The sequence below is a fragment of the Drosophila rhopaloa genome, unplaced genomic scaffold (genome assembly GCF_018152115.1).
Source record: "Drosophila rhopaloa isolate 14029-0021.01 unplaced genomic scaffold, ASM1815211v1 contig_150, whole genome shotgun sequence".
Classification (NCBI taxonomy): domain Eukaryota; kingdom Metazoa; phylum Arthropoda; class Insecta; order Diptera; family Drosophilidae; genus Drosophila; species Drosophila rhopaloa.
This window is the reverse complement of record NW_025335029.1, coordinates 2,703,701-2,845,307: the sequence shown is the minus strand read 5'-3', so window position 1 is coordinate 2,845,307 and position 141,607 is coordinate 2,703,701. Positions and strand designations below refer to the sequence as shown.

At 41.0% G+C, this 141,607-nt stretch overlaps 14 protein-coding genes and 1 non-coding gene across 18 annotated transcripts; 4 read left to right on the top strand and 11 right to left on the bottom strand.

The window, feature by feature from the left end:
• The first annotated feature begins 5,409 nt into the window (after positions 1–5,409).
• On the top strand, positions 5,410–6,004 carry LOC108052088. Its single transcript, XM_017134414.1, has one exon. The coding sequence runs from the start codon at positions 5,485–5,487 to the stop codon at positions 5,815–5,817; it is 333 nt and encodes a 110-aa protein (XP_016989903.1). The 5' UTR covers positions 5,410–5,484; the 3' UTR covers positions 5,818–6,004.
• Positions 6,005–67,861: 61,857 nt separating this feature from the next.
• Positions 67,862–68,674, bottom strand: LOC108047795 (probable NADH dehydrogenase [ubiquinone] flavoprotein 2, mitochondrial). The gene has a single exon (XM_017128152.2). The coding sequence runs from the start codon at positions 68,601–68,603 to the stop codon at positions 67,887–67,889; it is 717 nt and encodes a 238-aa protein (XP_016983641.2). The 5' UTR covers positions 68,604–68,674; the 3' UTR covers positions 67,862–67,886.
• Positions 68,675–70,860: 2,186 nt separating this feature from the next.
• On the top strand, positions 70,861–72,522 carry LOC108047794. The gene has a single exon (XM_017128151.1). It carries the CDS (start codon positions 70,861–70,863, stop codon positions 72,520–72,522), a length of 1,662 nt encoding a protein of 553 aa, XP_016983640.1.
• A 363-nt stretch (positions 72,523–72,885) lies between these two features.
• Positions 72,886–73,861, bottom strand: LOC108047798. Its single transcript, XM_017128154.1, has one exon. The coding sequence runs from the start codon at positions 73,765–73,767 to the stop codon at positions 73,150–73,152; it is 618 nt and encodes a 205-aa protein (XP_016983643.1). The 5' UTR covers positions 73,768–73,861; the 3' UTR covers positions 72,886–73,149.
• Positions 73,862–73,900: 39 nt separating this feature from the next.
• On the bottom strand, positions 73,901–76,065 carry LOC108047799. The gene is made up of 4 exons (XM_017128155.1): positions 75,748–76,065; positions 74,739–74,981; positions 74,488–74,687; positions 73,901–74,285 (listed from the first exon to the last, which is right to left on the bottom strand). The coding sequence occupies exons 1-4, from the start codon at positions 75,997–75,999 to the stop codon at positions 73,997–73,999; spliced, it is 984 nt and encodes a 327-aa protein (XP_016983644.1). The 5' UTR covers positions 76,000–76,065; the 3' UTR covers positions 73,901–73,996.
• Positions 76,066–78,591: 2,526 nt separating this feature from the next.
• Positions 78,592–80,490, bottom strand: LOC108047801 (odorant receptor 74a). The gene is made up of 4 exons (XM_017128157.1): positions 79,606–80,490; positions 78,998–79,093; positions 78,752–78,934; positions 78,592–78,695 (listed from the first exon to the last, which is right to left on the bottom strand). Exons 1-4 carry the CDS (start codon positions 80,488–80,490, stop codon positions 78,645–78,647), a joined length of 1,215 nt encoding a protein of 404 aa, XP_016983646.1. The 3' UTR covers positions 78,592–78,644.
• Positions 80,491–89,465: 8,975 nt separating this feature from the next.
• LOC108047802 (transmembrane protein 209) lies at positions 89,466–91,591 on the bottom strand. Its single transcript, XM_017128158.2, has 5 exons — positions 91,466–91,591; positions 91,105–91,409; positions 90,436–91,043; positions 90,050–90,379; positions 89,466–89,992 (listed from the first exon to the last, which is right to left on the bottom strand). Exons 1-5 carry the CDS (start codon positions 91,486–91,488, stop codon positions 89,630–89,632), a joined length of 1,629 nt encoding a protein of 542 aa, XP_016983647.2. The 5' UTR covers positions 91,489–91,591; the 3' UTR covers positions 89,466–89,629.
• Positions 91,592–91,993: 402 nt separating this feature from the next.
• Trnap-cgg lies at positions 91,994–92,065 on the bottom strand. Its single transcript has one exon. It is a non-coding gene; the product is annotated as a tRNA-Pro (tRNA).
• A 1,919-nt stretch (positions 92,066–93,984) lies between these two features.
• Positions 93,985–96,717, bottom strand: LOC123037165 (accessory gland protein Acp29AB-like). Its single transcript, XM_044456779.1, has 3 exons — positions 96,361–96,717; positions 96,093–96,278; positions 93,985–94,122 (listed from the first exon to the last, which is right to left on the bottom strand). Exons 1-3 carry the CDS (start codon positions 96,715–96,717, stop codon positions 93,985–93,987), a joined length of 681 nt encoding a protein of 226 aa, XP_044312714.1.
• Positions 96,718–97,103: 386 nt separating this feature from the next.
• On the bottom strand, positions 97,104–98,035 carry LOC108047793. Its single transcript, XM_017128150.2, has 2 exons — positions 97,654–98,035; positions 97,104–97,594 (listed from the first exon to the last, which is right to left on the bottom strand). The coding sequence occupies exons 1-2, from the start codon at positions 98,033–98,035 to the stop codon at positions 97,104–97,106; spliced, it is 873 nt and encodes a 290-aa protein (XP_016983639.2).
• A 1,088-nt stretch (positions 98,036–99,123) lies between these two features.
• Positions 99,124–102,860, bottom strand: LOC108047797 (polycystic kidney disease 2-like 2 protein). Its single transcript, XM_017128153.2, has 4 exons — positions 102,302–102,860; positions 101,206–101,577; positions 100,424–101,142; positions 99,124–99,901 (listed from the first exon to the last, which is right to left on the bottom strand). Exons 1-4 carry the CDS (start codon positions 102,839–102,841, stop codon positions 99,322–99,324), a joined length of 2,211 nt encoding a protein of 736 aa, XP_016983642.1. The 5' UTR covers positions 102,842–102,860; the 3' UTR covers positions 99,124–99,321.
• Positions 102,861–103,138: 278 nt separating this feature from the next.
• Positions 103,139–109,340, bottom strand: LOC108047792 (allatostatins MIP). Its single transcript, XM_044456707.1, has 2 exons — positions 109,075–109,340; positions 103,139–104,263 (listed from the first exon to the last, which is right to left on the bottom strand). The coding sequence occupies exon 2, from the start codon at positions 104,259–104,261 to the stop codon at positions 103,614–103,616; it is 648 nt and encodes a 215-aa protein (XP_044312642.1). The 5' UTR covers positions 104,262–104,263; positions 109,075–109,340; the 3' UTR covers positions 103,139–103,613.
• A 2,652-nt stretch (positions 109,341–111,992) lies between these two features.
• LOC108049408 lies at positions 111,993–117,351 on the top strand. 3 transcript variants are annotated; one of them, XM_017130587.2, is made up of 7 exons: positions 111,993–112,176; positions 112,240–112,666; positions 112,724–112,974; positions 113,034–113,627; positions 113,682–114,498; positions 114,617–115,224; positions 115,286–115,475. In XM_017130587.2, exons 1-7 carry the CDS (start codon positions 112,090–112,092, stop codon positions 115,349–115,351), a joined length of 2,850 nt encoding a protein of 949 aa, XP_016986076.2. In that variant the 5' UTR covers positions 111,993–112,089; the 3' UTR covers positions 115,352–115,475. The 3 variants fall into 3 exon arrangements, with proteins under 3 accessions (XP_016986076.2, XP_016986073.2, XP_016986074.2); XM_017130584.2 differs by having other exon boundaries at positions 114,617–117,351; XM_017130585.2 differs by having other exon boundaries at positions 112,148–112,176; positions 112,269–112,666; positions 114,617–117,351.
• Positions 117,352–119,476: 2,125 nt separating this feature from the next.
• On the top strand, positions 119,477–121,606 carry LOC108049392 (basic helix-loop-helix neural transcription factor TAP). The gene has a single exon (XM_017130548.2). The coding sequence runs from the start codon at positions 119,576–119,578 to the stop codon at positions 120,809–120,811; it is 1,236 nt and encodes a 411-aa protein (XP_016986037.2). The 5' UTR covers positions 119,477–119,575; the 3' UTR covers positions 120,812–121,606.
• Positions 121,607–128,596: 6,990 nt separating this feature from the next.
• On the bottom strand, positions 128,597–141,272 carry LOC108049413 (cadherin-23). 2 transcript variants are annotated; one of them, XM_017130591.2, is made up of 9 exons: positions 141,062–141,272; positions 140,086–140,409; positions 134,800–135,164; positions 133,218–134,715; positions 132,897–133,158; positions 131,225–132,839; positions 130,864–131,166; positions 129,655–130,796; positions 128,597–129,589 (listed from the first exon to the last, which is right to left on the bottom strand). In XM_017130591.2, exons 2-9 carry the CDS (start codon positions 140,246–140,248, stop codon positions 129,463–129,465), a joined length of 5,475 nt encoding a protein of 1,824 aa, XP_016986080.2. In that variant the 5' UTR covers positions 140,249–140,409; positions 141,062–141,272; the 3' UTR covers positions 128,597–129,462. The 2 variants fall into 2 exon arrangements, with proteins under 2 accessions (XP_016986080.2, XP_016986081.2); XM_017130592.2 differs by having other exon boundaries at positions 141,095–141,272.
• Positions 141,273–141,607: the final 335 nt, after the last annotated feature.

The following is a 141,607-nucleotide window of genomic DNA, read 5'->3' as shown; positions in this document are numbered from 1 at the left end:
GACTTTTATTTTTAATAGGCTACTGGAACTTTGTACTCTTTTAAAATTTCGAATTTGGCTTATTTTAATACGCTCTGTAGATACAAAAGTTTATTTTTGTGAGTCTTAAAAACTACAATCCCAGTAGACTTATAAAATTACAAGTCCCTAAAAAGAATTTTCAGTTCCTGATATAATAGAAAGTATAAAAATCTGTTGGTTATTTTTCTATATCCTTTTTGTATTGGCCTTAGCAATTTCAAAAGCGATAATAGAAATCCATTGTGCTGTGTGTCTTGTGGGGTATTAAAAAAATATTTGTGGAGAGACTACAACTATCAATTTTGGACTGCAAAAGTGGTGTATTAAATTTAGAGCATTTCGACCGCAAATCACAACGTTAATGTGGCATATGCATCGATTATTCCGATATGCCTATCCTCGGCAGACCAATCATCCTTATGGCAACCGAAGGAGCAGCAACCACAACAAGGAGAAAATGGCTGGCAGAGCAATTGAAGCGTTTTTAATTGATTTCTTCTCTCAAGTTTCGCCACACTCGCATTTATTATCAGCCTTCCGTTTGCGGCTTGTCTTGCGTAACTGATCAGAATTGATGCCACTGATTTATATAATCATGCCCAACTAATCTCATCCAGTAGTTGCCATGAGTTAGACCCGGCTCGCAATTAACACGACTCAACGCGCATACACAAAATGCCGAAATGCCGAAATGCCGAAATGGTGAATGGTAAATGCTAAATGCTAAACGGCAAATGGCAATCCCAATCCCAATCCTTTCGGGTCTGAAATATTGGCCTAGCGATTTGACATATTGCCAACAAAGGAACTCATTATCTGTACATTAAAATGGGACACGACCCGCTTTGGTTGTTTGCCTTTTCAGTTCGCTCCGTGTTACCCACTCCACGGCGTGTGTGTCACGCTTATAAAACACATTTATCATAACTAATCCTTTGGGTTTTGGCTGCCATGCCTCCGGATCCGGATGCGGATGCGGATCCGCCCCCACCGCCACCACTGCTCTGTCACCGATAACACTTTGAATAATAAATAAATACAAACAGCGACATTTTGGCAAAGGCAAACTGCCAGACGGCCAGACAACGCCGGCCGATTTTTAATGCAAACGATTATCATGTAAGGCAATATAAAAATAAATTGCAGCCCGCCAACAAAAAAGAAAGAAAAAATCAAGACCAGCAGCAGGACATGGGAAATGGAAGGGATGCTGGCCTCATTGGTTCCCTTCGAGTATACACAGAACAAAATAATATATATAATCTCTACTTGAATCTATAGGGTGCTTGTTTTGGATACACCAACGAAAGTAAATGATATGTTAACAAGAAACACACATACATACAATTTATGTTAATAATAATAATAATTTTACACTAAAATTTAAAAAAAGAACATAAGACTTAGGATTTGGATCTTTACTATTTAATCGATTCTTTATTATCGAATATTTATGATCTTTTCGCAAAGTAAAAATTGTAATTTAAAACTGTTCTTTTAGAAATTTTGTTTACCATAATTAAGATATTATTTAATAAGATTAGTTTGTTCCAAATCTATTAATTTTATGTAATTAATATTTAATCATCACACAAAAAATATAGAATTAAGTACGGGGTCAGTAATCAATAATTTAAGGTAAAAAGGATCTCGTCTATCATGTCTATAATTCTTTAATTCAAATATAAAATTATAATCTTATTATTTTGTTTTCATTACAAAACTTCATTTTACTAGGTTTTTACTAGGCCTAGCCCGCCTATAAATTATACTAGGTTTTTACTAGGCTTATCCTGTCTATAAATGTTAAATATAAATAAAGGAAAAATTACTTTATTAAGCAACTTTTATTATTTTATTTCATTTATTTAAAAACATAACTTTCCTGTGTTCAAATTTTAAATATAAGGAATTCAACTTAAATAAAGAATCTTAATTATACTATTATTTCATTCATTAACATAGTTTTACGAGGCCTCAGCCGGAAGTCATGTGCCAAGGAAGGACCCTGCAAATTTATGACTCCGCCTGGTGATATTTTCTCTCCGTATAGCTCCTGCTGCTGATAGGCATCGGAGTCTAGGCCCACTTGCTGGCAAGGACCCAGCTCGCCGCTAATAACAAACAGGCAGGGCGACACTTTAGTCCCGAAACGGAGGACAATCGAGTATCTCCTTCGAGTCCAACTCCGGCCTCATCGGTTCCAGTTCTCGGTCTCAGTCTCAGAATCAGAATCAGAATCAGCTCCTGCTGTTGCTGTTGCCTCTTGGCAGCATTTAAATAAATTTCACACGTACATATAGAGCAGCGGTTAGTGTTTGGGGATAAAGCGGGAATGGATGGCCGGAGTGCACAGAGGGGACGAAGCTTTCCGTTGCTGTTGGCGACAGCGTTTGGCTTGGACTGCCCTGGTAGCCATTAAAGCCAATTGCCCACAAAATCATGCCCGATATCATAATTGCTCTTCGTGGTTTCAACACCCTGTAATCCCTCAGCAGAAAGTCGGGCATGAATGTTTTCTGATGCCGTGTGGATTATGCAATTTATAGGGTATTTTTAAGAAGGCAGTTAGAGGATTCTTTTAATAAACAAATAACAAGAGTAAGATGCTACAGTCAAAGCCCATCATTTGTAATATAATCCCCTGACACTCCATTGTTTCAATTTTAAATGATGATATAACATAAAGAGGATTAACGTTAAAAAGACTGAATAAAATAAAATAAAATAAATTAAAAATCATGCCCACCTTTAAAATAATGTTAGTAAGTCTCAGAAATATATGCAACATCGAAATATTATTTAAAATCCATTTTAAAAGTGCCCATTAAAAAACAGAAACATTTTAAAAGGAAACAGTTGCCAATAAATATGTATTAATCAGAACACTTAAATATTGAAGAGCTTAAACAAATGACTCTGAAAATAATGAATAACATTTTTTTTCTCCAGAGCCTTTAGGGTATTTCCAATTCGTCAGTCGCCAAATCGCAAAAATCGATGTTCAGCATCGTTTAGTTAGCGCCAACGGGCAGTGCAATGGTTAAACGAGTTGGACGAGTGGACCCCGAGCTCGTGGCTCATATAAAATATTGTTTATTCAGTTCGAGGGAAACTGGCAGTGAAAGGGTGGATGGGGGTAATGCGGGGGGTAAATCGCAGTTGCGATAAATTTAAACACTTGTTGTAGTTGCCGTTGCACAATTTATTAGAAACACTTTGTGGTTCTGTTGGTTTTTTGCATGCGTAGCCGATGGTCCTATTAAAACGTCTCATGGCCAGTTGCAGTTTTATTGAATTTGCGACACTGAGCCATCTATTTCAGCATAAGAAAACAAATACAAATAAACGTTTTGTATCGACCGCTTCATGTTGCCAAAGGAAGTTCAAAGTGTAAGCGGGATACCCATTTCGTTTGTTTTGGCCACTTGAATTCGGGCCAAGTTAATTAACACTAACGGCTCGTTCTAAAGGAGCAGCCAAACTAAACAAGGATTGCTGCTCCGCGAGGAGTCCTCGAATGCTAATGAAACGTTCGCTGCATAAATTTAATTGTTTATCTGCCGTCTGAGCTGGCTGAAGGCCAGGACCCGCCAAATGCCTTTTGGCCAGCAGCATCATGTGGGGAAAAAGCCCGACTAAGAGCCGGAGAAAGGCGGAGAAAGCCGGAAACTGGATTTTGGAGTGGCAGTAGAAATGGAAGTATTTGTGGATGTGGAAGTGGAACTTTACGCAAGCATATGGCGCACGGGTGTTTGGCAAGTCATTGGCAATGCCGATGCCACGATGATGACTTTTAAACTTTCTATTAAACTATAACAGCGATGATAGATGAATAATAAAAGCACCAAATACATAATAAAAAAGTTTAGCGTCATTGGCGACAGGCGGTTTGGCTTTTCCTGCCATTTCGAGGCCCATCAGCGAGCTGCTTTCGCTTCGAATCAGCCAGCCATATTTGTTCATGGAATTACACTGAGCTAAATCGGTTTCTTGGCATTTCAAAATTGTTGCAATGGTCCATAACAAAATGAAATTGCAACATTTACATTTTTTCAATCCAAAATGAGGCCCAGTGATATATGGAATTGGTAAATTTTGTAATTTTTCGACATTTATAAGTGTGTGTTATTTTTTGGATGTATTGTCTTAAAATAATCAAGCTACATATGCTCACAATCTGGTAACAACACTTTAAGAGTATTAAATAAATCTTTTAAAAACGTATACTTTTATATCTGTTGAACCCTTGATTAAAAGAGATTTTATACTAAATTTGGTTTTCAGAAAAATTGAAAAAATTAAAATAATAAATTGAAACTGCTATTATTTTATTCCAGTGCAGGATGGAAAATCGGTATATGGGTTCGTGCTGCAGACGAAGACGGATGCTGCTGCATTTGCGGTGAGAGTGCGTGCCTCGCATAAGTTAGAACCGTTAACTGGCAGCAGGACGAAGGACGAAGGACGAACTGGCAGGGAAGAGCAGGAACTTGGCCTGGCAGGCAAACTATGGCAGCATAGCAGATCGAACAGATTGATGAGTTGTTGAAAAATGGCAAACTTAAACAACAATTCCGTGCCGCAGAATGGGGAGCACGGGAATGACTAACGATGAGCAGAGAGTGCGGCCTTTGTGCGTAATTTCGCATTTGGTTTGGTTTGCACATCAAGCTCGGGAAAAGGAGAAACAAAAGGAATGCACATAATATCCAGTTTACAAATAAATAATAATAGCAATTCCCTTACTAAGCTATTTTTATTTTTACAGTTGGTTGAATTTAATTAAATTTCAAGTTGGGAAAAATAAAACATCCTAGATAAAAATAATAGTTTTCATCAATACAAATTATAAATAACCAATTTATTTTCTGGATCTGTAGGCTATAAGAATGTTTTGTTTAAGGACAGGGGTAATTTAATAATAAAATACATATTATGATTACGTTTTAATTTTTCATATAAATAAGGGTACTAAGATCAATTAATAAGTTTTTATGGCAATTTAAAAGGGCTCACTTTAAAATTTTATGAACAAAATAAATATTGGATTATTATTTGGTAAAAAAGAGATAGAACTATTTATTTTTCATTGGAGTTTTATGAATCAAAAAAATGTAATTTGGTTCAGATACTTAAACAGTTTATGTGGACTTCTCTTTAAAAAAGTCATAAAAACAAGTCTGGAGAAAATTAGATTTTTGGTTAATATACAGGTTTCAAAACAGAGCTTTCAACTAATTAAAAAAAAATTTTTTTTTGGAATAACAAAGTTTTAATAGATTTTGAATAAATGTTTGTGAATAATATTATAAGGAGATTTTACATTTGTTCGCCTTATTAGATGATCTTAACCTTTTTAGACCCAGTTGACCTTGCGTTTGACTTTCAGATTTTTGGGTGAAAGAAAGTTTTGTCTAAAAAAAGTTACATTTCCTAGTTTGAGTTGCCGCATCCGAGATTATGAGCCTGGACTACAAACACTGGCTGCTGCAAAGAGTGGCGGCCTTCTATCACTCGATCTACTTCTACGTGTCGCTCTTCTCGCTGGGATACTGCCTTCTATTGTACCAGGCGCGGGATCGGATCTACCAGATGGAGTTGTCCTGGGCCAGGATATCGCTGGTCTACAGCTGTGCCGGGATCCTGGCCCTGATGCTGACCCTGGTGGCTTACTACACCTGGGTGGCCGTAAGACTGGTTTGGCGGCAATATTGCACTCATAGCCGCGCCACTCAACGCACTCGATTCCTGTTCGACTTGTACAGAAAACAGCAGGTGGGGGCTTTGAAGTAGATGCGGATGGTTCTGGCATTATGATCTGATTAATCCTCGAATTGCTTTCAATAAATTAATCAGTTTTGGCATCAAATGGGCGCTGGTGGCACGGCAATATGCAAATCGTTTAATCAAAATGTAAATGCAAATGCGAAAAATTAAAATGTTCTCTCGTCAGAAGTCGCGCAAACAGACATTTTGTAAATATTATTATTACGTCCTCGTTTTTTTTTGTCTCCTTTGCGTTTTGCGTGTGTGTCCATTTATTTATATTTTGTGGGGGGTCGTTTATGATTTTTTTGGCTCCCTTTTTACTGCTGCATGGCGATAAATTTGCATTTAAATCACCGCCACCCCCGCCAATTGGTTGTGTGAGCTGTCCTGGTTTTTCGGGGTTTGTTCCACGGCTAGACAATGGTACCTTGTGTGTATATATATGTTATAGGTATATGCATAGCCGGGCGTTATTAACCACAAAGTGTCACATGATTTTATTTCGTTTCGCTCCGTGCATTTCACCTGCAGCTTGCTTTTTGTGCCCATTATTTTTGGGCTGACTTCTGTCCGATGTTAAATGCTGATAAGCTCCAAAGGACATTTTGCAACATAAAATAGCCGTAAGTAGCACTTGTCTAGCGAGTCAGTAGTCGGCAGGCAGGACTCCTTAGACTCCAGGACTTCAGGACTTCAGGACATCGGGACTGCACTGCAGTGCAGTTAGGCGAGTGCAGCTGGGATTGCAATCGCCATAAAGTGCGCCGTCGGTCGTCGTCGAGGGCAAAATTGAAGTGCAAATAAAACGCCGAGCAGTTTGGCTCCTTTTTTTTGGCATTTCGGGACATGGCGAGGATACTCCGCGTTTCGTCGCATATTTCAACAAATTTTTTACTGCACTTTGTAGTTTGTGTTTATTTTTTTTTCGACCAGTTTCCCCTTTTTGTGTCGCTTAAATGTCAGTGAAACAAGCCAGCGGAAATGGTCGGAAAGTATTTGGTTTGTTATGCTAAAATTTAAGGGCTCAGGAAGTCGTATTAAAGAGCAGAAAGCCAAGACAACAAAAATAAATAAATATTACGAAAAAAAAACAAGAAAGAAATAAAGAAGCCATGACAAACGATTCGTTGTTCGATTTGTTCGGAGTATTTTCATTTATTTCACGTTTGATTGATTATTGCTAGACATCCGACCGACCAATGCAAACGAGTTTTTGTTATTTTAATTTTTTGCATTTATTTTATCTCCCATTTTTCTGGCCTAGCCTTTTGTTGGTACTATTTTAGATTGCATAAATATTGCGTGATTTCTCGTAAATTCCAATGTTTATTTTATGCAAATTTCTTAAATTAAATCGAATGTGAAAAACACCTTTCGAGTGTATAAATGTGCAAATTATTGGTGGAACTTTAATTAGCTGCCGTTTATTATGATATTCAGCTTCATAATGAGTTCTGATTTACGCCTCTCCAGCGATAATCTTCAGCTATAAAAACCCTCGCAACCGTTCATTTGCATGACTGTCAATTTGTGTGTGAGGCTTTATGATTTCAGGGTAAAAAACAACTAATAACACAAAGAAATGTTTCGGTTGGGATACTCCGTTTAATTAAATTAAGTTCAGTACTTTAAAGTTTAATACAAGCATACACTAGTAAATGCCATATATTTATCCGGTGAGTAAAATTTAAAAAAAATTCTGATAAATATAAGAAAAAATTTAAATATTTAAAATGTATATTTAATTTTATTATTTAATGTATTGCTAATACAAGAAAAAAATATATATATATTTCTTTATAAAAGTTATTTAATTAAGAGATTTATTAAAAATCTTAATATTTTCAAGAGACCTCGCTAACGTATAACCATTATTACAATTGCAGTATTAAAAGTGGATATTCAATTCAAGCAATATAAAATGCGGCAAATGGAAAACCAATCTCTGCCCATAACCTATTTGACTTCCATCGAGGAGATTCCCCTTTTTCAAGTCTTCCTGTTGCCATGGCCATTGCCATGTGGCAGTGATGTTTATCAATATATCAGAATAAATAAGCCATTTTCGATTCGCTGGCATATGCACTTGTCACCCATCTGCATCGCAGCCTGCCAGCGTCTTGGCTTTGGCAAGTCCAATCTAATGCTGCACGATTTGACACATTGAAAAGTCAGCAGAAAGCCTACCAGGATAACCCGCCAGCCAGGATAAGCCGACTGTGAGTGTGTGTGTGTGTGTGCGAAATTGAGTTGAAAGAACCAGGAAGAGGAAAAGGGAGCACATAGAGCCGAATATATAGAATGGAATGGCTGGGAACCCAACTCACCAGCCCCAAACTATGCGCATCATTTTATTTGGGCACGTGCTGCTCGTCATTTAAGAGTTTTGTCTGCACTTTCGTTGCTGGAATTTTAAAATATTTTCCGTGCCAAATGCCTGCGTGGCTTTTACTTTTCGCCCTTTTGTCCCAGAGTCCGTTCAGGCACCCTTAACCCTCTAAAGCCCTCCTCCAACGAGCAGGCTGTGTGTGGCCACAATATGACTGTTGCTGCATACATATATATACACATATATATGTATGCATGTATATATGTAGTATACAAAGTCCCTAACAAAGTGCCCAAGTGGAATGCAACATTGTTGCTCCACAGCATTCAGATGCGGCGGCATTTTCTATTTCCATTTTTGTTTTGGCATTTTTTAGTTGCCTTCATTTCTCTCTCGCGCCGAGCGCCGTCATTTCCACTGACTGCGTTTCATTTGCCTTTTGCAAGGACTCGGCTCGGCCTCTTCCCGGGCACAGGATACCAGGATATACCCGACCGAGACAGACGCTTCACCAGTAATTTGGTATGCCTTTTGTTGCCTGCCACCGATCCTGTCCCCAGTCTCCACACTCGCAGGAAAAATCAGCCAGAAGGCTGAGAATCGACCCAAAGCGAGAAATAATTTATATTTATAAAACACATTGTTGAGTTTAGGAAAAAAAATTTCACAGCTGAAATAATGTACCCACAATTACCTACAGAGTACACTTTAGTAAAGATTTTTTCAACCAATATATCTAGTTTAATGATAAAACTAATTGTATTTTAATTTAAAATTGTTATTTCATTGATTTATACAGAGTTTTTATACAGAGTTTTATTTACAGAGAGAATTAAAAAAAAAACGTTTGCAAATATTTTTGACAGAAATTATTTATTTATTTAATTTTATTTATTTAATTATTTAATTATTATGCAAATAATAAAAGCATAAAAAGTAAATAATTTTTTTTTATTACATAATCAATTTTTTTGTTTAAGTTTTTGCTTAAATTATCCTTAAAAAAGATTTTGCTAGTCAAATTATATCTGTTAACATTTTATTGAAGTAGTTTATTTGTTGTTAAATTCAAGCATGTTTTTAGATAAGTATAAAATAAATAATTCAATTTAAAAACTAGATAAATAAAAGTGGGGCATTTTTTTGAAGTGCTGTCTCTTTTTTTATAAACCTCCCACTTTCCTCCACTGATTGCAGAAAAAACTATTTGCACTTTTAATTTGAATTACAAATTTTGTTCGGCTGGAAAAAAAAGGGGAAAAATATAATCAAATTGGCGGGCATATGTAGACGTGTTTATCCGTCTGGTTTAAGGACTGAGCCAACTGGCTTGGGCCGTCCTGCGTTTCAGCGCTTAAACACTCGCGAGTTCGAATTTAATTGACTGTTGGCCATATTTACATAGCCCGACTGTCTGGCCGGTTGCCGTTAATTGTCCCGCTGGCACATTATGGCCACTATGGCCACTGGATACCCGCAAACACACTCAAAAACATGGGCTATGCATGGGCTATGACATCATTGTTGATGCTGCAATTACCAAATCACTAAGCCCCACACACCCAATACACACACTCTGTGTTCGCACACCATTGTAAATACGTCCGCGGAATTCGCAAATACTCCCATTGTTTATGTTCACGTTCGCCCAAAATCGTTTAGATTGCTAAATAATAGTGACAGACCTTTTCCAATCACAAGCAGATATTGTCAATTGTTTGAAAGTGCTTGCGCCGGGGGCTGTTAAAAAATCAAGGGATATTTCAGTTGGAATCGACTACACTCACTACACCCCACTATAGTTATTTGGTATTTGAGCCAATAATGAAATAAAAAAGTTTGCAAAATCTTTAATTTTGCTTGGTATTAAAGTAATTATTTTACGATTAGTTAAACAAATAACAATTAGTCAATTGTATTTTTAATGTTTTGTAATTATCCATACAAATTATGTACATTGCTAAAGTGGCGAAATAGTTAATTAGATAGTTAATTAAACTTTTTTATTGAAATAATCATATTATACCTAAGTATGCATTAAATAGTTTCTCAAGCAAGGGAATCTCTTCTATGTATAACATGATTTTAATAACATATACGTTTATCAAAAGTTATTTTAAATTATCATTATATAATTGTTTTCATTTAAGACAGAGAGCTAATAATATTATACATACGTCAAATTTAATGTATAAAATAATAATAAAACAAAATTGATATTAAGAAACTTAATGCAAAAAAATGCGTATACTAAAGTTGTAAGCTTTACTTATTATGTTTTCTTTACCCCACAACACAATTTAAAGATTATAAAATATTTGACAAATTGCTTTTAAATTTTAAATGGCTGCTAGGAAACATCACATCAAACAACTGCAACTAATAAATTTACCAATTCAAAACAGTACCAAATTGCTTAAATAAGCTACAACGAACTGTTTATGACATTCATAAACATTAACAATTATAATGTATGTATAATTCTAACATTAAACTGTGAATATAAGAATCTCTTCTATCGAAACCACTTATTCCAAGTGAGACAGGTTAAAATGTATTGCAATAATCTAGTTAGCTTTTGCCTAACAACCAACAGTAAACTAGACTCGCTCAAATCCTAATACATGAGTATCGATAAAGGATAAATTTGAAGTGGTCGCTTGTCTGGTTTCGAACAAGGCCTGTTTACCACCCATCCATATGTATGTGGGTACCTTATTTTTCCATTTCCCTTCTTTTTTTTTTGGGGGGAGCTGGGGGCACCCGGAATAAACAGTTAAAAATGCCGCAAAAGTGCGCATACGACACGTTGTACGAGAGGCGCTGTCGTAGCTGCGAGCAAACAAGCCCGAACACTTCGGCCAGGACATCCTCGTCCCCATTCCAATGCCCACCCACATCCTCATCCACCCTCGCAAAACCGTAACAAGTGTCGCGGCAAACAAGGATACCAGGATGGCGAGTGGACTTGTGGGTGGGTGTTTATTCGGGCTTCGATGTGGGAGAGTCCTTGTCTGCAAGCGAACCGAACAGGTTCGAGTTCGAGCTGGCCGACAGGACGATTCAGGGCGCTTCGTCCTGGCAACGGAACTCGGGCTCAGCGCACAGTTGGCTGTCGTCCTGCGGCAGCGGTGGTTGTGTGCGCTCGTCCCTTGGATTCACCCACCAGGATTCACACACTCAGCTCCTGTGACTTGAAAAGTGTTTAGTGTGCAAATAAAATAAACCAGAAAACCAACCAAAAAAAAAACTAAGGGAACAAAAACCCATCTCAGATGTGGTTAAAGTGACAAAAACTGAAATTGTTCAGGACATTATTGTGCGAGTGAGATAAGGACCTGCCGAGACATTGGCCCGAAGACTGCGACAATGGCTACGCCCAAGGCCTAGGCAAGTTGAACGCCCACACAAACACACACAGGACGAACAGGACGAACAGGGCGAACAGGGCGAGCAGGACTCGCAGCCTGGCAAATGACTTGTTTTCGGTTCTTAAATTGTTTTATTTTTCCCAGCCATTTTCCTTTATTGTTTATCGCGTTTGTCCTGTGCAAAGTGTGGACATTATGTGGCCAGGCCCCAGCCTTCCATATGTTTACTCTGTGTCTGTGTGGGTGTTACAACCAGGGTCCTCTTTAAAATAAAATACAATAAACCACAGCCAGCGACATCTCTTTAATCGAATGGAGGGCCCGATCACTGGATGATGATGGTGAGTATCCTTTGAATGGCTTAAGCCGCCCGTCATTCGCCACTCATTGCTAATTGATATGTGTAATTAAAGCGACTGTCAGGGCATTTACCGCTCCGGCTGTCAGCTGCAGCGTAATTATAATAAATCAACTCGATCGCTATCCACTCCATGCAAATGCACTCGCCCGATGATAAATAGTTGCGAACCCAAACACCTGACACTCTTTGCAAACATTGCCATGGCGCGGCGAGCCTTTAAATTAATTATGTCCCACGCAGAACGGCTCTCGACCGATTTCCCGAGCTACGAGGCGTATGCGTGTTCAGGCCGCCATTTCCGCCGCTTCTCGCCTCAACTTTGGCCAAGTGTCGCTGCTAAGGCCAAGGGATTCCCGATTTCCCATTCCTGATTCCCGACCCTCGATTCTTGCCCCCGCCCAAATGCAATCAACTGAAAAGTTATGCGCGGATTTCTAGCCAAGGGTTGCAAAAGGGTATATCCGGTCTGAGAAATGGACAGGAGTTTCCCCAAAGCCCCTTTAAGTGATATCACTGGACTTGATAGGGCTAGTAAATTGCATTCTTGGCATTTCCTGTCTTGCAATCAACTTAGAGTTACTCGGGTTATATACTTTTAATAGAGAAAAGAAAATAGTATAAACGTTTTTACATGCTTGAAGTAAAAGAACAATATTTTTTTTGTATATTATTTAAAAAACTCACAACTCATTCACGACCTACATTTGAAAAAAAAGCTATTTGCGAAAGCAAAAGACTAAGTACTTTCAATAGCACTGGAATTACGAAAAATGGCAGACATCAAACATATTACATTGTAATGAGTACTTCAAAAAACAAGGCTTTCCATATTACGCGTTTTAGTATGTATTCTTTAAAATTAGCAAGATCCGATCAGAATACCTTTACTGATCTAAAAGACTAAAAAAATCTCACCATCATTTGATATTTCAAAAATCCTTTCAACTGGTTTCCATTATAAAGGTACACATATATAATTTTAAAGAATGAAGTTACACTTTGCAGTGATTGCAATTCAGTAAAATCAACTTACAACTATTATTGCCTAACAACTGTCCAATTTTCACCAAAAACAGGAGGTCAACGAACCCTCAAACTTGCCTTTCAGCCCCCTAATTTTCAGTTAAAGGCGTTCTAAAATCCAGTTAGCTCCGCTGCAATGTGCAGGCCTCCCTTTTGCTTGTCACAGTCGGCGGCTGATAGCATTAATTACAGCCCAGCTGGTACGAGAATCGTTGCTTTGGCCACTCACTTGGGCCTGCCATTAGCATTCGCAATGGGTTTTCGTACGCCAATGGCCGTGTGCACTTAGAACCGGGCTTTTCGCCTTGCGAAAGTAGGCTGTCAGTTGGCCAAGACAAATGGCCAGAGCTTTGGTAAGACGATGATGAAGAGGAGGAGCCGTTAACACATGCTCAGACGCGATGACTGACACAGATGCTCCTGCTTCTGCTCCCTGTCCTCAACTTGCTCATCCTGGTGATCCTGAAGCTGGGAATAAGTTGAAACTGCAGATTGAATTACGTGCAGAGGCTGGAGTCAACGTTTACCAATTTGAGAGCTGTGTGGTGGTTGGCGGCTGGGAGACCTTTCAAAGTTGATTCCAAAGGTGTGCCGCTGTCTGTCAGCATGTCAGTAGCTGGTACACACCCACAGCGCCTCCTAAGCCACCCTCTGAACCACCCACTGCACCACTCATTGCACCACCCAGTGCACCACCCAGTGCTTCACCCACATCACCACTGCGGAGGCCCCGACGAACGTCACCTGACATTGTTTGCTCTGCGGATTTGCATTGTGGTTAGTTGGCGGTGCAGTTTGTTGGCTTGGCTTGGCTCGCCCAGCTTTTCCTTGCCTTTCCCTGCTTTTCCTGGCCATCTTGTGCTGGTACACAGGGATAAAATATAAAATAAATTTTCCATCCGTTTCAGACTTTATCACAAAAAAACAAATATTTTTTAAAGATTTTTTGGTATATATTCATAAGCATTTACCAACATATTATATTTTGCAAGGGATATAAATAAACAATGTCGTAAAAAAATTGTAAACTAAACCCCTTTAAAAAATCAATGTGTATTATATACATATATATATTACTATATTAAAATTGATCTAATCTTAATGATTATATGACCAAATATTTTATTAATTCACTTTGTTTCGGTATTCTTATTATTTTAAATCAGCTGATTTTAACCAAGATTTTTTCAATACTCAAAAAACTATAAGCAAACATCAAGAAAACCTTAGGTACCTATCATTGCCTTACTTTTCGCTCAGTGTTCTTGTGGGCTACATAATGGTATAGTTGCCTTTCCCCGGGCAACTTAAATAAATGTTTTCTATAATCAAATGGTAATGCAGTCGGGGCCAAGCATCCCAGCATCCCAACAGCCTGTGCACACTGCCCGAAAACCTAGCCAAGCGTTCAAGGCAGATTTCCAGTCGGTTCATCCTAAACTCAACTCAAGGCTTTGGAAATCCAAAACCCTAAACCCAAGAACTGAAGAACCTAGGAACCAAGGGAGGTCAGCATCGTCTTGTTTTGAAGTAATTACATTGTTCGCTGGCATCGTAAACTGAAGTGAGAGGCGTTAAAGTGTTAAGTTGCTTGTTAATTTTTTCCCTGCCATCCTTGGGATTCTGGTGGCTCCTGGTTCCCTGAATCCCGGAGCAGTAGGTAGCCTGATGCTTGCTTTTGTTGTGGCTTATAGTCGCGTCTGATTAATGAACCGTGGCTATATAGCCGGATTAAGCTCGCCACTGATGTTGCTGCTGTTGCTGGTGTTGCTGCTGTAGATGCTGCTGCTGTTGGTGTTGCTGCCGTAGATGTTGCTGTCAGAGGAGTGATGCCTCCTGCGGCTGCTGTTGCTTGTAATTAAGTTGAGTGTAGTATAAATAACTGTATTTGCACAGCCAGGGTCTGGAAATGTTTCATTAATTCTGTTATTTAGCTAAGTATGTCCAAGTTTGCCGAAATGCTCTTTGGGGTTAGCAGCAAGAGCCTTTTAAATAGCAATCAGATTAAATTTTAGTTTATCGTGAAGCAAAAACTAAACACAGGAAGAAATTTAGTATTCAATATTAATCTGATTTGAAATAAACGGGTGGATTTGGTAAGACACAAAAAACATATTTAATAGCTAAATGAAATGTTTCTTAAAATTTAGTATCCATCAACAAATATAGATTATGAAAAATATATGATATAATATTATCTAGTCATATAATAATGTATAATCTTTCTTTTTAAATAAGTTATCAAACAGCAAAAACCAATGGCCATTTTCTATCTACCATCTTGGTTTTTTTTTTGTATCAAATCAAATGCACAAAAATTTCAAGATTTAATTTAAATTATTCTGTGGAAAAATATTTTCTTTACCAACCACTCTTATATCGTTAGCCAATTGACAGCCGTTAGAACACAAAAAACCATCTCGACAATGTGCAGCATACTTATGAGGGTATATAAAAAAAAGGTGGCAAAAATAACCACGCCTTTCTGCACACGTGATTTGCATTATTTGCATGTAATTTAATAAAGTTTTTGAATTTTTGCACCGGAGTCACGCACTCTGCCACATTGAAATGCAATTAAAAAAGCGCGAGACGCGCTGCAAAAATAATTTATTGAATACAATAAACAATGTGTTGCCATAGTTCGATGGCAATCTTTTTTTTGTGTGCCCTGTTTTGTTTTGTTAATTATATTGTAGCTCCGATGTGCATAATTCCGGCGAGTGTGTTGCCATGTTAACATACTCACACTAGAGCCCGAATAAATTATGGCTAGCGATTTGTGTTTATTTGCAAACAAGCGTTGACATCGGTGCACCCGCGTCGAGCATTATCGTTGCATAAATTTATGGCACATTATATGTTTTTTGCCTTAATGGCTACAAATTGCATAATTGCAATTAGATTTGTGAGCCTGCTTAACGCTCATGTGGTTCGCAAATGCAATTAAGTAACATAGTTCGGTGCTATCCCAAATCCCATCCAGATCTATGGCGGTGTAGAATGCATAACCGGAATTTTCCGCCAGACCAGAAACAAAGGAAAATAGAAGCCGAAAAGAAAAGCGAAAAATGCTCAAAGACCTACACGCTAAAAACGCTATAAACAGATAAGACTCGTGGCCAAAAGGCGCGACTGGCGGTGGCAGAAAGTTGGCAAGTGGAAAGTCAAGTTGGGCTCACGCTATTTATAGGCAACGCAAGCTTTTGTTTTCGATGGCCTTTTCATTTGCAGTCGGCACTGCACAAACACACAAACTACAAAGAAAAATAGCAGAAAACAAAAAAAAAAAGAACAAGTTTGGCTAAAAAAAAATATGAACAAACTGAACGTCAGTTAACTTTGGGCCAGGCACAGCGGCGAATGACAATGGAGTCCTCGACTCTGTATTGTTCGCAGGACTTTCCCTATACATGCCCCTCGTTTTAGCTCCCCTCCCATGCCCCAAATCCCCTGTGAATCTGGCCATAAGGCCGAGTGTGTAGCCACTAACTGCCTATGGCTCTGAAGCGCTCAACTACTCTGAAGTTGCCGCTTAAAGTTGTCAAATCCGCTGCACAATTTAAACGCTCAATATACAGGTAGCCCAAAAAAGAGCAAACAGAGCAATGGAAAAAAGACGACATTGTTGCTTGCCTGCAAATATTTTCGTAATTATTTTTGCATGCAAAGTGAGGATTTTTCCAATTTTCACTTATCAAAGCGCACGTGGCCAATATGCAAAAATGCGGAGGCAAAAAACGAAACTGCGAGGCAAAATATTCCTTTTTCCCGGCAACGAAACTAGAATACACTTTTTATTTTGTATTCAGTGAATGCGATAATCGAAATAAATAGTTCCTTTATTCTGGTAAATCGAATTTGGTAAATTAAAGAGCACCTAGTGTTTCATTTATAAGACTTACATATTATAGGACATCATATTGAAAATGATGTATTCCCCAATTTATTAGCGAAATTCCATTTACAGCTTCATTACCATTATTTCTAGAAATAAACGCCAATTTTAGCTGGTTTATTGAGGGGTAGTCTACGGAAAGTGGCTAATAAATTCGCGGATGCCCTGAAGAAGCGTATGGGAAATGGCAAAATGGCAATGCAAGTGCTTAAACTGCTGTATGCCTTTTGGCCGGCATAACGTTTTTACGTCCTATCCATTTCATTTCGCACAACTGTTAATCCTGGCTATCCCATAGACAGCTGGGGATTGCGATTGGCCATCCGTTTTGGTCTCGTTGGCTTCGAAACGAAACGAATCGGTTTGGTTGGATTTTAACCTGGTTTTGGCCATCAACGGTGAAAACTTTTGTTTGAATTTACATTGGCGCACACCTCCTGCACGTAGGTGGGTGATTCCAGTTTGCCTTTCATATGTGTGGCACTGATACCATGTATTTTTGTCTGACTCTCATTCTGATTCTGATTTCGATGATTGCAAGTTCTGATGACAACGTTTCGTTTTGCATATTTTTGCATTTGCCCGATGCTGTCTCAATGACTTCCAATTTCGATGGCAGTGACTTCTGTTGGCCGCTGGCTGCGGATGTGGGTCCTTAAATGTGGTCCACACACACACACGACATGCCGTCGCGCAATCACACAGCTCATAAAAGTCGCCTGCCTCCGACTGGGTCTTTAAGGGTCATTAAATTTTAAGCACATGCGAGAGTCCTGCTGCATAAAAGCGAGCCACGATTTACGGCCCGATAAACGTTCGCCATTTCCATCAGCTGCTGCTTCTGCTGTTGCTGCTCCTGCTCCTTGCCCTCGACTTTCCACATCTCGGATAAGTTTTCCTGTTCATTATTTGAGTTTGCCGCATGGCATAAATACTTATAAGTTATGTGAAAGCTGAGCAAATATGCAACCAGTTCGAGTGGCAATCTGGGATTGCTCTTTCAGCAGGACACAGTGGCTACTGACAGTTTTGGGACCAATGGTAAAGAAAGTTTCAACAATAGGTTGTTTCTTAACACAATAAATTTCTTTTTAAGTGTAAGTAATTTAATATTAAAAGACCTGATCACAATTTGATCGTTAAAATATTATAATTTAATATTAAAAGACCTGATAACAATATGATCGTTAAAATATTATATATATCAACAAACTTAATTTTAAATAATGAATGTTAGAAATGTTTTGAGTTAGGAAGAAATCGTTGAAATTATATATTCAATAGCAAACTAATTTTTAGTTTAGGTCGAACATAAAATAAAGATAAAACATTTATATTTTAAAATAGCTTTCCGTAACTTTTTGGTAAATTAAAAATAACTAATGGTAAAATAGTTTTGTAATGTTTTTTAAGAATTTAGAAACATCTTCTGAGTTTAAGGTAAATAACTTGATATGGGCGGCTCTATATAACATGTCCTCACTGTACCTTAGCACAATACGATGCAAGCGATCTAACATATATAGCCAGCCAAGTGCCTCCTTACCGTAGTAAAATTGAATTTATAGTTTATTTATGCAGCTACTAAGAAATTAAAGACATTGCTGCCAGCGTAGAAATTAGATGAGGGGAGGGGAGGGGGGATAAAGGCCCAGACACATGACATGTTCATGGCTAACACCCACCCACTCGAAATATCCCGAAGTGTATAACTCTGGGCCATAAAAGCAGCGCGTGGTTTATTGATTTCAAAGGCAGTCAGTCCTTATAGACTTCAGTGCTGTTACGCACATGAGGCGCTGGCAAATTGATTTCAGTTCGGGCTGGGCTTTAAGCTCAAGAGCCCAGGATCCAGGATCCAGGACCACCATAAATCTGTCAACTAAGCCTGGCGCTAATCAAGTGAAAGTTAAAATCGCATGATTTAATGCCAGCCATCGACTTTCAGGCACATGCAACATTTACATAATAATAATGAATAGATGGTGTATGGTAGTGGGTTTCCCTGCATAATTCAATTAATTTATGCGGTTGGTCAATGTTTAGTTTTTTCGCTGTGCGGTTTTCGCTTTTGCCTTTTCGCTTATAAATCATTTTGCATAATTTATGCGTGAACCAAGAGCCACACCAAATGCAAGCTAATCCGGTACGCCAGACATCCAAACCCCCCTCCCGCCCCCACCCACCTGATTTTTGTAAAATCCATTGGAGCGTAAAAAACCAACGCACAATTGCTAGTGCAGGAGTCATATATGACTAGCCTATAGCTCTTAATATTTAATGCACACAATTAGCTGAAGTCCGTTGGGCCAATATTGCTCATACGCCGCATGTGCCGACGGGCCGCATAAATCCCACAATGGTGGCGCATAAGCAACTTTATTACAAATTTATAAGCGCACTTCAGCCCAACAACAATGCAGTGAAATGGGCACATAACTTGCTCAGCCCGTCAAGAAGTTGGCCATAAAAAGTGAGCAGAGCGAAAGGCTTGAAACAAAAAGACGGCTTTGGCTATGGCTATGGCTATGCTGTGCCTTTTGTGCTCCGACACGACTGTCAACAGCCATTAAATGCTCGAAGCTGGGCTCATAACCCAGTTATATGGACGTGGAGTGGAGTGGAGTGTAGTGGAGTGGAGCAACCTATGCCATGGCACAGATATCTTGATATACGCCACAGGGCGTATACGTTATGTTGGCTCCCCGGCAGCTGCGACTCAGTTCAACTCAACTCAACTCAGTTAGAAAACGGCAAGAAAAAAGAGCTGAAATAAAAACAGGCTAGAGAGTTTGCGATTGTAGCTAGCAACTTCTGACAGCGCAATTTAAAACGGGCATGTGTGTGTGTGCGGGGGAGGGGGGGGGGAGGAAGGGTGTATTGCCTATATAAAACAACAACAGCCTACAAAGTTGAGGTCGTAAATCAAAACTTAAATTTAACACATGCAGCGGCAAATGGCTGACACTGCCAAACGGATGTAGAGTCCTGTTAATCCTGCCCTCACTTCGAGTTCCATAAACTAAGGCAGCAACTTTGTCACTAGATGTGTGTTAGGGAAGTTTTAAGGGTATCACTTATTTTATTCTTTATTCTTGCCATTTAGTAATGTGGTTCCTAGGTTTTAACAGTTGATACTTGAAAAGAATCATTAAAAAATGTTAATATTATGCCTTATTTGGAAAATCGGTTTTTAAAATTTCTTTTCGCTGAATAAAATACTTTAATTATAAGCTTATTTCATTTTATTAGGTAAAAGTTAAATGTTATTAAACACCTACCTATACAAAAAAAATTAAATGAATAAAATCTTATAACCCTATCTATTTCAAGATGTATGTGCTAATAATATACATAAATATATATATTGTTATTATTTGGTCCACTCGCTTAGTTTCAATATTCTTAAATATGGGATCTTAAATTAAAAACTCCATTATATTATGTTTTAGTATTTGAAGAGCATGCAATATTCGAGGTTTTTCTGTTGCTTTTCATCTTTACTGCTGTTTGTATTTTACTGTTTGCATTTGTATTTTTATGCGCGATTTCTCTGGCTCAGCCTCCGGTCCAGAAACTGAATCTGGTTCTGGATCTGAATCTGGCATGGACTCCGTTTCGGAGTCCTCTGATCCTTCTCCGCTCCTCTCCTCACCCACATATCTGTGGAAGCCTAGAGTTCTGGTCTGCCAGTGTCCAGTTTTTTGCCTGCTTGTTTGTCAAAGCTGCCGGCCCATCAACAATTGACAGATGAGAGTTGGGTGAATGGGCGTAGGAGTATAGGCGAAAATGAAGGGGAGGGGGGATGGAGCATGTTGCCGCACGCGTGAGTTAATCTGTCAAAATAGCTCAACGGCAGACAGAATTCGGAAGGGGGCAGAAGAGGCCGGGCCACTTCACATGTTATCCGCCCTGATTGGTGGCCCAAACTCTCTGGCAGTGACTTGCGTGAGTGCAGAGATATCAAGCCGAAAGCCGCACATCCCCTGGATGCCCATATTCACATCCACATCCTCATCTCCATCCCCGTTTCCATCTCCATATCCATAGCCATCTCCATCTTCATCGTCACCGTCATCGCAACGTTTCGTTTTAATTTGGCCTCGGCTGCCTTTTAAGTTGATTCCCCAGAACGAAATGCCATCAAGTGCCTCCGCTTGCCACTTCGTTTAGTCATTTGGCTGAGCCATTTTATGTTTGCTCTTGTAATTTGGCCTGATATGGTGATTTCGACTTCATATCCGCTGCCAGCAGGAAAGCAGGAAGAAATCGTCTACATCCGCCACGAATCCCCATCCAGAGCATCCACACCCACAACCACCCACTTCCTTTGTTGTCGTTTGGTTGTCATGTGCGAGATTTGCGTGTGTTACGACGATTAATTTAAATCATTGATGATGCCCCATGATGCTCCTCCACCTCGATGCAGGAATGTCTACGGATTTCGTTTTACTTTTTATATGCCCCGTGTGAGTGGCAGGCTCCGCCTCCTTCACCCCACCCCCCAGCACCCCTCACCGCCCCAGGAAACCACCCAATTTCATCTAGCCCGCTCGTTAATCATTGTTTTCGACATTTGCCTGCTCGTCAATTGCTTTTATTGTCATGGTGATGGATCTGGGGCTGAACTGTCCGGGGTTGGGATGCTCTTTCTGGCCTGGCTTGTTTTAATGCGGCACTTAAGCCTGCAAATATGTATATCGAAAACGATTCCTGGCCCAGACTTGGCCAATTGTTATTCAAAAACCATTAGCCATAAAATGCAGCACCAGGCAATAGCAAATTAGCCCAGGGGCCCAGAGAGTACGAGCCTAATTTATGGGAATGCAGCAGCCATTTCTCGGACAGGCCATGGGCATAATTAGTTTTCGAACTTTAAAGTTATGAGTAGAGTGCGCTATCTTTATGGCCAGGCTCGTTCCTGTCCTCCACCTCCTCCTCCCCCTCCATCGATTGTCCGCCTGTCTGGCGCGGAATGGTGGAAAAGTGGGGGAGGAGGAGAGGGGCATGTGGCTATCCGCATATAAAGACATTTTTCTGCTGACCGTGTAGGTGCAGGGAATTGGAAAACCCGACTGCAGCGGCAGCGACAACCTGACGCCACGGAAAAAATTCTGCAGACGCGGACAAAAGTTGGCCAAGTTGCGGCATTTGGCGACACAGCGGCGCCTATTTTCCTGCTCCCACCCCAGCGCCATTGTGCCTTCCCATAACTCTTAATAATCTTATGAGGCATTACCTTACCTCGCTCTTAATAGAGCCATTTCCATTTTAGGTCCCAGCCCTTAGACAACTTTGTTTTTAGTAAAGTTTTCGGCTAGGCAGCCAAAAGTTCGCTCGCATCCACATCAAATTTTCATTCGCATTGTAAACATTTTCTAATTGAGTTGAAAAATACATAACGCTCCACCAAATTGTTATTGTTTGTGCGAAAATAATGAGGGGGTTGCTGGCTGCGCATGTTTGCCTTAGCCATTAAGGACTTGAGATGTTCCCAGAAAAGCTGAGCAAACAAGCACCAAATTGAGGACGGGCTGGAAAAACACTCGCAAGCCAAGACACACAAATTAATTTTAGCTGGGAAACAATTTAAAGTCTTTCAGCTGACTGGATAACTGAGTGTCTGGCTGGCAGACTGACTGACTGACTGACTAGCTGACTGCATCAACAATAAGTGCGGAAATTGCAGCAGACGATGCCACTCGACACTAGCCTTAGTGCTCAGTACTCGGCTTTTAGTCCTTAGTTGTGAGTCCTCGTTGTGCAATTAGGTGAAAGGCGGCGGGCAGGAGGCTTATGGCCTGCCGAAACAGAAGCGGAAGTTCCCGGGCACAGGAAGTGCAGCAGAGGCGATGAAGGACCTTTCTGTCGCCTCCTGTTCGGCTGCTTGCTAAGCAAAATCAATACATAAAGCATGCGCCACGTTGTCCCCGTTGAAAGCAGCCCCAACATGTGTCGAACGTGTCCTTATCTGCCACTCTCTCGCCTTTGCCATTTGCCGTTTGCCACCTTAATTGGCTGTGGCCAGGCAAACGCAGCCGAGGAAAGAAAAGCCCAACAAAAATAATGAATGTCAACAAATTGTGACAAGAAATCAAAATTTCTGAAGACTATGCCAAGTGACAGCAATGTGAGCATCGTCAAAGCCAAAAAATAAAGTAACAGGACGGCAAAAGTTAAAGCTACGATTGCAGAATACCCAGCAAAGAATGACATTATTATTTTTTGCAGTCCAAATGAAACATGCTTTGAATGTTTTTAATCAACTGTGAAGAGTACACACTATAAAACTTAAACAATATTTTTAATAAGTATTAAGTTGAAGCTTTGAAAAGTTATTAACGTTTAAATCACTTTCATTTTGGACCTAATATATTCTCATCTTATCCTATTTAATTCTGTGTGAAGAATTTATTTTTTTTTGAGTCTGTTTGTACATTTATGAATACTTAACAAATTAGTAGCCAAATAAAATGCCATATTTTGCAGATTAAATCAATTGCAAATTTATTTGTATTTTCGTCTTGTAAACACCAACCTCCCGGTCCGATATACTTTATGTCCCACTCACAATGGGCTGTGAAAATTCAGCTCATCTCGTACCACGTCTCGTTATAGTAACGAGCTGTGCCAAATTTATGAAGATATTTGATTTGAATTTTAAACAGCGGCTTTCCCCGGCCAAAAGAGCTTAACAATGACAAGCTGGCAACAGGGCGACGGCAAACTCCGTCGGCAGGAATGGCAAATGAGGCTGAATGTGTCAGTGTTTGGTGGGGCATAAATTACGCAAATAAATAGAAACAAAAAAGAAATGGCCTGGGGGCGTGGCTGTGCCCCTGCTTGTGGTGGTCGAAAGGTAACGAGATTATCTGTGTCAAGACAATTATTTCCGCCGCATCAGCAGCGTGGCTCTGTTTGGCCAGCAATCGTGCGTGCCGGCAGTGGAATGCCAAATGCTAATGGGACGAGCTGGTGCCGGAGAGCCCCTAAAGCTGATGATGCCCCCTAATGCGGCGCGGCGCAGTGGTGCCCCGATATAGCTGCCGCATTTACATGATTGCCGCATTGCGTTTCCGGCCGCCTATCTCCGCAATTGTCATGCAGGCCGCTCGACTTAAGTAATTCGCAATTGAGTGACACAAATGCCTCTTGAGCACACAGTTCCAGGATTTGGGCACTGCCTAAATTAATTAATTCGGTGGCGTACATTTTAAGGATTCGTTTGCAAAAGAAGACTGGCTGCTCTTATCCCAACTTAAAGCAAACATTCCGTTAATAAAATATATAAACAATTATTTAATTTTCGGCAATTTGGTGATGCGATTTATATATTTCGTAGGGTCGGAAATGCCTCACTTGATCAAAACCCAAGGAAATATTGGTCAAATGTTGGAATGTCATAATGTGTTTAATTCGTAATTATTCGTAATTCCAATGGAACTCACAGCTTAAAAGAATTAAATTTTTGTCAAGTTAAAAAATTAATCAAATTAATTTTTGTCCCTTTTCAAATATGGAAAAATAAATAAAAAAAATAAAATTTTCCAAATCAACCTGGACAGTATTTTATGTGTGTGTCCTATTTTAGAACACGCCTAAGATTATACATGTTGCAATTATAGATTATATTACAAAAATGACAAATTCTGGGAAACTACTATATTTTAACTTTTCTAAGCTATGTTAAACTTCCAAAAAAAGTACATTCTTTCAAAATTGTTTTTATATAAACTGTAAAATTAAATGAAATATATTATTGGTATAAGAAATCATTATAAAATCATGTCAGCTAGTCACTCACGAAGTTTGCCAAGTTTATTGAAAAGTCGTAAATGTTATCTTTTGAAGGATTACGCCTCCATTCTTTGTACTGTCGAGGGGTTAAGCCTTCCAATGCAGCTACTTATCATTCCATCCATCGCTCATCTATGTATATTCGCTATTTCCTATCTCCCCCAGACCTCTGCGCACCGCCCCCACACACATTATCATTCACAACTCATCCGATTGTCATTGTCTATGTCTTCCTGACATCAGTGGAGCAAGAGTGGAAGGAGCAGGACCAGAGGAGAAGGACCAAAAGTGCTACATGCCCATCCCCTCGTCATCACCATCTCATCCTGGCTTACGATTTTGCACTTGCATTCGTTTTTAAAGGACGAAGGCCCCCAGGGCATGCTTATGCAGGTATGCAGGATACACGGTTACAGACTGATACACTCCATTGTCTGCAGGACAGCGGCAACATCCTCAAAATCAGAGCCATCTCCATCTTCATCTCGTCATGCGCTAATGGCACAAGGTGAGTTCCCAGTTACCACCCCCTCCCCCCTCTGTTTTCTACGACGTTGGGCGCTAAAAGTGTTAAAAAAGTGACTTTTAATGGGTTTAAATCAAGTAAAAGTTGTTGAAACTTGACTTGATTTGAGCGATTCCCCCGTCGGAACGGAATCCGTAGCATCTACGGTTGGTCGCCTGCCATTTTATGATGCCCCTCTGCTGATGCTCTCGATGCGACCGTAAAAAGTTTAAGCTGCCCGAGATCAGCTCAAGTAGCTTACTGCCACTCGGCTTCGTCTTCCTTCCTTAGAAGTTCAGCTTGGAGGTGGATGCCACTTCCGCTTGATGGCGCTACTCGTTAGGTAATTTGGCTTTGATTGGGGTTTTGGGTGCATTTCGTGCTGCATTTGTTTCAATGACAAACATCCAGCGACATCAACGCTGTTCAGGCAACAAAGTTCCTTGGCTGATTTAGTGGCTTTGACTCAGAAGTTAATGGAGATAATATCGGCAGAATGGAAAAATTTTGATGGATTTTCATAATTTAATATATTTACTTTTGAGACAATTTTAATTTAATACGATTTTAGTTAACTGGCGTATAGTTTATTAAAGGTGTGTACAGATAAGAAGTCCAACATTATATTTAAAGTTTATCACAAAGTCTTTTTTATCGAAAATAAATTCACAATAAAGTACTTTCTATAAAATACAGAAAGGTTTATTAAATTAAGGCTAAATTCAATGATAACAATACTAAATTCAAATAAAAGATATGCAAGCTTGGTCTTAGATTAAAATAAAAACTTGTTGAACTAACTAAATTTAAGGAATTGCAAATTAAAACGAGGAAACTCAATTACACAGCAGTAAAATAAATTACGTTTGATATATGATGCTTTCAAACAGCATAAACTAAAGAATAAGTTTAATAAATCCCTTCTTTCTCTAAAATTACCACACTTTCAGCTAGGATCCTAGCAGATAACTATTTTTCAAATGGTCACTTAAAAGGACAATTATAGTTTGACAGCGGCCAAGGCGACAAATGCCATTTCCACTCGCATTTTATGATTCGATTTGGGTCTTAGACATTTCTTATCCCCTTTAAATGTCACGTAGTGCGCCCCATACACGCATCCAGCATATAAATATAATATATACATGTCTGCATCTTATAGATATCAAGCCAAGCCAAAACCGACCAGCTCCCACGCAACTTCCAGTTAAGATTTTTATTACTTTATTTTATGCTCGTTCTGCTGCGGTTTTGGTGGCTCAAAGTTCGTAGAGTCCTGTGTTTTTGGGTGGCAATTTGAGGGTGTGAGTGTGGGGAAGCCTAAGCCAGGCAATGAGACTCTAATGCGCGTAAAACTAATACAAATGCGTTTCTTATCCAGCCACCACCCACTACCCACCGCCCCCCTTTTGGCCAGGCCAAATTGCTTGTACTTTGCCACAAGTGACGGCTTATGCGGCAATATACATAAGTAATATTGCCCCCGTCCTCTTTTCCGGGCCATGGGCGTTATCTGGCCTTGGGGTGGGAAAAGGGGCGTTAGATCTATGCGAAAGTGGGCGGGGTGGGTGCCTGGGGAGCTTAACTAAATAACCATTTGATGCGATTGCAAACGTTTTATATTCTCATCGCATTAAGGCGAACACTTTCAGTCAAATGACCATAAAGTGAAAACAAAAAAATCAGTCTGATCCTTAATTTAGATACTCAAAAAGGATAGAAATGCGTACAATTTTTTTTCTTTTTTATAGAAAACTTAAAAAAAGGACAAACTAAAAACATTGCTTTTCTTTTGTTTCTCAATTATACTGAATACAGACTAGATTTTGTTCGGAATTATTTCTTTTCACAGTGTTGATCAATTTAGTTCTATATATTTCAACATTAATTAATTATTTAATATGTTTATAAAAAACAAAACCAATACATTTTTACCAAAAAGCCACAACAAAAAGAATCTAATAATTGAAAAGTCACTCTAAATTAAATGACATATTTAATAGTAGAAATAAATATTTTAATTTTTCCTTTGTCAATAATTCAATTATAAAATATATTAAATCAAGATAATTCCAATTTATTTAATCGACATTAAAAATGTAAGGCTAAACACATCAAAGATGCCTTCGATTTTTATATTTTCTAAAAGAAACCACGTCAAAGACCAATTGGTAATTCATTTCATGTGAAGCAAATGATGATTAATTTGAAATTATGTTAGGCAGTTTTATCGGAAATATGCTATCATACAAAAATGTAAATCGACTTTTTATTCCCCTTTGAATCTGGCAGCTTAAACAATTTTGGTCGCATAATTGAATTAAATGCAAACGAATCGGACGACGTAGAATTTTATAATTTACTTCGAACAAAATCCAATTTGTGTCGGCATAATTTACTTAAAATATTTCCATTTTGTTTTGTAATCGTTTGGTAAGCGTTTTTGTCCTTCTACTTTTTATTATATATTTATGCACATATGTATACTTTATGAAAATGTCATGAACTCAAATTAGTTTCATAAACTCTGTGGCGATCATAAACCGATGTCAGCTGCAGACACTGTTTTATTTAAATTTATTTTCGCAGAGCGTTTTTTTTCGATTGCAGGCTACATAATTGCCCGAGCATTACCAGAGAGTGCAATTCAATTAAAATTCCTGATAAAAAAATGTGGAAACATCGAACGTTCAATGGCACTCAGCTTGCAAAACATATATATTTTTATTACCTCTCCATATTTTCGGTGTCGTTTCTTTTTTTTTATGCAGGATGGACAATTTCAACTTTTGACTGCAATGTCGTATGAAATTTTGTGTGAAAAATGAGTAAAACTGTCCGCTCAAAGGGCAAATAAACTACACAGTTTGATATATGACCGTTCCGTGTCATGGCCATGAAATGTGTATTACAGTGGGCCGTGGGCCATGACCATCCAATTAAATCAACGCCCTGATTGCAAAATGAATGACTTGTAAAATTGTCCCCGCCCCTTTGGCAAGTTAATATCAAATTGCGAGCGTTTCCCTCATCGTCCTGCCCTTTCTTTTCCTTCAACTGAAACTGCAGTTATAGTAAATGGTCTATTGATTGATGGCCCTCACACACACACATACACACACACATCCTTGGATGTCCTGGAAAGTACTGGGAGGATGTCCTCAAGTTTGGCTGCAAAAGTTAGTTGAGCCTTCGGGAGGCGAATCAATAAGAAGGCAGCACACAAATGGCAACAGATTAGATGGAATTCTTTGTGTGTTCGGGGGTAGTTAAATTAATTCCATGCAAAACTTCTCCTTTGTACATTATGGTCGCTTTGACGTTGTGTGGCGAATTATTGGGGCATTACTGGGAATTGTTGAGTCGCCCAAAAATGTTGTCAATTAATTGTCATTGTTGCGTGCCTTGTGATTTGACAAAATCTCTAACAAATTAATGCAAATCATATAGGAGAGTTTGGGCTTTAGATTCGGGAGCTTATACATTAAGTCCCGAAACAAATCATTAAGCATGGATGGGAAATCAAAAAGTAAGCAAGCTATCCAGAAAATCCTCAGTTACCGGACATAAAAACTTGCCACTTGAAAAAACTTTACTGCCAATCCGTGTAAGTTATTCCGATTGTGTGTGAGTGCTGTTGGGATTTATTAAAAAAATGGGATTCATTTTCGGGTTGGTGTTAAAATCACAAGATACCCTGGAATATGGAAATTGTATTCCAATAATCCAAAGCTCAATAATATATGTCTTTACATAAAAAAATGATCAAAGTGTATAGTAATTCTTCAATGGCTGTTTTCAGTTATTCATATTGCCAGAAGAAAATTTGTATGAAGAAAAAGTTTGAAAAAGCATTATTTTAAGCTAAATGAGTATACATATCTACAAATTGGAGGTAATACAATTAAATCTAACAATTTAATATATTCTTTTTAAATGTAAATAGATTAGCTGAAAATATATAATGTTAACTGGCAAAACAATTAAATAGATTATTATAATGCAGTAACGAGATATATAAATAGATAAAGTATTTGGCTAGAAATTTCTGTAATATTTCTCCTTGAGCCCATCTATTTTCTGATATTTGTTTAAGCCTATCTGAGTGCCACATTACCCATTGTGCAAGGGGTAGCGAGTGAATGAAAAACCAAAATGACTTCAAACGCTTTTCAAACAGCTTAACATGCCGTTGTCACACACGCTAGGACGAGCCAAAGCCGAAAACAAAATCCTCTCCAGCTGTCGGGGGTCCTTCCAATGCCCAAGCCCATCTCCCTCCCCTCCCCTCCTTAAAACCCCCTCACTCACCCCTTCAGCATCCGCACTTCGTGGGTTGTCCTTCGCATAAAGCGCTTACCCTGTGTGGCAGATTGATTTGTGGTCGAGTTCATGCCAAATTTAACTTTAATAGTTTTTACTGGATTTACTTTTAATTAATTTTGCGGGACCCGTTCTCTGGCCACGTCCACGTTGTCCTCCTTTTGCCCATTCGCCCGTTTGCCCATTTCCCCGATCCGGGTTTCAGTTACCAGCCAGTTCATTTGTAACGGGCCGAGTTCGGGTTCTGGCTGGAAAACTCCTTGCTGCAGCGTTTATCGTGCCCGCGTAAAGCGCAATTAATTTCGTGTCTGTTTTGAGCAGCAGTGCCACGCCCCCCGAGCCCCGTTGCGCCTCCTTTGGCAAGCACAGTCGCCGCCATTAATTATGAGATAAAACACTAAAATGTATCAAGTTGTTGCCCCGTTTATTGTTGTTGTTGCTGTTGTTTTGCCTCTGTGCAAGTGACAAAGTTGCCGCCACAAATTTACGTCTGGCAATTTAATTTTCACCCCCGCCAGCCGACTTGTTTTTCAGTTATCAGTTTCCATTTTTAGTGTTTTGCCAATGCAGAAAGTTCGGCCAAAGTTCTAACCAAGAATTATTCTTGTCTTTCTAGATCCAAAAAAGATGAAAGCATATGTGGCTTTATGAAGTGGTAAGTATTTAATTGATGCGGAAAAGTTATAGAAGTGAAGGAGCCTACTTCACAAGTGATTAGATATTTAAAGCGATTTCTGCAAAAAGTATTACGCGATTTTTTAAGGGGCCTAATGCATTTAAACGCGACTTTTTATTTTATAGGGGATTTCTTCTTAAAGTATTTCTTTTTAAAGAGATTTGTAATCATTTGTAAAGGGCTTATATTTCAAGTTTACAAATCGTATTATTTGAAAATTAAGTAAAATGTTAAATAACACAATATTTGTTAGGTATACAATATTTAGTTAAGCCGCAAAACTTTCTAGTCTCTTGAGAAGTTGTATACGAAAAGCACAAAACACACATACACTCAGTGATATTAAGTCCCAAGTTTCTTGAAAATATGTTTATCTGCTAAAATCACCATTTAATTTTGAGCACAATGCACACACTTAAAACGAAATAAGAACTAAGAAATTATACAAGATGTTAGCCTGCACATTGTTTGCAATTTGTGGCATAAAATTTTCCAGGATTTCTCTCTCACATTGCAAATCCTCGTTAAGGGCAATTTCACAATACCTGTGCAGATTAGTTCAAAACAATGAAGACTAGTGAACAATTAACTTTTAAGGAGTCATTAATTAAACCAAAGGCTTACAACAATGCCAGTTGCATCAGAGCAATCGCTTACCATCGCATTCAATTTGATTTCTATATATGCCATCTTCAATTTGGGGAACACATGTCGCCGGCATTTGCAAATCAAATCCCCTGGGCATACAATCAAATCAGCTCTGATGATGATGATGATGATGATGATGAGGGCCACAAAGACGACGAGGACAACTTCCACTTCCGTCTTTCGAGGCGCTTTAAGTTGCTTAAAAGGAATCTTATGCCGGAGGATTTCGGTGGTTTTCGCATGCATTGAATTGCAGATTCTCGGGACTGTTTTAAATGCAGCCCACGCAAACAGAATCCTTTGGGGTAAAAAAATAAAAAAAAAAAAGGGAGGCCGATAAGATGGGGCGGCAGCTCAAAAGTCGGTGGCAAAAGTATTCAGAAAGAAGTGCAGCTGCAAAAAAGTTTACATTTCCAGATGCCATTTTACTTTACTTTGCTGTTCGGCTTACATGACCGTGCGAAATGTACCTTCCCTCGGAGGTTTTTTTTTGTGGGTGGTGGGTGTTGATGGTGTTGGTGGTGCTCTATGGGCCGTGTCCTTGTATATTTTTGTGACTTTTGGCGCCGCCTGCAAAGACAACATCGTCGGAGAGTTAAGCAACTTACTTAAGCGGGGGAAAAGCCAAGGAAAACGGGGTGTGGGAAAGCCGCTTTCAGGAAATTGTTGCATTTCGGTTTTGTATGTTGCCGCTGCCATTGCCGTTGCCATTGCCTCAGCCGAATATACTTGACTTGACTTTTGCCCGCACCGCAAGCAACAGAAAAGGGGGAAAAACAGGAAAAACAAAGCAAAGTTGGTGGCAAAAAATTGAGGCCAAAATGTAACGAGACACAAGAACCGCCCACTCGTTCTGTATATATTTATATATATATACACAAGTATGTGTGTGGGAGTTGCGGCTGTGGCACGTATTTGTTTTAATAAAAGTTTTGCAGCAAAACTTAATGAAATGTTGGCAGGCCTCAGCCACAGCCACAGTCTCAGCTCGCAATTTCCACCCATTTCGGGCCTAGCTTGTTTCGCAGACAGGCCCAAGACATGAACATGTTCCTCCGACTGTGTCTGCATGCAAAGTTATGGCTGGGAAAATGGGGAAAACTGGGGAACAGGACCTCAAAGGAAGTTGTTGATATTTACGCTCGAGGAATTCCGAAGAATGCCTTTCAATTAAAACAAGTGTGCAATAATTTAAATGTGTGCCTTGCGGTTAAAGAGAGCCGAAAGAGTTGCAAATTACACGATCCATCCCCGATAATTGACTGTTCCCACATCTTAATGTCTAATTGCCACTTTTCCAGCTTTGACAGTTTTTGTGGCTTGCATCCACAGCCCGGAAAAAAAACCAAATAATATATATACAAAAAACGCATTACACAAACATGGCCAAAACCAAAGACAGCTTGTTAATTGGAAAGTTTTATGCAATTATAAAACTTTTTTCATTATTCCCTGGCATTTTTTCCCTGTGTCCCGTTCTGTTGATATTTTGTCGCTTTGAGCATACAATTCGGTCCAAGTTGCAAATGGAAGTGAAAACGAAAAGCAAGGTGTCCGAAACGAACGATCCGGTGGAAACTGTAACCGAGACGTACCCAACTCATGTGTGACCAAAGTTAAAATGGAAATGCACAGGGGCAGGAGGGGCAAGGAATGGCGGGGAAACAAAAGGAAAAGTAAAGGATGGATGCTGGCGAGTTGGAAAAACGGCAAAATGTCACAGCCAGCAGGGCAGCGTGGCCAACATGTCGCATGAGTGTTTTGTGCTAACTGCAAACGCAAAATTAATTTCATTTTGCAAAGTCCGCCCTCGCCCCCAAAGTGACAATTGCATGAGTTGGCAAAGTGTTTAGCATGAATTTCATTAAAGGCCAGCGGCCAACAATTTAAGCGACTTTAAGGGGGAGGGGGGATGGGGGCAGCCAAAGAAGAAGAGGCCGGCCCAAATGAATATGTAAGCGGTCCCATTTGGCCATTTACGTGTACAATTGATGTGGTTTGATTTCGTTAGGGGCATTGCCAGCTCCATAAACACAACGACAATAACAATAACAAGCATCGGCAGGAGGAGCCTGGGACCATTCAAGTTGACATCGCCGTCTAAAAGCAGTCCCAAATGGCCTCCGGCGGAGTTCTGCAGGCCAACTATCCAGTCAGCCAAATGAAACGAATGAAACGAATGAATAAATGAGGCCAGAGGCCCAGGACAGTTCGATTGCGATTGCGATTCCTATTCCTACGTCGCTGACAGTCAATTCAACGGAGTGGAGCATGTGCACATAATAGCTGCTAAGCAACTGCACTCGACTATACAAGTATATTTCTGTCTGTCACTGGATGGCTGTGTATCTTTGTATCTGTATCTTTGTATCCGTATCCCTGAGTTCTACGGCGCTGGCATGTCCCAGTTGGCATGTCAGCCACTCATTGGGCCGCGTTCTTCATTTAAATGGTATTGAAATTGATTTCATTTGATCGCAAATTATAATATTTTATTTTACTCTGTATCCTCGACAAGAGCGACGTTCTACATATAAGCACTGAACAAAAATATTGCAACAGTTCTTGGAAACTAAAATACATAAAAAACGAAACGTTTATAATCGATTTAATAATAACTTCAATATTAGTAGAGAATCAAATTTTAAAATGTTATGGTTTAAAATGGATAGCTCATTTTGTGATCCCCTCTTCTAAATTTTATGTTATTAATAATATTCACATTAGTAGAGAATAATATTTTGATAACTAATGTTGTTATGAGGATTCATTTATTTTTGTTTGAGCATTGTTGTTTTGATTTATTTAAAACAAAAGTATATTCTCATGAACATACCTAATATAATAGGTATACTTAAACATTTATTTTATTTATGCATTTACCTTATACAATTTTTGAAACTCCAGAAAATCGGTCGAGCCTTTCAACTTTTTTCTTTATGTAAAACCAATCAAGCATACAAGTATCTCAAGTACAATTGATGCTTATTAGCCTCGACTTGGCTTAAAGTCGAACCCAAAACTTGAGGGAATGGCTCGGTCGTGATTGTTGTTTGCATGTTTTGCTGGCCAGGCTGGAAGCTCGGCCGGAAGTCTCAAATCGAACACAAAATGCCGGCCAATCGGGAGCAATAACTGCGACCCATTAGTGCGTAACGGAAGTGCCCCGCCTCAAGGATGGAAAAAGGAGGAGGATACTGCCCTTTGTGTTTGCACTCGGGCAAATATAATAAATAACTTTTTGCTACTTTTCGTATTTGGACAATGCTCGACATGGGTCCTGTTTCTGCGCTTTAAACTTTGTCTCTCTAATGGCATTTCGATTGCCTCTCGGCTACTTTGCTGCAGTCAGCCAACTGCGAACTGAAAATCAATACACTACACACAAGTCTAAAGTATTGTGGGTGGACCGCAAACGGCAATCAGTGGAACAGCCACCATTTGTCATGTCACAGTCGCAGCCTAATTTATCAATAATTATACGTTATAAACATTGAATGCGGCCATTGTGCGAAATCAATCCGGATGTGGTCGAACGCACACACTTCGTAATCTATTAATAGATAATCTTTTTTTGCCCGAACGCTTTCTGGAATGTCATTAATTACGCGCCGATCCACCTTTCCATCGGATAAAATAATAAAATCCCCTCGGGTCCAGTCCGGGTACATATCTTATCAGGGCAAACTTTTCCTTCATTTTTTTGTGGCCGTATTTTCATTAAATGGATTTCAATTATGTTCAGCACACAGCCAAAGTGGGGAGACATGAAAGGGGAGGCCTTGTGATGGGTGGGCAACTTATTGCATAAAAATTTACAAAAGCAGTTAACGTACAGCGAAAAGGGAGCAGAAGAAACGAACAATTTTTAAAATGAATTCATTAAGAGTAAAAATCAGCAATGGACGGAGAAGAGAAATCACAGCGCAAACAAGACAGGACTGGACCCCGGATTCCTTTGATATTAAATGCCGTGCCGCGTCCTGCTTAACCCATAACCCTTAACCCTTTGTTGCCGCGCTTCGTCGCGCTAGCTGCACTTTATTTGGCAACTTAATCGCCCAACAGGCCGCAATTTAACAGGAATTTTCCTGCCCCTTCTCAGGATGAATTGTCGTCTTTTATTAAATTTCATCGCATTAAGGCATAGCAGATGTTTCTCTTCCTGTTTTGAAGAATTTTTTTGTTGCCCAAGGGTGATAATAATAATGCCAGCGAGGCCTCAAAAATTAAGCTGCCTTTATTTTGGCACTTAGCACGATTTTCCTTTTTCATAATTGGGATAAAAGAAAGTTGTATGAATAAGGAAAGTGCGATTATTAATATTTGTTGTGTCTCAAAAACTATTTGTTAAAATAACTTAAGACAAATATTAATTGTAACCAATGTAATTTTTTAATTACAAAAATTATTTAAAACTTGTTCAATTTTTAATTTTAAAACAGACGAATTTATATTCAATCTGTTGATTATTAAATTAAAGTTATTGTTTTATTTGTTCTGAAGTTTTAGTGTAAAGGTAACTAATAATGGAATTACCAAGAAATGTTAATGTTAGCTTTTAAATAATTTAAAAAAGCATTGCTGGTGTTTGAAATGTAAATTAAATTCTTCTTACCTTTTCCTTCTCTTTTAGTTTTATTGGCCATTTCGCCTCAATTAGTTTATATGCAATTAAGATATTTCTGCCATTAACTCTTTTCAGTTCAAACTTTATATTTTAAATACAATAAACCTAGCTTAAAACATTTGGTGAGACATTATTGTGGGTGCCAGCCAGAATGGATTTTGAGCATTTTTAAGTGTTTTGCAGCCGTAAAATGTTTATTTAGCATTTAAAAAAGTATTTGCTGCGGGGCACGTTTATGGGACGTTAAAAAAGGGCATCTGCGGCCTTGTCAGCGCTTTGGCCCATGAGCCGCAGGAGCAAACAGACAAACAAAGTGGCTGAAATTTATTTAAAAACCCATTTAACAGGCTGTCCCAGTGGGAGGCAGTCGTGGCGTCGTCGAGGCCCTAAGCCCACATCAAACACAGTCACGAAATTTGGACTGGGGAGGGGGGATTGTGGAAGGGGGACCGGAGGGGGCGGGATGACGGGGGGTACTGTCGCCAGGGGCGCCACATCAAATGGTCAATTAAATTTCTGGGCATTTCATCAATGTCGTCATTGTCAGAATTTCTGGGAAACGCATTTTTTATTTATACGTACAATTTATTATATTGTTGCGGAATCGTTGTTGCTTATTACGGTACGCGGGTATATGGGGATTATTTAAGCACTAATGACCTCGATGTATTTTAAGTAGAATTCAAGTTAATAACTGGGTCGTAGGGAAATTGTTAAATTATTCCACATCAATATTTACAGAGTTAATAACCAAGGGCGCTTTTTAAAATCTTAATGATTCTCAATAAATTTTATATTTTCCTGAGTGGGACTTGATCAGTTTGATTCTACGAAAATATTTACATTTTCAAAGAGCTTAAAAGTTGGTAAATATAGACTTTTATAATTCCCGAAGATGAAGTTATAATTTTTGTGAATTGAAAAACAATTATTTTTAGAACATTAATTGCTTGAAAGATATGCTAATATAACTTAGTTTTTTCCTATTATTATTGATATAATTTTGTTTACTATTACTGATTATTAGTAAGATGGTCTGAACGGTATAAACATAATTTTTAAGAAGACTGAACTATTTATATTTTTTCCTATATAATGACATGACCATTAAAAGAGTTATTATTCTGCCCTCAGTTCCCATTAGCCCCCCTATTATATCGAAATACCAAAGCAATACTGATCTAGATTATTTGACATTATTGGCATTTAATGACAGCTTCCTCTTTTCCACATTAAAACAATTGAAAACCTAATGCTAATGGAGCCAACGTCATTAGGGGTGTGGTCGTTTGGTTTCTATTTGGGGTGCAGCCCCTCGTGAAAACAATTTTCCCGTCAAAATTGCAAATGCCCTGCGAATCCCTTTGCGAAATTATTTTAATTTTTCACGCAACCGAGAAGCGGAAATTCCAATTAAAACGCATCAGCGCATTGAGATACTCCGCATTCGACATCTGCATCCGCATCCGTGTCCGCATCCGCACTCGTATCCGCATCCGCATCCGAAAGAGAAACAGAATCAGAGTCAGGATCCGAATCCGAATCCGAATCCATAGCCAAACAAGGATGACGTTGAGCAGTTTTTTCTGACTGATTTTCCATTTATTTGCGTAAATTAAAATAAAAAAGGACGCAATCGTAACACACACGCAGAATGCAGGACTCGCGGGGCTCCAAAATAAATAAACTGAGATAAAGTGAGGCGAAAGCGAAACGAAAATAATAATGTGCATATGTAAATAACAGCGGCGAAGCCAACAACAAGGATGTCAACGTAATTGGACACGCGCGCAGGGAAAAGGCGGAGAATGGGTAAAAATTGCGAGGTGGTTTTGGGGAAAATGTCGCTGATTGCTGTCCCGTCCATCAGGGCGTGTGTTTACTGTAAATAGACAGAGTGCCGGAACAGGACACGGCTCTTACGGACTGAAATGACATCACAATTTCTTATTATGCAACTGTCATATGTGTTTAATTTGTGCCGCCCAAATGAATTTCCGATTTTGCTGATTTCAATTAAATTGAATTTCAATTAAATTTTCGCCCCTACATAACGTCCTTGTATTTATCAGCAGGAATATCCATATCTGCGTAGGTATCTTCCGACAGGCATTGTCCTTTTGCCAGTGTTGGCGTTAAGCAATAAACAACATTTCGTTGGCTTTGGCATTTAAAATGTTATGCGCAATTAGGAGTGCAAGATGAATGTGTTGAATGGCTGCTGCCAGAGTAATTACAAACTCCGCACACGTGACGCACCACGCATAATGAAAATCCAAATGAAATGGCAATCTGCAAGCTGCAAAACAAGCGAAATTATTTTGCTGATTTACCAAAGAAAAACATAATTGAATTACGGAAAGAGCGCACGGACATGGTTATGAACACGGACACGTATCCGGACAAGGACTACGGGTCGGCTACGTAACTTCCACCTCGGTGTGAGTGGCCGTGTTTGTGTGCACTCAAACAATGCGCATTAAATTGCCAATTATTTGCTGTTGCTCCCTGATCGCATTTATACGTTTTTATTGATCCACTTTGAATGGTGCAAACTCGAATGCACATCTCCCCCTGCCAACTCACAATCCCAAGGAATACCATTCCCCTCTGCAATCCAAATTAGAGTGGCCAGGATAATTGGCAGATGCGATTAAGAATGATTTGATTATACATGCAAAACAAAGCAGAACGGGAGGATGATGAATAGGCAGAATGCTGAAAAATCAAATACAAGTATATGGTTAACGACTTAAGATTATTTTATGGAAGGAATAGATAACGATTGTAATTAATATCCATTCAAATCGTATATGCAAATATAATCAATGGCTTAATTTATGCTTTACCCAACTGAATGGAATAAAGATGAAATTAGAAGGTTGAAAAGAACCTTACTGAAAATATATCGAATTTAATTTTTGAAAACTTTTTTCTTCCTGTTTTTATTTATTATTTATCAAAAAAATCATATAACTTCACTACTCTTCTCATTTAATTAATGTACAATTAAGTGGAAAAAGCAGATGCATTTCTTTAAATCAGTTTTTAATAAACAGATCCCTTTCAGTAATCAAAACTGACTTTTACATTTAGTAATGGCCCTGCAAGTTTATTATAATTTAACTTGCTTAAATTCGCTTTAAGGAAACAGATTGCATAATAATTTATTAGAAATGTTTATTTATTTACAAGACAGACCATCGATTTATGTATATAATTTATTTTACAACAGCCAGCGGCGGCCAAAAATATCGACAGTATTATTTGCCTGCCTAGACAAGTTTTTAATCAGTTTGTGATTTGTGGATGGGAAAAAACTAATCTTCGATGCTCCAAAATAAAAGCCATAAATTTAAGCGCAAAAAAAGCAAAAGAAAAGGGAAAATGGCCGCAGGTCTGGAATGAAAAATGGCACCAGCACCCCGATCCCCGAATTTTCCAGCCTCCCATCCCGCTGCCTAACTTGAGCGATGGCCGGCGGACATGATTTGGATTTGGATTCGGATTCGGATTCATATACAAACAACAGGAAATGGGGAAACGCAGGCAGTGCCAACTAAAAGTGGCCGGAAAAGCGGATTGGTGGGCATGGTGGCCAGGTGGTTTTCCCACTGATTCGATTCATTTTTGTAATTGTTTTGCCCGGAAAATGCGGGTGGGACAACAGTTGAATTGTTTGCCAGGGCAAACTGCAATCAAAAATGGGAATAGAAAAAATAGAAAATTTAATGTTTGTTTGCGTTTCAATTTTATGTTGGTTTGTCTGACGCAAGGCAGTTGTATTGCGGTTGTGCTTGTCACACGTGTTTGGCATTGATTTAAGCGATTATTTTATTTGATTTCTAATTAAAAATCATAACAGCAACGGCTGTATAGAACGTTTTTTTATGTGCATTTTGTATTGTTGAACTGGCACTTGCTTTTAATTAAATGCAAATAACAAATAGCACAGTGTGTTGGCATAAATTATGCCAAAAAGGTACAACCGGACATGGCGGGTGTGTGAGTGTGTGTGGCAGAGTTGGCCATTATTTATGAGTGCAATCATTCACATGATATTCTGCGGTTTCCCCTGCATTTATCACACAACAAACTTTTATAACACTTGCTTAACAATGGGTGTAGCGATATGATTAATGATTTCCGCTTTTAAAGGAAAGCTTGCAGATGTATGCATATATATCCACACATATTATGATATCACGAAAGGTAAAACTCTCATAAATTTACTTTAATTTGCCACTTGAGCTGCAGTTTTCCTAATCAAGAGTTGGCCTATTGATGTCATTCCACCTCAACTGGCATCAAAGTGTAATTAAATTTTGGCTTCGTCTAGTCACACCAATCCAATCTGTATGAAAATCAGTTGCTTTAATTAAATTTCGATAACTGAGCAGTTTGCACATGGCACAAAATTCGATTTAAGGCCACGCGAAATGCCCCCAAAATGGCAGAATACGGGTTAAGAGTGGAGGGGAAGAGGGGCAAGGGGAACAGGCATAAACAGAAAACTCATTAAAATCATAAAATGCATTTATGACAGCCTTGTTTGCACTGCGGGGCAATAAAGAGGTGGCTGAGGCGTTGCTGAAAAGTGTCAAAATCAAAACCAAGGCGCCAGCCGTTCGTTGTGTGTGTTTGCGCATGTGAGTGTGTATCCTGGCTGCATCCTGCTGCTGCTCGTGCTCCTGGTCCTCATCCTTTTGCCACTGCTACTGCTGCCGTTGTCACACAATTATGCGTACAACAGTCCCGGGCACTGTTGTTGTAATTATGTTGCTGGCTGTAAAACAAACTGCCAACGTCGACGAACAAGAGCCTCCAAGAAGACGAAGGAGAGCCTGCCGTCGCGGCAGGACAAAGACAACGGAGCTGCCAGGCAGGACACAAACACATGCACCGAAAGAAATTTCTGAGGACTTTATATTATCTATTCCGTTTTTTTTTTGAAGATATATTATTTTTTTTTGGATCAGACAAACCTATAATAAGTTAAAATATAATGCAATTGAACACAGATATAAAACGACGGTAAGGCCATCATTACTCAAAATAAGATATCGTGTGGAGATAAAATTAACCCATTTTTAATAAATAAATGTCATTCAAGTTTTAGAACCAGTCAAATCTAAAATAATCAATGACTTGACATTATGTTGCTATTTAGCGAAGAACTAAATGAATTTAAAAGTAATAATTGTATCAAATAAATATTATTTAAATAAGTTCTTGACTGAATTTGTTTTATTTAATATTATTTTATTTAGGTTTTCAAATAGTATTCAAATAGTGCTTTATGTTCATTCAACATTTTTCATTTATGAATTTTTTATACGAGATGGGAATCCAAAATTCAAATTCAATATATATTTCTCCGAGTGGCTTGGAAAAGCAGCCAGAATCTGCAGGCACTACGATTAATCATGGCAATCCAGAGTCAGCTGCAGAGTGGAAATATGAAAAGCTTGGCGGAAAATGCGAAGGCGCTTAAGGAGATGCGCTGAGCATTTTGCAGCGACAGAGGCACTTCAATCAGGCTCATTCCCCCGATGCGTTTGACAAGTTGAAAGTGCACCCAAAGTGGGGGAATGGAGTTCGGGCAACGTGATATTTGCTTGGCCAAACAAGCCAAGAACACCCATTGGGTTTATCTCTGTCTTTATGTTCGCTTTGTATAACCTTTTTGGAGCTTCTTATTACCGCAAAGCTGGATGACTGGATGGCTAGCTGACCACGTTTTCGAGTTACTGTTCCTGCCCCGTGCCCGCCATTCATCTTGCCACCAACAATTTTTCACTGCATAACTCAGGGCGCCACGTACTCGGAGGTCCTGTCTGCGAAGTATCTCCCTTTTTGCCGGGCTTTATCTGCAATCAGTGGCCTGCACAATTTCACACATGGCCACATGGTTCGATACGTTTGATTAATGCCCCAGCATCGAGTGCATTGCAATCCCCTGACCCCCTGACCCCCAGAACTTCTAAACAACTGCGAGGAGTTGACTTTTATTTGGTCCTGCGAAGGAACCATGGCTTAGGGCTGACTTTGACGCTGAATCACCGAAATCAGAACGTGCGGGTCCCACACATTTTCATTTTCATTTCCATCTTCATTCGAATGCGAGTTGCTACCAACTGAACTCATGCCCCATCCGAACCCATTCCATTTCCATTCCATTTTGCATTTTCCATTGCGATTCCCCATTTTCATTGCCGTCGCTGATGCTGATTACCATTTCGCATTCATTCCTCATCATTTGCTCAGCATGTCAGTCAGTCAGTCGACTGAGTTGAGTCGAGTCAGTCGACTTGGCGGACTTGGCATTTCGGCTCGTCTATTTAGCTGATTGTCGTCTGGCAGCGGCAGGACCTCCCTCTACCCACTACCCACTTTCCACTCCGCACTCGACATTTTTGTTGACATATTCATTGGCAAACTCAATAATGTCGGATTTAAATGCTCAACGGCGTTTAGGGCTGCCTGCATGTGCGTGCGGCAAATTGAATTTGGCCAAACATTTGCCGCGTTTGTCACGGAAATTGAAAAGCGTCTTCCGCTTCCACCACCGCTCAAACTTTAACTTCAAGTTCTATTTATTTTCTGCTATTCCAGCCACATGAGAGGGCAAAAGTTGTGTAAATTATTTTGCCATTGCACTTGCCAGCAGTCCTTTGTACATCTCTTTTGACACACTTTGACGTCAGTTGCCAGGACAGACCAGCTAATTTCAAAGGAACCAGCGTTTCCGACAGCCAGCCAACAAACATTGATGAATGACAAGAGACGGCACCGGGAAAAACAATCTTATTTCCCTGGAAAAAGTAACTTGGAATATTTTAAAATATTAAAAACGCCACCACATAAACATTAAATAAAACGAGGACGGAAGCTAACTTCGGCAGGCCGAAGTTTTAATACCCTTGCAGACTTTGCCGAAGTTGCTAAAACTGAAAAAGTAGCGAAAGGAATAAGATATACATAAATAAACTAGATTTGCGTCGTTTGATGTCAATTGCTTTTATACTGCAAAAATGTCATATAAAAAAGGAAAAAAGGGATACTTTCGCAGCCTTTAACTATTTTTCCTACGGAAGCTATAAGAAATAGACGTCCGATCGGCAAGCGCTTCTTACCCAAATCAAGATACGCGTAAATAAATAAGACTTGGAAAAATGTATAGTCAGTAGCTTACTGACTACGCGAAAAATTCAGAAAACCAACAAATTTGGACCGATTTCACCCTGTTGTTCCTATGGGAGCTGAAGGATATAGACGTCCGATCGTCACGTGCTTTTACCCTAATCAAGGTATGCACTATAAAAATACGATTTGGAAAGATTCATGTCAATTGCTTATATACTGTGCGAAATATCCTAAAAATCATTAAATTTTAACCGATTTCACCGTATTGTTCCTATGGGAGCTATAGGATATAGACGTCCGATCGCCAAGCGTTTTTACCCTGATCAAGGTATGCATAAAAAAATAAGATTTGGAAAGATTTATGTTAATAGCTTTTACACTGCGCGAAATATCTTCCATTCTTGAAAGTTATATCCGATTGTTCCTATGGGAGCTATAGGATATAGATGTCCGATCGGCACGCGCTTTTACCCTGATCAAGGTATGCATAAAAAATACGATTTGGAAAGATTCATGTCAATAGCTTTTACACTGCGCGAAATATCATCAATTCTTGAAAGATATATCCGATTGTTCCTATGGGAGCCATAGGATATAGACGTCCGATCGGGGCGATTTTCAAACTTGATACTGCGTACACATGTTTTAGGACGAGTGTGAAAGTTTCAGATCGCTAATGCTTTTAAACTGAGCTCTCAAACGGTATTGAAACAGACGGACAGACGGACAGACGGACAGACGGACAGACGGACAGACGGACATGGCTATATCAACTCAGGAGGTGATCCTGATCAAGAATATATATACTTTATAGGGTCGGAAACGTCTCCTTCACTGCGTTACAAACTTCTGACCAAAATTATAATACCCTCTGCAAGGGTATAATTAACTTCAACATATATATTTTTAAAAACCAATTAAGTTCTATACATTTTTCGAAAGCTTAACCATCGCTTTTATTGTATGTCCAAACTAACTCCGTGTTCTAGCCAATTTTCATTGAATCGATATTAAATAAAAAGCTAGCCCTGTAATAATAACATAATTTCCATTTTCTTAATGCAATTTTTTCTGAATGCGTTCAACAAACTAAGCTATTTGCAAGTTGGACAGCAAAGGGCAACAGTTTGTCGATTTTTACTCATTTCCGCTTTTCTGATTAATGAAAAGTGCAACTTGAAGTCCCTTCCTTTCGCTGCACACTTGATGTACAAAGGGGCTCAAAGAAAAGGAGCAGGGGATGGGAATGAGCATGGTTATAGTGATGGCTATACACTGATGCGGATGGGGCGGACTCATCATCATCATCATCGACATCGGCATCGGCATCTCATCGCCTCCTTGGCCACAAGCCACTTTAGAATCTTATCGATTTTTCGCCTTGGCTCTTAGCCGCGCCCGCCTTTGAGTCTTTCGGGTGTTTGCCGTTGTTGGCCGCTTTATGCATTTCGAAGCCACTTTGATGACATTACCAGGAGCGATGGCCAGGGCTTCCACTACCCCTTCCAGCCATCGGCCAGTGTTTCCGCTCCGTCATGGCTTAATGGCATTACCCCCAGTGCCCTCTTTTTTTATATTTTGTTTGCTGGCTCAACTCGACCCCAACTCACGCTCTCAACTCCATCAATTTCAGCAGCTTTTTACAATAAATTCAATCAATCGATCAAGCCCCGGCAAAAACTGTGCCAATCAATTAGTTCCCCACACAAGAGCCGCCGCACAGAAGCGCCCACATAGCCGAGCAATAATTTTAATGAAATACAAATATAAATGGAGCGGCGAACAAACAATGACAGCCTCCGCAGCTGAACGACCGACATGGTCATCAATCGAAAAACTTTTCACAGCGTCGAATTTTGTGAAAATTATTTCAAGCACTTGCCCGATTAGAGACGCCATGTTTCCAGCTGTTTATCTAAGCCATTTTGCGGCAACGTCAACGGCAACGTTCTTGGCCATGTGCCGGGAATCTCAAGTAGTTTGGATAACCTGCGCCAAGAGGGAAAATGCAAAACACACAAATAACGGAGGAAAATACAAGGAATAAAAACAGGCGCTAAATTTTAGGGCCTTTCAAAAGGAGAAATTTGGTTGCTCTTTGCTAGATAATAAAATGACCCTAGTTGGTTTCTCTTCCATTTAAATAGCTATAAAACTTACGATAACAATAAAAATAGAAGTTTTATTCACGGATATAAAATATTTAGCCTTAAAATTGGTTTTAAATTATTCCCAATCTTTTTCTTATTTTGAATTAATAGTATCTTTAAAGAAAAAAGATCGTACAGAAAAATCTTCTCATCCTTTTGTTTTAGTTTATGTATATTATTTTTTTTACAAAAATGTACTTTATTGTTAAATAATCTGAAAATATATAAATTAAATAACTCGATATATATCCAAAATAATACAACAAATAGGAAAATTAGTTATTATTATATATTTTTCATAAAATTGTTTAAGAATTGTTTAAAATTTTGATTTAATATATTCCTGACCAGCTTTGTCAAACTTCAAGACCAAATAAAAATACTTCTTAAAAAGATAACTTAGATCTTATCAAGTGGCGAAAAAAACGACAAAACGAATGACAAATTTTAATGTCAATAGCCGAAGACGTGCAAAAAAGGACGTGGCGGTGGCCAGGACAGTGGATGGGATCGGAGGACCAGGGCCATTTGCTCTTTATCTGCCGCCGCTTTTCATGTTCATTTTAATTTGTCCAAATGTCCTTGCAGCGGGCACAAACGATTTGTTTTGGCCTTTTCTGCTATTGGGGAGGCATTTCTATTCGTTCGTTCGGTTTTCGGTTTACGGATTTCGGCCCCTTCCGGGTTTATTTGTATTAATGAAATAGACATTTTGGGGTCATGCTAAAGTGATTTTTCAACGTCTGCCAGGAGCAGTCCCCAACCCCAACCTTATCCCCACCCCCACCCCCGCTGACACACATCCTTGTCCCGGTCCCAAGTCCCATTTTGCTTATCTCCCTGGTCGCCCATTGTTGATGTTGTTGCTGCGGAGCTCGTTCCATTTTTTTCCGTGTTTATTTTGCCTTTGTCTTGCTGCTGTAACCCGGAGTTTTCCTTCCTTCCGACTTTTTTGCATCGGTCGAGAGCGGGCGAAAATGTCGTTGCTTTTCAGCAACACTCGCAGCAAAGTGAAACTAATGGCAGTTAGTTTTGTTAAGTCGATAAAACTGTCAGTGATATGGCAGATTGTGTGGCAGCAGCCGCAAGCTCCGCTGCTTTTCTTGCCCTGCCTTTCTTTTCCTTTTCCTATCCTGCCCCACTCCATCATATACCACCCCCACCCATCCCCCTTAACCTTTGCTTTTGTCACCTAACCCATTTCGTGTTTTTGATCCTGCAAAGAAAAAAAAAAGAAGGATTCGGCAACCAGATACATTTGAGCTGGGTTAAAAAGTTAAATGAACTTGCTGCAGGCATTAAATTTCCTTCGCCGCGAACACCAAACCCAAATTTACACTCGCTGGCAGCCAGAGAGGAGTACCTACTCATAAAGAATGCAAAAGTTATGCACCACCCAACCACCCAACCTCCAGGTCCTTTGGGGCGTGGCTGTTGGACAAGTAAGTGGCATTTTATGTTCATTTGCCGCGACTCCTTCTTCTTCAATGGAAAAATGGCATTGTGTTTTATGTTTTCGCCTATGCGAGAATGCACATGAAACGCGAGTGGGTGGGTGGAAAAGTGTAAAAGAGGAAAGGTGGCAAGGTGGCAAGTTGGCACAATGGGTTAGGTAATGTCTGACTTATTTCGGCGACAACCCAGGCCAAAATGGCGCACATTTTTCTTCTGCTGCCTTGTGCATCCTTTCGCAGGAGCATTGTAAATGACTCCGCTGCCATGTCTTCATCATCGTCAGGCTTTCAGCTTATTACTTTTGTGCGGTGACACCAGTGCATTCCCATTTGCATGGGGGATTCCCCCATGCATCCTTGAGTGTGCTGATTTCGTATGTGTGCGTGGCCAGGTAGCCGGGAATTAATTATCGCATATCGCTGGTGGCGCACGTATCCTAAATCAAAGCATTTAACTCCGCTAATCTTCTTAATGTACGACCCCGTCGAGGAAGCACTCCAATTTTAGTCCAACAACGGAAAAGGGTGAACTAAGGTGCACTGCTGAAAAAAATTAAGTACTTCTTGAGATAAATCCTTTTTCAATGGAATCACACATCAATTAACACATGAAGTATTACTTTAAAAACGGATTTTAAAATTACCTAAATTAGTTCGGTCTTTTTTAAAACTAGGTCAAGCAATAGGTTGATTATCAAACTGTTTTTCCTATGGCTAATTTTAATTTTATTTATTATAAAAATTAATCAGACAGAAATCACTGTCAGTTTCAATACTAAGACATCAGAAGATATATAATTTCATTTTTCACTGTGTGTCAAGTTTCCGCCTCAGCGGGTCCAACGTATTTAGCAAATTAAAATGAAAATCCCTGCCCACGAAAAACCGCAGCGCAAAAAAAGAATTTTTATATATATATATATAGCCAAGTTGCAAGAGGGCCAACGCTGCGACAGTTTAAACATTTGCAAAGGGGACGAGTGGACCCATGTCCTGGTCGGAGTTTAGTTGGGGTCCAAAAAGGACGACAGCTTGGCCAGGTCAGTTCGCTGTGATTGGCAGGAGTCATCAGCCAAGTTAATTGCCCACGATTTAGCGAGGCAGCGGAAGGAATTTCAAGAGAGACTTACCAAATGGCAAATGTTCGTGGGATGGAGGAGAAGTCGTGACACGCGGTGATTCTGACGTGAAATTAATGGCGGTTCGAGCTGACCAAGCCCCAGCGCCATCAACATCCTAATACCAGCCAATAAAATTTGTTGAATTTACCGAATAAAAGTGGGGATGGCAAGAATGAGATAGTCGAGTGGTATTTTGGAATACATTTTGAGTTTTTAATTAAATTCATATCAAAGGATATGAATTAAATAAATTAAAATTGTTTAAATTGCTTAAGAACGAACTTTAAAATTCTTGGTTTGATTGCTTTCAATTAAATATTTTGTAGTAAATATTTTACAAGGATTTTAAGATTTTCTCAATTAAAATAAGGGAAGTTCATATAGAATCCTCAATTACAATTCTGCTTTTTTCTTAAATATCGAATATTAAAATTGTAGGTTTCTACAGAAACCTGTGAAAACCTAAAAAAGGGTAAAGTAAACATAAAAAACGTAGAAGATTAATCGATTTCACTTTAAAGGCAAATGGATAGCTTCTATCCAATGGTAAAAAACTTTTTTTTCAATGCTTACATTTAGTTTTCTTTTCATTTTAAATTTCTGGGCAAGGTTTTCCCCCAGTTTTGGCCACATATTCAACTCGGTTCTCCGTCGATTGTTGTCGTACTGCACTTAATCGCAAGAAGTAGAGCCCATCAATCGAATTGAAGTCCACCTACATCATCTCCTGTCGTCCAACCAAAGCTGCCATGGCCACATTGATGTAGGTGACTTCGGAGCCGAGGGCGGGGGTTCTGGTCAGGACATGAGCTGACCCTCGTTCGCCGCTGCTAAATCTCGGTCATTTGTGACGCTATTACAGGGTGGATGAGGTTGGTTGCGCTTCTAAACGAGCTTTTCCTCCTGCCATCACTGTGAAAAAACATGTATGGGAAATGGAGCATTCTTGATTTAGGGACTTTTGGTCATCGTAAAATAAAATAAACCTTAATTTAAGACCTTGACAGAAAGGCTATTAATTTCGACGGCATGTATTTATTTATCTTAAAAAGGTATTATTTATATAAAATTCAACGGATTTGAAACAGATAGCAGCACAGTTTTAAAATTACTTATAAAGCTATTTAAAATTATGCATACTATTTTTTAAGTAATTCAATTTTTATACATACTTGAGGCACCTTTATGAGTTATTTAAGAACCGCCGATTTCTGTATCATCTCCATATACTCATTTTATTATTTAACAAGAATTGGTAAATAATATTTTTAATTTTACCTTTAAAACAAAATGTTCAATGAACAACCTCGTTCTTGTAGGTAAAAAATTATATCCACTTGATTGGTTTTCTCCGTGTTGGGCTGTGACTATTTGTATATCGTTACGAACCGGCCATTATCGTCTATGGGTGCGTTATTAACTTTTGCTGCCTGCCAACATGGGAAATTATATGCGAGGCAACCACACACACCACCACACACTATAGCGGGTGACCAGCCCCTGAAGCACCTCCCCCTGAAGCACCTCCCCCTGAAGCACCTCCCCTGAAACACCTCCCCCTGAAGCACCACCCACTAAAGCACCATCCCATACTCATTTCCATTCTCAATCTCGGTTCCCTTGCAATTTTTTTACGCTTTGGCTTTTCTCGCATTCATTACGTGAGCTGTGTGGCTGATGGCGGCATTGAATGGCCAAGGGGGCGTGGCACCAACGCCACCCCCTCCCCCATGTGCCATTAGCCCAGCATGAGCTGCCTCCTTTCAGTTCCATGGGTCCGAAGAGCATTTCATTTAGCCCACCTTTGTTTTTTGTTGCTGTGGTTTCGGGGCCAAATAAATCAAGAATTTTTTACAAATTTGTTGTCATCATGTTGACATTTCCGACGTCTTTATCGACTTGTGGACGGCCAAAAGGCCCCGGTGTAGCACGATTTCCATGCAAAATACATAAACCGTGTCTGGGGATGTTGTATGTATATATATACATATATACCGGCTAATGGGAAATGTCTGTGAATGCAGACAAAAAACGCGTACAATTTCGCAAGAGATATTCTCCAAACTTGGCTTAGTTCGAAATTGGTTGCTTCGCTAGCAAGCACTTGAATATATTATGAGACGTGCTCCAGAGAAACTCGCAAATTATGTCAATTACGGTGGGGACAGCATTTGCGAAGCGAAAATGCACAACGCTAAACAACAAAACGAAATTATCGACTAACAAATGCGAGTGAAGGCAACGGGGAAAAATGGTGGAGGAAAAAGCGAAAAACTAAGGACAAAGTACCAGCGCCATCCGCTTGACGTTTGTAACTTTCATAAGAAATTCAACACTTCCGCTGCCAGGGAACTGCAACAGTTTCCCGGCGTGGTGCAAATTAAAAACAAAAACAAGAAAGGAAAAAGTGAAAAAAAAATTATATTTATAATATATAAAACACAACAAAAATTATATAATAGTATAGACATAAATATAATCCCTAAGTTAGCATTAAAAGTTATACTAGCTAATGGTAGGTGTTAAAAAATACAAAAAAAGTTACATTATATATTAGCCAAGATAACAAATTGTGGTGTTTGCCATATAAACCAAATCCTTCTACTTACAAACCAAGTTAATTATAATCAGTTATACACTATAATATAGTGCCGATAATTGGTATTTGAATAAAAAAAACTTAACAAAAAAAGTTTAGTTATTGGCGGGAAAATACGGCCCCGGACTTAAACTGTAAAGGAAAAGGTGTCAAAGTTTCAATCCGATACTTAAACGAGACTAGTTGCAGAAACAGACAGACGGACAGACGGACAGACGGACAAACGGACAGACTGCCGTAAATCAAAGAGGTGATCATCAAAATATATAACTTTATAGGGTCCCTGCGTTGACACTTTGACCAAAATTATAATACCCTTTAATAAAAAAAAAAAATTTTTTTTGAAAAAGGGGGGAAAGGGGGGAAAGAAGAATTTGGGGCAAAAAAGGTTCCGTAAATAAAGAATTACGTTTTATGTGCACTTGTGTGCGTATCTATTTGCATTCGCCATAAAACTCGGCGCCATCGAGCGGCAAACGGAGCGACATGAACAGAGCGGCATCATGAACGTCGGCCAAATGACTTCCGTTTCCGGCGCTTAAGATGGCGCGTGCATCACAGACTTACACACACACACACACATACACACGGCACTCATACACTGAAACACACGGAGGCGGAGATATCCGCATCATCATCATTTGTTTGCCCGCTCGGCTGCCTGCTGTGTCCACTGCTGACATGTCGGCTGGCATGCTGAAAAATTGCATCAAGTCTAATGTAAATCGTGTCATTTGTCAATGGCAGATGGTCGCCCTTCCTGCCCGCAACAACTACAACTACAACTCCGAATCGGGAAGCGAAACCGCCTAATGACAATTGCCAAGCTCGTGGCGATTTGCACATGGAAAACAGACACAAATAAAAGGAAAAGAAAAGAGAAACAGCATATTTTGACCCACATTTTCTAAAGGTCCATTATCTTTTGATTCACACATTTTCTTACAAAATGATTAATATTTTTTACAACTCCTAAGAATTTCTTTTAAAATTTATAGACATATTTTCTTCTTCTAACACATAAATGAAAGACTTTTAAATGCCGCTGTATAATTTATGTTTAAAACTAGATAATAATAACCAATTTGTTTTGAGATCACATTGAATTATGAACCCAAACAATTCATAAATAAATTAAAGCTACTGGTGACTATTAAGGCTATCAGATATTCTAAGAGTCATGTTAAAAACCAAATAATAATAAGTAACCTATTTTCTGCTGTTTAACAAATCGATAAGAAAATGTTCTTCAATCTCAGCTCCACTGTCTATATGGACCCCTTAAAATGAATTACCCATACTCCCCTAATCGTACTCTTCGCTAAAATAGTTCCCCAACAGTTTCTCCTCGCCGGCACATTAACGTGGCCAAGGCGGCAAATAATTTAATAAAGCAACTTTCGGCGAGATTAATTAAATATTTCTGTCCAATTTGACGCAATTTATGCAATGCCAGGGGGAGCAAACTAAAGTGGGGTGCAAAAATGAGCAAAGTTTGGCCAGCAAACTTGCTTATCTATCTGGTGAAACTTTTATTAATTACAAAGGATACACATCAGCATTAGCAGAAGTGAGTTGCGGAAGTCGCGTCACATTTGTGAACTGAACATGGCCCTTCGAGTTACTTAGCTTCCCTTACTGACTGTCTTTTTCCGTTTGCTTTTTCTTTGCAGGCAGCTGGGACTTTGCCTTCGTGCCTTTGAATGACTGAAAGCTGGCAAGGATTAGCCGCAAGGACATTGGTAAGTGGCCGTCGAGTCTGGCAAATTATGCAACTTAATGCGCCCGTATGCCAATGTACATAATGCATAATTAATTTGGCCCGACATGCACAACCTGTTGAGCTGCAAAAGCACTCACCTTGGCGCACTTCACTTCATTTCTACCCAGCCCCCTTCCCCTTCCCCCCCCCCTCCCACCGATCCTGTTGCCATTCCAACTGAGCCGCTGCCTCATTGAAAAGTGGCATAACGAGCTCTTGTGCCCCGGCTTAAAAGCGCTTACAAATTGCTACATGAAAATGTCTGCCAGAATCACGGGGGAAAAGTGAGGAAAATGGAAAGCGTAAGGGCAGAGCAAATGAAGCTGGGAAGGAGGAAGAGGGGGGAGGAGAAGGGAAAGGGAAAAGGGGCTTTCATCAACACTTCAGGGCAGTTGCAAAGGGCAAGTTGAAAACTGAAACTGCAATTGAAGCGCTTTTCCACACACACCCACCCAAACAGCCGTACAAAAACACGGCTAAGAGTGAAAAACCTCCGGCTTTTTTAATGAGTCAAGTGGCCAACACGTGAAACACTCACACTCTGCACTGAGAAAATTAATTATTCATGAAAATAGTCCTTGATTTGAGGACATTTCTTACCCAAAGTGCATGCTTTAAGTTCTCAATTAATTTCAATTATAATAAAGTCATCATATATGAAAACATAATTTAAATTTTATATTAAGTGCATCCGAAATCAAACAAAATTACAACTTTAATTTTTATGTTTTTTAATTATTAATTATCCGGGTTTTTAATCAATTCCTGGGAGTGTTAAAAATGTATAAATTAATATTTAGTATTTATGGTGTCGCCAACAAGTGATTTTCAGCTGAATTAGAATTATGTAAAATTATTTTAAATGAAGGACATTTTTTATGGAAAATGAATTTATAATTGCAGAGGTATTTCAGAGGTTTCTTTAATTGAATGGTAAAATTAGAGTTAGTTATTATATCAAGCATTTCTGTCTGTGCACACATATCTGTGTGTAATGACGCACATTTTCGCTGACTTTTGTGCAAACGTATTCACACGAAATAAACCGTTTTGCCTTTGAGCCGAATTGAGTTTCATTTGAGTTGGCCCGTTGATTCGTTCACTCGTTTTCGGGCGTCATGCCAACGCCGTTTGAGTTTTTGCCTTGCTTTTATAATTGCATGTCGACTCTTAATGAGCTGGGCGCCATGCAATTTGTACTTTCGCTGAGCAAACAGCGAAAAGCGAACAGGAGGCTAAAAGCAAAGGATTTTCCTGCCACTTGAAGTTGGGAACTGCGGATGGGGTTTTGCTTGTTTCGGAGTTGGCCTGCAAAACGGGGTGGCTTGCTGGGGAAAACTCTGCGAAAAATAGAAAGCAAAAAGTTGGGCTCTTGTTCAAATGGATTTCGCTCGTAAGCGAAATAAAACCGCAGAACTCAAAATGAAATGAGTAAATTGCGGTTGAAGTGGCCAAAAGCTTCGGCACTCCTGCTATTTTTCTTTTCGGGATATGTGGTTTTGGTTTTATTTGGCCACATCTGTGGTCCTACACACAGAAGCAAATATTTGATATCTTTAAAGATTGGTTAGCTTTAAATCAAAGTAGCATAGAAAAGGCTAACAAATCATGAGTTTAAAAAATGCATTTTGGTCACCGATGTATGAATTTATGAGAGAAACAAAATGATTGAGGGTTTGTAAAAATCAAACTTTTTCCATATTTGTATCTGATTAAAAATAAAAACGAAAATATCCCAATCAATGCCAATTTAGCTTATCACAGCATTTTATTTAACACTTTCATATGATATGAAATCCGATGTCTAGAATGAAAAAGTTATGTTACAGCTGGATTTACTTAAAATTCGATCTACTATAATTTGATTTCATTTCTGTGTATGCCAACATGACAACGAAATACCGCTGGCGAAACGTGTAAAAAGACCTTTCATCGCAACTGGCAACCATAAAGATTTAACCGATAATAGGATACACAAAACGAATGCGAATTTTTCAGTTCTTAGTGCCAAAACGAAGTCAGAAGCTAAACATACGAGTGGAGGGCCATAAACAATCCTGACAGGACCTGGAAAGGGAAGGAGCAGGGCAGAATGGTATGCGTGGGGGTGGGTGGATTGCTTTAAAGCTGATGCATAAAATATTGCGTATACGCCCCATTATGCCGTCCAACAAACACACACCAATACACGGAGCAGAGGCAGACGAACATGAACGGCAGACATCTAAGCCATATATCGTATGTATAATTGAAAACAAATTTTACTGCATGTAATTGAGTGTGTTTGTTTGCGTGCTGGCACTTATGTGTGCAGCTTGGAGTGTTTGTGTGTGTTTTTCAGTGTGTGTGGGCATGTCTTGATATCGATAACAAATGCCACAAATTGAATTTAAATCATATTACATACAAACAAGCAACACAGACGCAAAACAGGCCGTATTCGGGTTTGGGTTTGTGTTTGGGTTAGGGATTGGGTTCTTGGCCGCGCCATCGCCATGTTCGCTTGTTTTATTTATGGCTGCAACAGCAACAACAGCAACGATAACAAGTGCAACTGCAACAGCTATACACACAGAAAAAACAAAGGTTTTTATTTCCAAAAATTTAGAGCCAAAAATATAAAATTCTTAAAGGTAATTTATCAATAAAATATAACTAGCTTCACATCGCTTACCCAATTTATTAAATCATAAGCTGCAAAATATTGTATCTCTAAATCAAGTCAAATCCTCATTGACGTCAAAGCAATATTCACATTAAGCGTTCCACAATGCCAAACAAATATTTTAAATCACTTATAAAACCCACATTGATATAAGACAAAGCGTTGCTATTAAAACATTTAATCCGATCAAAAGAGCAATAAATAGGCTCACTCGGATTTCAGAGCAAAATCTGAAATTAAATTTGTTGTTTTTCCTATGTACCGCAACTGAAGTCTGAGCAACGCCTTTGGTTTTGCATTGAGCCGCATTTGAATTCGGGTTTTGAGATTTTCATTTTATGCATTCACTGCACACGCCCTGCCGAAACAAGCAAGCCAATCTCCTCGCATATCCTTTCAGAGATATGCACTCCCTCCTCCTCTTAATTGCCTGCTCGGCATCGGCAAGCCATAAATTTATGCATTGCATTCTGGCAGCAGCAATACGTATTGCACTTGCACTTCCCAAGGAATTGCCCACGAATCTGACAATCGCCCCCGAACTGAACCCAGTCGGCAGACAACGCCCAGAAGGAGGCCGTAAATAAATGTTTGATAAGCAGTCAATATGATTTGATGGCCGAAAAGCAATTAAAATCGGAAAATCGAACGTTTAAACGAAAAATGAAATGCTGTCAAAATAAGAATATACTTGATAATAATATTTACTAAGCAATTTACCAAGAAAGGCGAAACAAACAGACGTGAATCCCTCGGGCATCTTAGCTTTTAGCCAGAAGTCGAACTGTGAAACTCGGAAAAATCCATGTGATGTGTAAATAAGCGGCCACTTATTTATGGGCTCAAGTCAATTCCGACACACCCGAGGTGTCGATGCATGCCGGCACGACCCAATAGCTGAGAGCTGAATAGAGTTGGACCCCAGTCCTTGTAGTCCTTCCTAGTCCTTCTGCTTAGAGGAACGTGTTTTCGTGCGGGTCTGGTTTAGGAACGTGACGCACGTGCGTGCAAAAATTCAAAGGACTAAAACTCCGGTAGGTGCATTTCATATTGACGTTAACATTTTCCTCGGCACTTGTAACGTGCTGCAATGCAAAATACAAAACAGAAAACTCAAAAGGAAAACTGAAATGAACAAATACCAGGCACAAACTACAATTGCACAGGGAAAAAATGTATATTTTTATTAAATAATGCTTTACAAATTTATGCATCTATGCTTTTATCTATATATTTATGCTTTACTTATACAAATTATATGCTGTGAGTATGAAAATATGCTTAATACGCTTTGTATACTTGAAATACATCGCAAACTAAGTAGGTGGCTAAGATATTTGAGTCTATAGTAAAACACCAAATACCAAATTTGTAAAAAAAATCTTTATTTTTAAATGGAATATTTTTGTTTTGTGAAATTTTTTTTTTATCTTGAATACTGACCCTTTACGTGAAACAGAATAATAATAGTACTATATGCAATGGTCCTAAATAACGTACACATTTTAGTCAACAAGGTTTAGAGCTTTTATGCCAATTTGGATTTAATCTTCTTATAGACAAAATGTTTTTGCCAATTTTGTTTATTTTTGATATTGACCTGGCCATCGATACTGTGTTTTAAGTGCAAATTTATTTAAATGTAGTCAATATTGACTATGCTATCGATACTGTATAATTATTTAAATGCAATCAAAATAGACTACAACAAGTGACCGACAAAACAAGCTTAATTCTAGTGATTATTTAGATCGATTAGGCTCCAACTTGAAACCGGAACTCCCACGTATTTTCTCTCGGTTCGTTTGGGACAAATAAGCAGATTGCAACGGCAATCGCAGGCAATGAAGCGAGTCGTTTCCAGAGTCCACACCTTGTGCTCTTGCCTCACGGCTACGGCCAACATCTCACTCCCAAGTTGGGGCAAAACTACTCCTTGCACCATGCACACTCGTATATGTACCGTATACCCGTACATCATGTCCGGGGCATTGTTGCTGCTCCTGCACGCGCCACACGATTTTGCAAATAAATACAAATAACTTTGATTTTGTGCCCCTTCGCCGTGGGAAGCCTTTTGGGGGCAAGACACGCCCACAGGCAGCCCGATCCCAATCCCAGTCGCAATCCCTGTCCCAATCCCCCAGCGTGTGACGTTCAACAGAAGCATTCAAATTAAACTTTATTTGCCCTCCCCGCACCTTTGGGCGTCTCTCGGCCTCCTGCTTAAAATTGCAGATTGCAGGCTTGATCACATTGCTTGCAAATGAACGTTGCAAAAGGAGGAGGAGCAGGAGGAGGTGGGGGAACAGGACTCCCTGCAGCAGCAGGAATTGGGACAGGAGCAGGAGCAGGAGCAGTCAGACAAACACATGAAACGTGCTGTGCATGCAATAAAGGAGATTTTTTGTGGGATTTCCTGCACTGATACCAGCCAACGGCACAATATGCTCCATAAATTGCCTTTGGCCTCTGACTCAATATACACATGCACATGGATATTTCCGAAGTCACCCCAGACAATAGTTTATACTTGTCTATGATTTAGTTTTAGCGCCTTAAAAGGGATGTATTCGCTTCCATATCCTTGCCAAACTTACCAGAGTAATAAGCATGCGCATAGCAATTATACGTAAAGGCATTTAATTGCATCTGGCGGTGACTAAAACTAAAAACTTCTGCTGGAGCTACATACCACTTACAATTACCACTGTCTGCTAAAGCTAAATTGCAGAAAAAGTTATCCGAACCTTGTAGTACTTAGTTGGAAACTGCAATTAAATTTTCACCAAATTTTTTTAAATTAAAAAAATCTGTGAATTTTCGACTTAAATACCTTTCCATATTACTAAAATAATCAAGGAATCACTTATTCCATTATTAAGTCCTTAAGACTTTAATAAATTTTTAATTTATTTTTGAAGTGCAACTATGAGACCACTTAATAAAACCATATTTAAAATAGTTTTTCTATTTTGTACAAGCCACTAATAATTATACGAATATGAAAATATATGAATAAAGTTTTTCCCAAAAAACAAAAACTCAATAAACGTAAATTGTTCATAAAAAGTTTTTAAATTTTTCAGAAAAAACATTTTTATTGCCAAGAGGCAAGATAATCTGTAATAAAATTAAAAGTATAGCAATGTTTTTTACAATGAAGGGATTGCTTTGGTAAAAAGTCAAAGTAGAGCGCTAAATAAATAAATTAATATTTGCATTTCATTTGTAATGTTTAAGCTAAAGCAGAAGTTTTGAAGTAACCTAAATCCTAAGGATCTCTTGTTTAATTTTCTAGGGTAGCGAAAGCCATAAAGCGACTCTCCGGTTGGTTAGGTTATTATTATTGTTTGTAGTTTCGTTTTGGTGTTCCCTTTTGTTTGTAATGTGAAAATAATCCTCGTGAAAGTTTTGTTGTGCGGGAAAATCAAAGTATTAGCAACTCGTTGCCTCTCTTTCTGGCTGAGACCCAGACTCTGGCACCGGCAACTTCCGCTGGGTGCCGTCATGGCCACGTGAGCCCAAGCCCAGAAATAGAAAACATGGCCAACATTGCAGGAGCAGAAGGGCCATACAGTGCCGCTCAAAATTTTAGTACAGTACATATTGTCCAATCCTTACTACTTATATATGTAAACAGTCCAATGAACTATGAGTTACCAATATAAAATGAATTAATTTTTATGATTTAAGTATAATTCTTTAACTATATTTAAAAAGATTATATATACCAGTTTAAAACTTGCAGTAAAATGATTGTAATATAAATTAACATTCTTGTAATATATATTTGAGGATCCTTCTTATTGCTGATAAGCCTTCAAAAAAGCTGAAAAATATATTCAGCTCAGCGCTTGAAATAAAAGTAATTCGCATTTACCTAACATAATTCTTATTGCTATTTGCGTGACCCCATCTATAAGTCATGGGTGGCATGAACGTGAACGTGAACTTTTCACGTGCGCAATTTGTGTTTGTGTTTGTATTTAGTTTCCTCCGTTCTGCGTTCGCCGGAGTGTGTGCTGTTTTATTCATATATAGTACATTATTCGGCCCGACTTTTTGCATTGGGTGCTAGGCGAAACTACCCTTGTCCTAGTCGAACTCAAATTATATTTTTATGAGTGGGGGCGAAGTTGCGGCACTTAATGATGTTGCTTAGCAAATTGAAGCAACTAAACACAAACATAATTGAAACAATTTTCTCATTATAATGGCGACGATGGTGATGGTGATGGTGATGGTGAGCAGAAACCCTGCCAGTTTTCCGGGGCAAGGACGGAAGAAAAGGGGGGACAAGGCGGTGAAACAGGTGCCGTTGACGCAAATTGTTTGGCTGCGATCCTGTCAAGGGGCTCCAGCTCCAGGTAAACAATGAGCGCGCCCAATGTCAACTAAATATGCGTCCTTCGGTGTGAGGAAGATGAAGTGGGCGCCAGGAAGTCCTGGCAAAAGTTAAGCGCTCAAATAAAATAAAGGAAAATGGCAAAAAGTTAGATAGTGGGATAGTGGGTCTGATGGCGGTGGAGGCGGTACTCAGCCTATCGCAGGAAGTGCAGGCAGCGCCGGAAGTTGTAACAAGTTAATGGCAGTTTTTCAAGAAGCCAACTACTGTCAGGTGCACCGACAGGGGCAACAGCATTTAGCCCAAGGATCTGGCGGCGCAGGAGCTGCAGATGCAGGACTAAGTGCATTCAAGATGGCACTCAAGTGCCGCCAAAGTGCCAGTCGACGTGGCCTAATAAAGTTGCTTAGGCGAGTCCTGGCGGGATTAAGTGGCCTATGCTGTCGTCCTGTGCTCCTGAACTCGAGCACACACTCCACCTCCACCTCCACTCCCCACCCTCTTATACATACATTTATTTTAATACTTTGCGCCTTTGTGCTCATCATCCATTGTATTTGTTTGGCATTGTGTGCCCGGGCCATTAGCAGCTCAATTTACAAGGCGTCGACTTCTGATAGCGCCGTCTATCTGCCGCAAAGCCATCGGCCCAAAACAATATTTGGCATTGCGGGCGTTTGCTATTGTTTTTGTTCCCCACTCCGCTTCTGGCTAAAAGCACTGGGCGACAAGTGGACGCCTAATGGACCGGCGGCCAACTGCAATTCGATCTGGATGCCCAGGATGCGGATGCGAAAGTTTCGGGGTTGAGTGGTGGTTTGATGGAGAAAGATGGGTACATGGCAAAAAATGATCAAATACGAGTATTTTCATACAAATATTTCATAAAGAAATCGAACGTTAGATTTAAAGTTGAGTTTATCTTCATTAAACGGCTGTTAAATAAGGTTTTACAGAACCGTTTAAAATCATACTCTTTCTGCGATTAATGAAGTCACTTCTTTTCTGCTGAAATCCTCTATAATGCTCGACAACTTGACTTCTCTAAGCTAGTTTTAAAAAAAGGCCATATATACATGTGCAAACATTTTCCAACAATATTCTGAGGTAAAAAAAATAACATTTGTTGTGTCTAAAAGTGAGCAATAGAATAATTTATCGGAAGATATTAAGGGCATCTGTACTTATTACAATCGGTTTAATAACATATCTTGTCAATTCATTAAATTTTATCGGTATTCTTTAAATAAAAATTGCAGCCAAAATGATAATGAACTGAAACGTAAGAGACTTATGTCATAGCTCGTGTATAAAAATATTATCTTATCAGGCCAAATTAATCATTTCTTTCCAGTGCAGAGGGTTCACGACTTTGATACATTGGGCAAACACGAAGGGCATAAAAACAAAATCAAATTGCTTGCAAATAGCTAAATAAAAGGATGGCCCAGGACGAGGCTTCAGCTTATTACCTCCCAAGTTTGCCAGCCTCCTCGAAGCACAACAATTCAGGCAGGATATTTTGCCGGCGAACAAGGAACAAGTTTGCGCTTTGCAAATTAATAACAACAGCGATGAGTTTTCTTGTGTGCCATGTTTGTCTTTGTTGTTTTTATTTATCCTGCTAGATAGGCAATGTGTCTGTGTGTGTGTGGGTGTGTGAGCGGTAAGTAGGACTAATGCCTGCAGGTTGACGTACGTGCTGCGGCATTTTTATTAGGCATCCTCTTTTTTACGAGCCCCTCGCCGAAGCCCTTTTAATGTTGAAGGCGGCGCCAGGCTTCACTGGAGCTAAAAGCTAAGAGGGGGAAAGCGTACCGTTTCATAGCCCATAAAAGCAACAACAGTCCCCCAAACACCGTTCCCAGAACTTCATCCACCATCCACCATCCCAACTCCAACTCCAGCTCCATCATCTTCATTCTCCGCAAGAGTGGGTGTTACTTTTTGTTTAATTTAATTAGTCACGGCGAGGCCCACACCCCGAATATCATTGTTATTAGTATAGGCATTTTATTGGTCGCATACCGTAGAGGAGCAATAACAATTAGGACGAAAAAGGGTCAGGCCACGACCCATAAATACCCCTTATCAAGATGGGTTAGTCCTTTGAAAATATTTCAAGCAAAATTTAGATTCTAGCCTCACTGGGAATATTTTCTATTATATCTATGCCGTAATAACAAATTAAATATTCATACCTTTTAAATTAAAACAGCAATCGCAGTCTTAAGAATATATGTGTTTGGCTGACTAGAATATTTTCACCATAATAAGAAAACTTTTGTTTTATTTTAAATGTCTAGCCCTATTTAAAAGTATAAATCCTGGCATACCCGAAGTGCTACACCTTAGAGCACGTGTTTGTGTGCGGGGAGTGTATAAAAATGTCGCTCAATTAAAGTGTACACACTTAAAATTCAACACTTAATTTCGTGCGTAAAATTAATGCCAAGCACATAATTAAATTATGTTAATTACGTTCAACAAAGTCTATTAACAACACACAGCCAGAGCGAGATGGCCAGTAGAAATGACGCAGTAGAAATAGACAGGGACCAGAGGGCTCAATCCCTTTTGGCCCAAAAGGCCAAACATCAAATAACTTTCAATCAATTCCAATTAGGCCAGCTCCCTTTTGGCATAAAAATTGGATCCAGAAAGGAACGACAATTTAATTTCAAGTTTAATGGCAAACAGCAGGAGAAATAACCACTAAAGTCGGGGGTGAGTTTGGTGGCCTCGAACAGTTTGATGTTGTTATCTCGAAAGTAACCCGTTTTTAGCCGTTTCAGGGCACCGCAGAAAGGGATATTGTAATAACAGCTGCCCGACACGGACGACTATCTGATCCGTGGCTCCTTGGAAATGGCGGAGCGAAGGAGCAAAGAAGCAAAGGAGCAGCCCCCAGGAAAATGGCAAGGAAAAGGCGATGGAAAAGCAGAGGAAGCGGCCACGCAGCAATGCATTTTGCAGTTAGCAACAATGGGCCAGCGGTCAAAGCCACAATAAAAGCGTGGCGTTTCGTGGCATGGCATCGCTGGATGCCATGGCTGGAACTGAAACTGAAATGAAAACCACAAAACATGCCAAACCCGGTCTCAGCCCGGCCAGGAAAAAAGAGCGGGGCGACATTCAGCTGTCCGACCGGACGAGTTCGAAGACGTGGCAGTATGCGGGAGTAAACCAACTTCATTTTCAGTGCAAAAATTTAATCAAGAAGTGCAGTGCAAGGCGAGCCAAAGTGTCAGCGGTGGCGTTTCCCACTTTTCCAACTCCTTCAATCCATTTCCCCCCTAAAATGTCCTGGCGTCCAGCCCCTTGCGTGTAATACGAGATTCGTTCAACATTTACAATGATTTTGTGATTCTTCCGACACTTTATGGCCCAAGCCAAGCTGACAGGCTCCCCACTAAACTTGAACAGTCTCCCTCTATACACACATATATATATATATACCCCATTGCTGGGTGTGTTTGACTATAATAGAGTGAAAGACTTTAAGCAAGCATTGCTATCGTCATCGCCATCGCCATCGCATCGCCATCTCAGTATTAAGTTGCAAGCGAAAAAGTTCACTTGTAATGCAGACGGGCAACGAAAATGGAAAATTGGAGCGCAGCTGACAATGCTCCCATTTACCCCCTTGATTTTCCCACCCTCCATCCGGCATCCGCCATCCCGATCCCGGGAGTGTTAGACGATATCCTGGGAGCAGCTTGGTCAAGTTCCCACAGCCAAACGGGATGGAAAAGCTATCGCTGCGAAGCGAAAATAAATATATATTTGGTTAATTCGATTTTTAGCTATGATTGTCCAAACGCAATTCTTGTTGATATTCAATATTCAAGGGTTGCGACTGGGCATCGCGGCTCGAAATAAGAATACAACTCAGCAACCAAATCATCAATAAAGTGCTTTATAAATAAAACGATACTGTTGACAAAATGCAAATATAATGCCATTAAATTTATATAAAATTAATTTTTAATGTAAAATCACTGACAATTATTGAGAAGTGCAAAGCACATTTACTAATGTGAACTATATTAAATTACTTAAATTGAAATGCATAAAGAGAAATTTTAATTATTCTGACACGTTTTAAAAATTCAATCAAAATTATCAAAAATCACGAAGGTTATAACTGTAGCTATTATTTTACAAAGAACGTTTATTGCCCATAGCCAAATAAGGATTAAAAGATTATTAAATTACATCATTAAATGTAAATACAAGTGGCATATAAATTCTGCAGGCTAAAAGTAAAGTTGATATTCGTTTTAATTAATAATATTTTAGGAAAAGGTACAAGTAAAAGATTTCAGCACTCAAGGCATAACATATTAAATGGCTGTCAAATTGTCACGCACAAATGCAATTAAATTTAAATCGAACAATTCCAAGGTAGATCAATTAAAAATTTTAGGAAATTCAAAGCTTACTCCTCCCACTTAAAATATATTCAATTTCATTAGTGCAAATGTAGGAGTCATTCATTTAAATTAATAAGCTGACTAAATGCCTACTATGCAATTAAAAATTTATTTCGCAATAATAGAAACCAAATATAAATAGATGTACTTATACCTATCGATGTTCTAATTAAAAAGTGGCCTGCAATGAGGCGGAAAACTTTCATTTAATAACATTTGTTGATATTAAAGAACTTTTCTAACCGAGCTACTTGCGAGAAAATAAAGTTGAAAGTAATATATTTTATGAGGGGGAAAAAGCCAAGAATTTACATCAGCAAAACTTGCGTTATGAAGTGGGGAAGCTAAGCATAGAAAACGTATTTTGTAACAAATATTTGCCAAGCATCTTTTGACAAATTATGACTTGGGTCCTCGTGCCTTCGACTTGTTTTTCTCGTCCTTCTGTTCTTGCTGTTGGTCCTTGCTTATTTCCTAGAAAACTATGGCTCCAAGTTGCCATGACAGCGCTGCCACATTATACAACAAGTGCTCGAAATAATAAAGTTAACAGCACTTTAATAGTTACCGCCTGCCCCGCCCACAACTGGGCGGGTGTGTGGTGGTAGGTGTGTGTATGCGAATGTGGGAATCGACTACCAAACGAGGCAACTTCAGCAGCGGCAACATGTTGCCGGGCAACGGGCATAAATGAGGGGCTTATCCCATCGAGCAGCACAACTTGAGCAATAAAATTGCCCTTATGTACGAGAGTCTGCGTCGAGGATGAGCTGAGAAAATAGCCTGAAATATTCCTGGCATGCTCAGATATACAACCATTATGGGCGGGACAGCAGATAAATTTTCCACTTTGATTTCTGCGCTTAATAAAAATCAAATTTAAATGCGGCTGACAACGCACCAAAAAGCCGTCCATTCCTCGCACTGCCATGTGTGAAGAGTACACGGAGAAAAAATTGAAATATGACGAATAGTTTGGTATTTCGATTGACTTTGATAAATTATATTGTCTATCTTAACAATAAATATTAAAAATATGTTGGTTAATTCTTTGACCAATTTACTTTTATAGTTCCGTTGTGTTGCAGTCCCTTTAACAAGAAATTAGATAATATTTAATTAAAGCTCAACAATTTTTGCGCTGCAGTGCCAAAAAGATTTAAGAAATATTTTATCAAAATGGCATTAAATGTTAAAGGTCTTACAAATCAAGTTAAAAATGCAAAAATTTCTTAAAAAGCTGCAAGCTAAAAAGTAAAAAGCAATCATAAGAAAATAAAAATGCTTATTTCTAATATTTTAGTAAACGAAAACTTTGGTTTGTTTGTGGATAGTATTATTAAGAAACTATTTATTTGTTTCCTTAGAAAACATGAATTATCTAGAAACCTTAGTTATTGAGGCAGTGGAGGCATTTATGGCCAGCTGATGACATGGCTTCCACCGATGCTCCTGCTCCTGGAATGTAATAAAGTTGAAGCTTCTTTCGGTTCTCGACTGTTTGGACTTTATGGCTGGCACATAAAAGGAAATCAAAGCCACCGACAGAGGAAGCCATCCGCAGTTGGCCGAGTCAAAGAGTCAGTCGTCGTTGTGCCAATAAATGGCTTTGGCAGGGAGTAAAAGTGCTATGGAAACTTGGGCCAGAAGCGCGGCTAATAAGCTCTGTGGACCTCCGGGGCGTATGCTTAATATTTTGAGCCAGTTGGCGCTTATATAAATGCCGTTGCCCAGAGCACCAAAGCGGAAAGTTCTGCATAAATTCAATTAACTAAAAACATGCAAATGAAAACTTTTTTCGAGGGCGACAAAGCCGCGGGGCAAAAGCGGAGAAATGCTAAAATGCAGCTCATTCAGATGCACAGAAGTGGCAATTGGAAGTGGCCACCAGGCGCATCCTCCCAGCATCCGTTTTCCTACCCCCCACTCCCCACTCCCAATTCCCATTTTCCCATCCTCCCCCCCTTTGAAGAGATGTTTTCTAATTATTTCGCTCTGGCTTTGGTACATCCTTTCCGCCCAGGCTCAGTCAACTATGCGTGTATATCAGCAGTAGGAAATGCAATAATGTAACGAGCAATTGCGCAACCAAAAAGAGAGTAAAACAAAAAAAAAGTAATAAGGAACGCGAAGTTACGCAAAGCGTAGGGGGCGGTCAAAGGACGTGCAATGGGGCAGGGATAACGGCAAGGACACCACGGCCAGCAGTTATGAGTGCGGTATAAGCGGTCCGAGGGCAATACAACAAAAGTTGTCAACGACAGCAACGGTGACTAAAACAAAGGCCAGCACCGAACGGCCCGTGGTGTTCAGTGGGTGGTGGGTGGTGTTCAGTGGGCGGTGAAGCGGATGGGGGCGTGGACGTGCAACGTGGCCGCAGAAAGTTCAAGCGCTGCTCACGCGCCCCTGCCACGTGATTCTGCTCCTCCGGCTCCTGTTGCCACACTGCTGCGGGTGACTCGCCGTGCCCCGGTCCAAAAAGGATATTAATTTCCCAAAGGTGCCGTTTTTGCTGGCGAAAATCACGCAAAATGCGACTGGCTTTTGGAGTGGGGCCAACGAGTCGGGGGACAACTTAACAGTAGCCGGGGAAAGTGGAGCCTTTGTCAAACAGAACATTACACACCCTAGGCTGCAATTAGAGGTACAAAGTAGTCCATTCAATGCCTTACAGTTCATACACAAAATTTTAAGTACCCATCCCACACATTGTAATCCATTTTAGGCATGCCTTACTGCGATTACGTGACATAAAACAATAATCAACTTGGCACTTGTACTTTGCACATAATTAAATTATTGTTTTTAATGGTTTTGAAGACACACTCTAAAGAAATATGTTGAAGTTTGTTCGAGATCTTACATTTCACAGCAATCGCTTAGAATAAGACTATATTTCTCTACGTTACAAATAAATAAATAATAAATAAATTAAGAAATTTACATATAATTTTAGGGCATATAGTTTATTAATCACTAAATTATTACTTTATTAATTATTACTCTATTAATTTAGTCCAATTCCTAAACCTTAGACAATGTTACTCTATGTTCAAGCTGACTAAAATATCAGTAATTGAGAATTGTTAATTGCAACTAAGAGAATAAAATTTGATTAATTTAGTTTCCGAAAAACTGAACGTAACTTTTACTTAATGATTTTCCTACTGACATTTTTGTTTCGTCATTTTTAACGGGAACTTTTTTAAGGCTGTCAAGAGCCCTGCCAAAGCCAAAGTCCCCCACTGATGAAAATATCACCGACGCGAAATAAAATTAAAACGCACGCACACAAATTAAAAACTTTCAATAGCAACAATTTTCATTTAAAAATTCAACACCATGCGCAGGGACAGGCGCTGAGAGGATTGGGAAATGGAAGGAGGGGGGGTTGGGAAATGGGTTGGGGAAATTGTGAAATTGTGAAATGGGAAAACCGTGGGCGGGTGAGCTGGTATTTTAGCTACCAACCGCTTGTTGATGGCCATTGAAGTGGGGCGACAAACAGATTTATGAAAACTGAAAAATATCCATTGTAATTTGACTGTGCGAGTGCCAAAAGAGCGGCACTGGCGATGGGAAAGCTGCTGAGGAGCGGACAACAATTAAAACTATTTTGGCCAAAACAATATCGGGTTGTTGCCATCGCCGCCAGCTCCCACAGTTGCCAGTTGTTTGCAGCTCCGTGGCGCGGGTTGTTCGCTGCTGGCAACATTTTATTAGAATGCAGGCTGGGTCCGGGGTCAAACCGCAGCAGGGGGAGGTAAAAGGAGTGGGAGTGGCAAGTGGCAAGTGGCAAGGGGGAGTGGCAGCCAGGGGGCGACCACGGGTGAAGGCGAAAGGACAAGACCAAAGCTGATTGCTTGCTACAATGGCAATGGCTGACAGGACATGGGGCTTGGCCCGGCTGACTATACCCTTGCCGCAAGGTTATTTAAATCTCTGGAACCAAAATTCACAATTCCCTCGGTAAGTAGGGGTTGGGGTTAAAACCTTAAACTTTCCAATGCATACTGCCCCAGGCTACTGCTTTCTTAACATTTAAGTCTGTACACATACTCATAGTTATCATTTTGAAATGTATCTTTTTTGGTTTTTAATTCTTGAGCACTGTATTCTCTGATTAGGAAAATTTTATATATTCTGCTTTTTTTCTTTAACAAACATATATGTATGTGATTGTAGGTTTTTGTCATTTTTTAAAGCAACTAAATGTAAGCGTTTCCGTTTAAATCCTAAAAAAAAAGTAAAAAAAAAGCAAGTATCTAACAAATGTTCATTTTAATGCTAAATAATGAATATTAGGGTTTAAAAATAAAAAAATCATTGTTTGCTTGACGATAATACTCGTCGTTAGGCATCGTTGAACCGAATGATTAATATTGTAGTATCATTAAAATGATCATAGGTTGTCGAGGTACACCGAACTAATTGTTGTAGCCCTCAGTTTAAGATCAATAAAATATTCGATAGATTTTGTTTTACAAAAAGATAGTTAAGCGATGTAAGTGCATTGAAACCCAGTCGGTACAAATATTTTAATCAAAAAGAGTATGCGAACTTTGCCGCTTTCGAATCGCATACCTTGTTGTTTTGTCATTTCTGCTGTCTGTTTATTGTGCCAGCGCTGCAGAAATCCAAGGCATGTCCTTTGGCCAGGGATAAAGTGCAGTGGCAGCAAACGAGGGCGAATGCGACAGCGAGGACGCGAGAATGCGGCTGAGCAGGAGCTTAGCAAAACAACAGATGTTGGCCTGCGAACCCCTGACCCCTGACCCCGGACCCCCTGAACCCATCGAAAGGCTCTCCCGATGGCAGGCGGAATTTATTGCTTTAAGACTTAATCAATGGCTACTGGCACTTGTTGGTCTTCGGATCTGGCAGCTCCTGCATCATGAATCCTGGTGGCGGTGGGTGGCTCTTCAGGGTCGTAGGTCCTCCCTTGGGTTCGCTGGCAAATCTTCCATTTCGCGGTCCCGCTGGCGGCAACTTGTCACACCGCAGATCCGCCAGGATGTCGCCCAGACTCTTCTCGTCCAGGTCCTCGTACATGTCATCGTTAATGGCCAGAACCGGGGCATTTACACAGGCGCCCATGCAGTAGTCCTCTTTGAGGGTGAACTGCATATCCGGCGTGGTCTGGCCGTGCTCCAGATTCAGGGTCTTCTTGCAGGCTTCAAAGATCTCATCGCCGCCGCGCAATTTGCAGGGCGTGGAGGTGCAAACGCTTACCACATACTTGCCACGCGGCTTCATGAAGAACATCGTGTAGAACTGGGCCGCCTCGAAGGCCTCCATCGGATCGATTTTGATGGTCTCCGCCACGACGTGGACGGCGCTGATCGAAAGCCATCCCTGCTGCCGCTGGGCAATGTCCAGGAGGGGCAGCAGGGCTCCCTTCCACTCGGGCTCCGGATACCAGGCGAGCAGGGCCGTTACCCTCCGCCGATTGTCCTCCGAGAACTCGAACTTCAGCTTGTCGCGCATCTCACAGGCATCCAAGTGGACTCCAGTTCGGAGTAGGTGGGCCAGGTGGATGGAACGGACTCCGCGAAGCAAGCGCTGCATCTCGGCATAAAATATATTAATACTCCGTGTGGCTTTCCTAACGTTCAATAATGAAAATTCCTATCCCTTTGACATTCTCCTCTTGGAATACACAAAGAAAATATTTCATATATGTGGCCTTGTTATCCGTATATCAAGTATCAAATAAGTAATATCAGTGTCAAATTAATAGGTATTAAATGAACACAAATATGCATAGCACTTTTCTATAAAGATCAATAAATGATATTTAAGTTATTGAAGTTAAACATCAAAAAACGTAAATAAATAAATCCTGCAAAATATTTACAAAAGACACTTCCCAGTTCTTAAATTCCAAAGTAAGAAAGTGGTTATGATTTTTTGGTCAAACAGTTAAAGCGTTTATAAAAAACAACAAAAATAATCAATAATAAAGAGCATATTTTGAGTCAAAGGTAGGTTTGGTAACTTAAATATAAATATAAATACAAATAATTTGTAACGTAAATTTATACGCATTAAGTTCAGTATGAGCACACTTATTCTATTTATTTCTGGATTTTTGATTTAGTTTTTATTAACTTCTCTGTAGAAACCCATTTATTAAACATTTTTCGTTCTCTATTTACCTTTATTGTACATCAGTGGATGCCAGCGAAATTGTTATCAAATTGAGTTGGCCAACTGCTCGTCATGACAACGTGGATGTGGTGAACCCGCAGGGCGAACTCACAGCATGCCAATCAAGACTCCCTGCGGCAAATTGTGCAAATTGCATGCCTCTCCTAATTGTCAATATAAGTGCTGCAGGTCCCTTTGTGGGATGGGGCAAATATGAAAGGACACTTCACACCCAATCACAAGCGATACTCGCTTATCACCACCTGTTTCTTGGCTCATTTACGGCGCTTTTATTACAGATTATTAATGTCTACACGTGTTTACACCCCCCAAAAGATTAGATCGTAAAACGCAGTATCCGATCAAAATCCATAATAAACAATTAGGATAATGGCTATTCAAAGCGGCATTAGCATAACGCTAATGTTGTAAGAACATGTAATGGGCAAACATCAAAGAGTCAGGGCACATGTGCCCAAAAAAAACTGACTAAATTTCGGTTGGGCCCATGCCAACACTCGTGAAAATTAAACATTTTTATAGCCTTTCAGAGAGCATTGTAGAATGATGTTTTAAGTTTGAAATGGTGTAGAGGAGACATTTATAATCCTAAAAATTATATTTACAATTTTCCACATACTTTGTCTGTATGTAGTAATTTTTTGTATTAAACTGTATAATTTAGCATAATTCAAATGAACAAACATTGAATTAAGATGTATCTTTTTATTTGTAAAAAATTACATAACTTAACATAGAAAGGCAAAAAAAGAGAATAGTAAAGACAACAGACTAAAAAAACGTTGATTTAAAAATCATTCGCAATGTTCTCAACGAAATGAAAGACTGACCAGTAAACCAATTTCAGCTTTAAATCATACCAAATCAGATTCAGATTTTATTTAATCTTTTTACGTTTTATTTTGTCTTAGTTGGTAATTCTAGCCCCGAAATGTAATTTTCTTAGAGTTCTGTGACCCACAAGAATACCTATAAATATGCATGGTAATGTGCATGTTGGCCGGGCAAAAGTTGGGCGGTCCCAAAAAGCGGCAGCAAAATGGGAACTGCAATTGGCCACTAAGTACTTTCCAAAGTCTTTTGCATGGCAGTTCACATAATTCGTGTTGTGATAGTCTCGGCCTCGTTTTGCTCCGGTTCTTGGCGGGCAGCAGTTTTTGGTTTTTGTGCCCAAAAAACATAATTAAGTGCTTGGCAAGTTGTTGACTGTGGGGGAATTTGTCATAGCATGGAAGGGGGGGAGGGGAAGCAGGCCCAGAATACGAGTAGCAGAGCCCGTTGATAATGTACTAAGTAGTAATAAATTTTACTTTTATGCGAGTAGCACCACAAGCGAAGAAACTCTGGGGAGAAGCGAAAACAAACCAGAAGGCAAAAGCCAGAAATCAAGAGCCGGCGAAAAGTGAAATGGGCCCTGCTCCCCTTTGACCCCGTCGACAAGCTCAACAAGTTGCCAAGTTCCCCGAGTTTCACGGGTTCCCTGAGTTCCCCAAGTTTCCGAGTTGCCGAGCTGATGAAGTGGCATTGGCCAAGAGCCGGACTTTAGTTGTAGTTGGCCAGCGCTGGAGTGGAGGCTGAAATTAAATCAAACATCAAACTCAATCGCAAAGTCAAGGAGGGAAAAAGGACTTCACCGCTGGCAAAATGAATCGAAATGGGCCAGGGACAGGGAAGTGCCAAAAGTGTTAACAACTTTGCCATATTTCTGTTGATTTTGCTCGCACAAAACTGTGGCCAGGCACGCAGCCACGGTCGTGATGGATTAGCAAAGTTGGAGTTTAGCGGGCTGGCCCTCCCTGTTTTTAATTTTGCGAAAATATACGAAACTTTGTGTGCGCAACTGCTGCCGGCCACGCCCCCCCATTGGGAGGTCAAAGGGCGTGGCCTGGTGCGAGGACAGGCCATGTTCCATGTTTTCGATCAACTGCAGCAGGACTTTGAGGCGAAATGGCAGCGGACAACCACATTAAAACCGTTTAGTATATTGCAGCATTTGGATTGGGAGCAAGAGCAACAGGCTCAGCGGCTGCAGGCCCAGCCGAACTCTAGTTTTGATATCCTGTCAGAATTGTACAAGGATCAAGAGGCTTATGAGAAGCAAACCACAACCATAAAGCCGTTCCACGTAGTGCAAGAGCTTGAAAAAGACTTAATCAAGGCACATAAGCACACCACCTCTGTAAAGCCTTTTCACGTGATCGGAACACTCGTCGAGGATTTGATGAACAAGGATCTGAAAGAGGGTTATCTGGTGCAGAAGCCCACAGAAGACTTAGCTGAGCACAAAGCCGAGCTAAAACCCGAGTCACGAGCCAAGCAAAGTCAGAAGCGGAGACGGAAACGCATTCGCCGCAGGAGGAAACGAATTCGCCGTCGCCGAAAGCGGACACGTCGACGTCGCCGTAAGAAGCGAAAGAAGAGGAGGAAGAAGCGGAAGAAGAAGAGGCACAAGGGCGACAAGAAGAAGAAAAAGAAAAAGAAGGGCAAGCGGAAACGGAAGAAGCAACCCAAGCCGGAGGATCACGAGGAGCACTCGATTTTCCAGCCAGGTCAGGTGATCTTCGCCAATCCCACCAAGCAGCCGTACTACCACCATCCCTATCCCTATCCCCACCTACCGACCAACCAGATGCAAGTTCAAGCCATACCCTCAGCCTTACTGGCCGCCCTGACAACCAAAAAACCAAGCACGGTGACCACCACCACCCATCGTCCCTTCAGCAAGATCAAGTATCTGCTCAGGCACAACAGCATCTTCAAGAAGAAGAAAAAGGAGTACCTGAGCCACGTCGGTCAGGTGCTATATCCATTTGTTAAATTTGTGGCCTTCTTCACGGTCCTCAATCCCTTCACGCTGGGCGTCTTCCTCTTCACCCTGATCTCGCCCGCCGTCTTCGGATTCCTGGGATTCGTGGCACTGAGTGTGCTGGTCAAGCCCTTCCTGCACCTGGTATTCGGTGTCAAGCGGAATGTGAACACCTTCGATCGCAAGCGGTGGCTGGCCCACAAGCAGGCGGAGAAACTGAAGCTCGGCCTGAGGCCAGTGACCATCCACAAGCACTTCTACCAGCAGAATCCGGTCCACTCCGCGCCGCCGGTCAAGCTGCGTCCAGTGGGTCACTGGCGGAGGGAGGGGGAACGACCTGCCAACCAGATGCCTCCACCACCTTTAAGACCACCCCATCAACCCACCCAGCGACCTCCACAGCGACCACCCCAGCAACCCACCCAGCGACCACCTAATCGCTATAATCCTCTGCTGCCTGACCATCGCAAAGCCCTCAACTACGATCAGTCTGGAATCTTTCTTATTTAGTACCTTAAAATTTTTCGCGTTTAACAATTGTTATTTTGGAATATTATAGAAAACTTCAGATCTGCTAAAACTGTAAATAAAAAGGAATTTAAACAAATTTGTCAGAACAAGAAAGTAAACAAACTTCAGAAACATAAGTTTATACACACTTTCAGCTCTTACAAAAAATTAAATATTCTATATTTAGACTTCGATGCTTTAAAAAAATAATGCTATATCGATTTTCCGATACATTTTTTGATTGTTTCTATGTATATTAGCTATATGATATAGTCGTCTGCTTTTTGTAAAAGTAAAACGGTATTTCTGCTATTACTTCTTGAAATAAGAAATACCGGAAAGTAAGTCCAGCGATATATAATCTGTGGTGCTTTGTACAACAATACTGAAAGTATAATTTATTATGTTAAGCAAAAGCGTTTCTAGGATACCACATATGCTCCTTCCACCCTCTGGGAAAAATGGAGGGAGAAGCAGCCACTTTGGGGAATTTGGAGCTGCATTAAAATTAACATGTTGGCAAAGTGAAATTAACAACAGCCAGCCCAAGATTGTTTCCGAAACCCAATTAAAAAGTTTGGCAACTGGTAAAGCGGTTGGCCACCAGCCACCATCCCCGAATCCAGTTTAGGTCTCAAAAACCATCCTGTGAATGTCCAGTTCCCGCAGATGCTCTAACCGCTCGCCGTAGCCCCGGCGGAGGAGGTCCTCCTCCTGAAGATCCTTGACCAGAAGGACTTCGTGAAGTGGCAAGCAGAGTTGCAGATCGCTGCGTTCGAACAGTTTTCGGGCCTCCCAGCGAAAGAGTTCCACTGCCATGCAAAAGTCCTTGTGCATCTGCTGGAAGTCCACCATCCGAAGATGTTGATGACTCACCAGCTCGTCCAAGGATGCCAACAGGCGCATCATGAGGAAACGGCAGTACCGCCTGCGAACATATGAGATGGGCATGTCCTGAGAGGCCTGCATATCCGTTTTATCCCCAACTCGTGTGAAGCTCCACAGCGTGAGGCCCAGGATAACGGCCACCTTGATGCCAGCGATGTGCAACATTACAGACAGTGGAGTGATCTCCTCCTGCATAACCAGATCGCGCCACCAGAGAAGATCCCATTTGTGGTAAAGGTATCCATATTCCAGGACACCCAGCACAAGTGGACAAATTAAGGCGATAATCCCCACCACATCGTAGTGCAGGCGAATCAGGCCAAAAGCCCACTGCCAGCTGTCGATAATCTTGGTCATTTAGAAAAAGCAAAAATGTATACGAAGCACTTCTAACTTTACAATTTTGAAACCAAATACTTAGATTTACGAAAAAAATACAAATTACCTTGGGTTCGCTGACAGGTATTCAAAATGGAAGCGACTGTCACACTTTTGAGTTACAAAAGTTGATTATTTAATTGCGGTGTTGGCCGAACTCATAAAAATATAATGATATAGACAATATAATTCTGTTGCTCACTTTCATCTAAACCAGCTCAGACATCTTTAAAATACTTAGGTGCAATTTGCCAGAATAATTAATTTTTGGGCCTCGCACACAGTTAGCCTCGATGCGAGCACTGAAGACCGATTCTGGTGGCAATTGGACCGGCTTACTAGGATCGTCCTTTCCGTTGATGACATCCTCCAGCAGATCGACTATACTCTTCGGAGCCTGCACTACGAATTTTAACTGAAGACCCGATTTGCCTTTGGCAGACGAAAGGGCTTGGATTCCATATGTAAATATGTGACTTCCTGTATTTTTCTGTCCGCTGTGAGATTGAAGAATGTTATAGAATAAAATATGTAGATAGAATAAATATATTATAGCATATAATCTTATTAGAGTTCGGGAAAGCAAATAAAATTGCATTTCTATTACCTACATATAAGCATTCCAGTTAAAAGGAAAAGTTTTACTTATGAAAAAGCGTCTACAGACTGTCTATGAAATATAGGTATAATATAATATACCTAAAGACTCGGCCCATCTTATCGTAATAGAGCAGCTCGGCAATAATGTCGAAAAAGGTCATGCGTTTCATAGCCTCCGAAAGGCGTGACATATCGTTGTTATCTTCAACGACTCCGATGGAAATGTTGCTCAACTCCACCTCCAAATGCCAGTGCAACAGCTTCATCCCGCAGTGATAGATTTTAAAGGTGCGTAATTGCTGCAAGGACACCGTAATTAGATGAACACTGCAAAACACTCTGTAACCCACTCTCAGAAGGCCAAATAGTGCAATCGTATATTGAAGGCGTCTTTCCAGAATTTGTGTCTTGTCAGAAGTACAGCAATCCAAGTCCATCAGAAGTCGACCAAGGAATTTACTTAGGAACATTACCTCAGGGTTATCTTCGCCGTCGTAGCCCAAGCGAATCTCTTGATGGAAGAGCAAAAGACTGTTTGCTACGTCTGACTCGGAGCTTTGGTGCATGAAGTAGCTGATCGATTGCCGTTGGATCTAAGGATTATTAATAAAACAATTACAATATAAAAGGTTGTAAACGGTGCAGCGGCATCCAGCTTTACACAGAGAATGTAACCTCAGACAATAACATATATAGGTTTATTAACAACAACATAATAAAGCACCCCTAATCACCATCCTGAATGTAAACCGCACCGACTTCAATAAACTCCTAAAAACCAATCTCCTAAAAAATCAGTCAAATCTTCTCGATAAAGCGTCACCTTGGTACCAAAACATAAGCCTAACAATAAAAAACATAAACGACTACACCAAAAATTCACAAACTAGCAACTTACCAAGAAGAGAGCGAACCAAGATCATCAGACTTCGCCTAGGACACAGAAGACTGACCCATGAATACCGATTCTCCCAACCAATAAACATCCAATGCGTATTCTGCACCACCGACGTCATATTGATCTCACACATTCTCAACGAATGCACCGCTTTTTAAACACATAGACCTAATAAACCCTTCATTTGAAAATATCCACCAAATCCTTAACTTTCTAAAATCAACCAATTTACTTCAACTAATTTAAATTGTCAACCTCTCAACAGCATGTAAAGAATAGACAATAAGTTATCTGTAAAGATATCCTGATATCCGGCCGAAAGTCTTTGCAACTATGGCCGATTCTTTTCTTGTTCCCTAAGTTTAAACTTTTGGCTACAGTGTACAATAAATAAATAAATAAATAAATAAATAATAAAGCATAGGAAGCTTAGAGAACAATAAAATCGAAAGGGAACCCACCTGCAGCATGGTTCTTACACTCCGCAGCCTGTCACTCTCCATTGGCGTTTCACGATGGGCCACCTCAAAGCACTTGTGCATGTGAATGATATAATCATTGTGGACTTGTTTCATATCCTCTGACGCATCGCGCCATAATTGATGGTGTCTATGGTCCAAATGGGACATTACTTTGTCCAATACATTAACCGGCAGGTCCAGTAACTTAATAGACTCGAAGCCTGGATCCGTATTCTGCTCTGCTCTATACATTTTAATTAGAGAATTTTAGTGTTCGTTTGTTCAATAGAAAAATAAAAGAGTACAATGTGATTTACAAATAAGACGACAAACTCATGGCTATGGAAATGAAAAGAATCATTTTCTCAATTTAAAGAGAATCATAAGATTACGATTTGCAGACCTTTTTCGCAAGCACTTTTGGAAATAAATCAATATCAAACGACAATTTTGAATTGCTTTTATGGAAACGATATCTATAAGGAGGTATAAAAAACATATAATCTTCGGGTTTCTTTAATGATCGTAATATAAATGTTTTACTTCGTTTTAAAAAGAAAATGTACGAATTTAAATCTTACTACATCATGTTTAATTGTGTTCGTTTTCCGGAAGTACCCTAAATATATTTTAGATGTCTCGATGTACACACTGTTCTACTTAATATTATTTTTTGTTTCTATTTGATAAGTAAAAGTAGAAGTTGTAAAATAGTGAATAAAAATTTTCGTTTCACTCGCTTGTGACATTGGCTTCAAACTTTCCCCGTTTTTAGCACTCCTTAATTCGATTTAATTCAATTATGAACGCTAATTTCAGAGCGTTATTTTTCCACCAAGAAACCAATTAATTGTTGACCATGGAAACTATATCGCAAGTTTATGCGTTTCCAGCTCCTCTTCTTTGGCAATATTGCGCTGTTTTTCATGTTGTTGCTTTAGCTTACGGTATTGGCACTTTGTTCACACAATACACAGAGCTAATATCAATTGCTCCTTTGCAATTTGCCAACATTTTGCAGGCCATCATAATAGAATCGCCTTGGGAACGTCATTTTGTTTGACTCAAAACAAGTCGTTCGTCGCCAGCACTGCAGTGCATTGTGAAGATGCTGGAGAAGATTGGAAATATTGGAGGGGGTTTGGGGGAAACAAGTGGCATAGTTTGAGCCAGCAGAAGAGATCCCTTATTCACGTACACACCGAAAATAATATAAATTCGTTAGATTTCCTCATCTCAACACGATACTTAAAAATTGAATTATAGTTTTGATTAGTTGGATTAGATCGGAATTTAAAAGATTTTAAATATATTTTAATGAATTGTATTCGATACTTAATAATCTATCAATCATAGCTGCCCTATAAAATGGGTAAAAAGCCATTGCCATGTTTTTTACAGTGCAGCACTCGAAGTGCAAGGCAGCAAATAGAACGAGTAATAATAAATAAAATTGTAGCCAATTCATAAGGATTTCGCATTTTGTCGCTTCAATCAGGCAATTGATGGTCTCCCAAAGAGGGGAGGGGATGGGGTGCGGGTTGTGGGTTGTGGGAGTTTCAGGACCACAGGACCGACGAACGACTGGCAAACAACATTCATTCATATTTGCCAAGTGCCGATTGAAGCTGCCTTTGCATTCTGCTGATCTGCTTCAATACAGAGCCACCACCCACATTTTCAATAACCCACCGCCCCCTTTTCACCCTCCCACCTCCCGCGAACCACCACCCACCACTGCCAGTACAATGTGCGTATAAATAACGGATTTCCTGTTATAAAATATTTGTAACGACATTTTCCCCGATTTATGTATCCACTCACATACCCACACATATGGAATATGCATGCTTACTTTGCCAAGTACATATAAATTGTATCTGTGCTCAAAAAAATAGTATTTAATAGTATAACAAATAAGTTTAAGAATGATTGGAAAGAATATGGCTTAACTATCTAACCAAGAATTTGACCCGCAAAATAAATAAGACATATTATTTTTGTTCTTCAAGACCCTATACATTTATATATTTAGTGCAAGTGTATAAATTTAATTGAAATGAATTTAATGAATTTACTATTGTAGTGAGATCATCATAAATTGAATATGTATTTTTGCATTCTTAATAATTATAAGTATTGTCTTAACTTGAAGCTGTAGGCATTGTACTTAACGATTATTTAAATAGAGTATACACTTAAGTTCGAATCCCAAGTGCACTGTAGCTACAACCTTTTTAAAACTATATTTTTTTTTTTGATAGCACGGATTACTTCTATTATTTTGAGCACAGTTGTATGCGCTGGAATTGTGAATATATTGCATTGTGCCACTGCCAGTGGATGAGCATTTACTGCGCTCCCTGTACCTATGGATATATATAGTGCCACGATTTCTCCGGCAGCCGCTCTCCCCTGCCAATTGCTGCCACTCAGTCATGGCTGACAGTTATGGCTATATGGATATCGATATGGATATATGCCGGGTAACGTCTTCGGATTGCAGCTGTCAACGCAGCAGCAAATTTCCCTCGTCCCAAATGCGCAGCTTAGGAGTCGAGAGTGGAGAGCCACTGGATTGACGATGCCCCGACTGGCAGATGCAGTTGTACTTGCTCCAGTTCCTGCTCCTGCTCCTGCTCCTCCTCCAGCTCCTCCAAGTGGGTGGTGCATAAATCACAGTCATGCACGTGTTAATATCCTTGAATGCGCTCGAAAGCTCCATTGTTGTCAGCGGATATCCAGCACACAAAAGGTGGGCGATGGGCGATGGGTGTGGAGCTAAGCATCCTGTTTCGGGGCGGACAAATGGCCAAGGGTCAGGCCACAAATGATGCCAGGGAACGCATAATTTCCGAATGATTGGCAACACAATTATTCCAGCAATCCGGCACAGTTCAACGCATCGAATTTAGAAACGTGAAGTAGGAGAAGGCGCCCTTGATGATCTGTGGAAGTGAAGACAATAAGCTATCCAATTGAAATAACCTAAAATGTGGCTCACTTTCAACACTGCCGTCAGACTGACCCGAAAATATTTCAGACCCGTAATGAAGAAGGGCCTTGAGTTCAGTTGAATGGCCAGGGTCACCAGTTTCATCAGCTTGACATTCTCGCCGACATTCTGCGACTGATTGACCACCTGCTCCCAGTCGGCGGTGTAGTACATCATGCCCAGTTCGTCTGTCTGTAGGGGGAATTACAGGAATCTAAATGACTTTGTGGAAGAATAGTAAGAAGGAGCACCCACTGTCTCGAGCAAAATAGACCCCAGCATGCCAAAGGCCAGCAACTCTATGAATTTGGCCAGGAACCACACAATGTAGGCCACATTACCCCAGGGATTCTGTAAAAATATGAAAGGGTCTTTATAAGATGGCTGAAAACTTTACTGTGAATTTAAGTGATAAATCTTTGAATTATTAGTTATAAATAAAACAAAAAAAGTTTTAAAAAAATTTAGCTGAAAAACATTGATATTTCTGTTTTACAATTTTTAGTTGACTAAATTAAAGTTTACATTAGAGAACTATTACAAAATAAAGAAGTAACATCACTTCTCTAAAAACTTAAAAGATAAATAAGAACCCTCAAGCTATCAAAGTTATACTATACAAAACCTCTTTTGTTTATTTTGTTTTTAATAACCGCGCTTTAATGTATTGAAACTTTAGTTGTTAAGAAGTAAACAAAAAATATTAAGGTTACGGAACTCTCAGCGAAAGATGTTTGACACACCAGTTGCGAAACCTCAGAAATAAAATGGGTTTCTTGGGAGTTAGCGATAAGGAACTTTTACCAAGAAAATACAAAGATATAGATCCAAAAGTTGGCATTTATATTGCCATTAATACCAACCGTAAAAGCTTTAAAGAAGAGGGCGCAGAGCAGACCTGCGCTGAAGGCGAACATGACGAAGATGCGAAGGCTGAACTCCTCCTCCATCCGCTGGCCGAATTCCCTGAGGGCCGTATTCCTCCGCAGGATGTGGGTTAGCTCCTGACGATAGCTCGCAGCTATGTCCATGGTGCCACGCCCCTCCAACAGCCTTCGGGCCGAGCGGCGGAGGTCCTGGCCCAACTGGACATACCGGGCATTCAGGTGCATCATCAGCTCGCCCATCACATTCAGTTCGCCGAAGAGCATGCTGGTGATGATGAAGCCCACCCAGAAGTTGAGCCCCAGCAGTGGGATGAAGTAGGGCAGCTGGGTGTTGTCGAAGGGATACACCTGCTTGTAGAGCATCTCGCGGCGGTGGTAGATGACGTTCGTCACTGCTACCAGAAAGAAATTGAACAGGGTCAGCAGATAGACGGTCGAATTGACCCGCGTGGCCAGCATTTGCCGCTGGATCCTGGCAAACAAATGGGGCTCCGCCTCCTCCCGCACGTAGACCTCCGCATAGAAGCGCTGCAGCAGTGCCCGGAAGCGATCCTTGTGCCAGGCCAGCTGGTAGCAGCGTATCTGCATCTCCACCAGGATCAGATACGTGGGCATGCCCGTCAGCAGGCTGTCCATGTCCCGCCGATTGGCCATCAGGTAATGAAAGTCCACCTCGTTGTGCTCGCAGAAGACGAGGAAGCCGAGGAAAATCAGCGCCCGGTCTAGAAGAACAATCCAGCGACCCGCGTCCGCCTCCAGGGGCCAGGCAATGTGGTTCAGGATCCGGTACAGGGACACCGGCCAGGGCGTCGGGGCCAACTCTCCGCCGGGCAGACGGGGTCGATAGCGATGGCTGGGCATGACTGAACGCCGTCCCCCCGGATGGACTCCCATTTATATTCTAATTTTAATTGCCGCCGGCCTGATGAAATATTAAATTCATGACCCAATCATAAATTATTCAGATTCATTTGCGTTTGTCAAAATAAACCAGAAATCGAAACCAAAACCAAAAGCCAGTCAGTCACAAAACGAAACACCCCATTGCTGATTTGCTTTAGTTTTGGAATTCCAATCAAGTGGCAAAAGCTTGCAGTTAATTGAGGGGTGATTATTCGAGCTTTAAGAATGGGTTCCACTTTAAAATCAATCCATGTCAGCAGTAAAACATGTGACATTGCTGGTTTCCTTTTTAATTTTATTTAAAATGCAAAATCGTATAGTAAATTGTGGGCAATTAAATATTAAATCAATTAAATTAAATAATATTCAAGGTAACCAATTAGTTGTCCTTTTAGATTGTTTTTCGTTAAAGCTTAAAGATTTAGAAAAAGTTTTCAACAATTATGAATTTTTCAAGATTTCCTTTAGCTAATCTAAAGACTAAAGACTTATTATACTTAAAAACTAAATCATTCATCTAATCCATTCGCTTCATAGCATTTACTTCTAGTTGTCATTTTAGATTTTATTTTAAGGAAAATTAAATTGTACCTCTTCAATATTAGTTTAAGTCATACAGCAAATTTAAAGTTAATAGCTGATAATAGCTTAAGTTCTAAAGACCTGTTCTGCTTGAAAATCAAATTATTCATCTAATCCACTCGCTTCATTGCATTTGCCTCTCGGCGGACAACCGCAAACAATCATTTTTATGATTATGCTAAAATAACACTGACATAATTCCAATAAAACCGAAATTGCCTGGCACACTGACTGACAGCTCGGCCTTTGTGCGCCAGGTGAGCCGGGCAGGATCCAAGGATCCAAGGCGTCGGGACCACCCTTTTTGGAGGTCTCCTCAAAGTATGCACCTGGGAGCAGCTGCTCATGTGTGGGGGAATGTCCCGGATCCTGGCCATATCAAAGGACGACCGAAAAGGCGTCGGAGCAGAGCAAATTCAATTCACTACTGTTGATTCTCCGCCCGTTGTTGTTCTTTTTGCCTGATAAAAGGATGAAAGGCGAAGGGAGAAAAGGCCAAACAACAGGAAAAACCCAAATAATATTAATATGCAAATTGAGTTTTTTAGTTGAGTGATCTAAGCGGATAACTGAGGGCCAAGTCAAGGCGAACGCCAGTCTCCGGGGACCGTCGAAGGATGTGGATGCGGATGCGGAGTCTGTCCCTTTGGGGCATTTGTTTTTGCTTTATTGATTGCCCCCGGGACGGGACACGTACGTACATATCTGGAGCAGCAGTCGGTTTAAATGCGAGTTTCGAATCAATTGAAATCATATTTTATTAAACGTTTACGGGGCCATTTCCCACAGCCGCCGCGGGTGCTCGAATCTGCGAAAATATTTACAAGAAGTCACACACACCGAACTGAGCAACCAGCCGTCGGCATCGCCATCGTCATCGGCAAACGCATCAAGTATAAACACATAAAAAACATTATTCGAACGGGTAGGTACACATAAATACGTATCTGTATCTGCAGCTGTGTGGGCCGTGGGCAAACTCTGGGTTATGGAATTCTGCTGATTCGCTCGCTTTTTGCGTGAAAACAAATTCCAAAAGAAATTGAAAACATCCAGACGCAGATTGAAAGCAAACGAGCGGCGATGGACGACGATGGCAAACAGAGAGAGACCTGCGAAAAGGCACGAACCTCCGAAAGCTGCAGCGGCAGCAGTCTGGGGAAGACCGCCCAAGGGATTGGCCAAATGTCACGCAACTTTCTGCCATATCTCCCCGATTCCCAACTCCAAGTCACCGACTTTGCCGACTGGCGTTCGATCGGAATGGCAATCCAAACAGCAGCACCCTGCGAGCGATTGATTTATAATTACGAGCACCGGCAAGGACGGCCGGAAGTGGGCCAACAAAAGCCGTTTTGGCGGATTTGCTCAATTAGCCAGCCCAGACATGAAACCGAAAGCGAAACTGAGACGCAAATTGCCAGTGGAAGCTACACTTGGAAAATACTCATTCTGAAATACTAATAAAAATTACCTTAAAACAAGAAAGGAAAGCTAACTTCGGGCGGAGCCGAAGTTGAAATACCCTTGCAGAATATTCTGCAAATTATATTCTCCAAAATTATTCATATGATGCATTCTTAATACTCATAAAAAATCCCAACTTCCTAACTTTAAAAACACCAAAGTTATGGCATTTCCGATCAATCAGTTATATAGCAGCTATAGGATATAGTCGGCCGATCCTTATGAAATTTGGTACGTCGTATTGATTGGCCAAATATAAAACCCATAGAAAGTCCCAACTTCCTAACTTAACAAACAGCAGAGTTATGGCATTTCCGATTAATCAGTTATATGGCAGCTATAGGATATAGTCGGCCGATCCCGGCCGTTCCGACTTATATACTGCGTGCAAAGGAAAGAAGGGTGTGTGCAAAGTTTGAATTCGATATCTTTAAAACTGAGAGACTAGTTCGCGTAGAAACAGACAGACGGACAGACAGACGGACAGACGGACAGACGGACAGACGGACATGGCTATATCAACTCAGGAGGTGATCCTGATCAAGAATATATATACTTTATAGGGTCGGAGATGTCTCCTTCACTGCGTTGCACACTTTTGACCAAAATTATAATACCCTCTGCAAGGGTATAATGAGAGTTGTGACAAATGCATAAAAGGATTATTATTAAGTATTATAAACCGATATTTAAATATATTCCTTATCTTGTCAAAACTTCTATCTCCCTTTAATTTCTGTCTAAACTAAAATATTCTAAGTGCAACCTTTAAAAATTTACCCGCTGTGCGTAATTTCCGCCGCCACTTTTCCTTTCAAGTTAGCTGCGCCTTCTTTTATTTATTTTAAGGTTTCCTTCCACCTGTGGCACACGCGGCGTATGAGTGACCAGATATCCAGCTTTCCCCGAAAATCTCCGCATACCAGCTTACTATGTAAAGTATATGCAAATTGCTTTATTTTCGTATGGCCGACACGTGTGTCAGCCAGATAAAACAAAATATGCTGATGCAATTGGGGGAGTGGGAGCTGTCCATTGTCTAGACATAATTGGGAAGCAGCTCCGGAGACCTGGTCACTATAACAAAGCGAAGGTACGCATTTACTTTTCGAAAATTCCACGAAATACACAGGCTTGTGTTCCTGTCATTAAATTTGATGACAATGGTCTTCATTTGAAAAGGTTTGCAAGCATATAAGCGTGTAACAAGTAATTTTTGGAAAATCAGATATTAAATTTAGTTTAGAATCTTTTGCAAAATCTAATTCATTAGTTCCTTTGTAAATTTTTAAACACTATTTTTTTACACCAAAATATTCCAAATTTTGTCCTGGTTTCCCAAAATTAGTTTAGTAAGAATTTTGGGCGTATTAGGTCAAAACAACACTCTAAAAGACTTTCATGCTTCAGCAAGATTTAAAAATATTTTATATTCATACCAAGTATCCTTTCGTTAAGGTCTTTAAAAATAAGCCAAATTTGTTGAACAAATGCCCTACGACTTCTGATTTGATATCTTTGATATTCATATCAAGTATACGCCCTGATTTCCGATTTAGAGCATGTTTCGCTGGCCATTAAAGAAACATAAGCGAAGTCACTTGAAAAATGTAAATGGGAAACAAAACAAAGAGGGGAAAGGAATGTGGGATATATCCTGACAGTCAGCCGAACTCCCCAGAAAAGCCCCTGAATAATTAAAATGTCTATGGCAACGCACATGCCCACACTTAAGGAGAGACACATCCATGATGATCCGATTGAACCGAGGATGGGTAAGGCCAAGAAAGCTGCAAATCGAACACGCAGGTTTACATGCGTCTAATCTCGTTGTCAGCCGGATGGCCCAAGGCTGGCTGACTCAGACTCCTTTTCCTTTTCCACCTTATGGCCTACCCTCTTTGGGAGGTCCTGTCGAAAGGCCTCAAGCATGTCCGTTATTTTGTTTACAAGAAAACATAAATCTCGGCTCCTGCGGCCTGGCTGGAGTATGTCTGAGTGCGGTCGAAAGGATTGCCAGCCGTCGTCGCAGCCGTGTGAAATGGAACATATCATCACATCCCCGGCCCACACACACACATACCCACACACAGACACACACATTTGTGTGGGTGTTTCCTGGGGTTACGGTTACTCGTCCTTCGGCCACCCACAAAACAAAAAAGGACCCAGGATGAGTGCCATGGGTTTGGCTCTGGTTTGCACGCGTCAACTGTAAAATCCTTTTGACATCCAGCCGGCTACTCTCTTTCGTCCGAAACTGGCCATAAAAAATGGGCTTTAGAAGCTGGGAATCCAATTATAAAGAATTTTAAACTATGTAGCGTGAACAGGACACTTAAAGTGGGCTAAAAGGGAAACCGAGCAAAAGCCAGGTTATTAGCGGATGTGTTCGAGAAAAAGCGAGAGAGAGAGGTCGTGTGTGTGTGTGTGGGCAAGTTATTAAAAGGAAGCAAGTTCTGACAGGTCACAATCAGTCAAGGGCTCACCCAGCTGAGCTCCTACTCCTCACTGTATAAAAATTGACGTGAAATTTATACGCCATTCCCGGCTTTTCGGGTTGTTAGTTGAAGAAAAAATATAGCAACAATCCATAAAGTAAATGTAGCATTTAAACAAACAAACCGGGCGACAACAGAGTTAGACGTGTGTGGGGAGGGGGGTGGAGCTTCTGAATCCAAACCAGGAGCAGTGACAAAACACTGGAAGGGAAGCCGAAACTGACAGTGACAACTGGCTGGAGTGACGGGGAGCACAAGGAGCAGCGCTGATGATGCTGCCCCAACTCCGAGTGCTAGGAAAAAATTGACATAAGCGGATATGTTACCCAGCGCCTTTCCGGAGCGTGTTAGGGCGTTCTCTTTGTTTTGGGAGGAGGGGAGCGGGCTCACAAATGGGCGTGGCAGTGGCCCATATAGGCGGCGGCTGCATGAGCAGTGAGCAGATAAATTAATGCGATTTTTCATGTTGCATGCTTGAGTTTGATTTATGCAATTATATGTCTCTATATGGGTGGTGGAGCATGTGTATCCGACTCTGCGTGGATGTGGGTGACAGACAACTTTTGTCAAATACGTCTAAAAGCAGTCATTTTTTATATTTGATATAAAGCGGGAATGCCGAGAACATTTCCGGTTCGTTACCTACGCGCAATGAGAGCTTAGCGAAATAAGTTTTCGTATCGGGAATACCCTTCGTATTTATTTAAGTTGCTCTGGGAAATGTGTCATAAAGGGAAAACAGCCAATTATTGCAAAAAGTTGGAACAATTTATTAGGAAGTGTTGTTTAACTTATAAGTAACAGAATATTAAGTAAGGATTTCTATTTAGCTAATATTTTGAACTGGTATACATTTTTAAACATTTTAATAAATACATTTTATAAAACAATATTGAACCAATTTCTTAATTTTTAACAACCAATATTTTTCTTACTACACATATTTTAAAGTATGAATAAATACCAAATTCCGTAATAAAAAAATATATAGATATATTTTTCAAAGACTGAAATACTTAAACATTACTTTTATTTTGCTGTGCATTTCCGAGCCATGGCAACTATATGATGAAGCAGCTGCCGGAGGAAGGGCAGTAACATTCGAGTCCGGCTGGGCCATGTTAATTTGTCATGATGCCACTTGCTTACTAGTTCTGCTTGTGGTCCACTTATCCGCCGGCCAGCCAGGAATACTCATGCTGCATACGGAAATTACACAACAAATGGACTTTGGAAGTTGGCTCTTCTTCGTTTTTCTGGAATCAGCAGAACAACCTGAAATCTGGCCAAATCCGATTAAATGCAAATGGCCCCGCATCCCCCGATGCACGAACACATGTACGCATCCATGGCGCAGATTAGTTGCGTAAGTTATCAGTGGGTGGGTCTGGGTGATGATAGGGGGGAGTGGGGGTCTAGGCTGAGCAGGTGGGTCGTGAGCCAGCAGATTTGAGTGGTTGCACTGCAGCAATCGTCAGTCAGGCAAACACTGCAGCAATTCCCAGTGGCCAAGCGGTTATACGACTAATTAATATTTCAATGACCGATCCAGTTGCACGTCATTGCGAGACTTTAAGCCACGGCCAGTAGGGGTCTTAAAACTTCTGCTACCAAATAGCTGAATAGCTGAGCATGGAAACTCATTTCGGCCATTAATGGCCGATGGTTTGCGAAGTAACAAGGCGAGAGTCGTGTAGTCGTGAGTCGCCGTTTCAAAGGAAATGACAGCCATTTCCATTTTTAGCTGCGCTTGGGAAAGCTAGCAACTGGCGCGCCAGGAAAGGACTCTTAAAGCTGGAGCTACACAAATTGCTTGTTTAAAATATGCGCTAAAAAAGAGAGAAACTCCTCCCAGCTAACGTCGCATCCCCGCATTACCCAGTATTTGAACATTGTCGCAAGGCATCAGCATCAGGATTTTATGTAGCGCATATTCGTGCGCCACCACCACCCCGAAAAAGGCCACTAGACGACGAGGAAAATAAAAACGCCACTTCCGTTTTATTTGCGCAAAATTAAATAAACCGAAATATGGCTGACCATATTGGCGCATAATGGGCAAAAATATTTTTTTCATTAATGTCCCATGCTCCGGCGGAGTAGATGGCAAAATAAATAAATAAGCAGAGCCAAAAAGGAAAGCCGAAAAGTAAAAGCTCCGACTCCAACCAGCTTATTGTGTGTCAATATTTGGTTGACCCAGGCTAAGTGAGTTTCTGGCCAACGAGCGGAGGTGGAATAATAAAATCATTTTAATAGTTTCGCTGCCTGCAGTTTGATCGGGCTTTATGGGGCTCAAGGAAATTAAAATTGCGACTTATTAAGTTGGAAGCTATTATATTGCATTGTTATACATTTCAATAGTTGTCGTGTTTTGGTGAAAAATAAGTATTCGAATTTTAGTAAGGCCTTTCAATATTTTTCGCATTGCAACAGATATTTTATTATTTAACATGTACTAAACTTTATTACGTTCTATAGATTCTCATATTTAAAAAGATCTATACTTCTCCATGTTTAATACTAATTGTACTGTTTTTTTTTAGGTTTAAGTTAATAATTTGTTTTGGTTTGTGGTGGCAAGAGTAAGATATATGTACTGTCTATATTTCTATCAAATTTAGAAACCAATTTAATGGTTAGAAAATCTTTATTAGTTGGAAGCTATTATATCGTATTGTTATAAATTTTAATAGTTGTCGTGCTTTGGTGGAAAATAGGTATTCGAACTTTCAATAAAGTTCGCATTGTAATAGATATTTTATTATTTAACATTAAAAATATCTGTACTTCCACATATTTAAAACTATTTGTATTGTTTTTTTTTAAGTTTAAGTTAATAATTAGGTTTGTTTTGTGGTGGAAATAGTAAAATTTATGTACTATTAATATTTCTATCAAATTTAGAAACCAATTTAATGGTTACAAAAGTTATATAAGTTTTATAGATATACCTTGGTAATGACATATTTATCAATTTAAAATAGTATTAAAATGTTTCATATCGATGTAATTACAAAAAAGAAATACTTGAATAATTTATATATAAAATTGTTTAAGTCTAAGTGAATAGTGTAGAGTTATTGAGCTTTTCACACCTTCCGTCACATTCCCTTTCATCGACTGACAAGTGTTCCACTTAGAATCCTCACCATCGCCCGTTCCACGTCCTCATCTCAAGGATAGTTAAGCTGCTTCAAAGCGATATTAGATGAAAATTTGTGTAAGCCGTAAAGAAAAAGCCCATTGAGCGAGAGTGTGAGACGATTGCCAATCGAATTTAATGCGCATTTCTTTTTAAAGTGCCAGCAGCTGGGGACGCACAGGCCCCCCAGCCAAACACCACCCACCCAAGAAGGCTTTCTTTGTCAACAGCGTGGTATTAGTGGGAGATCCGCCCCAGCCACCACCGCCCACTCTAAAGCAACCCAGCGAGCCGCACTAATCAACACAATTACGGAGCAGTCGAAGGAAAACTTTTCTAATTGGATATGAAGACGCGCACATGCGTTTCTTTAAAGGAATTTCACTCCATCAGCCGAGGGTCCAAATATTGTGACAAGAAAATGGCTCGAGACAAGGCTCCCAGCTCCGCGCTCAACGCTCCAGGCTCCAAGTTCCAACTCCAATTCCCATTTTAGGCATCGCATCTCCGCCGGCTGAGATGCTTTGACAAATTATTTTTAAGCCAATTTACAACTTGAGAAAAAGTATCAGGAAAACATATCACACCACACACAAACAGGGAGGCGGAGGAGGCACTAAGTTGGGTGGCTGAGTGTTTGTGTAGGTAAAGCAAATATAATGCGAGGGATAAAAGTGTAAAGTTGACAACCCAGGCACATTACTCACCCGAGGTGCCAGCCATCCAGCCATCCAGCCAACCGGGAGCAGGGGTAGCATTAAAATAACCAGCCAACCGATTCAACGTCAAGCCAGAGCCCAGAAATGAGCATGGCCAAGAGAAATGGTAATGCGGCCGGTTGAGAGCGCCCATCCTGCTACTGCTCCTGCTCCTGCTCCTCCAGGCACTTCCTCGAGGGCCTTGTGCTTGCGACTCCTTCATTTCGCACTACTTTGGAGCATTTTCTCAATGTCTTTCACTCGACAAAATGTCGACAGCGTCGGCGGAAACCATTAATTTTGTCACTTTCGGAAGTGTAAAGTGGCGAGCATGTGGGAGTTGCAGGCCGGGCCATTGACCAGGTCACCAACTGGCTGGGCAATAGTGAGAATCATGAAAGGGCAATTAAAGCCGGGCACCTGTGTGCACCCGTCCACGAGTATATCTTCTTGCCGCCGCCCGACACTTCCAAACAAGTTAATTGCACAGACCGCAGGGCCCATGACACTTGATAACCGCGAAACCGCAACAGGAATATGTTAACTTAATAATTGCATGTGCATAATTTAATAGTAACGAATGATGAGGAATAACCGCGGGCACCAAACGATAGTCGAGTCAGAGAAGGATGCTTAGAAATAACAAGTTTTTAGAGGTAGTCCTATAAGTAGTCATAGCCAGAAATATCAATTGGCGGTCAGCTTCAGTCTTCGATGACGCACATGATGTTGATGCCACTCTTGCCCAGATTGACGCACTCCAATGCAGACTCCTGCTGCTGGCGCATGTAGATCAGGAACTGGATAATCACGTAAAACAGATTGTTCCTATCGTAAACGCAATTGTGCAGCTCCTTGTCGCTGATGAAGTTGAACTTGGGGTTAAGCTGGTTGCTGGTGGTCAAAATGGCGCAGTGGGCCTTGTTGTGGACAGCGTTGACCACGTCCTTGGTGGAGCGTTTCTCGTCGCGAATCAGCACGTAGCGGGAGTGGAAGGGTCGGCCACCGCCCTGCGGCAACGGCATCAGCTGGCTGTCCAAATACACGCAAAACAAATGGAACAGTATCTGGGAATAAAGACAATGTAAAAATAATTGCATAATTTCTTGATTTACATCTCTTACAGCTGCATCGGTGGGCAAGTGCTCTCCCCACTCCTGACCATTGTGCGTCTTGCCCGAGTTCCAGCGGTAGTCGGCTATGCAGGAGCCATGCGAGAGCTCCTTGATGCGCTGCACCAGGTACTCCTGGTTGCCGAAGGTGTCGAGGAAAGGCAAGAGCATAGGCAGCATGGGGGCGCAGGTCTGCACGAACTGCTGGTTCTCGGCCGTCTTGCGGAGCCTCTCTAGACTCACAGCTCCGATCTTCATATCAATTAGACCCCGCTGGCGGAACACATCGTCTACATAGTTTATCTCCTTGACCAAACGCTGCAGTATGGTGGTGGAAATCCACTAAAAAAATTTTAAAATATAGTATGCATGAAAGAAACTCCCTAATTCCTGCTTACAAATCTCAGGTTGGCCACGTATTGCGACAGTTTGTCTGTGGATATGCGCTTGATGACCTCTGAATTGCTGTCCCTAAACTGAAAGCCACCAAACTCCTCAATGGAGGTCGGGGCATTCTCCGTGGAAACAACAGGCGCTGGCGACAATTGGTAGATGGTGGTCTTAAGCATGTAGGCCGCATTGTTGCAGTAGTTCCAAAAGGAGTTGGCCGAGCCCATGCTCTGGACACTGGGTGCTTCCGAGCTGTCCACCATGCTGCGCTCCCGCTCCGCCTGCTTCATTAGAGCGGGCAACTTCCGGATATCTGTGATAAAGTCATCCCGCCGCACCTCTGCGTATGGCGACATGTAGGTGGACTCGTTGCTCAGGTTGCTGGCGTTCAGCGAGTTGTTCTGCACCATGGAGGAGTTGTAGGAGGTGTTCTGGTTCGTCTGCTGGGGAGTCCTTGTGGGACTGGGACTGCGACGCATCGACTGCGAGCCCCAGCAGGAGTCCTCGAAGGAGGAGTGCCAGTTGATGATGGGTATGTCGTCGTCGGCATCGGAGTCGGGTTCGTAGCTGAGTGGCTTCATCACGGCTCTTGCACATACGGTCCTAAAGGAGTTTTCTGAAATGGGGGGAATGCCGTGATTAACTGGCTACGTAGGGCATATTCTGGGGCCCCTTACCTTCCCTGCCGTCCAGCAGGCACTTCTGGCTATCGGTTCCCATCACCTGGTCGCCGCCAAACCATAACCACAAATACTTGCCGAAGCAGGCCAGGGCACTTAGGGCAATTAGGGTGGTAAAGGTGCACTCGGCCAGGAACCAGTATGTCCGGTAGACGGACCGACATGCCTGCCAGATGTCGAAGAGCAGCAGCGACAGGAGCACCACGTTTATGGAGCACCACTTGAGGTAATGACGCGCCTGGGCGCCTCGCAGTCGCAAGTCCAGGCTGCGCTGCACCAACGGATTTCTGCTCAGCGGAGAGCTGTGTGGTGTGCAAGGGTTATTTTTCTGGACTCTTGGTTGACTTCGCACACTTACCAATTGCTCCTGGTGAAATTCATTGTTTGCAAGCGAAAATATAAAGCAGAGTGTATGAAAATGCGAAAAATGCCGGGAAATTGGCGGCACTGCTGAAGTCTGACCGTTTGTTAGTCGCAGTGAAAGTGTGACCCTTGTCGACGGTGTTGGAAAATATCTAAATTTGACTGACAGCTAGATGTCGCTATAAAAACTCCGCGTAAAACGTTTGTGTAAAATGCATGTAATATCAGGTAGATTTTTCATTGAAGCAGTGTTGCAGTTTTGGATTCTTTATGGCTATTTCTTGCATTTAATCAAACTGATTAAACAGGTGGAACAGCTGATTAAAAAGGTTCCTGTAAATAGCTTAGAAATTGCTATACTTTTATTCATTACTGTGTATAATTTAACATTTCAGAGATCCTAAAAATAGTGAGATGATATTGTAAATTGCAAGGAAATTGTTATTTTATAAGCCTTGTTGCTCTTTCAACATTTTTTTGTGTTGCTAAAGTTTAGAAAAAAAAATAAACTTAGTTTCAGCTTGGGCTCGTCCGGGAATTGAACCCGGGACCTCTCGCACCCGAAGCGAGAATCATACCTCTAGACCAACGAGCCGGGTTGAACCGCAGTCGGCCAATCACTCAATGTAAGGTTAGCCCTGAAAAACTCAAGTGTAACAATTCCCACTCAAATGACGATATATGTATATATATTACGTCATCATAGCCCCAGAAATATTTTTATTGTAGCATTTAAGGGTAAGCCTGCTATTTGAACACCACATTTCTCCTCAGTGATCTGCATCTTAAAAAAATAAAATTCATAGGTCAATGAAATAAACTCGACGTTTAGAGTCAGTCAGTAAATAGACCTATGGTTTATCCTGGATGATTTTGTAGGATGCATTGAATACTAGAACCCGACTTCACTTTAACAAACACGATAATGGCCAGAAGAATAAATTTATTTATAAGTTATTTTTATGCTAACAAACAACATAATAATTCAACAATTCTATAATTTTTATAATATCCACATTTCTTTATAAGTAACCAGCGCATTTTTTATTAATTTTTTTTTTGGAAACTATTTTTAGAATTTCACTTATCCAACAGCCTCACATATAAAACACTGAGTTAGTAAACATGGGGTTTTGTACATTAGGGCATGGAAAATATCCACACAGTTATTGTCAATCCTAAAGTATCGGGAAGATTCTGGAGCCCACTTAATAAAGGGTGCTGGTTTGCCAGAGGATAGAAACTTTCCCTTCTTGACCACGTCTGTGATGCCCAGCCAGTAGTGTTCATAGATCTTTAAGTTCTCTTTGGATGGCGGCGGACTTCACCCTTCGTCCTGAATAGTTGCCAGGCTACCGCCCATCTGGGGGGGTTTTTTTTTCCCCCTCCCAAGAATTTTTTATTTTCTTTTTGACGTAAATTAATCTAGACCGACCGCCTGAACAAAGGAGATATACCAGCTTTGGTTTTATTAAACACATTTTCCTGCAGACCGCCTAATGCGTTCCAGTGTCGACGTAATCCAGGAAGATTTCTTCTGGTCCAGCAACCTTTGGTTTGGATCCTGGTTTGGTTCCTGGGCTTCGGCAACAGCTTTGAAGACACTGATTTTTGAATTATTTGTTCAATTTCGGGGAGCCTTAAATTAAAGCGCACAACTTCCCGGATGTTCTGAATTGCCTTATCAGAAAACAAGTAAAACCGCTGGAAGAAATACAAATTTCGCAAATAATTTGAAACTTGATGTAGACCTTTCGTTTATCAAATAAATATATATTTTTTTAATTCAAACATAAATCCTAGGCAGTGGATTCTGAGCACTTTATTTGGGTCTCTGTTGAGTCTCTCTCAATATGTTTTTAACGAGTTGTAATCTAGAATTATATTTTATTATATTTGCTGACAAAGTTTAGGAAGTAAAGTATTTAGATGAAGAGATCAGAACGATTTACGCAGTTCCGTATATAGAGTTCCCCAGATTTTAGAGTCCGCTTCTTTAAACTTTTTAAATGTTTCCCCGCTTTTCTACCATATCAAGGGAAACCTTGACTTTATTCCAAAAGTGTTGGCTGTTTGGAAATAAACTCATTGGCAAAAGTTAGGCGTTTTTGCCTATTGACTTCTGATATCAGAAGTTTCTTGCGGGCACTTCTACTATGATAGTTTGAATTTTTATCACACGGCGATCCTCAATCTGGAGATGTGCCTGGTGATCTGTCATCAATTATACAAATTATGCTTTAGGAACAGCAAGAGGTCTAGTGGAAAGACATCCGTGGAATGACTTGCCAGCTTAAGACCTTATTAATTTAAAATTAAAAAACTTTGCTGAAAGAGGCAGTTTTAAATATATTTAAGTAGTACGTTTTTCTTAAAACAATTTATTTTTATAATTTATATTGTAATTAATAATTGATTATATTTATAATTTCTTTGTTATTAATTAACAAAGTTGTTTTCTCAAGCATGCGACAAGGAATCTTTAAAGACACTCCTTTGATTTCTGGTTTCTCTTTACTCACACAATCCAATTCGACCGCTGATATTTCCACCCAAAAGCCACTTGTCGTAGTCCTCGCTGAGATTCTCATTCAGACTGCTGACCTCCTCCAGAAGGAGGCAGTGCACCAATGGGCTTGGATATAAAGCCAGCTGTCGTGGAAGAGCCTCCCATATTAGAACCGATGTTCACATTAAGTTTTTTCATTAACTTTATAAACAAGAAACCGACCAATAGAATAAATAACAAGAAAGGAAAGCTATCTTCGGGCGGAGCCAAGTTAATAAACCATTGCAGAATATTCTGTAAATTATATTCTCCAAAATTATTCATATGATGCATTCTTAATACTCATAAAAAGTCCCAACTTCCTAACATTAAAAACACCACAGTAATGGCATTTCTAATCGTTCAGTTATATGGCAGCTATAGGATATAGTCGGCCGATCGCTATGAAACTTGGAAACACCAAAGTTATGGCATTTCCGATCAATCAGTTATATGGCAGATATAGGATATAGTCGACCGATCCTTATGAAATTTGGTAGATCGGATTGATTGGCCAAATATAAAACTCATAAAAAATCCAAACTTCCTAACTTTAAAAATACCAAAGTTATGGCCTTTCCGATCGTTCAGTTATATGGCAGCTATGGGATATAGTCGGCCGATCCTTATGGCATTTGGTAGGTCGGATTGATTGGCCAAATATAAAACCCATAGAAAATCCCAACTTCCTAACTTTACAAACATTAACTTTATGGCATTTCCGATCAATCAGTTATATGGCAGCTATAGGATATAGTCGGCCGATCCTTATGTAATTTAGTAGGTCGGATTGATTGGCCAAATTTAAAACCCATAGAAGATCCCAGCCTCCTAACTTTACAAACACCAATGTTATGGCATTTCCGATTAATCAGTTATATGGCAGCTATAGGATATAGTTGTCCGATCCCGGCCGTTCCGACATATGTACTGCGTGCAAAGGAAAGAAGGGTGTGTGCAAAGTTTCAATTCGATATCTTTAAAACTGAGATACTAGTTTGCGTAGAAACAGACAGACGGACAGACGGACATGGCTATATCAACTCAGGAGGTGATGCTGATCAAGAATATATATACTTTATAGGGTCGGAAATGTCTCCTTCACTGCGTTGCAAACTTTTGACTGAAATTATAATACCCTCTGCAAGGGTATAAAAATACTTAACAATTGTTTCATTTATGCACACTTCTTTATTAGTAACGAACGTAATTACAATTTTTTTTGATTTTTATACCCTTGCAGAGGGTATTATAATTTCAGTCAAAAGTTTGCAACGCAGTGAAGGAGACATTTCCGACCCTATAAAGTATATATATTCTTGATCAGCATCACCAGGAGAAACGATCTAGCCATGTCCGTCTGTCCGTCCGTCTGGCCGTCTGTCCGTCCGTCCGTCCGTTTCTACGCAAACTAGTCCCTCAGTTTTAAAGCTATCTGCTTGAAACTTTCCCAAAAGTTGTCTTTCTATTGCAGGTAGTATATAAGTCGGAACGAGCCGGATCGGGTGACTATATCATATAGCTGCCATATAACTGAACGATCGGAAAAGCCATAGCTTTGGTGTTTGTAAAGTTAGGAAGTTGGGATTTTTTATGGGTTTTATTTTTGGCCAATCAATCCGACCTACCAAATATCATAAGGATCGGCCGACTATATCTTAAAGCTGCCATATAACTGAACGATAGGAAATGTCATAACTTTGGTTTTTTCAAAGTTAGGAAGTTGGGATTTTTTATGAGTATTAAGAATGCATCATATGAATAATTTTGGAGAATATAATTTATAGAATATTCTGCAAGGGTATATCAACTTCGGCTCCGCCCGAAGTTAGCTTTCCTTTCTTGTTTAGAATATTTATTTAACTTTTATAGAAACTTTTTTTAGATTAGGTTTAGCAATTGCATATTGGATAGTTGAATAAGACTTTGTGTAAATACAAAAATTCAATTATTTCACTTATCCAACAGCCTCACAGATAAAATACACAGGTAAGCTACATGAGGTTTTGAGCATTTCGCCATGGAAAATTTCCACACAGCCATTGTACAATCTATAGTATGAAAGAGATCTTACACGCAACTTAATAAAGGGTGCTGGTTTGCCAGAGGCCACGGATATAAACTCTCCGTTTTTGGCCACGTCTGTGATGCCCAGCCAGTAGTGTTCATAGATCTTTAGTTCTCCTTTGATGGCGGTGAAGTCCGATTCGTCCTGAATAGTTGCCAGGTGACCGCCCATCCGCCGGCAGGTTTCTTCAGCCTTTCGTGTTCGACGTAAATTAATCTAGACCCGATCCGCTTGAACAAAGGGGGTATACTAGCTTTGGTCTCATTAGACAAACTTTTCTGCAGAGCTTCCAGTTTTCAATGCGTTCTAGTTTCGTCCGTAAGTCAAGGGGATTTGTATTCCTCGAAGCGGCTTCCTCCTGGTCCAGCAACTTCTCCAGTTTGGCTTCTATTCTGTCAAGTTTTTCCTGGGTTTCATCATGTTCTTGGGGATGGCAGGTGCTCCACTCCTGCTGGTGAAAGGCAATGTGATCGAGCATTGGCTTCAGTGCCTCAAGACAAAACATTCCACATTGGCTTGGCGGGTCGTTCAATAGGCATACGGATCGCCCATTGTCCTGCGCTTCTGCCAACGTTCCATACAAATTGTATGAAAGGAAAGCCAATAAAAAAATAACCGATGACTTTAACATATTAAAAGTAAGCAATCAGTAAGGGCAACCGCTTTGAAGGCACTGATTCTCGACTTATTTGCTCCCTAAATTAAAGCGCACAACTTTCGCGATATTCTGAAATGCCTTATCAGAGAACAAGTAAAACCGCTGGTTTGAATGTGTTGTAAACATCTGTGTATCATATAAATAATTTTGTTTTTTCTAATTCAAAAATAATTTCTAATCGGTGGCTGTGAAGCACTTGATTTGGGTCTCTGTTGAGTTACTCTCAAGATGTTTTTAGCGAACTGTAATCTCGAATCATATTTTAAGTTTTAATACAATATTTTATTATATTTCCTGACAAAGTATAGGAAGTAAAGTATTTGGATGAAGAGATCAGAACGATTTACTCAGTTCCGTGTCTAGGTTTCCCCAGATCTCGGAACCCGCTTCACAGCCCGTCGTCTCCTCCTGCGCTTGCCCACCACTGAGGGTCCCACTCCAACCCCTACTCCGATCCCGGGCACCGGGGCCAGCTGCAGCAGGAGGGGATTACTGATCAGGGCAGCGGCGATGCCCAGCACGGTGGCACTGGCCAGCGGAATGAGGAAGCTCTTGGCCAGCAGGGCTTTGGGCGAGAGCTCCGGCGAACCCTTGTGGGAGACGAGCTCGTGGGAGTCCACGGGGAACGAGCTGTAGGAGTAGTCCACCGGTGGTCCTGCATAGTGACCATGCTCCGGTCGGGGTCTGTAAGCGTGGTACGGCACTCCCGCCTCTCCGCTGGAGGAGTAGCCATGGCCAGGAGCTGGTCCTGGCTCGTAGCCATGTCCGTTGGAGGATCCGTAGTCGTAGGGATAGGGGTGACTTTCGTAGCCGTAGCTCTTCCCAGCACTTCCACTGCTGGCATAGTGACCTGCTCAGAGGAGTAATCTCTATTGACATTCCCTAGATTTCTGGTTTCTCCTCACTCACCCACGCTAATCCGATCGTGGATGTTTCCACCCAAACGCCACTTGTCGTAGGCCTCGCTCAGATTCTCATTCAGGCTGCTGACCTGCGGCCCACCATGTGCTCCTCCAGCCGGAGGCAGTGCGCCAATGGGCTTGGATATAAAGCCAGCTGCTGTGCTGTCCAACTTGGAGGTCGTTGAGCCGGGTCCTCGGTAAAACTCCGGCGGAGGATCGTAGCTCTTGGCTGCGGCCGGGCCCAGGGGGTCCAGTTTCACAATGGCCTGTCGTTTCTGGGGCTGCAGGGGCTTCCAGGAGTCGGATTCCTTGGACGCGTTCTTCGCCTGCGCGGCCGCAAGAGCCATAAAAAGACCGAGGCCGAGTAACTTCCCTGTGATCGCGAACATTTCAACTGAGTGGGCCGCCTCCAAAACTGTCGACTTTATAGGGCTTCCAGCCCGCAGTCATGTCGTCACCTGGAGTGGGTGGCATTACGAGCGGTGGCGACAAATTGCGGGCAGACAATTTCAAGCCTTTCAAGCAGTGCTGGCATTGAGACGTCTGCAGTGCGTTTCGGGAGCGATTAGTGCCGCCAGCTTGGGAGCTCCCCAATACCAGGCGGTTCTTTCCACACTCTTTCGTCAGGCCTGGCATTTCATCAGCTGGAGCAGCGGGCATGCATGTAGTTGCCAATTTGTCCCTCTCTCGGGTTATTGAAATAAAGCGTGTGCAGCCGAAATTTGTAGTTACTGGCAGGTGGGCAAATGGAAATTAGTGGAGTTGTTCGCGCCCCCAGCTAAAAAAAGCAGAAGGCACCAACTCCGTTTAATTAAATCATTTATCGCTGCTTATTTTAGCTGGGAGTGCTCAGCCAAGGGGAATGATGAGAAGTGAGGTCGAAAAGGTTTGGAAATGTTAGCTTCGGAGTTAAAGAAAGTACAGCCTATGGAAAATGTTTGTAAACTGTATGATGAAAGAGTTGTCAGAAGACCTGCGCAATATCTTAGATGGTTCTTTTATCGGGGTACTTATGTACGTACTTACCATATGCAAACCATACAAAATATAAAGGCGAATAACGAAATATAACAGAGACTTTAAATTAAAGATCAGTTTCCAAGAGCAAGAAACAGTTTTCAAATATCTCTTAATAAATGAGATACATTCTTGAGCTTGGCATGATTCATAAGCACTTAAGTATTGCAGTTTTTTGTAGGCTCTTCAACTTAAAGATATAAATTATATTATTAAGGGGACCCCTTGCTTCAGTTTTAACATATAACTTTTTAAGAATATTTCGCGACCATTTCAAAAGAAGCTTTTCCAAATCTGAGGAAGATATTTATAATTCAGGGAAAAACGCATTTCAAAAGCATTTTCTCGAAATTCAATTTTGAGATTGATGTAAAAAATTAAAAGTTAAAAAGTTTCGTTAAAGTTTTAAATCGGAAATGGGATAGAGGGTCGATCCCACGAAAAAATAACTATGTTTAAATATTTGTCAAGAGATTGTATGTCAGTTTCCTCAGGATTCGATGGGTAGTTTTACAAATATCGTGTTATACAGTTACTACATTTTAAAGAAAATGAAGATAATGAAACTGAAACCAGAACAGAATAAATAAGCCATTGCAAAGCCCCATTCCGAACATACAAACAGTTTTAAGACATAATGAGATGATCCCAAGTCCGACTAGCGTGCAATACTTGGGCGCTTGCGATACATTTCTGGCATATCCTCGGGATCGGAATCGGATGTGGGCGGAGTGGGCAGATTGCCCTCCTTGTCGCCCAGCATCAAGCGCTCCAGGATCTCGACCTGGACGTTCAGGATAGCCATGAGCTTGAACATCCGCTCGCCGCGTCTCAGGTAATCCTCATGTTGCTCCTCGTCGGAGAGCTTTTTCTCGCGCCATCCTCTCTTTTCCTTTTCTGTCTTTGCCACCTCCTGCTCCTTTAGCCCGATTTCCACGTTCTGAGCCACTGTGCGTCCGTTGCTCTGGTAACTCCTCCGCATGCACTTGAAACAGCGACCCCACACATCCACGTACTCGATGCGAAGGAAGTCCAGGAAGGAGATGTGCTTCCGGCCCAAATGTTCCTTCAGGTCCCTGCCCGTCACATTGAAGTAGTCGTAGATGACGGAGGCGAACACATTCAACAGGATGATGGCCAGCAGGAAGACCAGCACCAAGTAGAGCAACATCCCCAGCACGAGTCCTCCGTGGAAGAATTCCGTGGGCCTGAGGCCCGCGTTGTAGCCCACGGAGTACCTAATTCAAATATGTTTATACTCATTTTTAAGGCACAACAATTATAAAAGCTGTAGTCTAGTGTTTCGACTATGCGATACCCGATAATTACTCTTACGAAATGCAAGGTTCCCCTAAAAGTAAAGTATTTATTCTCTACGAACCATAGTACTTATTTGTTTAATTTAAAAGATGCTAAAATTCCTGAAGTTCAATAAGGATTATTGAGAATTTACTAGATTTTTCGGACAAGGCAGAGTTATTGTTTTTCTGGGAATTATTTATAGATTTTCTTAGTATTGTAATATTTTTGGAAATCTATAAATTTCATTCTGTGAAATGGTATTAAAAACCACTAAGAATAGGGCTTAGGTTAGGTTAATGTATAATAACTTGACATAAGATCAATATAAAACAAGGAATGATAAACAAAAAATGCAAACACCTTTCTTAACAACAATGGGTTTCATAATGAGCGCATGGGATACAATTTACGGAGTCTTGCAGTGAATTAAATGTTCGATTCTAGATACAAGTACTTACCACAAGCAGGTGACAACGGCCGTGATGACGTGATGGAAGACCACTGCGTTGTTCCCATTTGGAACGGCCAGTGCTATGCCGATGCCCATGAGGACGATAAGGATGATCAGGCCCAGACTGGCCACCGCACGCCAGGCGCAGAAGAGCGTCTGGGTGAAGTGCTGGAAGACGGAGGCGAACTGCAGGACCTTCCACAGCCGCAGCGTGGTGATGCTGACCAGGAATCCCTTCACGATGGCCAGAAGTTGGTGGAGGCGCAACGGGCGCTGGAAGTCCAGGTACTGCCCCTTGGTGTACGTCTCGATCATGTCCAGCAGAAGGTCCGTCTCAATGTTCCGCATGATGGTCAGGCCCACCAGTAAGCCGTTCAGCACGCAGATGGTCAGGTCCACCATTGTCCAGATTTGGCGGATGCAGCCCGGATCGTGCCAGAGCTTGGAAAGAAGTCCGCGGGCGAACTGGATGACCAGGATGGCGTAAAAGACCACCACCAGAAGGTCTACCGTTCTCGTCATTTCCACAGTGGCCAGCATCTGGACGGTGTCCACATGGAGTCGGGATATCTGCAGTCCGAACGGAGTGTTCTCCAGCCGCAAAGTGATCACCGAGAATGCATTCGCATCCGCATTGTACATCGTGAAGTCGATGAACAGCGCCGAAGTATTTTCGTTTAGCCAATTGTATTTCCGCAGGTATTCAATCTGCTTCAGGCAGTTCACCTGTCCATGTTTTCCAATAAAAGTAATTAATATGTATACAATTTACGCTAATGAACTTCCCACCTTCGTTGCCATCATCAGCATCACGTAGCCACCGAGTTCCGGGTAGTTATACATGTAGCCGTGATGATGGAAATTGAGCAGCAGTCCGTCCAGGAAACCGGGCTCGATGTCGACCGGCCTGAAGGGATCGTAAATTCGCCAGAACTTGTCCGTGTAGTGCAGTCGTTGGTATGGCAGCCGCCACTCGGGCGCGTACGTGGTTTGGTCCCACTTCGGCTCCTCCAATCCGATCCGGGTGTTCACAGGACGCACCTGGCGCAGGCGCACCACTCCGATCTTCTGCCACTGCTCTATGGCCCACCAGCCTTCGACGTGGTGGACGCTCGGAGTAAAGAATCCTTCGACCATGGTTATCTTGAGGTAATTGTGGATCTGCAGAATAGTATTTTCATGCTAAAGTACAATGAATAGAATAATGTCGTTTAAAGAATTTTTAAGATTTGGCCTATATCGTAATCACAAAAAAATGTTTTAAAAATTGTTTTTTAAAATAAATATTTTTTTGCCCTTCCTCCTTTTTTTTTTTTAATAAATTACCCTTTCCACGAGTAACTAATAAAAGTAGTCAAGACTACTTCAAAAAAATTCATACAAATATTTTGTAAAGAAATGGCTTATAAGCATTACAAGAAATGAATTTAAAATAAATAATAATAATAATAACATCTTGTTAAAATAAAAATTAAGCAAGAAATTAACCGATTTGCCTGTACTTGAATTATGCTTTTTTTTCCACTCTCAAAATATTATTATTTTAAGGTAAACTTTTTGAACCAATATTCTGGTCGATAGAGTGGTCAATTTTATGTTACTATTCTAGTTTTTTTACAGTGAACGATGTTTCCCTATTAAATCCCCCTTCCATATCTAAATTACGTCCATGTGGCATTGTTTTAATAAGTAAGGCACTAAATGAAGGCCATAGAAATAAGGGATATAACATACTAATTATTTTTAAAGTGAATACTTATACTGTCCAGCCCAATATTTTATATTTTTAATTGTCCAGTGCTATAAAGGTAATTTAATAAAGGCTTGTTGGTGAGACCAAAATGTGTAATTTTATGAAAAGACTTCAAGAAAGTGCACCACCCACCTGGTAAAGGAAGTATATCTGCGACAGGCCGAAGGTGACCGATGTGTTGTCCCAGAAAAGTCGGTGCATATTGTTGGTGTTGAAGTAATGGTTCTGGTCCTCCTGGGTCACCACCATTACCATCAGGGTAATGAAGAGGAGTCCGTAGAGCGCGAGGTCCCCAGTGATTTGTTTGTATCTCCGATTCAGTGTCTCGTTCTTGTGACCCTCGGTGATCAGGAGCTCGGATCGCAGACTGCGTAGCCGGATTTTCAGGTAGGCGATATGATTCTGCTGGGGCATTCCCTTCTCCGCCTTGTGCGGCTGTTCCTCCTGCGGCCAAGTGGCGTAATCGATGGCCATCACCAGGATTCGGAGGGGTTCCAAGACGAGATACTGGAAAAACACCACCAGGACAATGGTCACCATTATCATCCTGTATCTCTGGGGCTCGTGCACGAATCCCGAGAAGGTTGTGATTAGGGTGAAGCACACCAGCAGCACTACAGTGGTCACCCCGAAACATGCCCAATCCTTGCTTTTGATATTTTTGTATATCATTATTGGTTTATTAATTGATGCTTTTTTAAAATTGAATATTTAACTATCTTTATAAATAAGCTGTTGACTTTTAGTGCGCTGCTGACTGAGTTAAAAATGCTATGGAAATAAATTTGTTTGAAGTACATATAAAATTGCATTTTAAAAGCCAGTTTGGGATTGAAGTTAAGTCAGTTTCCCTTATCCATATTACGAGGATTGAATTATTTATTAAGGTTTCTACTTTTTGTTAATACGATTTAATATTAATTTTGAATTAAGCCAGTTCCATCCCACTCAAATCAATACCCAACTACATTACTTTCAACGTATTTTTATTTAGTATTGATAGTAGCCATTTGGTAGGTATTGATGTATATTTAGGTATAAATGTATATGCACAATTCATTAACTTAGTTAACTCTTCTAAATTAAAGCGGTATTGTTCCGAAAGATCCTCTTGTATACTTGGAGACTAGGTGCTAGGGTGGATATCCATACATAGTTGACTAGACATACGATATAATGCGTATAATACTGGATGATCGAGACGGCGATCCGCTAGATTCGATAGACTTGCGAGCCCTTTCATACATTTTCGGAATTGACTTTCAGTGGTCCGGGATCGGGATCGGTATTGGGATCGGATTCCCGGACAACCACCTCCTGCGACATGGACACTGAGAACGGAACCCCTCCGCGGAGGGAACACACATGCTATATACGGTTAGATACAGGTGGATTAGTTAGTCTGGTTAATGGTTAGTCTGTGTGACGGCGATTCTCGGGGGGATTAGTTGCTGGGCAACTGGGAGCGCTTGCCCCAGCCGCCGTGCAGCTTCTGCCACTGGTCACGCTTGCCCCACATGCCCTTCAGGTTGTTCCATGTGGGCTCGCGCTTGCCCCAGGCGCCCCTGAACTTGTTCCAGCCCTGCGCCTGCCTCCTCTTGCCCCAGGCCACGTTCATGCTCTTCCAGGCCCGCTTCTCCACGTCCGGTTCGCCACCGAGCTCGTCCAGATCCTCGCCAGACTGCGATTGCTGCTGGAGCTGTTGCTGCCGTTGCTGTTGCTGCTGTTGCTGTGCCGTCTGTCCACTGGCCAATCGCTCGAAGGTGTCCCAATCGATGGTGTTGGTGCCGTCGGTGATTACCAGCGGCACAAAGTGTCCGGTCATGTAGATGTCCGGATCCCCCGAATCTCCGGCGGAAGACCGCTTGCCCCACGAACTCTGCAGCGACTGCCAGGCGCGCTTGTTGTTGTTGTACAGGTCGCTCTCGCTAAGTTGATCCAGTACCACCTGCTCGGATAGTCCGCCGCCTCCTGGTTCATTGGAGGCGGCACTGGCGACACCGCCGCTGGTCACCAGACTGCCGCAGGCGCTGCCCAGGATCAGGAGCACCAGCAGGAATCCGTACGTCCTCCGCGTCTTCGTGTGAGCCATCACTGTGGAAACGCGGAATTCAAAGGCGGAACATTTAGTGAGCGGAAGCCAAAATTAAGCAATGCAGTCGGAGAAAAATGAGTGTGCAGGAATTAACAATTATATATATTTTTATACCTTTCAAAATTGCACCAGGACATACCCTATAAATATATATATTCTTGATTCAGGATTTTTGAAATTTTATATTATATATTAATCCTTATTTGTATCGTGAAATATTGTTTTCGAATAGTTAAAATAAAAGATTTGCCTAACTTTTTGGATATTTTTTGTATATGTATTTTGTATAAGGAAAATGTTTTAAAGGAAATTACTTATCCAATACCATATATTGATAGGAAATCAAACTTATGGTATTTTAAAGTTACAAAGTATGGGACTTTCTATGGCTTTCAGTTAGCATTGAAAGGAATAAACCTAATAGATACATTTATGATTATCGGAAATGCCGTAACTTTAGTGTTTTAAATAAATTTATGGTTTAAAAACTCCTTTATAAACTTATAGAATACAAACCAAACCCAAAGTTATCTTACCATACTTGATTTATTTTATTAAATTTGTATTAATCCTTATTTGTATTGTGAAATATTATAACTTGTTTTCGAATAGTTTAATTAAAGGATTTGCCACAAAAATATTAATTTAAAAAAAACCCAAACCTTTAACTTAAATACACTACTTACCATACTTTATTTAAATCGTTTTAAACCCTTTTAAAATATTTAAGATATTATGCATTTCATTAAAAAAACAATTTTTTTGTTACCAATGATAATATTTTTTTCTTTGATTGTTTGATTTTCTCAACTTTATTTAAAGGTTACTTGTTATTGTCACTTTCATTAACAGAAAAAACACACTTAAGGATAATTTATTTGATTGTCTGACTGCACTAAAATAAACTGGCATTCAAGTACATTACACTGTACACTGTACTATTTGTCTTTGAAATAATGCTTACCAAACCATTTCTTTAAAACCGAATTATTCCGATGTTAACAAAAATGAAACAGTTATATACAAAATGTTTGTTTGGAAAGATAATTAAATTAATCGAATAAATATATATACTTTTTTCATAAAAATATTGCAAAAATGTTTTATAAATTGCACGAAAATTTTTCTATGGATGTAAATTTCTTCTTACCAATAAAAAAAATTTATAAATGTTGCATAACACAAAAATAACCAAAAGAAACATTAAATAGGCGATGACATTTTTTAAATAAACAAAACAATTGGCCATGTTCTGCAATTAAATACATCAATCGATATGAAAAACGAAAATTCTTTTTAAAATTCTATTGTAGTGTAAATCAAATAAAAGGCGAACTAAATTGCTTGCAGTGCAAAGGTGTAAATATGAATGAATAAATGCCTGGCGAAAGACTGATCCTGAGGAGGAAAGCAGAACCGCACTCGCGGAATGCTCAATTAAGCCGCTGCCGACGCCACTCGACTGCTCCCTGGGGGTCCTTGGCAGTTCGTCCTGGAGCGGGGTCCTGCAGCGAGTCCTGCGGCAATCATTTCCGCCCGCGCCACCGAATTACGGGAACACGCGCCAGAACAACAGTGCGGGGAACAAGCGTAGCGATTTAGCTAAATAACCTCTCTAATTGAAAGCGGTGGGGGCTGTTGAGTGGGCCTGAATACCTCGGAATGGGTGGCCCACCTCCGGCAGGATGGCTGAGGTCATGCCGTCTGTCGACCGCTGCGTTAAAAGGCAGAAGCAGCGCATAACAGTTACAATTTATGGCCTATTAATGTCCCTCCCGGAGGTAGCAACCGGCGGGGAGTGGGCATTCCAGGGGGCACTTGGAATGCCAGTAGGCTTGGCAAAAAACAATGGGGTGGGGTTGGAGTAGCAAAAAGCCAAAGCAGCGAATGATTGGCAACTGGAGCTGGAATCGCAGTCGATAATGATGCCTTAAACGTTAATATGCTGCCCCACAGTCAAGATTATGGCCCTGTTTACGCATTGGCTTAAGTGCCTTGCGATTGCACTTGCGGCCACTCGAGAGACTAGACAAAAGCCAGAGGAAAATTCACGGAAAACTGCGTGTGGGTGTGGATGTGAGTGGAAAACCAGAATTTGTTTGCACTTCCTGCCAAAGTAGTTTTTCCTATGCGTTCGCATGTGCTTGGCACAACCATATTGATTTGCATACACTGCGGCATTAGCTGTCAACTGAGCCACAACATCCTGCTTAAAGGACACTCCAAGGAAGCGGAAGCGACAGTGTATTATGCAGGAATTATGTATTCATTATTGCGAGTTCTAAGAGATGCCATAAGTCGTTTTAAACCAGTGCGATAACGCAAATATTAAATCATTTATTAAAGTTATTTGGTAATTTATTATATAAAATTTCAATATAACCTATTTAACGTGCTAATTTTAATATGTCATCGTTGACAATAAGTCGTCTAAAACCTACAAAACGGTTGCGATAATATACGAATTTAATTTTTTCCTTAATTTGTTGGTTATTTGAAATAAAATACTGTAATTAGTGTGCAATGTGCCATAATTGTTCGTAACACATTAAATTAAATTATTATAAATTGTATATAAAACATAAAAAGGAATTTTGAAAAATAATATATTCAAGTTCTGAATTTCTATTAAAAAATATCTAAAATCAAAAATTTGTTTAAGACCCACAGAACGATTGCGGTAAAATGACAATTTAATCCTTTATTAAAGTTATGTTATTTCGTAGGTCGAATATTAGATACTCATTTTTTAGCAAGGGAACCTTATTTAGTGATTATCGACGTTTTGTAAGTGTTGGCATATCTTTAAATACATTTTATTTTTACATTTAATAAATAAAATGGATTATTATTAAAGAAAATTTGTAAGCCACTTTAAACAAAAATTAAATGTCTTCAGATTGGCAATCTTTTTTGCCTTAAGGACTTTGATTATTAAAGCAAGGATAAAAGACTAAACTAAAGTAATGTTTAACAATACAAGCAAAGTCTAAAAACGTTCGTTTAGGTAAGTTCCAAAAAGTATTCGTAATGAGCAAATCTAAGCCCTTAACTGCCTGACTTCCATTTGAATTATCACATTTGCCGTAATCCCCGTCAGATTTTATGGTCATGGTGGGCGCCAACATGGACGGTCATCAGTCGGGAATCAACTATTCAAAGCCCAGCAAAAGCAGTGGTATCTAATCTGGAATTTCTGGGAGGTCGCCTGATTAAATGGCCGCCCGCTTGGATTGCCATTGGCCGACTAATTGAGAAGCGTCGGCGGTGGGCCAACCCGTTGCGGGATATGGATATGGACTCCCAAATGATGACTCCCGACTCATGACTCCCGACTCCCGACTTCTACTACTCCTGACTGATTGTCCGAGTGCGGAGTTGGCCGCCTTTTTCCGGCTTAGCTGGACTTAATTTGTGCGCTTGTCGTTGATTGATTGACGCCGCCCAGATGAAAGTTTTAGCGGCTTTACGCCAAATTATAATATATAGCCACCGCGATGATAGAGCACGCATCGAATTTTATGTCCTCGTTGGAAGAGGCCAGGCAAACGTGCCGGGTCAACTTGTAATTGAAATTAACTGAAAATATTTATGGGCCTTGTGGCTGACATTCCACCGAATTTGGTAGTTGACTCGTTCTGCTCCATTATTAATTTGCCAGCCTGTTGCAGAATAATTCATGTGGTGTCAGGAAGCAGCAGCTACAGGATAGCAGGTCCTTGTGCCAACTCCTTCAAGTGCGGCAAACAAATTTTCGCGCCAAAATTAAACAGCTCGCTGCGAATCGAATTTGCCTACTTCACGAGTTTTTCTTACGTCTCGATAAATAGCTAACGCAAATATTTGCCAAAGGATGGCATTTGCCAATAAGTATTTTGTTTAAATAGGTTTCCTACCGGCACCCACGCTCAAGGACTCGTCGCCTGTTGCCACTGAATGGAAATCTTCTCGGGGACATGGACATTAACGAAAATTCGTAAATAAACAAAATATCCGCAAAAGAGTAAATATATTGCTCGTCTCAAGCAGGTTAGCCATGGGTTCCACTTACTCCCACTTCAATTTTGTGGGTTTGTTTGGCGAAGGAGTTCTGCATAATTTGACAATATTTCGCAAATAAATTTACGCTGATGAGCCTTTGGAATTTTCGAGCAGCGGTCTATTTTTAAAAATTTTAAATTTAATATTTGGAGCGAAATTGCTCAATCGCGTCATTGGGTTTTAATGAATAGTTGATAAGGGCTATTGTTAAATTTTTCACAAGGCCGAAGTTCAAAAAAATTAATGGAAATTTAGAAATCATGCATAAAAAAATAAATCCAAAGCAAACTGACTTGAATTCACAGAATTTAGTTTTAGGCACCTACACACATTTAATATTATTCTTAAAGACTATAATACTAGTCATTTTAATATTTTCTTTAATAAATTAGTTCTAATTTTTAGTAACATAAAATTTTTTCCATTAACTGTATATACGATCAATTTAACACAACTTCATTTTTTAAACTAACTCGTATTGATTCAGTAGGCATTTAAATTAAAAAAGAAAATAAATATATATTGTAACTTACTAACAACTTAAAACATGTCCTACTACTTTAGAAATAAATTAAGAACTGTAACACTGTTTTGCTTTAATTTTTTTTATAAAAACCGATTTAAAAATTTACGAAGGACCGCAATAAAAATGGTTTTTACAGGCAAAAGCTTTTGTAATTTGGTAACCACAAGAGTTTATTTTGGAAATTCATTTCCTGGGCCACCAAATCAAATTACGAGCATATTGAATATCGAACCGACCACTCACCTGAGTATATTTCTGTCCGATTTTCGTGTGAGTTATGTTGTGCGACCAGCGGAAACTGCGGCCAAGGTTTTACAATTTTATTTTGAGTTTTTTTTTTTTTGCTCTGTCTTTTATGCAATTTTTTCACATGAAATAGAGTTTATAAGTGAATTTACGGGCACGACTGGAATTCAATTAGCGCTCTCACTTGACCCGTGTGAAACTGATTTCGTGGAGCGATAGAGGGTCGATGGTGAGGGTCCTTGCCAGGATGTGCGCAAACCTGTTGATCAACCGCTAATGATACGCAGACCGGCGCGGCGGTCCCTTATAAATCAAAACGGAAGCGAACCGCCAACCGAACGTCCACGAAGGCTACTTCGTGTGTGGTGTGTGTGTGTATGGTGTGGGTGAGAGTGTGTGGTGTGTGTGAACAGGACTGCCGGCTGCGCACGCACACAATGGCAGGGGGATATCCGCTTGTCGCCGTTTGTGCAACGGAAGTGGCCGAAAAGTGTGTTGCCTACTTAGTGGGGCGAATGTGTGTGTAAGTGAGTGTGGGTGAGTGAGTGAGGGGAAGCCCCTCGTTGAGGGCACACATGCGCGATTGTTTATTTACCCCCTCTTAGTCTTCACCCCCGAATCCCGACTAGCCGACTGCCTATTGTCGATCCCCTGGGGAAACCGAGCCTTGGACTCATTCAAATTCAGGTACACGTTCGCGCCCTCCTTGCGGCATTTAAAATTAAACACTCCACACTTACAATGGAGCAAATGGAACGACTGACGCCATATTGCATATTGCATTTCTTTGTCACCGGGTGGCAATTGACCAGACACAAATACGATTCCCGCCACATCCACCTCCACCTTGCGACACATGCGACTCCGACTCCGAGGACTCCCCGCCAGGTCCTAAACATCCGAACGGGAACCCTTTTAGTGCTTCATGAATATTTATGGCGACACAACACAGCGCCTTCTCTGTTTTGGTGCTAAAAAATGAAGGAAAAAAGAGCTCCTTCAATTACAAGAGTCGCCCCAAAGATGTCAAGTGGGAGTGTGTATCGCTTTCTATGGGGCACATCAACAGGTTTTCATTTGCGGCCATTTGATGGCACGCCGAATAAACGATGATGGGAATATTTATGACACTGCTCTGCCGGTGCGTATAATGAATGGGCCATGAGACCCCGACCCCCTCGCATGTGGCCGCCCTCGCCCACCATCCTGGCGATAAGCTACGTAGTTACTAATTGATTTGGCCACTGATAAATCGCTGTAGACTCTCAACGCCGGTTGACAGCTACATGTGTCCGTTCCCCCGCAACACGGAAAAAATTATAATTGGTTATTGAATTTTTAGTTGGAGAAAAAGAAATCATTAGATAAATCTGTTATTTGTTAAAATAGCTTTCAGATTTAAATAATATTAATGTTTTCATTACATTAATTTTACATTTTAAATGTGTTTATTTAATTTATTTTAATAATACTATAAAAATAACCAATCATGAAATTTTAAGTTTTTATATCATATTTGTTTGTTACTAAAAAATATATTTTATTAAAATGAGTTGTTCTCATTATAAACTAAAAATATTTATATTACTCAAAACCAAAAAAAAATACCTTTTTATATACAAATTTTATAAAGTTAATTATTTATTAAGACAAGGATAATTCTATTAGCAATTCAACCGAAAAGGTATATATTCCAAATGCATTGTAATAAGTTTTGTTGTAAAGATGATTAGTTTTTCTCAGTGCACTCGATGGCAGACGAGTGCAGCAGCAGCAGCAGGAGCAGCAAACGATTGTAAATCATTCCATTTACGTGTCTGGCCTAATTGCAGGCATCCGACGGAGACCTTTGAGCGATCCATTTGGTACGTCACCACTAATGTTTCATTTCCATGGTGACAAAATGAATTAAGTGGGTTCGTCTTCAAGGCGGAACTAGGGCCGCACAATTGAAAAGTGCACCGAAGCCCCGCCCTGACCAAACGCCTTCGCCTTTCTTCCGAACACCACATTTGTATGGGAATCCCCTGGCGCTCTCATTGTGAAGATGATGTAGCTGGCTCTGTTGGCAGCTAATAATAATTTGTTTGCACTTTGCATATGCCATCTGGCCAACAAAGGGCAGGCTCAGACTGCGAGAAAGTCATGGGGAACACAATATCCTGGGGGTCAAGGCAAAACTTAAATATTGTACAAAAGTAACATCAAAGCAAAACTTAAATTATTGTACAAATTCAATGAGACATTTGTTAAAAAACCGCGCCAACTATGTTTTTTTTTAGTAGATGTGTAAATGATTAGAATGTTATTGCCTTTTACTTCTGATGGACATATAAATTTTTTATATTTTCATTTAACGCAGAGCTCCTCAAGAAAAGACATTGCTCCCTTTTTTCCTCATTTTATTCTGATACTAAAACTTTTAGAACTTAACATTTATGAAGTAAGCCAAAAAAAAGGTGTCAAAAATAAAATTCACAATAATTATGTTAATTAATTTGAATGAGCTTAAGTTAATAAAAAAACCCTTCTGAACGGGCTGAACTTGAGACGACCGTACATTGAAGATATATAATTTTGGATATGTTAAACAATTATGATATCAAATTTTGTGAAAAATAAACTATATTTACATTAGGCAAACGAAACATTATATATTTTAAATAAATTGTACTATTTTTAAGGAACATTTTACGGAGTAGACTTAAAAAAAAAAAACTTTAGTATTTTACGTGTTAATTATATCTAATATATGAAACTTAAATTTACCGCCAAAATGCTGTCTGACAAAAGCTGAAAGACATGCCTGTCGGCACATATCTCAGAAACCAGTGGCTTTAAAACTTTTTAGAGATGGAATATTATCGATATTAACGCTCATTTGAATACTATCGATGCGCTTAATATAATCATCTCATCCCTGATTCCTGGGCAAACGAAACAAAAATAATTAAGCCGGCTGACAAAAATAGTAGACCTTTCACCGGGCTGTCATGGTATAAACACTGCAAAATGGAAATAATATTGCCCCAGGAAGCGCACGATGCGAAAAAGTTCCTGGATTGCGCGGAGAAGGTGGACTACGATGAGTTCTCGGCGGTGAGAAATTGCGTCGCGCACTCCCCTTTAACTTGTTTTTAAGGGTAAAATCCATATTTTCAGAAAATGTTTATATTCTGCAACGCCCACAGCGACGTGGATGTATTCGAGCTGATGGGCAACGACCGTCTGTCGCAGTTGATATACGGATGGGAGGTGTGCCACCTGCCCACTCGCGAACCCGAGTCCTTAAAGGATCCCGCACTGCGTCACATCGTCCAGGTTCTGGCGCACCATTCGCTGCAGATGTGGTTCAGCCAGGAGTGGAACACCTGCACCGAGGGCCTCAAGCACCTGCTGCTGTACAGCCTCACCAAGGCGGTGCCAGCGTTCTTCCAGATCCCCGACCTGGCCAAAATTGACTGGGCATACATCCTGCAATTCCAGGCAAAACCCTGGAAAATCGCTTACCTACAGCAGCTGTTTCTCAGCCTGAAACTTAACAAACACCATGCCATAGAACACACGGTGCCTGTGGCAGCGGGAGAAGGTTGGTCATTCTAATTTTCCATCCAAGATTACTCCTAATCCCCGTCTTTTCCTCTAGATATCGCTTTTCTGATGCAGGAAGGCCTCTGCCTAATACTCCTGCGACTCATGCAGCTCTTCAATGCAGGCAACTTTGAGGCTGTAAAACAGCTGTCTCTTCGCATGCTAGCCGCTTGGTTGAAAGCCCACGAAAATGCCCCATTTGAGTCCTTTAAACAGGATCAAAAATCCATTACCCTTGTGGCGCATCTGTACCTCTTGACCATATTCGTAAGAGATGAAAACCGCGGCTATGTAATTGATAATTTGGTGAGAAATTAAAAATACACAACATTTTAAACCTATTTCATCATAAAACATCCCCTCAGATGTACAACATTCGTTTTTATGTCCAGAGCATGCAGGAAGCTTCGGTCTCCCAAGACATTAACTTCACGCCAGCTCGTCTAATTGCCCAGATCTGTGTGCGCCTGCAGCTCGGCAAGAATGGCTTCTTCGAGCAGATTGGTTTCAAGAAATTCAAGCTCAACCTCGTCACCTCTTTTGCCGTCATGCTGGAGGCCTACTCCAGTTATGTACTGGGCAACCTCTTGATGGAGCTCCAGGGCCTCAACGAGCACGATTTCTTGGAGCACTTGCCGCAGTTCAAGGTTCTTATGTATCGCTATGTGGAGGAGCGAGAGAACAGCGAGAGTTTTCTCCTAGAAGAGCTGAAGAAGATGGAGAACCAGCGGAACAGCCACTTTCAACCACAGGTGGTGGAACTTAATCTTAACTACCAGCAGCAGATATGCAAGGGCAATCGGGCCAGTAATATTGGCAACTACAAGAACTGTGACGACGATGAGAAACCACTGCCGGAGGCGGACGAAGAGCAGGACCGACAGATAGATCCAGTGTTTCAAAATGTGCCAAATAACGAGGAGGTTTTAACCTTTGTCTACAAACTGCTGGCCGAGCGGGTAAGTTCAGGGACCTACCGACTACAACAAATTGACTAATAATATTTATTTCAGAACTTTTCCGGCTGGAAGTTTGCCAAGATTGCGCTGCTGCTTAAGATTATTGGCCAGCAACTGAATGCCATAGAAATATGGCGCTACCACCCCGGTCTGACGATTGATTTCATGCTCAATTTGGAACAGAAGATGTCGGCGAACTATGCCGACTTGGCAAAAGTCTTCTCCGACCACGGGTTCATGGAGGCAGAGTTCTGGCTGACTGCTTTCTATCTCCATCCGATGACCTTAAATTACAATGAGGTCAGACGGTGTTCGCGCATTAAGAAAAAGCGCCAGGAGGAGGACAACTGGCCGCCAGCTGCGGCATCTCACGGCGTCAAATACGAGTTGCTTAGTTCCACCATTGATGTCGATGAGATTGTAACCATAACAAACCATAACGCCCCAGTGGCTGACTACGATCCCATTTACAAATCTCTGCAGGCGCTACGGCTTCCCCGCAGCATGATCAAGGATCTTCTGACAGTGGTCTTCCAGCCGCGAAACAAGCGCTACTCCTGGGCTCTGGACTGGCACACGCTGCACGAGCGATGTCACGCTTTGCTTAAAAGCCAGGACCTGAAAAACAAGTTCGTGGCTCTCAACATGGCCGAGGCAGGGGATCACTTGGAGTTTCTGCAGATTGACTATGCCAAGTACAGGGATCGACCGCAGTTGGACTACGGCACCATCGAGGAGGGCTACGAAAATGCGGCAAATCTGCCGGAGCCTGAGGAGGAACCAGAACCGGCACCTGTGGTGGATGAAGAAGATGTAAAATCTACACAGCAGAAAAAGCGGAGACCCGCAAGGCGCAAGTTCTGGGATGAGGGTGAGCAATCTTATCGTTTACTTTATTATTTGTATGAGTAAAGTCTATATATAGTTCATTTTTATATTTGTAGAATATCTATAGTAGTGAATATTATTAATTTAAAATCCCCTTGTAGTGTTCTCGGAAGACGAGGAGGAGGCTGCCTCAAGCGATTCAGAGCCCTACTACACAGGCAATGGCCGCCGGACTAGGATAAGAGCCGCAGCCATGGTGGCCAATGCCATGTTATCCGACATGGATCGCAGTATGCGCGGTGGCCGGCGATCGAGCTCACGAGCCTCATCAGAGACATCAGACCCACAGCCAGACCACGATGCGCAGCCAGTGACCAAAGTCGAATCGCCACAGCCACCGTCCCCAAAAGAATCAGCTGCCAGTGATGAGAAGCGAACGATTGGTGATCTGATGGAGGCACGGACGAAATTTAGCAACGAAACCGGCGGATTCAAAGCCTTCGCCGACATCTGGAGCTTTGAGAAGGAAGAGCTCCAGAACGTGGCCAGCGAGGGCAATAACCTGATGGAGTGCAGCTCAATGCTTAGCAAGTTCAAGAATTTAAAGAACCTTAAGATGACGGCAGCGGCGAAGGAGCCCGTTCAGCCAGATCCACCGCCATTAGCAAGGATAGTTCGCACAGGATCGGAAACTGAGAGTGTGAATTCTGACACCTCAACAATGGCTACGCTCGACTTCAATGAGGATACCTGCGACGATTCCCCTGGTGTAAGTAAAGAGCTAACGCCTTCGCCGCCATCCAAATCAGATTTAACCATGGAGAATGAAGTGTTGCAGCCCGCCGAACAGAGTGAGCCGCAGCTGGTCGAGATGCCCCTGGAAACTAAACAGATGAAGCAGAAGCCCATGGAAAGGGAGCCCGTTAAAACTGGACAGAAGATTGACGACCATGTGGAAACTAGGCAGGTAAAAGATAAGCCCTTCGAAACTGTGCAGCTATTAGGAGAGGCCCATGAAACTAGACAACGAAATGAAGAGGTCCTGAAAACTAGGCAGCTTAAAGAGAAGATCATGGAAACAAGAGAGCTAAAAGAGGTTCCGGAAACTAAACTATTGACAAAAGAGCCAAAACAGGTTACCTCTGAACTCTTAGAAACTGGACAGGTAACCAATCAGCTAGCAGGAAAACATCCAGGAACTAGGCAGCGAAAGGAGGAAATCATTAACCTGGCGCACGTAGAAAAAGTGCAGTTACCGAAAATAGTGCCAACGGCCACAGTTATCGTGGAAAATAAACAACTAACAAGAATAGTAAAAAATAAACAGCTTGCCGGAAAAGTGGGAACGTCTACAGGAACCGACACAGAAACTGACACTGCCGAAGAGACCTTGCGGTATGAACAGGAACCGGAGTGCAAGCGGTTGAAAGTGGACCCAATTGAAGTCGCATTCCATCCGAATCCTTTATTAGGCGAAAGCGCGGAACAAGAGAGGCAACGCCTTATCCACGAGTGTCTGACCCGTCCGGCCCAAGTGTGCTTGAATTTGCTGACACCCCAGGACATTGAGAAGCTACGAGGAGTTCGAGTGCGTATTAAGCGCACTAACTTGGTGGACTACTATCGCGAGCAGACAGGACGCATGCAAAGGAGAATCCTGCTCAATCAGAGCCGCTCCCAAACCGAAGATAGCAATGCATCATCGCTCAGCTACGATGTCCGCAAACATGGAAAGAGGCGCTTCAAGAAGTTTGTTCACATTACATCGGACTCGCCGGCGCCTTCGTCATCGTCCACGCCATCGCCACGCATAATGGAGGCAAAGCCGATATTCAAGCACATAACATCCGACTCGTCCACGGATCTGGAGGATGTGCCGCACGCGGGCTCCACCATGAGGAGACGAGGACGCGGCAGAGGTCGAGGACGAGGCGGTCCACGGTGTAGGACACAACAAATTTCGCGTCGGACACCCTCTTATCCGGCAGATGTAATCGAGCTGTCCTCGGACTCGCTGTCCTCCAGCTCACCGGTGCCAGGAGGCAACCATGCCATGATTCACTTCACCCAGGTGATGGAGATGGACCCGCTGTACGAGGAGGAAATCGTTCCCTTCTAGCACGTTGTTGACAAGTCGACCAGACTTCTGGGCCGCAGGCGAGGCGCTACGTGCTCGGAACGAATGCAGGCGAGGGGTTGCACAGAGGTTGAGCAGAGCGAGAAGATGGAAAGGCAGGGGGAAAATCGAAAAAGGAGCATAGCTGGGAAAATCGAGTTTGTCTCGCTTGTTAGAATGCAATTAGCCCGAGGCACATTCGGTATTTGCTTTGGCTAGCACAGAACCAGGATTCTGATGAAATTATGTACATGTACATCTGTTTGTCCAAGTCCCCGGCTCGGGCATTGTATTTCCGTTTTTATTTGGACTGTGACGACGCCCGCGGGCCGATAAAAAACAACTCTCGTCGAGTCCTGGGCAACGCTCAATGGAAAAAGCAAACGCATCCGCTCTTCAATTAACTAGCTAATTGATATGCATTGTGGTTCTAAAAAACCAAATTAGCTACACGCGTCAGAGGAGCTCTTGAATATGGATGACGACGCTGGCGACACGTGGCTGTTGGTGTGAATTTTGGTGGCAATATATATATCACTAACTAATGGGTTGGGATGGAAAGAATGGGCAGGGAATGATACGCATTAGGATTAGTACTGTTTAAAACATTAATAAATTTACAATTATAATTAAGCATAAACTCTATATTTATCTTAAATGTACTTTCTAAGTTTATATTGTATCAAAATTATTTAATAATGTAAAACCACTTATGTTTCGTTTTTGACTCAAAAATTGTTTAAAATAATAAACAAATAAAAAATCATATTTTTTGATTGTTAAAAAACTTGGCCATAATTAAAAGAATTTTTATTATACATTGGCACCTGGTTTCCGTATCTTATTCCATTAATTGAAACTTAAAATGGAGGCGACACTACAGAACGTGAGGCGAGTCGAAATCTGTCATTCTGTATGTTTATTAACAATTTACTTGTTCTGTTTCTTTGTCTGCAAAGGCAGATTAAGTTTAAAAACCATGACTTAAAAAATAATTTCATATGCAGCTTTGGTGATCAGTTGTATAGCTATCTTGTAGGATCAATATTTCCCAATTACTTTTTATTTTTTAATATTTAATTACTTTTTAGTTGTAATTACCGATTTGTAGATATACATATATGGCAGATACAAACATCTTTTCTAACCCAATTTGATTGCATTTTGGTTAGAAGGGATTTATTTTACACTGCGATTAATGTAATGCTTTCATTATAAGGAAAAATAAGATTAATAATTATTTTGATTGTATTATTACAAAATTTAAGGTCTTATAAAATCTTAAGGACATTAAATATTTGTTCAAGGGGAGCACTTAATTAATGGCCATTAGGCAGCAATCGGTAGTTCATAAATCCGTAATAAAGCATATTATCAAATTAGCCCCCGTGACACCCTCAAGTCCTCGCTCGTGCTGGCAATTTGCGACGATTGCCGCATATCATAATAAATCCGCACGTGGCACCCGTCGGCCACTTGAAACTGCAACTTCGATCTCCTTCAACAGCCTGGCCGCAGATAGGACTTCCTCATCGGCACACTTGGCCACTTCAGCAGCCGTTAAGACCACGGCACGTGCCAACGCCTGGCCTCCGGATCAGGAGGATGGGCAGGAGGAGTAAGAGCTTCTGGCCGACTACACATGTTGCGTTTTCGGAAGTGGCGGCCCGTATCCTGGCCACGTGCCTCTAACCCGTTTAGCGACAGGCGTAAGCCCCAAACGATTATTGTGGTTTAGTGGCGAAAAGCGAAAGAGTTGCGAGTAATTGAATCGTTTGAATAGCAATCGCATTAAGCGCACGTAAGTTCTATGTTGCGATAAAATAAAAATAACATTTATTTGGCCACGAAATCTATATACTCTAAATAGATGTTAGATGTATAAACTTTATAAACTTTAGATGATAAACTTTATCAATAAAAGGTATACCAACATTAACTAAATGTCTGTGCTATAAATAGATATTAATAAAATACTGTTGGTAAAAGCTAAATCTAATTAAATTTAAATGTAATTAATTTTATTTTGTGTTAATATTAGTTATTTTAAATACACCTTAAAAATTAACTGCGTTAAACAATTAGGTTGTATATTTTCGGGGACGTTTTTTAAGGAAAATCTATTCGCAATTCAATTTTTAAAATCAAGTTTTTCATATTTAAAGTTATTACAAAGCTGACATACAGATATACTAGACATTATTTTGTTATTTGTTCAATATTTCATTGTCAAATATTTTAGCTCATAAAAAATGCCTTAGAAAAATCTTTTTTTATTCATTTAAGATTGATTCTTCTAATGAACATTTGCGACCGTTTTGTATGGTAAAAATAGATAAATATAATTTTAAAAAAATTGTTATTCACAGCGAAATACTTTCACTACCACTTGCCTTAACATTAACGTTTGATATTTAAATAACCCCAAGAAAGGGTATGGAAAACAGTTAAGAACTTTGATGATGCCGTCGGCGACATCACTGATCCTCGGACTCAGACATCCTTCCTATTGGCTTAGAGAACGCCGCTCGCCAGCAGAGCGTGAAGAATGCTTGTGTTTTGACTGGTAGCGCTGCCTGCAGAACGAATCTCCATCTCCACGAAGTGCACCCCGCTCCCGTTCCCGCTCCCGTTCCTCTCCCGTTCCTCTCCCTCTCCCTCTCCCGCTCCCGGGATTTCCAGCTAGATGACGTTTGTGTGTGAGTGGGCAAAAGCCACCCCCGGGCGGCAATCACGGCGCATATCTGTTGGGATTTGCGTTCAGGGTTCTATACTTTGTGCTATGGCGCCGCCACGACCGACGACAATGCGCCGAGGGTTGTTACCCGGCCGTCCGGACCCAAATCGGCGGGCTTAATGGCTGGCCGGGAAGGCATAAAACCGGTGCGCAGTCCTCGCCAGCTTTTAGTTGGTGCGGGCACGCGAGACACGAAGAAACGACACACTCTCTCGGAAATCGGAAATGTGCTAAAGGATACACGAGCCGAGATACAGATTCGAGATCATGGCGGCCTGTTATAATGCCTACAGCGCGGGATCGCAGTCCTTCGACTTTGACGAGGACGACGACGACGCCTCCTTCGACAGTGGCTACGAGAAAAGCTTCGAAACGGAGGCCCAGCTGAGTTCCCGCCGGCGCCTGGACTTCGAGGACCGCTATGGCGGCACTCCGCCGAATCCGGCGGTCCAGCTGCCGTACTCCGGCGCCTGGGAGGCCGTACCGCTCAACTCACCGCCGGCGGGATCGGGATCTGGATTCGTCGGCCTGCTGGACACGAGCAGCAATCACAGCACGCGGAGCGGCAGGACACTGGTGGAGCACCTGAACAGTCGGGCCTCGACCAGCACCTTCGATCCACCGCTGACCAGCACGCCGATGAAGTCGCCCGAGGATCCGGATGCGCCGCGACAGAAGCGCAAATATGCCGTCGGCAAGAACAGGGTGACTCGGTCGCGCAGTCCCACCCAGGTGGTGAGGATCAAGCGGTTCCGCCGGATGAAGGCCAATGATCGGGAGCGCAATCGGATGCACAACCTCAACGATGCCCTGGAGAAACTGCGGGTCACACTGCCATCCCTGCCGGAGGAGACGAAGCTGACAAAGATCGAGATCCTGCGTTTTGCCCACAACTACATCTTTGCGTTGGAGCAGGTGCTGGAAAGCGGGGGATCTATCAACCTGGATCTGGAGAAGCTGCAGAACTTCACGCTGAGTGGTGAGAGGATCACAAAGGAGCTGTTCGATGCTCTGTTCGTGAATCCACAACCGTTTCCCATGTTCGGAGGCAGGATGTTTCCCTATGGCCAGGGCCTGGCTCCTCTTGCCCAGAATCAGCCAGCTCCGACCCCACATGCCGAGCATCATGCGTCGATGGGGGGCTTCCAGCAGGGCATGGACTACCCGCAGCCGCAGCCGCCGCCAGGATTCGACTTCACAGGCAGCATGCGGTTCTACCACCAACAGCAGCAGCAGCCATCCCAGCCTCCGCCTCACCATATGCAGCCTAATCCCCAGCAGGAGTCCAGCCCGCAGCAGTTCTCGCAGGAGAAATACGATCTCTTCAGGGGCTCCTTTGAGGCAGCTGCCAATCTCCAGCCTGCCAGCATGGATTCTGGGATTCACCAGCAGAGCAGCTTCTACACGCAGACGCCGCCGTGGAAGGACTATCCGGAGGATCAGACACATCCGCAGGCCATTCCACATCCACACTCCTACAAACAGTTCGCCCCGCAGGTGTAGCACAGTTTTGGGGGCCAAAACTGCTATCTTAGGTTTTTCAGCGTGATATATTTAAAGATTGCATCGATTTGCAGGAAACTGATTTAAAGAAATCCTCAAAAGATGCCCCCTAACTTACTTTGAAAATAAATTAAAGTAACTTAGGGGACTCATCTTATGATTTCCTTACTTTACTTTCCTCGAATTCCGTTGTAATCCGTTGATATTGGTAGTAAGTGAGACAATAATTGACTGCTTAGATTATCCTTATATTTGGAACTTACAAAACATACAGTTCCAAACTCAAACTAATCTTTGAAGTCAATTGTTATGTTATAGAGAGATCTCCAAAAGATGAAGCAATGCTTTTTTATAAAAAACAAACACAATTTATATTTAAGTTATACAAAGTCAATAATTTTAGATTTGCATTGGTTTCTTTTTTGCGGATCTCTAGTGAATATTTGAATTAAGATTGCTTAATTGGAACATTTCCAAAGTAGCACTCTTCTTCTCAACATATTCCTTGACTATTTGAATATATAGTACAAATCGGTTGTCCATTTAGTGTAAGCGGATACGTACCTTGCCATCGTAGACTTAAGCCTATTATTAAGCACTGAAATGTACCAGGTATTAGCTATAATGAAATGCACAATCGATTAAGTATATGTAGGTTATGCCAGAGTCTATATCAGTTATTGCAGTGCAAGAAAAGCGAGCTAGTCAGGGCCACAACTTTAAAGTGATAAGATTGAATTTCGATGTAAAGCCATAAAGATTTATTTTTGCAAATAAAGTTGACGATCAAAACGAGCCAGAAAATTGATGGTAAATGGGAAGAATGGACGAACTCCTGGGCAAAGTCAAAAATAGTAGCCAAAGCAAACAACCCTGGAATCAGTACGGTTCTGTGCGGATTTGAGATCCCAAACAAAGGACTTAAATTCAAATAAATATTGTATATTGCAGTGCACATAAAACGAATGGCTTTGTGTGTGTGCACTGCAGCTTGTTTTTATCGTAGGGGGCATTTTTCGCCCTTAGAATTCGACATGGGGTGAGTTCAAGTAGAAACTGAACTCCGTACTCCCGGGTTCGGCCTTCGAACAATGGAAGATTGCCCGTCACCTGCCACACAATTACAAAACGAATGTACCAACAGCAAAACCAGCAGCAGCAGTCAGGACCGACAATCCTGAAACATGAGCTGTGAGCCAGTGGACCTGCATGAATGCCACTCAAATTATTTAGTTGAATGAACCGGCAAGAGGCGAGGGAAACTGCCTTACTGCCTAACTGACTGACTGACATTTTCCGTTACGAGGCAAGGGTGAAAAGGTGTGGAAGATGCTGCAAAGTCGGTAGAGAATTCCCCATCTCTACCTTAGGATTACACTAAGATTTTCCTATTTATATCTAGAGGCTGACATTTTAAAAAGGAATCACAGCGAAGGGAGCTTTAAAATTGTTTCAAAGAACTTATATACCTGTTTTAACGATTTTAAGAGGCGATAGTTTTTATAAATGTCCTTTTTTATCAAAACGAAAAGGGATTAATAAACAAGTTAAGATAACGCGTTTTAAAAATTTTACTGTCATTATAAAAATAACTAAAGATGCAACCTTATTTTACAAGACTTAAGTAGTGGAACCATGCGTAGAGAAAAACTGAGTTTTAAAAAATTTATATAAGGTAAATTTTTTTATTTTTTAATTGATTCGACCTGGTGTTTCCACCAAAAGCATATACCAGTTATCTTTGTGTACTTAATACATAGTGCTCTATCTCTTTTATGAAATAGTCTTTTGATATTAATATAATTTTTTATTGACACTCCAAATTTTAATAAAATTTCTCCCGTGGGCGTTAAAAACTCTTGATAACTCTCCTTTTTTCGGGTAGCAGCAAATTCCAGCTAGCTAATTTTTGGGGTTATAAGTAGGACTTCGCTTTTATTTCCACAAACTAAGCCGGCGTTTGTCATTTGAGCAGCTTTGTTGGAGGTGTCGGGATTTATCTTTACAATAATCATTATTATGGACCGGCATGGGTCCGGCATTCCCTTGTCCCGTTGTGTGGCAAAGGCGCAAATACGCAGCGGGTGAGCCAGCTAAGCTGCATTCAATTTCCAGGACTCTCGTCGGGGGATGCGGACGAAACCTGGTACGGGCTGGCATCATTATCATTAGCGGACGGGGTGGCTCCGTTTCGATGGCTATCGGCGGATCAATGACGACATCTCCGCCTCAGTTCCCCTCCACTCCCCGAATGCTAATGCACTGCGCTGCGATGCTGGAAAAACAATTTGGCGATGGCCATAAGGCGATAAGCAAACCAAAATGGAAACAAATTGCCATGGACATGCTAAAAGGCGCAAACACAATGGCATCTTCGGCTTCGAGTGCGGCAAGTGCAGGTCCTTGGAGAGCGATTCATATGCGGTCCGATGAGACTGCACAAAGGAGCTGGGTCGGCTAATGGAGGAGGGTTCGACTCGCTGATACCCAAACTGATTCAATTCTCTATAGATATTCAGGGATTAGTCAGCGTAGATAAAAACACAAGTGACCAGGAGAAATACTTTCTTATCGAATCAAATATTGATAGTCCCTTACTTACTTTGAAGTTTTCTTTGTTAACGAAATAAAAGAGACTATCTTTATTTTGTACTTATACTACGGAATAATATACTTATATTTCCTTACTTCCTTTGAATTTTATTTTCCCAGAACATGTTTGCATTCTTTAAGTGAATAACAAGAAAATCAATGATGAAATTCTTGTTTCAGGGACTGAAAATAATAGTTGAGTGTCCCTTCTTTCTGTAAAGGACTATACACAAGATTAATTGGTAAAGATTTTAATGAAAATCACAGTAGTGCTGCATCTGTTTCCAGTAAAAATGGTAAAACTTTATAAAACATATTTTAAAAATTCAATTAAATCCTCATTTCAAAACAACACAGAATCAGTACAAAAACTCCTGGTTCAGGTTATTTAATAAATATTTTCTACAATCTTTTGGGTATTTACAAATGTGGGTTAAAAGGTTGAAAATGCATATGGAAAATAAAATCAGAGTTCACGTTCACCCCTAGCATTGGCAGGCATGAAATATTAAGATCATATATCACACCGTTCCAGACAACACTGCACCAATTTGTCCTTGCCCTTTTTGCGATTCCCATTTCGCAAATCGAATTTTATTTGCCGAATTGATTGTTTTACGCCTTTTTAGCAAGAAGTTGGCACACATTTTTTAACCCTTTGCTGGTGCACGTGGGTTTCGCAGTACCCGGCGCTATTGTTTATTACCCCTTTGGTCCTGATCAAACATTCGCGGCAGAGATTCGCTTTGGTGCTGCAGCTACACGTTCGCTTTTTAGCGGCAAGTTGCTCGACCTTTTTGCCCATTCATTGCCCTGCTCGAATTGGTTTATCTGTGAAATCGCTGACGGGATCTGGTTGTTGTTTTCTGAGCCTTCCGGGGTGTGCATCCTCGTATACGTTACTGTTCCAAATAAAAAAGCAAGGGAAAGATGCGATGTGTGCCCTACCTTTGTCGCTTTCGAGTTGTGTGCTCATCTAACCGAAAAACATTGGATAAACAAACAGCCGCTCGAGTATTTTGTTACACTTAGTACCCGAACCCCGGACGGGACCTATTTATTTCTCTATATATTTCAGAGTCCATGGAAAGAAGCCAATCTGTCGCATTTGTGTGCAGTGGTCGTGGTCCCTCGACTGAAACTGTAAAATGTTATGCAAGCCCGGATTTTTAATCCGATCAGAGCGGTTTTAGTCAAATTTAAGCAGATTTGTGTCACATTGTTGAGCCAAAAAGTGGTACGCTGTAAAGGAAAACAAAGCGAAAATGTTAACACATGTAAATCAAGAATCAGATAACTATATCGTGCATGCTCCTCTATTAGGCGAATCGAATTGAGATCATGTTCATGCCCACGACCGATAAGACCAGAAAATTCGATTAAGGTTGCGGAAAATCAAATGAATTGATGTTTCAGGACTTTGGGGACTTCTTGTTTAAGTATTTAGACATATGTAAAAATGAAAATAGAAAGTTTCAGAATCATAGTGAGATCAGATTGTTAATATAATAACAATTGTGAGGAGAAATATGTTTTGTTTTAGAATTGTATTTAGTGTACTTTATTTTAAGCGAGAATGGTAGTAACTTTGTCAAGCTAAAGTTTTCATAGCCTTGTATCCGAGAATTGATAGCAGTGTGGACGGCGTGAAAACACAGCTATGTGATATAGTCAACACATGGAACAAATTTGTTCATGGCTCAAAGAACAGAAAAATGAACGGAACGGAAACGGAAAACAATTATGAAAAGTTGGTAGGTCATATATCGTTTAATTCGTTATAAAATTACCAATCGATTGACATTCATAGCTCAAAAATTGAATTTTTGGTAACTTTTTCCAAAAAAAAAAAAGAATATTTATGTAAAACAAAATATTTATGTAAAAAAAAAATATTTTCATATCAACCTAGTTTAGGTCCGCAGCTCCAAAAAACATGACACTTCACGAATAAACTGCTTAGAACCATACGCCTTAGTTAATGTCTTCCTGCAATGTTAGTTACTTAATACCCTTATAATACCGTCTTTAAAAAAAACAGCATCAAATGGAACATATTAGAAAAAAGATTAGAAAAAGACCTTTTAAAGGAAAATATCTACTGTGTTACAGTCTCAACTCGTGCGTTTTATTTACTTCCTTGAAAAGTAAATAAAGTTTTAGTTTCTTTGAAGAAAACAAATGGCTATACACATGAATGATTATTAAACGAATTATTTCGAATCAGTTATTTGAAAAGCTAAGCAATTTTCCAACCCCATATTAGAATAATTTTTGTATTCCAGTCACATTCTGTGACTATACCAAAAAAAAAACGCATTTCAAATATATTCTTTTTCCAAATGAATAAACTGTTAGACAAACAATACATTAAACTTTACAACTTCACACCCGCTGCCAGTGTACGCGAAATATTAACATTGGAGTAAGCACCCTTTGCACAGCTGAAAATGGAAAAATCCTGGCAGCAAGGAGTGGTAGATGCTAGCTGTACCACAAACGATGAGTTGATTGTTATGCAAATGAGCTTGGCCGGCAACCAGCGACCAGGACGAAATGTGAGAGCCCAACCCCAGATTTCGACTCGGATCCGGGTGCAGTTCATCAAGTGGTCATAAATTTATAGGTAGTTTGCATAGAGCTACGAGAACGCGAGAAGCTGCCTAATTACTATGCAGCGCCATGTGCATAATGAAGCTGACATTTCTAATTTATGGTTGATATTTGTTAATTCTTTTTTTTTCGTTGGGCATAAATTGAATCGGAAGGTTGGCACTAAAATGTAGGGAAAACAACGGTTTCATGCCCAGTTATTGTTAAATGTAAACAACGGACACGGCACGAGCGATTTAATGGGGGTTACGGAGGAGGAATCCTTTCGTTGATCCTAAGCTGACGCTTCCTGGTAATTCCACTTCCGGCTTAGAGCAAAAATTCGCGCGAAAATCCCGCGGTAATTCCAACATTGTGCGGACTTCCACACAATGGAAGAAAAGGGAAAATTCGGAAAAAATTGCGGAAAATCTTTGCAAAAAAAATTGCGAAAATTACCCCAAAATATAAATGGGAAGCCGAACTAGTAGTTAACTGCAATTACGCAACCCCTAAGTCCTTTTTTATTGCCCTGCCACCTCGGCAAGCGACCGTTATGATTCGTAGCCCTGCTTTTCACTTTTTGGTATGCACGCAGGGCTTTTGACTATTTGTTGCTCAATCAGGGGAAGAAGGAGGGCTTAAACCAAAGGAAATGGCCGGGCTCAGTCATTAATTGTCGGCATTGTTTGTCGGATTGTCAGCTGGACATCTGGCTAACTGTCTGACGCCCGACACTAGCTGTCAGGGAACTGAATCTGGGGTACAAAGTTAATTTGTAGACACCTGCATAAAGGCGTTATATGTGTAGTGAAAATAAAACGTCACGAAACACAGTTGTGTGAATCAGATAAAATCGGAAGTTATGTTTTAAATGTCCCTAATATACCTATTAATGTTCAAAAGATTTGATCTATACATTTTCAAATATTTCATTTGAATGAAAGTACTGAAGCAATTTCTTTTTATAATATGTATATATTATAAAAGGTTATAAGGTTATTAATCTCACTTGGCATAAGTTGGCAGAAGTGTATGTAACTTAACATATTTTTGAACTAATTAATTTCTTAATATCTTTATTTTTTATTCATATGGGGAAGTACAAATATTTGATTCCAAAAATCGTTTATATAGAAAACGTTCCCCACTTGCACGTTAAGCTCTTGGCGCCCCGAAAATATAATCTATCCAGTGGTATTAATTGGCGATTACCGGAACTTTAGGTCATGATGGTTGGCGCCATGGACGAATTCCCAACGAGCCGCTTTGACACTCGAATTTGTAGTGTGATTTATGAGGATGACACTGCCATCATCAATCACTGTTCAAGTGGAAGGTGATTTAGCGAAACACAAAAAATCTGAGACTGCAAGGGAACTGCAATCCAGGTTAGTCAGGCTTTATGTAAATTTCAGAGACTTTCGCTAGTAAAGGGAAACAAGTTTAATTACACACCATCTCTGGGGAGGGGGTTGAGCAACCCCCAAAGGTTTAGTTGAGTTGAGTTGACCCGGGCAGCACTTGATTCGCTGTCTTGTGTTGTTGATGTTGTTTCGCTTTAAAAAGTTATGAAAATAAGTCGATGGAGAGTGCCAGCAACCCCCGAGTTCATCTTGCACCCTTTGATTTTGGGCAAGGATCGGGGATCGGGGCAGGACCAGCATCATCCCCTGTTTTCCCGCCCGTTCTCTCGTTCGTTGCCAGGGGCTAATGAGCGCCGCACATTAGTTTTAACAACATTTATTATTTATGGGTTTTTCCCTCCCCCTGCCCCGCTCACCCTCATTGCATCTACATGCCCCTCTCCCCCTCTGCCTTAAATATTTACTTTGAACGTTACATTTTCACTTGCCTGCATAGTGACGCAGTACCCAAAATGAACTCAAAATGGGAATTTGCAATTACTCTAAGCACGGCAAGTTTAATTGGAATTTGGAAACCGAAGCTACTCGTTAACAACTTGAGTCTGAATCTGATGCCACTTAAAAAGGCCTGAAAAGGATAAAAGGATAATGTGAAATCATGGTTCGCAGAAATGAATTTACTTTAAGAACCATTGAAGAAAAGTATAATACAAAAAAATATAAGCGTTTCAGTTTTTAGAATTTCAAAAATTTCTATATTTTCTATATTTATATTTCTTTTTTATACTATTAACAAGTCTTTAACTTTCTTTGCTTAATTCTATTGTTAGTCAATACCACCTCCGAGAAGATGTACATATGTTCTCATAATCAGGCTTATTTAATTTTTAGATTAAGAAAATATTATAAGAAACACATTTGTTATCAGTTTTTAAAACATATTTATAATTTTATAGTTTTTCTACTAAAGGTATCAACATCCATATTAAGGGTACCAAAGATCTTTAAAGTTTTCGAATTTTAACATGATCTAGTTTTCTAAATAAAAGGGCTGTGAACTTTGGTTAATAGTTAAGTAACAAATCTTTTAACCGAACAATTTTTTTCATAAGAGTGTTATCCTAAAAAAATATATATTTTCTGTATATATATATTTTCTTTATAATTATATCATCTAAAAGTATATTTTCTCAATTTCAAAACCAAATTATTGTGCTAAAAAATCAATAAATACCAGCTTTAACTGATCGGACCCACTTTCAGTGCCCACACCTTCCTGGATTTCAGGCCATTAGTGGGGATACGTTTCATTTGCATATCACTTCACACGTTCGCCTTTAAACCCATCGCCAACGCGTCGGGAAAAATGAGTAAATGCTCGCGTTTTGTTTTTCACATTTTTGTAGTTAATAGAATTTATTTGCACACATGTTCACATTGGACAAACTACTTAGTCGTATATAAATATATTTGCTTAATAGCGAAAGCATATGCATTGTGTTTGAAAACGGGAAACTCATTTTCGGTCGACACGCACATGGCCTGACTTTGACTTCTGGTCGAGGATTGGATTATGGAGCTGGAATTGGGCTGCCTTTGTGGCAATATTTATTCTGCACTTGTTCGACATGTCGAAGGTAAATAGACGATAAGATAAATATATAAAAATAAATGCATTCCAGACCTGCCAAAGTACGAATGAAAACCCGCGAAATCGGTCCGGGAAACCAGCACTTCAGCACAAATGACACAAAGAACTGACTCGACTTAGGCTATCATTTCAATTGGATAATCGCTACGCTTTTTACACCACTATATATATATATAGATACATTAAAATTAACCTAGGCTAAATGGTGCTACAAGTACATACTAGATCACGCGCATAGTATGCTTAAGCTTATGGTATATGGACTGATTTGGCATTCTACCGTCTACCAATTTCTGCTAGAAAAAAGTCCCGGTTCGCAGTTGCCAAGCGGAGATCCAGAGTTGAGGATCTCCGCTGGTGCAAAGGGGTCTTGAGTCTTGGGCACTAGTCTACTTGGTTGGTGGTCAGTGGTTGAACCTGGACCCTCCCGTGCAGAAGATGAGCTGCGGCTACAGGGGCCCGTAAATGGGTTCGGAGTAGAGCACTGCGGGCATGGAGTAGCTGTAGGAGGTGGGTGTGTGCTCCGTGGGAGTTCGCAGACTCGCCTGCAGACTCCGCTTGCTGTGACGTTTCAGCCTGAAAAGGGATAATAAGGAATTGGGGTCAATTTAATTTCTCCTTAATCGTTTAACTCCACTCACTTCTTCTTTAAACAGCAGGCTGTGCATAGGGAAATCAAGGCAGCCAGGCCGATGAGGGCGGCCAGGAACACCAGCCACGCCCCCGCCGAGGTGAGCATACCCGCGAAGAGGGCCGCAGTATGAGTCCTCCTCACCGAACAGGACTCCACCTCACTAACTCCATAGGCTGCATAAATGTCTATAAGCTCCTGCCGCAACTGCTGCGAGTTCATCAGCTTCTGCATCTCATTATAGGACAAGGCTGCTCCATTTTTGAACATTTGAAAACAGGAACTGGTGGCAGTGAAGTCCAGACTCATGTCGGGTCGTGTAAACACCTGGGTATCCAGGACATGCAGCTCCAATCCCAGGGGTTTCAGCTTTTTCTGGAGCTGCTCCTGGAAGGGCCGAATGTTGTGCTGGATTTCGTTGGGAGGTCGGGCAAAGACGAACTTCAGCAAGGACTTGTCACGAATCACGAACACCTTGAGATTACTGTGGGCTTGACGTCTGGGCTCCACGGAATTATTGGCCATCACCCGCATCAGGAAGTAACCATCCACGTAGTCGGCAAAGGACCCTCCAGTTCGCAGTTCACCAGTTCGATTGTTTAGGGTAAAGAGATTCTGAAGATTGCCAACGGCCAGACTGCGACTCCTCTTATAAAACTGTGGCACAAAGGTCACGTTCTCAATGGAGAGACCAATTGCTGGTGCCTCGGCATCTGCATCACTAGCCTTTAAAGTGGTCACTACTGTATCGATGGGCACATTTATCCTGATACCCACAGTGGGATCTGGCTGCTCGAATTGCGGCAGATTGTCGTCGATGTCCAGAACTCGAATGGTAATTCTCAAGTGTGAGGGATCTCTACGATCATAGGGATCTCCAACAAACTTGTAGCCAGGTTCGCCCAGTTTCAGGCACTTGACCGTCAGTGTAAAGGACTCAACCTGCTCCCGATCGATGGGCTTTTGGGTCTTGAGAATGGCCAGGCTCTCGTTAGTCCTCTCGACCGTAAACAACTGCTCGTTGTTTCCATCAATGATCACATAATCAATGGCCGCGTTCTCGCCCAGATCTTCGTCCAAGGCGCTGAAGTTGCCCACAATTGAGCCAGCGGGTTCCTCTTCTCTCACCGACATGCTCAGGGGTCCTTCGTCCTTTAAAAATAAAAGTATTTGTTACAATTCATTCATTTTCATTTTGAAACTCTGTTTCTCTACTCACAACTTCCCGGGCAAAACGAGGCTCGTGATCGTCCACATCTAGAACTGCTATCTGCAGAATTCGGGTCACCGACTGCTTGGGTTGTCCATTGTCGCTCACTTCGAGCAAGATCCTGTAAATGTTCTTCGTCTCTCGGTCTAGAGACTGCTTGGTGGTTATTAGTCCCGTGTGGGCGTCTATGATGAAGGCTTCTGCATCTCCAGTATCTGGCAAAATGCGATAAGTAATGGTTCCAGAGGGGGTATTTTCATCATCCGGATCGCTGGCAATCACTTGAAATACAGGAGCTCCAATAGCAGCGTTCTAAAATTATACGATTTTAACACAATATTTTAATGGTAGGTATTTATTAGTATATCACCTCAGTAACATTGGCCATTTGTCCAACCCGAGGAGCCACAAAGTATGGCACTCCGTCGTTGGCGCTCACATCACCTATGAATATCCGGACATCGGTGTCGGTGGATAGGGTAGGCTGCTTGGGCAGCTGGTTGCCATTATCCTGAGCTCGAATAATGAGTACATAGGGTTCGGCCCGACCCTTACCCGTAAGATTACGACGGGTGGATATCAGACCACTCTTGGAATCGACCTTGAAGAGTCCATTGGCCTCCCCCTCGTTGACCAGTTCGTAGCGCACTTCGCCGCCCAGACCCTCGTCCGCATCCACAGCCTCCAGTTGAAGAACAAAAGAGTCGATTTGGGCATTTTCCGGAATCACGGTGCTGTACTTCTTTTGCGTGAACTCCGGTGCATTGTCATTCACGTCTAACACATCGATCTGCAGCTCCACAACACTCTGTTTGGCATCGGTGGGCCGTCCGGGCGAGTCCTCCGCCTTGATTTGTAACTGAATCCTGGGGGTGCGCTCTCTATCGATGACCTGTCCGCTGGCTACGATTATTTCACCAGTTGTGTTGTTGATCTCGAAGAGCATAGCATGCTCGCCCTGCAGCGAGTAGATGATCTTGTGGTAGCCCAAGCGCTCATCCCTTGCATTGAGTACTGCATCCTTGTCCAAAGCTCTCACTCGGATCACTCGCTCCGGATGAGGTCTGTTCTCGATGATCGTGGCTCGATAGGAACTCTGCTCGAAGCGTGGACTATTGTCGTTCACATTCTCCACGGTAATATTTACCCGGCTGACAGTGCTCCTTTGACGATCGGCGGTATTGGCCCGCACTTGCAGTTCAAACTCGGGACCAGTTTCACCCAGAGCCTCGTAGTCCAGTCGCCTCTTTAGGATCACCTCGCCAGTGCGCTCGGCCACCTGAAAGTAGTCCACTTGTTTGGGTTCCACCAACTCGAAACTAGTGATAGGCTGCCGGGTCACTGGATCTTCGGCCTGGAGGATAAACAGTGCACTGTCGATGGGCATCTCCTCCTTGATCTTCATATCGATCACCGGTCGGGAGCTACTCCAGCCGGGGTTCTTGAACACAGGATTGGTGTCCTGGAAGGACTGCACATACACAGTCACCTCGGTGGAATCCACTTGTCCGTCGGGATCCACCTCCGCATTGAGATCCCGCACTCCAACGGTGAAAATGATAATAGCAGCCACATCGTGACGAAGGGAACCATTGACGAAGATCTCGCCAGATTGACTGTCCACCCGGAAGGCCTCCTGCAGTCGGTAATTGCTCCGATTGGCTATGTTCACGCCCGCCTTGGTGGTGGCAGTAATGGGACCCACCAATCCGTACTCCAATTTCGAATTGAGGTCCTTGTCGATGGCCTTCACCCGAAGGACACTCTCACCCACGGCTGTTCGCTCGGAAACGTAGGCCGCATAGCTATTCTGCTCAAACTTGGGACGCTCATCATTGATGTCCTTCACATTCACATAAACCGTAGTGGTGGCCGTTTCCGGAATAGGCGTTCCCGAGTCCACGGCATTCACTATGATCTCAAAACTGTTCATATTCGAGTCCCGATCGATGCGGGCTTGCGGGGAAACTGTTATCAAGCCGGAACTGTTAAACAAAAGATATTATATAGTTAAGTCTTCTAAACATAGTAATAATACTCACAGCTCATCAATCTCAAAATTGTCGTTGGCTCCCACAATCCTGTACCGAAGCAGGCTGTCTAGACCATCCGGATCGTGGGCAGATACCGAAGTGACATTCGATCCTGCAACTGCGTTCTCGGGTATGGAAACTCGATAGCTAGGTGGGCCTATAACCGGCAAGTTCTCCATATTCTGGAAGTGTCCGCGGAAAATGGGCCGTTGATTTCCAGAGATCCCAACCCGTACCAAAACGCGAGTGGTGTTTGACAGAGGAGGAATGCCTAAAATAAATTAAATAGTTAGTGGTATATTCATATTAAATACTATGCATCTAACTCACCGAAATCTGTTGCCGAAATCACTAGTTCGTATTCGCCACGTTCCGTGTCCATAGATCGCGCCGCCTTCTGGATGACAATCTCGCCCGTATCCGGCTCGATTCGGAATACATTACCAGCTATGCTGTTTTCGGATACAATGGCATACTTGACCCTACCATTTCCTTGGGTGGGACCATCTGCATCGTGGGCACGGACAAAGAACTGGGGCTCGAAAAGGGCCGCACCTTCGCGGATGGTGCGACTATACTCCTTGCTTTCGAAGTTCGGATGGTTGTCGTTCACGTCGGTGACCCCGATGAAGAGATTGGCATTGGCCTCGCGTTGACCTCCATCGATGGCCACCACAGTGAGGCTGAAGCTGCTCTGCTTCTCGTAGTCCAGGGGCTTAAGCAAGTAAAGACCTCCGGTTTCCGGATCCACATAGAAGTTGTCCGCTCCGAAGCCCTTAAGAACGTAGCGAACATGCCCGAATTCTTCTGAATCCGCATCGGTGGCCTTCACATGGCCTATCAACGCATCCACGGGAAGATTCTCAGCTGCCGTAAAACGGTAAGTGGCTTGATCAAATACTGGGGCATTATCATTAGCATCCAGAAGATGGATCTCTACCCGGGACTTGGCCTTCTCCACGCCCTTGACCGAAGCCACCAGATCGAACTCAAATTTCCGGAGGTCTGGATCTGGAACATCGTAGTCCAAGCGACTGGCATTTAGCACCTTGACAACCACTGGTGTTCGACCTTGAGCTTCGGTGGGTGATACTGCAAAAACTCCGGCTGCATTGGCCACATCCCTTAAAGAGAGCTCATAGCGACTGTTCTCGCCCATGTCGCGATCATCCACAAATATCGAAAGTCCCGGCAGGGGCATTCCAGTTGCCAGGTTCTCCGTAATAGAAACATTGAAGTGCGATCCGCTAAAAGTGGGCTGGTGATCGTCTACATCGGTGACCACAATAGTTACTCGAGTTAGCGAGTGTTCGGCAGGAATGGCTCCATCGATCAGTTCGGTGGCTCTTATGGAAAACACATACACTCCGCCATTTTGCAGAATCTCGGCGTTTTCGCGATCCAGGGGTTCGGCGGTGGTCTGCAGCACGGCGGTTCCCTCACGGGGATCTCCGAACGGAACCAGCTCAAAATGCCCAAAGGGTTCGTCCTCCAAGGACAGGAATATATCCCTGGGTATACCCACATCACCATCAATTGCCTTGACTGTCAGTATGCTCACTCCGGCGGGTGTGTTTTCCGGAACTGTGGCGGAGTACGGGGCATTGGTGAAGACTGGCGGCTGATCCTGGATATCGAGTACATTGATAGAGATGGTGGCCAGCGAGGAGAGGCGATTATCCAGAGCACTGTCAGAGGCCGAGATGGTCAATATGTACGAGGGGCGACTCTCGAAATCCAGTGGCTGCTTTAGTGCCACTCGAGCTGTGTAGTTTCCGTCCGAGATTTTCACTGCCCGCACCTCGAAGATGTCGCAAATGTCATTTTCCTAGGAAAGAAATGAAAATAGTTTAATTAGTATAAAAGTCTCTATTCCTTGGACCATTTTATTTATGCCTGAATGATAACTTACCTCGACACACTTCATCTGAACCTCTGCGTTGATGCCTTCATCCCGGTCGACGACCACTATAGGTGGCTCCACGGTTAGTTCCGCTCCCACAGGAAGGGATTCGCTAACGCTGGCGGTGTAGGGTCTACCCAGGAAAGTCGGCTGGTTGTCATTGTAATCCCGCACAGGAATCTCCCGCCGCTGGGAGACGGTATTGGGCTCAGTGCCGTAGATGCCTTCGTCCGTGATGCTGATGATCACCTCGACGGTGTCCTGGGTCTCCCGATCCAGCTCCTGTCGCAGGCGCACCACTCCCGTCTCCCGGTCCACGGAGAAAACTGGTCCACTAATACTGTACTTCAAGCGACCGCCTTCTGGATCGGTGCCTGCAATGGAAAGAAATACAAATTAATTAAAGATGATACGCCAAATATAAATACATATATTTCAAATCTATAATAACTTTTTAATTTAAACTAAGAGAGAAGTGTAAATGTGTACCTTTTTATCTAGTTACCAACTATTATAAAAGCCATTTTTATCTTTTAAGTCAGTAAAAACTAGAGCAAGAAATTATCGATAAATTTAAGTGTTGTACTACTTTTTCTCTTTACTTATCACGGTCTTAAGGAGACTCCAAAATAAGTTTTATAAATGACTTCTTAATCATACAATATTTTAAGTTCTGGGTTCTTGAGCCCACAACCCAGGTGGATTGACTACTGAATTATACATATAACGAAATAAGTATAGCCTGGGAAAATGCATGACAAACAAAATTTCTTTTTATCAAATGAATACAGCATTCCTTCTCTGTTAAATCAAGTTACATTCATTAATTAAAATATATCATCATGTTTTAAACTATAACAATAAAATATGAATAAGTTTTTCAGAGTGTGGGTGGCGTGTGTTTGCCAGCCGGAAAAAGTGCAACAAATTAGTTGGCGACGGTTTGTTGGTTTGTCGGTGGGCCCGGTGTTTGACACGCTCACTGCTTTAATTACGAGTAATCCGAGCCAGCGTCATAGGCTGTCACTTCGTAGAAGTCGTTCAGTAGAGCCGCCGACGCCTCTGGTTTATGTAAAAGCGTGTGAAAAATGCTAATTCGGTTCCCACAACCTCCGTCACCGCCGACTTTTCCACTCCAGTGCGGTTTTCCGGCCACTCGGAACTGGGGCAACTAGTTAGTTGTAGGCCCAAGTCTCACCCTAAGTGGATTGTGTCATTCCCCCGGCATTTTCTCTTTCTCTATGCCCCCAGTCTAATAACAGGAAATATATCTAAAAGTATTTGACTCGGGCAGCCAAAAAATTCCAGCTCGGGGGCAACACGAAATTACTTTAGAAATTCTACCAAAGCAATCATGGAGAAAAGAAAGAAAACAAATGAACCCGAAGAGCTTACAAAAGAAAACAGAGACCAATAAGCGGTCGGGAAAACAGCTTTTGGCAGACAAATTTTTCAAGTTTGCAGTTGGGGAATAGTTGGGAGCGGGTCTGTGGTACACCGACAATTGCAGCAGCACGACCACAAAATAAAAACACGGCTCAAAGCGGGAAGCAAACAGGCACAGCCGCTCCTCCAGCTTAAAACCCAAACATACCGATATCATTTCCCTGTCCCCTACGTTTATACCTCCATCCCAATCCCAATCCCATTGCATTGGCGCGTGAGTGACCATTTTACCTTTTCAATGTACATAATCATTTTTTGGGGCTTACGCTTATTCATACCGCCCAATCGTGAGGTGTTTGCTGTTCTTTCGAATAGTTTAAAATACTGTATCGTTAGTTCATGTATTAATCAAATGAAAAAAACATGTCATTTACTATTATTTATTTTTTGTTAAATCTAAACAAAAAGCCTTTGTCAAACTTCAATCCTTTAAATTATATTAAGTCCGAATTCTATCTTTAAAATTGACAAGTCCAAATGCTTGAATAGTGGAAAATATTTTTGTTCAATAACTAAAATAACAATTAATATGAAATGTTTAAAGTTTACTTTACTAAAATAACAATTAAGATCAAATGTTTAATATTTAATTTAAGACATTTTGATGCGTTTTGATTTATTTTTTATTTTCTCTTAAAATATCAAAAGTATAAACCTATAAACCGTTTGCTTTGAGTCTAAATACATAAATCTCTACAGTACATAAATAATATTTTGTATATTCGCTTTGGTACACAATTCTATTTAAATTATAACTATTATTGCCATGCTCTTTCATAAATAAATATATTGAATTATTTAAGACCTCTTTATAGCAAACAAAAAAATAACAATTGTAAATATAGGGTATCTTTAGATCAAACCTTTCTATCTATCGATTCTCGTTTGTTTTCTCTTTATGAATTCTCATGTTCGATCCCAGTATGTGTGTACATATGAGTATGGTTTTTGGGCAATTGGGGGAAAAGTGGAAAAGCTGAGTGAGCACTGTAATTGCGGGTACGTGCGAGTTGTGAAAAGCTTTCCTACTTTTCACTTTGCCCAGCATGGATGATGCTCTTCTGCAGGGGAGGATGTAATTGTTGTGGTTACCATTGTTGCTGTTGATGCGGGAGAAATAATTTGTGATTTCATGCTTGGCGGAGCGTATTTGTTAATATTTTGGTTATTATTACACATGGTACAGTGGATAAGCCGAAAGAAGTGAAAGAAACGCCCGCCATGTGCCAACATTCGGGCAATCATTCGTTTTAGTTAGTGTATTTTAACTGGTGGGCAGTGTGTTATTAAGTGGGTATGTAAGGAAAACTCAAGCGGTTAACCGATAGGAGTTTCCCCCAAAACAATTCATGCAATTAAATCCTCAAGTTTCGACACCAGGAGGTAATCCCAGTGTAGTTTGGAGTTGTGCAACAATTGACACTCGGAATTGACTTGCAATTTCGGATTATGTTGTGCCAGATATGGTTTCAGTTTCCCGGCTCACCGTTTAGGCAGAGCAATTTCCTTGGTCTGGTCAGTTTTTCCATTTACTTTTCGGTGTCGAGGGGTTTTATACGGCACTCTTGATTTCGAACGCACCGAACCAAACGTGTTTCGTATCTCACGGATGCCGCTTGCAAAACGAACCAGTCCCCATCTACATCTGCATCTGGATCCGCGTCTCGGTTACAGATGCAGGCGGAGTCATTGGGTGAGCATCATCCAAGGCGATTTGGCACACGCTCGGCAACCAGTTAAGACAATGCCCCATCTGATTATGAAGTTGCCATGGAGCGGCCTCAAATTGCAGGCCTCTCGATGTCTACGAACTGAAACTGCACCTGCAAATGTATCTCTATCTCTTAACTAGGCCTCTGTGTTAGGGTGTCACTTGGTGGAAACCAGATTTGCCAGTTGGATAATAATTTTAGGGGGAGTGACTGAACCGCCCGAAGTTTATTAGGCCTTAATATGCGGGCATGGAAAATGGACTCTCGATTGATTGCCACTCTCGTTCGAAGTAAAAGTGCTGGTTTCATTCTCTATCTAATGGATGCCATTACCTTACTGCAATCACCATTATCGTGGACTAACACTTATCACCGATGCTACGCACAAACGTGTTCAAATGCATTTCCGCCTGCTCACCTATCAGATACATATGTATCTTGGGTGTCTTTGTGTGTTTTTGTTTGTCAATTGATTAGCAAACTGCATTCTTGGGCAAGCTAACTTCAAAAAACTACAAACCAGAAACAGAAACAAAAAAGCAATAAAAAAACATGAATATCTTGTGTGCTTATCGCGCATTCTTGCAGATCCACACTGCATATTTTAACACAACTCGCATTATGCAATCGCGATTCTATATGTATATATTTATATATATCTGCGGAGTGCGAGATACGAGGGTGCTGAAAACGTGCGGCCACCACAAAAATCCAATACCCCGCACAAGGTTGACCCGAAGTAGGTGGCCCACCCAGAGCAAAGCTGGTCCAAGAAATGAAAGTCACCACTGGTAATTTGAGGTATGCTCAAAAGCCAAATTACAAAATTATTAGAGCCAGTTTTGTGTAATGTTTGCCCGAATCGAAATGTGAATACCCTTTTCAATAGCTTATCAAAGGTAAAGATAAATTTAGGTGAAAGTAATGGCTGCTCACAAGCATACGTATCATTTCAGTTGGAAAGATAAATATTGATTTTGTGATGAATTATGTCATTAATATTCTTTTAAATAACAAAACGAATGTGTTCTTATCCCAATTTTTCAAAATTACTTAGTTTTCTCTTCTGTGTGGGACATACATAGGTAACGTATGTAGTTTTAAATGTTTCATAAGTCATTAGTCATTTACCTGTGGTTAATACTTTTGTAAGATACATCTTATGAATTTATTCGTAACTTAATAAACCACATGATACAAAATATTTCTATATAACTAAATTATTTGAAAACTCATTAATATTTTTAAAGTGTGACAGCAATAATTGTTAAAAATGTAAAACACAATTTTTGGCATTCTTTTTCTTAAACAATCAATTAATTGGATATTAACATCATAACACAGAAAATATATAATAGATTTAAGTTCAGTGAAGGCTTTAATTTGACTTTTTGAAAGGTAAGTATTTGATTTTAAATTTATCATCATTAAAACATATACCTTTTACTTTTTTCGCAGAGTTACAAAATATTTGAAATAATTAGCATTTGTAGACATTATTATTTAATGTTCGAGCTAGCTCCGATTTTTATTTAGAGTTCATTACTGAACTATAAAAACATTGCTCGCACAAAAGAAAACACAATTTAAAAAGTAATTTGATAATTAGTGCAAGATCGTGACTGACTCAATATTTTAGTATATCTGGTAGTTGATTGTGGTCTTGTTAGCAAGCAGAGTGGTTTAGATAAGTGATACTACTTTGTTTATTATCTTCCATAACAGAAGTGAAATTAATAAGGTTTTGGGTTAATTTTTATTATACTAAAGTTTTGAGGTAACCCCTTTTTGTTTCGTTAAAAATAACCCATATATGTAGTAATTAATTTACTCATCTTCCCACTCTCCTCCAGGGCTAAATCCATCTCTTTTTTTGGCCAAAACAAAACAAACTACTGCCAGTGAAAGGCATTGCCACAAGCTGTGTGGGAATTGGGCTATTGGTGTACATTGTCTCGGGGCTGCAATGAAAGCCATGAAGCAATTCCGCATAAAATTATGAAACGTGACGGCCCCGTACTACACATGTTGATAAGATGTCGAGCATGCAATCTTGGCTAGAACTCCCACTCCCGCTTCCCCTGCCTAAAAACCTGTAAAAAAAAAACACACACACCTGGCTGGAACTCAAACTCACCTTTTAGTTGGAAGACGGGACTGCCGACGGGCGTGTTTTCCGAGAGGCTGAAGCGGGACATGTCGCCCGTTCCGGGGATGAACTGCGGCGGATGGTTTACCAGTTGGCCGGCGGTCAGGCTCAGTCTTTGGCTCAGAAAAAACAGCAACAGCAGCGGCAACATATTGCCGTTGCTAATTTCAGTCTGCCGTTAGGTATCCGTATCCGTTAGGTCCGAGTTTTCGATGGTGTTTACTCGAGTATTTGGCACATGTAGAACGACACAGTTTCGGTTCTCTTGCGTTTTTATTTATTTACTCACTCCACTCTGCTCGCGTTCTTCGACTGGCCGAAATGCAAAACAAACTCTGGTTATTTATTTGGCCCGAAACAATGATTTTTCAATGCTAGCTGCACCGCCCCCTCCCCCCAGCTGGCCTTGTCGCGGGTTGGCTTAAATGAATGGGAATGGCTGAGACTTGCAGATTTATCTTAGCCTTGCCGTTTGAACTTTAGCCAGCTCTCGATCGCATTCCACTAATGATGTGCAAAACGTATAAAACCGTAAATAAGATATTCCGCCGAGATCTAAAAGAAATTTAGTGGCGAACAGAAGATTTCACTTTATGCACATGTGAAAAGTGGCACATGATGATGAGGCGGCTGCTGTCTGCCAGTTCCGATCATTGGGCACTTCTCGGCGATTGGCAATGATGGCTTTCTTTTGGTACCAGCCAACACCAGCTCGCAAGCGAAACAGGGGAATGTGCAAAAGCGGCTAAAACAAATAAACACACAGGCAGGCAGCAGACTGGTTCAGGCTCGGCCTCATAGTAGGTATCTATGGGTTCTACTTGTTTTGGCCAAAAAAGAACAGCGAAAAGAGGAAAGCGAGAGAAAAGGGAAGGTGCAGAGAAACAGGAAGCAATTGCAATTCTGGCGGTTTAGGGCAAACAGTTCTGGCTGAAACTATGATTAACACAAAACTATTCCACACTTTATGGGTATTTTTGGTTTTTGGCCAACGCACGCAAAAAACACACACACACTGGAAACCGCAAAACGGATGACGCTAGGGTCCGAAACTTGATCTTGCGACTTCTTGTTGTTGCTGCTCTGGTATCTTGTATATTGTATACAGCAATAGTATCTCGCGGATAACCGATTTGGCTCGAGAGTTTGAAGCGCGGCAACGTCTGGACGGAGCGACGCTCGCTTACCTTCTGGCCGGACTTACCTGTTGCCGTCCGTTCTTGGCTCTCTGGAGCGGAGCGGCCAGGGGCTCAGCCGCCGAGCTCCGAATACTGGTTTCGTGCTCTTGCCGGTTCTGTTTTGCAGCGGGTTTCGCGCACGCGCAGAGTAATTGGCAATAAAAATGGGGACAGCGTTTGGAAGCCTACTTTTGGGCTGCAAAAGAAAAGTATTTTCAGGTAGAAATGAGCAAAAAGGCTATGAAGCTAGTTTCCCTATCACTTTCACTGATCTAGGTTGAATTCGATTGGAAATTGTTTTTTTCTTAATGAGGCAATTCTTACCACCGCAT

Coding starts and splice junctions, on each gene's coding strand:
- LOC108052088 (XM_017134414.1), top strand. CDS start 5,485: ATGAGCCTGGACTACAAACACTGGCTGCTGCAAAGAGTGGCGGCCTTC.
- LOC108047801 (XM_017128157.1), bottom strand. CDS start 80,490: ATGCCCAGCCATCGCTATCGACCCCGTCTGCCCGGCGGAGAGTTGGCC. Junction 79,094..79,605: donor TCTTCTTTAAAGCTTTTACG/GTTGGTATTAAT, acceptor ATATTTTTACAG/AATCCCTGGGGTAATGTGGC. Junction 78,696..78,751: donor GTCTGACGGCAGTGTTGAAA/GTGAGCCACATT, acceptor TCACTTCCACAG/ATCATCAAGGGCGCCTTCTC.
- LOC108047793 (XM_017128150.2), bottom strand. CDS start 98,035: ATGTTCGCGATCACAGGGAAGTTACTCGGCCTCGGTCTTTTTATGGCT. Junction 97,595..97,653: donor CCACGATCGGATTAGCGTGG/GTGAGTGAGGAG, acceptor TCCTCTGAGCAG/GTCACTATGCCAGCAGTGGA.
- LOC108047798 (XM_017128154.1), bottom strand. CDS start 73,767: ATGACCAAGATTATCGACAGCTGGCAGTGGGCTTTTGGCCTGATTCGC.
- LOC108049392 (XM_017130548.2), top strand. CDS start 119,576: ATGGCGGCCTGTTATAATGCCTACAGCGCGGGATCGCAGTCCTTCGAC.
- LOC108047795 (XM_017128152.2), bottom strand. CDS start 68,603: ATGCAGCGCTTGCTTCGCGGAGTCCGTTCCATCCACCTGGCCCACCTA.
- LOC108049413 (XM_017130591.2), bottom strand. CDS start 140,248: ATGTTGCCGCTGCTGTTGCTGTTTTTTCTGAGCCAAAGACTGAGCCTG. Junction 135,165..140,085: donor TCCCGTCTTCCAACTAAAAG/GTGAGTTTGAGT, acceptor TTTCCATTGCAG/GCACCGATCCAGAAGGCGGT. Junction 134,716..134,799: donor TTCAGATGAAGTGTGTCGAG/GTAAGTTATCAT, acceptor TTTCTTTCCTAG/GAAAATGACATTTGCGACAT.
- LOC108047794 (XM_017128151.1), top strand. CDS start 70,861: ATGGGCCAGGGACAGGGAAGTGCCAAAAGTGTTAACAACTTTGCCATA.
- LOC108047792 (XM_044456707.1), bottom strand. CDS start 104,261: ATGGCTCACACGAAGACGCGGAGGACGTACGGATTCCTGCTGGTGCTC.
- LOC108047802 (XM_017128158.2), bottom strand. CDS start 91,488: ATGAATTTCACCAGGAGCAATTG. Junction 91,044..91,104: donor CCTGCTGGACGGCAGGGAAG/GTAAGGGGCCCC, acceptor CCCCCATTTCAG/AAAACTCCTTTAGGACCGTA. Junction 89,993..90,049: donor ACTTGCCCACCGATGCAGCT/GTAAGAGATGTA, acceptor CTTTATTCCCAG/ATACTGTTCCATTTGTTTTG.
- LOC123037165 (XM_044456779.1), bottom strand. CDS start 96,717: ATGTTAAAGTCATCGGTTATTTTTTTATTGGCTTTCCTTTCATACAAT. Junction 96,279..96,360: donor ACTGGAAGCTCTGCAGAAAA/GTTTGTCTAATG, acceptor CGAACACGAAAG/GCTGAAGAAACCTGCCGGCG. Junction 94,123..96,092: donor CACCCTTTATTAAGTTGCGT/GTAAGATCTCTT, acceptor CTTCCACGACAG/CTGGCTTTATATCCAAGCCC.
- LOC108047799 (XM_017128155.1), bottom strand. CDS start 75,999: ATGTATAGAGCAGAGCAGAATACGGATCCAGGCTTCGAGTCTATTAAG. Junction 74,982..75,747: donor GTGTAAGAACCATGCTGCAG/GTGGGTTCCCTT, acceptor AATAATCCTTAG/ATCCAACGGCAATCGATCAG. Junction 74,688..74,738: donor CACTATTTGGCCTTCTGAGA/GTGGGTTACAGA, acceptor GTGTCCTTGCAG/CAATTACGCACCTTTAAAAT.
- LOC108049408 (XM_017130584.2), top strand. CDS start 112,090: ATGGAAATAATATTGCCCCAGGAAGCGCACGATGCGAAAAAGTTCCTG. Junction 112,177..112,239: donor ACTACGATGAGTTCTCGGCG/GTGAGAAATTGC, acceptor CCATATTTTCAG/AAAATGTTTATATTCTGCAA. Junction 112,975..113,033: donor GCTATGTAATTGATAATTTG/GTGAGAAATTAA, acceptor ACATCCCCTCAG/ATGTACAACATTCGTTTTTA.
- LOC108047797 (XM_017128153.2), bottom strand. CDS start 102,841: ATGATATACAAAAATATCAAAAGCAAGGATTGGGCATGTTTCGGGGTG. Junction 101,143..101,205: donor TGCTGATGATGGCAACGAAG/GTGGGAAGTTCA, acceptor AAACATGGACAG/GTGAACTGCCTGAAGCAGAT. Junction 99,902..100,423: donor GCCGTTGTCACCTGCTTGTG/GTAAGTACTTGT, acceptor TATTTGAATTAG/GTACTCCGTGGGCTACAACG.